At 49.3% G+C, this 128,904-nt stretch overlaps 1 protein-coding gene across 7 annotated transcripts; it reads right to left on the bottom strand.

The window, feature by feature from the left end:
• Positions 1–48,157: 48,157 nt before the first annotated feature.
• On the bottom strand, positions 48,158–126,243 carry LOC102945058 (serine/threonine-protein phosphatase 6 regulatory ankyrin repeat subunit B). 7 transcript variants are annotated; one of them, XM_037891928.2, is made up of 28 exons: positions 125,934–126,243; positions 123,245–123,346; positions 112,438–112,536; positions 99,941–100,054; positions 99,602–99,706; positions 97,901–97,999; positions 92,785–92,886; positions 91,631–91,732; positions 90,068–90,166; positions 88,337–88,537; positions 84,859–84,960; positions 84,668–84,766; positions 82,682–82,810; positions 81,463–81,591; positions 80,623–80,739; positions 79,321–79,419; positions 74,288–74,488; positions 72,148–72,246; positions 65,555–65,761; positions 63,197–63,298; positions 61,975–62,073; positions 60,862–61,008; positions 59,433–59,540; positions 58,463–58,660; positions 57,849–58,055; positions 55,081–56,446; positions 50,645–50,797; positions 48,158–48,509 (listed from the first exon to the last, which is right to left on the bottom strand). In XM_037891928.2, the coding sequence occupies exons 1-28, from the start codon at positions 126,084–126,086 to the stop codon at positions 48,301–48,303; spliced, it is 4,947 nt and encodes a 1,648-aa protein (XP_037747856.1). In that variant the 5' UTR covers positions 126,087–126,243; the 3' UTR covers positions 48,158–48,300. The 7 variants fall into 7 exon arrangements, with proteins under 7 accessions (XP_037747856.1, XP_037747855.1, XP_037747861.1 ...); XM_037891927.2 differs by having other exon boundaries at positions 59,433–59,600; positions 125,934–126,241; XM_037891933.2 differs by lacking the exons at positions 123,245–123,346; positions 125,934–126,243 and adding an exon at positions 114,304–114,410 and having other exon boundaries at positions 59,433–59,600.
• Between the last annotated feature and the right edge of the window lie 2,661 nt (positions 126,244–128,904).

Raw genomic sequence — 128,904 nt, 5'->3', positions numbered from 1 at the left:
GATTTTCAGAAGGGTTCATCACTCAGCCAATCTTTTTAAAGTCAGTGGGAGCAGCAGACACTACCCCAGAATATCTGGCCATGTCGTGTATATGTTTGTGCAGTGTTACTGTGCGTGTGTGTGTATTTGCAATATGGTATGCACATACACTATGAGTACAGGATGTGTATGCATGCACAATATAGCTGTGTGTACAATGTGCATACACTCAGTATAATGGATTAACATTTGTGGAGAGCTTTGAGATCTACATGCAGAAGCTGGGAGCACCGGGCGAGCGCTAAGAATTATGATTAAAGCTGGTTGAATTGTTCAGTGTGGCGAATTTAGCACTTCTTTCTGCTTGTGAATAGATCCAGGTTGCTCTGCTTGGACATTAATTTTCAGGGACTCAAGTATATGTTATGACATTATGCCCCAAAATAATGTTAGATTTCTTTTCAGGCATGATCCTGCAAACACTGAGTCTGGCTACACTGCACACGAAGCCCTGGTCTGTGGCCTCCAAGCTTGTGGACTCGGTATTTCCAAACCTGTGCTTAGCAACCACACTGCATTGTGCACCTGGGTTTACAATTGCTGGACCCAGGTCTCACAACTGTGCTACCATGCCCACATTGCCCTGTGCAGACCTTCTGACTTGGGTCTGTGGCTTGACCAGTGTCCATGATGGGGCTTGGACCGGAGTCATAGCGGGACTTGGACACTGACCCTACGCCCTGGCAGGGTCCTAGGATCTGGGTCCTGAGTGCTTGCTGACCCAAGTCAGACTGCTTTGTGTGTGGATGGAAAGGGGGCTTGGGCTCAAACCTGAGTCAGAGCCTGGGCTTAGTGTGCAGTGTAGACATACCCTTACAGACTCTGGTACGAAAAGCTCCCGTGATGAAGCTGAGATGGAACCCACAACATAACAGTAAAGTTACGAAGACTGCAAGCTCTCTGGGGCATGGGCTGTCTTTTTGTTGCGTGACTGGAGCCCTTGGGCACTACCACAGTACAAATAATATGTGAAATTATCACCAGCAGCTGTGTTTGTATCCCACCTGCAGTGACCCCTGGAGCAGGAGTTATAGCAATTACACCGAGTGGAGAGTGTTCGCCAAGATATATGTGATGAATATGACACATTACACACCACATTGCGGTGTATTGTTTTAGATCAGATGTCAATGATGTGTAGTTATGCTACGTTCTATAACTATGAATTGTGTTATGCTTTTCCCAGAATGCTGTTCACTCATGCCATCCCGTAACACTTTGCAACAGGTAAACCTGGCTCTTGGCACAGGCAATTACAAAACTCTGTCAGGAACAAGATGGATGAATGGTTGGCCTAGAGCAGTTAGGGGTGCTTTCATGGCCCACTGGCACCTGGAATGTGATGTCCAAAGCAAAGATAAGGAAGGCACAGGACAGGAAACAAGAAGAGAAACTGGTACGTAGTGGAGGGGTTGAATCTTGAGTGACGTATAGACTCCTCGTGGTCAGTGACCGGTCATGCCTAGTGGCCAGAGCAGGCATCAGTAGCCAGGAGTCAAAGCCCAGAGCCAGAAGCAGAGGCCAGATGCCAGAACCAAGAGTCAGAGCTGGAGTCAGGAATCAGAGCCGAGGCTCAGAACCGGGTTACCTGGAAGGAGGCAAGGTAGGAGTTAAGCTGCAGCAAGCAGGCACAGACATGATCACATCCACAGGCAAACACTCGGAGCAGCCACTGATCTATAGCTGCTGCTGGGCTTAAGAACTGGTGTGCTCACTCTTCCAATCAAGCCGCGGTGTAGCCAATTAGGCAGCCTACTACAGGCCAGCTGTGCTCGTTAGGGTGCCTGAAGCCTGGCTTTGCTGAACACCCTGCTGCCTGACACTCTCTACCTTGTAAACAACTGGGCTAGAAATGCAAGTAGTCTTAGATGCATATTTTCAAAGCAGACCTACTGTGTAAGGTGAAGGCAGTTAGATGGCTTCCCAAAAGGGTGGCACATATGTCTCCTTTCGTCCACTGCTTTGTCCTTGCCTCATAAACTGACTCAGCTTGGCTGTTTGATCTCCTGAATACTTTTAATATCAGAGCAAGAGTGTAGTCAAGCAATTGGTTACCCTTAATTAACCAGGGCTTACTACTGGTTGTATCCCCACTGAAAACCCTAGTAAGAGGTAAGCTCAATAGTGTGGGATCATGGAAGTAGAAGACCCTTTTATTGTATTGTATCTGGAGCAGGTATCTAATTTAGTCTATATCTGTCAAGGACCTAGCCGCTCCAGCCGCTGTATGACTCCATGTGTCATAGTCCACTGTGGACTTTGCTATGCTAATATAATTAGCCTGAAAGGCACTCCAGTGTCATGGTGATGGGCACTAGCCCAAATCTTAAGATAGGTAGGGCTTATTGTAAGTATTACAGAGCTACTGAGAGGTCTCAAAAGAGATCAGGGCCCCACTCGAGAGAGATCAGGTGCTGTGCAAATGCATAGTGAGAAACAGTTTCTGCCCCAGAGAATTTACCATCTGAACGAAGACGACGCAGAGACGTGAAACCCTAAGGTCACCCGGCAGGTGAATGGCACAGCCAGGACTTGAACCCAAATCTGTCGAGTCCCACTCCAGCATCCGAGCAAGCCAGACTTCCATCTCCGCTCGCACTCATTATGAATTATAATAAAGCTTCTAAAATGCCTGGTGTCGTTGCTCTAACCAGTGATTTCTCACCGTTCCGGGAAGGCAGGGGCTCACAGAAATGCAGACCCCGGAAAGGTCTATATTTATTCTTAGAAATGCTGTTCTACCATTGCAGGCTCCATTTCAGGAGCTTTGAATACCGGCGCATGTAAAGGGAAAGGATCTATTTTTTTTCCCCAACTCTAAAAACTCATCCAAAGGTCACTCTGAAACAGGAATAAAACTGTCTTTGAAATCTAAAGCTGCTGTAACAGCATTTTTGGCAGAGAATAAGAAACTTGAATATTTGAGGTTTATGCCACGAAACACAAAGGGATGGAATGCATCAAGGAAAGGATGAAGTTCGGCATATTTTCTATACAAGGAACGGCCCTGCAGCTGCCCTGCTCTGTGACCGACAGCAACGTTTAGAGGATTCTAATGGCAGTGGGCGAAAGCCTGAGCTCAGAGGGCGGAGTTAAGGCTCTAAAGTCAGACCAGCGACATCAGAAAAAACATCTCAGCAACGTTATAGCCATAGGATGTTTGGTAACCCACCCCTACCCAGCCGGAGTGATAGTGCCCTGAGTAGGAGTCCCAGACACAGCGTTGATTCTCCATTTCCCCAGCAGGAGTCCTTGCCATCCCCAAGGGCCTTTCACAGCTTTGCAGAGAGCCCACAGGGTTGTCCTGGGAGAACTCACAATCGGAGGGTATCAAAGTGCCCAGACTCCGAGATGCATCTGAGCTGTGCTTGGCTGCAGTGTCTGGGGCTTTTTTCTGTCTCTCTTTGAAGCTGAATGCTACCTTTGTAGACCCCAGATTCTAGGGTATTCTGGGGACTAGTTGGGTCCCTGCCTTCGGGCTTCTTTGACTTATGTCCCATGGCCTAAAGGGATAATTCTGGCAGCTGCGAATAGCTGAAATGCAGAGGCACTCTGACTAGGCCCTTTTTGCTCCAAGCATGCCCCATGCTCTGGAAGCTGAGGGGATGTCATGCAGCTACATTGGCTTTATGCTACCGGGGGACCTTCTTGTGAAAGAGGAATTGGTAGGTAGCCGGTGAAGCTGAATTTCCAGCTGCCTTGCACTGCAGAGTGGCACAAAGCAGAGGGAGTCAGGGATCACACATCTCCCAAGATCCCCATGAAGAAAGGAATCTCATCTCTGTTATGATCTCCGTACACAAGCCGCAAAATGGGGCACTTTCACTCCACCAGTCTGACTTTAGATTAAAGAAACAACAGTGAAGAGTAAGAGCAGAGCAGAGCATGTCCCTCTAAGAGCCTCAGTCCATCTTCATCCCAGATCCCCTCACAGCCAGGCAAGCAAACTTCAATGTCAGCGAACGGAGCCATTTATCACCTGAGGGTGGTGAAATCAGACAAAAACACTGAGTCTCCTAGGAGGTCTGCACTTACACTGGGTGAAGGCACCTCTAAGGAAGGGCACTGGGATGTGATCTTCCACTGATTCTTCCTGAGCACCCAAGGTGGCATCCTCTGCAGTAGAATTTTCATTTACATCATCTTCCTTTCCAGGAGTTATGCTGATATTGTCATCAGGCACTAAGGTACCACGGTGGTGGATGAAACTAGGCAGAGATAGAAAGAGACAGTTTAGATCTATCTAGATTGTTAACATAGTCCTAAGGCCCCTGTAGCAGGGTGGTCACCCGCTCTGGCCTTAAAGGGCTTAAAACAGCCCAGGAGAGGGCTGTGGCTGGGGGCAGGAAGCTCCCAGGCTGGTTGCGGAAGCAGACTCAGCTGTGGCCAAACCCCAGTCAGGGCTCAGCTGGCCCTTATAAGAGGGCAGTGGACCAGGAGCAGACAGAGTCTCCTCTAGCTGTAGAGGGTGATGGGCCTGGCTGCTGGGGAGCACACCTGGGTACCTGAGGTGAAGCAGGCTGGGGAAGCCAGAGGAGCTGGGAGGCTCCAGACTGGAAAAGCCCCAGGCTGCAGGCCTGGCAGATGGCCTAAGATAGGTACTGAGGTTGCAGGGGACAGCCCATGGGTAGGCAGAGGCAGCAGGTCCAAACCCCCCTTGCCTATGATGAGTGGTACTTACACGGCAGTCGGCCCCAGGGAACGGGTGATGACTGGCAGTGGCCATAGACCGAGGCGAGGTGGGGGTAGAAGGTTGGGGGTTCCCCAGGGAGGGGAGACCCAGATCTGTGTGGGGTACTGCAGGTGGCAGCACCCCAGTGTGAAAGGGGGCACCGGGGTCCAGGAGGGACTTGGGGCCCAGTGGCAAGCGGGACAGCGGCCTGCAGAGGGCACTCCGGAGGCTGGAATGCTAATTCCCTGGACGACCAGCATGAGGCACTGCAGGGGTGAGTCCCGCACTGCCACAGCCTCCTATTATCTGAGTACTATCTATCTAGATTATTCTGAGTATCTATCTAGCTTACTAACATACTATTAAGGCCCCCTGAAGTATCTGAGCACCTCAAAATCTTTAATGTATTTGTCCTCACAACACCCCTGTGAGGTAGGGAAGTGCTATTTTCCCCGTCTTACAGATGGGTAACGAAGGCACTCAGCGATTTGCCCAAGGCACATAGGAAATTGAACCCAGGTCGCCCAAGGCAATGCCCTAGCCATTAGACCATCTTTCCTCTCTGATGGGAGATCAGCTCCTATTTCACGTCTTTAACCTTGTTAAAAATTTGAAAAGCAGCTTGCTTGTGTCACAGATGCTACAAGAGAGAAGGAGAGTTTGAGTACCTGGTGGTTACTGTGGTTCTTTAGCTACGGGGACCCCAAGATTCTCAGTGAAAAAGAACGAAACGCTTACAAGTGTGGAGGAATCCAACTGTGAGGAAATCTGCTTGTGAAGACATTTTGACACTATCCACTCAGCTGTACTAGGTGAAGAGCAGACGGACTCCCTGAACATACTCATGGTGTAATTACTACACATCCCTTTATTTCTTTGTTGTTTAATGTGTGTTTTCCCTTTACTTTTTAAAAGTAGTTTGTTAAATTAAGGACATATCAGATATTAAACTGATAAGAACAGATATAACTTAGAATGTTTGTACTTCATGGTCCAAGAGATACCGACAAGGTTTTCATTTTGGGGCCAAAAGACCAAAAACATCAAGACACTTGATGACATCCTTTGCTAGGCTGAGAGACTACTTACACTTGATCTTAGATCTCAGAGCCTGGACCTATCAGTAAGGTGAGCAGTCGATTGTAGATCTCATAATGGATGGAAATTATGTGTAATGCTGTTTTGGCCCCGATGAGTTGTCCTGGGATTATCCTTGCTTCCAGTTTATATGAACTTGAAACTAATGTTATGTGTTGAGCATTTGTGTGGCTTTCCCTAGGTGGCCACATCTACCTTATGGATTTGATTCTCTGATGCTTTGCCCCTAATGGAACCAATCCTGTGCAAAGGCAGTGAGGGGTAGGCGTAAAAGGCTACTAAGTCAGATATTGGCACTTAGGTACATCGACAGTAACACTATGCACCCATTTTCCATAGGTATAACTTGTGACAGACTGACAATATCCTGGACAAACCTTATGGAGTTAAAATAAATGTAAACCTTATTGAATGAGGTTGAATACCTTTTGGGTCCATTGTTTTTAAAATGCAATTGGGTGTGTGTCGCTGTGCAATTGTATGTAAATCTTCTGTGAGGAGGGGGATGCTTCCTCCATAATCAGCCTTTTGAGACCACACCCCTGGAGAGGTTCGCATATACTAGTTCAAGCTGCATTTTCCGGGGACCAACAGGCAAAGACAAGAGTTTTGGATAAATAGACTGGACCTACTGAGGCCCCACAAGACTGTGTACTTGTTCTGAGCTGAAGCTGTGATGCCCTTGAAACCACAAGGAAATCCTTGGCTGGGGTGTTGAAGGACTGTTCCTGCCAGAGCCCAAGGCAGGGTTGGGGTGATCTCAGGGATGCTTAGTAGCATGCGTGTAGGTTCTTGGGGTGGTTTTGATATGTTTTCTCTGTGGTGCTTTCACCTTCCGAATAAAATGGGCTTGAGTCAAGAGAGCCGTGTGGTAACTCTGTAACTCGTTGTTAACCGACTCTCACGAGAAAGCAAGCAGGCCGGTTGCGCAGCCTGTCTGGACTGGGAATAACACAGTGAAGCAGGGAACGGTGGAGCCTGGAAATACCCTGGTCAGAAGTCGGGTGACCAGACCACAATTGTGAAAAATCAGGACAGCGGGTGGAGGGTAATAGGAGCCTATATAAGCAAAATACCCCAAAATCGGGACATCTGGTCACCCTAGTCAGAAGTGAGTCAGATGCAAGGCTCCACCCAAGAAAGGCAATGGCCAGGGGAGATGAAAACCTGAGAGTGGGAGGCCCTTGCTGGACCATTGAGGGGGAAATATTGGTGCAATTCCCTGAACTGTGACTTATTTTCAGAGGTGTAAGTGATAACACAAGGTGCAGGGCAGTGGAGAATCGACCCTAACAGTCTGCCTACAAAATTAAGGGAAGTCAGCAGCCATCTTTAATTTCTTTACTGTGAATAAGCAACAGCCCTCTCTTGTCCAAACTTGGCAACTAATTCAAGACCAGATCCAAAGACCACTGAGCCTGTTTTAAGCCAGGCTTTTTATCCAGTGGGAGTCAATTATAGTCTATAAGTACCTACCTGGGGAACAAATATATGATAAATGGCTCTTCAGTCAAGCAGAGAAAAGTATAACACGATCTAATGGCTGGAAGTCAAAGCTAGACAAATTCAGACTGTAAATAAGACATACATTTTTAACAGTGAGGGTAATTAACCACTGGAAGAACTCATGGCGGATTCTCCAACACTGGCAATTTTAAAATCAAGACTGGATGTTTTTCTAAAGGATCTGCCATAGGAATTGTTTTGGGGAAGTTCTAAGGCCTCTGTGGTACAGGAGGTCAGACTAGATCATCCCACTGGTCCCTTCTGGCCTTGGAAATATGACTGGCCTTTAGACCTGTGCACCTTTAGTCATAGGTATGTAAGGTCAAGCAGTGACAGTACACTTCATGGATTGCTGGGCCAGGTCTGATCAAGCATCATGCATCTCTCCATATTTCCATCTCTAGTTCTCTCACACTTTCTCTTCTTTGCTTGTCTTGGCAAACAGAACCCTGCGACATCACCTTAATTACACCAATAAAGCACTTTTTTTTTTTTAAAGGATCCCATTTTGGAGCTATTTCTGGGAGCTCTGTGCTATAAAACCTCAGGCCCATTTCCAGCATTATTGCTACATTTCCCCATCCCTTCACCTCTTTCATGCCAGCTACAATTTTAAAAAAATTCCCCCATGTTTGTACTGCACCAAAGCCAAGCAGTTTTAAGGGCTCTCCATCAGTCCATGGGCCAGCTCCCATGGGCCCCAGTTCAACAAGGCACTTAAGCTCATGCTTAATTTAGGTATGTGAATAGCCCCTTCGAAGTCAATGGGATTTAATTACTTTGCTCAAGCTGGGGCTGTAAACAAGGACTGTTCAGATGAGTAAGGGCTGGAGAGGTGCAAGCCTAAGGCTCATACTAGTGCTGTGTGTAAACAGGAGCTTGTCTCTACTTTACTTCCATGACCTTTCTGCTCAGAGCTTCTTTGCCTTTTCTACCTTCTCCTCCTTTTCTCAACCCAAGGTGGGAATTCACAGTACTCTCAGCCTGGTACAGCAGAAAACAAGTTCCCAGATGTTTCCATTAACTTAGGCCCAAGGCCTCTCCAACGTTATACTCATAAAAAGGTATCTTGCTGTCACTCGCCTAACTAGGTAGCTTGCAGGGTGACCTGAATGCCGATGCTTTGCAGCTGGAAGGAGATGCATTGTTTGAAAAGAAAAGAGCATGTTTGTTTCATGTGAAGTGATGGAGTCCTCACAGGAGTAGGTGGGGCTTTATTCAGGCAAACCGAGTGAGGTAAGGGTCCATTGCTTTATGGCAGAGCGCGGCCAGTATAAATCTCACCTTGCTGAGGAGCGGGAATGTAAACACTGTCAATGTGAATGATGTAACTGGAGAAGTAAATTTTTCAGGCCTAATCTTGTGCTCATTGATGTTGGTGGTAATTTTGCCATTGACTTCCATGGCTGTTAGACAGGGGCTTTAATGACACGCATAGAAGGCATTCTATATCATATTGAGACCTGCTTATGGGAGCCATCATGAGACTTTCCGTGGGTTTGCATAAGAGAGAATGGCTTTTCCTTGGCTAGCATAGTACAGCCTCCTTGGGTAAAATATAGCCTATGAAGCACCTTGTGTTATCAGACCTAAAAACCAGAACCAAAACTATTTCCATCACTCTTGTCTTCCAGTAGATCCCCATGAACTGTGAATTCACGCCCACCACACCTCCTCGGACTGCTTTTTTCTGACTCAGCCTTAGGTTGTCAAGGGAAAACAAGTAATTACAAGGAAGCGCGGACCATCTCCGACTAAACCAGACAGTCTGAATGAGAAAGACCAGCTCCATCATAACAAGAATTATCATCTTCAGCACCTGAGCAGATATGAGGGTGTATAAGAGGCTACATCATATAGGTCCCCTGAGTGATCAAAGTGGGGAAGAGGAGCAAATTCTGTAGCTCGCCGCAGAACCAAAATAACGTGTGTAATTCTGACCTTTAAGGGTGCGCCCACACTTGGGGAATGAGATGGTGTCCCTCCTGGCCACCCCACAACTAGGGTGGAAATAGTTTAGCATCTAGCATAGATAGACCCAAAGTGTTTTTGACACCTGTTACAGAAAGCATAATATACATCTTGGGTCAAAGCCATCACTGGGACCTGATTCCACTGCCATTCCATTACTCTCAGTCCACTTTTCACTGCTCCGGGACCTCAAGGGAGGTGCAAATGTAATTTGTGTTCACCCTAAGGCCTCACAGTATGAAGTGGCCTGAGTGTAACTGGGAATTAGTGTTACTCCACTAAAGGTCAGTGCCCAATAAAAAAGTCACCCCTCCCTCTCCCCCTATATAGGGTTCTGGCCAATATGCTCTGGAAGACCATTCCTTTATGACTCCAGATCTGTCGACTACCTTAACCCTACCCAATGAGCAATGCCAACACCTAAAACAGCTAGTCAGAGTAAAAGAGCTGCCGCATGCACTGGATAGGGAAAGCCAAAGAGCAGGAGAGGGAGTTCAAATCATTCCACCAGCCTTGTTTAATCGGTAAAGGGGCAGGCCATCAATGGGACATGCTTTGCCAGTCTGTACCAAAGCCCTTGTAATTCCAGCAGCAGGGAAGAAGCCCTTTGAAAGGAAGATGCTGAGAATGCCTCATTGTACATCAGTGATTCCCAGCATCTATCTTCACCCCCAGCCTATAAAGCAGATCTATGAACTCACAGGGAGGCAGTAAATCACCTACAAAATAGCCGCTTTGTTGATATATTTTACAGCTTGTAAATTTACACTCTATAAGGCTTTTCTCTGTGCTTCAACCGCTTGGCCAGCACGTTCTCCAGGAGTTTACTAGAAACGGACACATATCGTTCCAGGAAGAGGCTACAGACCTGCTGTTGGCACGTTCCTATTGATCACTGGGAGAACTGTTTTGTAAATTACATTGGACGCAAAAAAACAACCACCAAACCCGCGGCACTTTGTTGCTTTGCTCCCACGTACACTGATATCTACACAAGCTGCTGCCTAACTGGAGCGTGATGTTGTAATTAATTACCTTCGGCTGGCAGCATCTCTCTAAGGCAAAGGCATATCGAGCCGTGATGGGCAAACGTCCAACCATTTGGTGGTTCGCTGCAGTGCTGATAAGGCTTATTCAAGGTCATTCCCAATCTCTTTGGTCTGGAAAAATAGATAAGCATGGACCAACTTCTCTCCTCTACTTCCTAGTTCAGACAAGGTTTTTCCCACTGTAAGAATAGCCTGATTGCATCCCATGTAGATTAATTTCCCCTGTGCTCATTTTTATGTCTCCCACAATCCAGTCAATCAGTTGTATCTTATAGCTAGAGTGGCACAGAACAGTGTCACCTTCCCCACCACCATGAGGTTAGTAGAACAAGGAGGACCATTATTTGCAAGCGACATTCAGCCCCGCATCATTCTTTGATGCAGACTTTAACTTCAAATTCCAAATGCAACTGCTTCCAACTCCTAAATTGGCATCCAGCGTGTTCCAGGTCTGAAAGGTGCAGTTGCAGGTTCTTAACGTTACAGAAGCCATACACAATCCCCACAAAAAAGTAAAGGAGTACTTGTGGCACCTTAGAGACTAACAAATTGATTTGAGCATAAGCTTTCGTGGGTTAAAACCCACTTTGTTGGATGCGTGCAGTGGAAAATACAGTAGGAAGATATATACACACACAGAGAACATGAAACAATGGGTGTTATCATACACACTATAACGAGAGTGATCAGTTAAGGTGAGCTATTACCAGCAGGAGAGAAAAAAAAACCTTTTGTAGTGATAATCAAGATGGGCCATTTCCAGCAGTTGACAAGAACGTGTGAGGAACAGTGAGGGGGAAAAATAAACAAGGGGAAATAGTTTTACTTTGTGTAATGACACATCCACTCCCAGTCTTTATTCAAGCCTAATTTAATGGTGTCCAGTTTGCAAATTAATTCCAATTCAGCAGTCTCTCGCTGGAGTCTGTGAAACAATCCCCATGGTTGTCTGTCTACAATATCGCTAATGCTTCTGTCAGGAAAACTTTCAAGTGCCATTCCCAGTTGGACAGAGTGGTACTTTGGTATGGTCGCTGTGAATGACTGATGTGCAATCAGATCACGTCTCTCTCCTTACCAACCATGCCAGCTTCAGAAACAGGCAGCTGGCCTTTGGGCTCCTAAAAGAAGTTTAGCTTCAGGTCCGGGAGCTGTGTGTGTGGGGAGGGAAAGGGAACAAGGATGCATGAGCGCCTGACAGAGTGAACCACTTCTCAGCATGCTCCGCAGAGTGACAGCCCTCACTTGAGCTTCCCAAAGGGCAAGGCAGGTTTCCTTCTGGTTATGTCTCTGGCTGGAAAGAAATGCAGATGATGCTAAAATGCACCTGCTCAGCTCTTTGTTGTACATAGAAGCTACAAAGGCTATTTTTAAGTTGATTTTGCAGAAATCAGAGTAGCCTGTTTTCTACATACATGAGAGTGAGGAAGATGGAGAGCAACGATGAGGGAGATGAAGTGAGTCGGGGCAGAGCGTGGGAAGAGAGACACACAGAAAACAAGAGATTGGACTCAGTCAGTTACACCAGTGTAAATCCGGAATAACTCCATAGGTTCCAGTAGAGTCATTCCGTACGACTCAGCTGAGCGATGATGGGTCAGTCAGCAGGACGCATGTGATGAATCTGCTTTGGGAGAATCAGCTGCTGACCCTTTCTGTCCAGCTCAGGAGGGATATTGCTCTCCAGCTGGCTGGGGACAGAGGGAGGGTGTCTGGGTTACTGTGGAAGGAGTGTGGCGGTGGTAGGCAGGGAGACTAATTGGGACCTACCAGGTGCTAGAGCCAGTGTGGATGAAATGCCTACAGTGCTTGCTTAGGAGTGGTGCCACTGGTACACTAGTGAGGATTGGTGCAACATGGTGCTCCAGGGCCCTAGATTCATAGGCTCATAGATCCCAAGGCCAGAAGGGACCATTCATAATCATCTGGCCTTGGAATCTTGGGTCCTGAGCTCTCAAACAATGGGACGGTCATTAAAGATGGACCTAAGGACACTTCATCATCCCATTCAGTACAAAGCCATGTAGATGCAGATGAGATGAATCAGAAAACATTCATCCCCCACAGAGTGGAAATTACCGTTCCCCTCCCCAGTGCTGGAGTGGGCTGGGGAGCTAGCAGAGGGCACCAGGTCTCTCCAAAGGATGCCAAAATGACAGCCCTAAACCCACGAAGAGTGCCAGGTCCTGGTAGCAACAGCAACGGCCTTCCCAGAGCAGCTGGGACAGAACCATGGGGAGCCAGCAACATGGCACAGCACATAGGCTCCCACGCAGGTGACAGAGTGACCATGGTGGAGAAGGGACCACAGATGGGCAGCAAAGGGGGGGAGGGATAGCTCAGTGGTTTGAGCATTGGCCTGCTAAACCCAGGGTTGTGAGTTCAATCCTTGAGGGGGCCATTTAGGGATCTGGGCAAAAACTGGGGATTGGTCCTGCTTTGAGCAGGGGGTTGGACTAGATGACCTCTTGAGGTCCCTTCCAACCTTGATATTCTATGATTCTATGAAAGCCAACCCAGCCCAGCCTCTTGGAACGTGGATTACAAACTGACGGGTGAAGCACACCCCTTGTGCGGAGAGGGGCTCCAGGGCAGGAAGCTGCATTGCTATGCCATGGCCAGGCCCCGTCAGCTCCTGTGGGCACTGCGCAGCGTATGGAGCTGTACACAGATTTCTGCATTCAGACTGTGCTGCTGCCATTTTCTGGGATTTCTCTCAGTGCCCCGTCCCAGCCGAGATGTGAAATGAAAACAAGATGATGCTTCTCAGCACTGTAGGCCCCCACAAGCATAATATTTTATAGGGTTCATGTAAATGTTGGTATACTCTTGCTGATCGGCCCCGGAATACGTCATCTTGGGGCTGGGCTGGAATGGTAACGACCAAGCACTTGATGGAGAACTGTTGAGAAAGCTGCTGGAACCATTTCAGAACAGTGGCAGCCGAGAAGAAAGGGAATGATTCAGACTTCTCCGGGCTCCAGGAGCTCAGGCAAGGGCTCAGCTAACAAGGTGAGCCCGATATGGCCAGTTTCCAGGGAGCAGTATCAGCGGAGCCTACAAGTTGCCAATAACCCACCGAGTTGCAACATGGTGGTGTGTGTGGGGGGGGGTGGGGAGACAGGTCACATTGGGTCACTGATTGTTGCATCAATGGATTGATTTCTTCCCTTCCTCATTTTAAGCAATCACACTCGGCCCCTACACATGTGCCAAGAGTTGGCCTGGCCACTGTGTTATTCCAGTTTTATGCCAATGTCCAAATGCCTTCATGTCATAGAATCATAGAAGATGAGGGCTGGAAGAGCTCTCAGGAGGTCATCCAGTCCAACCCCCTGCTCAAAGCAGGACCAACCCCAACTAAATCATCCCAGCCAGGGCTTTGTCAAGCCGGACCTTAAAAACCTCTAAAGATGGAGATTCCACCACCTCCCTAGGTAACCCATTCCAGTGCTTCACCACCCTCCTAGTGAAAGAGTGTTTCCTGATATCCAAGCTAGACCTCCCCCACTGCAACTTGAAACCATTGCTCCTTGTTCTGTCATCTGCCATCACTGAAAGCAGCCGAGCTCCATCCTCTTTGGAACCCCCCCTTCAGGTAGTTGAAGGCTGCTATCAAGTCCCCCCTCACTCTTCTCGTCTGCAGACTAAATAACCCCAGTTCCCTCAGCCTCTCCTCGTAAGTCATGTGCCCCAGCCTCCTGATCATTTTTGTTGCCCTCCGCTGGACTCTTTCCAATTTGTCCACATCCCTCCTGTAGTGGGGGGACCAAAACTTGACACAATATTCCAGGTGTGGCCTCACCAGTGCCGAATAGAGGGGAATAATCACTTCCCTCGATCTGCTGGCAATGCTCCTACTAGCATGTTACACTAGCTAAAACTGGAACAATGCACTAGTGGGCAGGGGGCTCGCTTACGACTCAGGAGAGCCAGGTTGATTCCCCGTTCTGCCACTGACTTTCTGTGTGAGACCTTAGGCGAATCACATAGCCTCACTGGGTATATCTACACAGCAACAAGACACCCTCCCACCCTGCAGGGTCCTAGAGCCCGGGCTGCAGCCTGGATGTCTATACTACAATGAAACAGCTCCACAGCCAGAGCCCTAGTCAGCTGGCACGAGCCAGCCATGGGTTTTACTTTGTTGTGTAGCCTGTTACAGGGTTACCTGTGAAGTGGGGACAATAGCATGTCTCTATCTTACAAGGCTGTTGTGTGTACATTAAGACTGGGAGGTGGTTCAGATGCTGTGCTAATGGGAGCTGTACCAGCTCTGAAGGCAGTGGTGAATCAGACCATAGGTAATTCATCTGCACGGCAGCCCTGTTCCGCACACGAATCAGCCGTGATCTTCATGTTATCAAAGGGGAAACCAAGGCAGAGGGAGGGGAGTTGACTTGCCCATGGTCACACAGCACATGAGGGGCAGGAACTGGGATTAGAGTGCAGGGATCTGCCGTCTCCCACCCTGAGCTCGTTCTCCCAGGCCGGGCTGCTTTTCAGCACTTTGTCATGGCTTTAAAATAGAGGTCGTGGCCTGTGAATTTGTTGTACGTGAAAATACATCTCAGGGCCGGCCCCTCTCTGCACCTGCGGCAACAGCTAATAGTGAAGGGATAATTCAGGTGATAGACTCCCAGGGTGGAGCTAACAAGATCCCAGGGCAAAGCCATTTTCCTGGAGGGCACAATTCACTCCCCATAATGGCCACCTGAGCCTGAACCTCACTCAGGTTGGAGGGGATCCCGCAAGGCCCACCTCAGCCAACAGGCTCTGACCTACTGGTATTTGTAGAGCACCCCAGCCATTTCCCCCCTGCTTGGCCACCATCTGGCCCCGTTCCCAGTGGCTCTGGCTGAAGAAAGGGAGAAGTGGGTGTGGCTCTCTGTCTTGGAATTAGACTTATTTCTAATGTCTGGTTAAATGCTGGGTACCCAAGAAGTGTGTGTGAGCTCTCCCTAAGGCACCCAGCTGCCCAAGGCTCTGCTCAAGGCACTGCAGGAAGAGAAGATGGGGATTCAGTCCCTGCCATCTTCCCTCTGAATCGCTATTGAGCCAACGTCCCAGCCACATGGTAGCGGGCAGTATGATGTTGAAGGTACAAGTTTTCAATGAGATGGAAAACTGAGCACTTACTCTGATCGTGGACTCCAGGACACCTTTCACTAGAGTAGAAGTGTTAGCCTCAATGCCCCAGACAAATTCCAGGCTGGACAACTGCCTTCCACCTTGCTTAAATTCCCTCTGCAGTTTCAACTCGATGGCATTCTTCAAGTCTTATTGTGTAGTGTTGTGATGCACTATTAAACAGCTGCCACATTCCACCTCAGAGGTGGCTGCATTTCTGTGTTATTAATTACTTTAATCCATTGTTATTTATACAGCACTGCTCATGTGCAGGATGCTTCATAGACAAGTATGATGACAATGTCTCTGCTGCTCCAAAGAGTTTATAGACTACACAGTAACGATCATTACCTAGCTTGTAAAGCTGTTTGGAAAGGTCCCGTGTGAAAGGAGCTATGTCAGCATAAAGATATTATTTTACCATGGAGGGAAAATATTCTGATCCCATTCCATGATCTGTTTGTGCTCTGAAGTGTGAGATCTGATCGCATACGAACTTAGAGTCAGTTTCCACTGAAAGGAAAATCTGACTCGGTTGCTGTGAGTCAGGTTTGAATAAACTCCCCACGCTGTGCCCCCAGTTAATCTGAACCACCCTGTAAAAGCATTAAGCAGCTAGAGTCTCTCTCATGTAGCTGATGAAAAGCTCCCTCCTGAAAAGCTCATGTCTTCAAAGATGAGGACTTTTTAAACAGGAAATATTTAAGGGGTTTGACTGCAATCATCACGTAGCCAGCTGAATTTGTATGCGTCAGGCACTTTGATTAATAGATGGGGTTCTGGGTACTTGAGAAAGATTAAGTCCAAGAGTGGCTATGCCAAATGCTGCTCCTCTCTTGTGAGCTTGGAGTAAGCAACTCCAGTCATTTGTCTTAGGTGCTCGTGACATCAGTGTTGAGGTCTTTCACAATTGTAAATTGAAGTGACTGATGATGCTGACCAGAGGTGGCTTCTCCTGTCTGGGAAAGGGAAATAACTCAGAAAACACAGCTGGATTTATATTAACGCCGACTCCAAGCATTGGGAAGTAGCCCAGGAACCCGAGCTCACACCACCAGGACACACGCCCTATGGATGCAGCACTGGAACCAAGATGTCTCGCAGGAGCAGAAAGCCCTACATCGGAGTTCTAAGTACCAGGAGTCTGAGTTACAGCTTTCCTCTGATTTATTCTCCTTTTTCATCTGCGATGCTGCATTTTCCCTTCTCATCAGCTACCCAGGTGTTTGGAAATTCTGAAGTAGGATCCTGGTGGCCCCATTCTGCTTCTGTTGAAGACAATGGGCCTTCTGCTGTTGCCTTCAGTGGGAGGAAGGTCAGGCCTTGTATTCTCATAGAATCATAGAATACGACGGTTGGAAGGGACCTCAGGAGGTCATCTAGTCCAACCCCCTGCTCAGAGCAGGATGAATCCCCAATTTTTGCCCCAGATCCCAAATGGCCCCCTCAAGGATTGAACTCACAACCCTGGGTTTAGCAGGCCAAAGCTCAAACCACTGAGCTATCCCCCCATGCTGGAGCTTATACAGTAGCTTCCACCTGACGTGGGCACCATGTGCGGTTGCTGCTGAATCGGCAACATGGCTAGATACAGAGATGTTCGACTGGGAAGCAATCTGAATGGACCATGGACACCATGAGCTGGGACGTAACCAAGTGTGCTACAGCGGCTTGACAGGCAGAAAGAGTCAGCGGAGGTGAGTGAAAGGACACAACTGGGGTTTCCTACACCACGCCGGGGAGCTCTGGTATTTTTCACGGCAAGCAGTTTTCGCACCTGTCAAAGTGCAGGGCGTAGGAGCCCTGGTGGATGCTGCACGGATACAAAGGCCCATCTTCTCAAAGACCCTGTGTGCTGTGGCTGTCACCTCAATGGGCTGCAGCCATTGTAAACACTGAATGGTTGTGCCATCCTCACATGGGACCTTGGAGACCCTGCCTGAGACCCACAGTGGCAGCAATTCATGGCAGTGATGGGAGGAATCTTCAAGGCAGACACTGGAGTAGGCAGACTAGCAGGGCAGGGAAAGTTCCCTGGGTGCTGCCCACAATTCCATCATCCGCTGAGGCTCCTATGCAAAAGCATGATTGTGATGGGGAACCCAAGTTAGCCCTCACTCACCCCTACCATCCTACAAGATGTATTCAGATCACACCTGGAGATCAGAGGCATACAGCTCTGCATAGAGCTCATAAGAACAGCCATACTGGGTCAGACCAAAGGTCCTTCTATCCCAGTATCCTGTCTTCCGACAGTGGCCAATGTCAGGTGCCCCAGAGGGAATGAACAGAACAGGGAATCATCAAGTGATCCATCCCCTGTCGCTCATTCCCAGCTTCTGGAAAACAGAGGCTAGGGACACCATCCCTGCCTATCCTGGCTAATAGCCATTGATGGATCTACCCTCCATGAATTTATCTAGTTCTTTTTTGAACCCTGTTATAGTCTTGGCCTTCACAACATCCTCTGGCAAGGAGTTCCACAGGTTGACTGTGCATTTTGTGAAGAAATACTTCCTTTTGTTTGTTTTAAACTGGCTGCCTATTAATTTCATTTGGTGACCCCTAGTTCTTGGTTATAAGAAGGAGCAAATAACACATCCTCATTTACTTTCTCCACACCGGTCATGATTTTATAGACCTCAATCATATCCCCCCTTATTCGTCTCTTTTCCAAACTGAAAAGTCCCAGTCTTATTAATCTCTCCTCATATGGAAGCTGTTCCATATCCCTAATCATTTTCTTTTTTTTGCCCTTTTCTGAAGCTTTTCCAGTTCCAATATATCTTTTTTGAGACGGGGTCACCAGAACTGCATGCAGTATTCAAGGTGGGGACACACTATGGATTTATATAGTGGCACTATGATATTTTCTCTGTTATTATCTATTCATTTCCAAATGGTACCTAATATCGTTAGCTTTTTTGACTGCTGCTGCTACACACTGAGCAGATGTTTTCAGAGAACTATCCACAATGACTCCAAAGTCTCTTTCTTGAGTGGTAACAGCTAATCTAGACTCCATCACTGTATAGGTATAGTTGGGATTATGGTTTCCAATGTGCATTACTTTACATTTATCAACACTGAATTTCATCTGCCATTTTGTTGCCCAGTGACCCAGTTTTGAGAGATCCTTTTGTAGCTCTTCGCATTCTTCCTGGGACTTAACTATCTTGAGTAGTTTGTATCATCTGCAAATTTTGCCACCTTGCTCTTTACCCCTCAGTAGAACTGTTCAACAATCAAACATTATTGAGACTCCTATACATAGCTCTGACACCAGCCAGTCAATGGAGATAATCTCTATGCCCTTTGCTCTGGTTCCTGTGCCCTGTGGCTCGCTGCCGTACCATGGTGGCTTATTCCTTCACCTCAGAGAAGTGACCAAGCCCCTCACCACTAATTCACTCTCCTCCTTTTTTTCCAGGTGTTGCTCAACTGGGGTTCATATTGATGGAGAATTTATGTATCTATCACAGACCAGACCATAGAATCTTCCAGGTGAGATGAGATCTGAATTTCAAAAGGTAAAAAAGCAGGCAGAATAAATCCCTTTCCTGCCTCTGACATCCATCACGAAGAAGCAAGAACTTGGCACAACCCGAACATTTTTTCCCCTTGGGCAGGTTCTCTTTAGCCCTATCTGCTGTATATTCTTCAGCAGGGCTATGCAACCCTGTTCGAACCCACTGACATCTCCAAAGGCAGCATGGCAACAAGGGAGAGACGCAAGGCGCATTCCTAATAGGACCAAGATAGCTTTTTCCCATAACTCTCGGGCAGTGGGAATGTAGCAGCTTTGCAGAGTGGTGCTGTGTCCAAAGTTAAAATAACCAGAGGGACAGAGAAGGGCGTTTCAATGGGATTATTGTAATTGGTGCTTTTACTCCAAATTAAGAGGGCGGGGGAGGGAGGGGGGAGAGAAACCTTTTGGCGAGTTTCCAAAATGCTTAAATGAGCCACTTTGATATTTCTTGGCTTCTTAGTGTTTGACAGGAATAAAGTCCAACTTGTAAATACAATGTGAACCGAAGCTTTGTTTTCATTAACAGAGCTTATCGAGGGCTGGGGCTTTATTGTTATTCCTGAAAATCCAAACGGTGGATTCCTCCTGCTGTTGCGGTTGCAGAGTCTCCCCCACCCGATGGAAAAATAATATTGATTTAAAGTCCCAAATGTTCTTAACTCACATGGGCCGAGTCCTGTTTTACAACGTCGAACCCCCATGCTCTCTTTGTCCTTATGTTGCTAAACCATGGAAAATCTCAGCTGTTTTCAACCTATAAATCTCCATCGACTACATAAATGTCTCCCATGAGGAAATAAATGGAGAATACTCTCGGATCGCAATGGTGTTGAAGGTGCCAGTGTTTGATGCTTTCCCAACAAAACCCATGCTGACTAGAGGAGGGGTGGAAAGAACTCTTTACTTTCATGATCTATCTTGAAAAACGGGGATTTGTGCCAGCCCAGTTTATTTTGGTTAAAATAGAGATTTGCTGCTGGTCCCCTGAGCCTAGAGATTGAATTCTCATGCACAAAGAGGTAAAAAAGCTCACTGAGAAGAGATAGAGGGGATAACTGATGACTAGCGATGGGCAAATCTCCAAAGCATTAGCAGCACTGTCCAGTTTTATCCCAGTATCTCCAAATGGCTTTGATCTGTGAATCAGGCTGGGGAAGCCATCAAATTGCCCTCCATTGTGAGACTGCCACTTTGGCTCACTCTGGCCTAGCTGAACCACACCAGTCAAATCTCCTGGTGTCTGAAACAAGGCAATGTTCTCCATGATAGCGCTCTGAGCATGAGCATTACAGAGAGTGGAAGGGATGAGGATTAGAAATGGGGGCTTGGAACATCCAGGGTTACAATAGCAAGAATAAAAAAGGCAACAACATTGGGGGGCGGGGGGGAAACCATGAGAGGTTTGCCAGGGATACAAAGTCTCAGGCTTCAGGGATAAGTCAACTCTTGGGGGTCAGGAGGAAATTTCCCCCGTGGGCAGGTTATTCCTTATGTCTTCATCACCTTTCTTAGGTGCAAGTGGCACCGGGCATTGCTGGTGACAGGATAGTGGGCTGGCTTCTTCAAGGCCAGCTGGCTAAGCAGGACAGCGAACATTAGATAAAGTGGTCTAATCTCCACAGAGCCGATGGGGCAGTGTAAAGATGAGTTGGCCAACAATTGCTGAATGAGGAGCCTGGGGTCAGCTCGACTCCCCTGCCTCCACTGGAGTTGGGATGACTCTGGCCCCAAATGTCATGCTTCAAATGCAGCCGCTGGTCCCTTGACAACTGCGACACTTTCGGAGTTCCCCAAGGAGTGCAGGGTAAATCACTACCGTCTGCTTACAGTGTCGGGGAGCCTTGTCTGTGCCCACCATGGGGGAACGCACCCAAAATTGACAGCTGCTGGCAACAGAAGCGCCCCACTCCAGGGTCCCCAGGCTCCTCTCTTCCCCTCTGCAGGCTAGCAATTTGCACACCCCAGCCCTTACGCTCCCTAAGTGAGTCTTTGGGGCAGAGCAGAGAACTGTGGGTAAATCTATAGAGATTGCCAGCCCCCAGAGTTCTGTTCTGGCCCAGGGGTGCAGGTCCTGCCAACCTGTCTGTACAACCCACTTTATTATACTCAAATGCCCACTCCCTTGAACTCTGGGCACTGCAATGCACATATGTTCGCTGCCTCTGTGGAAGCAATGCCTCCAATTCACTAGCTTCACCTCAGTTCAACACTCTCCTTAGCACATGGCATGTGGTTGTGTCTATAGTAAAACCAAATAGATGTCTACCTGACAAAGCTTAAGATAAAGAGTCAAATAGAAGCCAGGATGAGGATCGGAAACATGGCTACAGATAAAAGAAAAATATAAAATGCCATTTGAGCCCTGGACTTATTAACAAAATCCTTTCCTGTCTAACAAGGTATTTCTCACCCAAAGGTCCATCTGTCCAGCCCTTGGTCCAGCATGAGACGTTCACACTGGCAGTGTCGCCCCCATAATGGATCTCATATTGTAACCTTCTTTCTTCTATTTTACAGTTCCAGACGTTTTGTCTCGTTTCATAACCAGAGCATTCCAGGAACTTCAGTTCACCCATCATAGTCTGGTCTTTTTCTTGGGCTTCTTTGTAAAGCCTGCACCTTGTCTAGACTGTCAACACTTGGCTGGGCTGGGCCGAAAGATGTCAACTGTTCTCACTCTGGACCGCCTTAGCTTGGAGAACAACCCTGCACCCAGTGACCAGTTTCACCCCCAGCAACTTTGCAACGCACCATTCTACATGTTACACAACCCTTCAGATATTTTCCATACGTATCTCCTGCAATAACCATGACAACCAGTGAGTTCTTAGCTTTCGGCAGACACCACATGGCCCCCTTCGGGGAAATATTGTGAAGATGGCGATCACAGGGGAAATGTGCCCAGCTGGGTATGTCACACCAGAGCGGGAATGGAGACTTAGGTAGCTGTGATTATTTAATCAGAGTGATTGGTTTCCCCTTCATTCTTCCTGGTTGTTATTGGAGGAGGCTACTTTTGAATTTAAAAAAACCACGGTGTGAATTAATGTTAGTAAAAGGAGAAGGAATAACGGGCCTAGAGCATGGTGTTTGTCACGTATTCACCTTACACAGGTAGCATGGCTAGGGGCTGTGCGAGCTTCCCCCCGTGCTCTTACACAATGGCGTCTGGATCCTGCCCTGCCTCTCGGTGCTGGAGAGTTCAATTGCCGTAGGCATCAGCGCTGACTCCGTGGGTGCTCCGGGGCTGGAGCACCCACGGGAAAAAAATAGTGGGTGCTCAGCACCCGCCAGTGGGCCCCACCGATCAGCTCCTTCCCCGCCCATCCCCCAGCGCCTCCCAACCACCAGTGATCAGCTGTTCAGCGGTGTGCAGGAGGTGCTGGGGGGAGAGGGAGGAGGCGGAGCGAGGGTGGGGCGCACTTAAGGGAGGGGGCGGAACGGGGCAGGAAGAGGTGGGGTGGGGGTGGAGCAGGAGCGGGGCGGGATCTTGGGGGAAAGGGTGGGGCTGGGGTCGAGCACGCTTGGGGAAACTGGAAAGTTGGCACCTCTGTATAGCGCATTCAGTGCTTCCTCTCCCAGGTGTGTCTGCCCACAAGGCTTCCAGTTGTGGTGATCTTGAGATGTGACCACTGGGAACCAGAGTGAGGCTACCACACTTATGTCTCACAGGCCATTGAACAGCCGCGTGGTAACAACTTTCAATCTGTACCAGCCCTAGGCTTCATTTGAGAGGTGAAAGGCTCTCTGGCCCTTCAACAAGCCTCTGAGCAATCCAGGCTGCTTTTAACCCATGTTTTGAGGAATAATTCAGGATATTTGGCTCCATCCCATGTGGAAACAGCAGCACAGTTTGCTTCTTATGGAACCCTAGCTTTCTATACACAGAGGAGTGTGATTATTTTATGAAGTGATTACAGTCCCTTTCAAAAATCTGAAAAAACAGTCAAGAGGGACTATGTATCTGGTAAAATGTGAAAGGCAAAAAGATCCTTTCATCCTCAGGATTACTGGCATTACGTCCCACTGTCACACACATCTGCTGGCGACTTGGAATATAAAGAGCAGGAAAGCGTCATCAAATAGCCTGGGTCATGTTATGTTCATGGCAAACAAACAGAGACATTAGATCAAAACATAAAATACTCTTTCTGGAATGTTGTAACGTAACACGACTTCATTTCTTAAAATCCAGAACCTTAACACACAAGAACCAAAACCAGGGAGAGACAAAGCAGACTGCTCCCTAAGGTGGAGGGGCAACCCCCTTTGCTGTAGGCTGGCTCTTTGCAGACTGACTGATGAATGACCCAGATCATGAGCTTCCCTACAGAGCCCCTTAGCCTGCAAGCAGGTCCAGGAACCCTCCGGAGAAAGTAAAGTGACCTCTCATCATTTTAACAGCTTTCAATTCACCACCAGTCTCTGGGCTAAAAAGCCCATTCTCAAGTTTCAGAGACAACGGTAATGGACCAAATCCCAAAGGTTTTACGTGGGGCCCAGCCATGTGCCCCAGATTCATGCTCAGAGGGGATTGTCCATGCATGGGTATCCCCCCATCTCATGCAGAAATGTGTGTGTTGGGGGAAAGGGGTCATCTGCCTCTGCAGCATCATCCCTCCCTTTCCAGGACCCCACCTGGGAGTGAGTTCTTGACAGGTGGGATCCATGCAGAGGAAGGGGAGAGGACTGGGGATGCTGTGGGCATGGTATGGATCGGATGCCCAGAATGCAGAGTGCCTGGCTTATCCGCCTTGAAAGCATGCAGGGCTAACTGAGCTCAAACCTCCTAGCAGAGGCATGGAGGGACATGCCCGAGGTGGAAAGGGGAAGAAATCTCTCCGGCCGAGCAAAGAAGAAAAAGTTTAAAATGATATATTTTCATCTCGGCTTGTTTCACTCATTGGATCGGAAAACACCAGTGTCAATTTTGCTGTCAGCCTGGCCTGTTCTTTATCTTCCCATCTTTCCGCAGATTCTATTAACGGCTCATCAGGGGCCTGATCCTGCCACAAGCCGAGCACCTCTGTTGGCTTGAATGGAAGGCAAGGGTGCTCATCCCCTGCCAGAATCAGGCCCATATCTCCCTGACTTGTTACACTGCTGCACCTAATCCTGTTTCCTGCTTACATAGGTTGTCACACAGACACAGAACAGAAAGGAGAAGGCATTCGGGGTCAGACAAAACATGAGTTACTGACACGCCAGCCCCACCGAACGAGGCTTGGTGCTTAGCCCAAGAAGGGATGTTTCGGGTGGAACAGCTGGGTATGTTGCAGAAGCACATTTTCCTTTCCTACCTATCGTCCCCCGCTCCCCGCCTCGCAATCTGTCTTGAGCCCTTTGTGAGGTGTGGGGAACCTGTGCTGGGAACTGGGGGCGGAAAGTTACTCACTGAATTTAATATGGCGGGTTGGCCTCCTTTCCTGCAGGGGCTGGTTTGTTGGATCTTCATCACCCATCCAGTATGTTTGTAAAGGACGATTTTCCTGTTTCCTCTTCCTGAATCTTTTGCCAGGCCAGCTTTTTCCAACCCTTCTTTCTCCCTGCGTTTTACTGAGTTATTCTGGGGAATGTAAATTGTTTTGGGCAAGCTGGAAAGTCTGACACCCGTCGAGATCCTTCCCATACACAGCAGGTGAGGAGAAACCTTGGCAAGTGTCTTGCAACCTGTCCAGCCAGAGAGTTATTGCATCCCCTCTTTCATTCTTCAGTCTCTTCTCCCTCTCGGGGTTCTTCTCTTTCACACTTTCCCCTCTGGGTGGAAAGATGGCCCTGTGGTTAAAACACAAGACTCAGATAGAGGAAATCTGTGCTCGCTTCCCTCAAATCTCCCAGGCTCCCGGAGTGACCTTGGATTTATCACTTAATCGTGCCATGCCTCAATTTCTCCATCTGCAAAATGGGGATTCTACCAACCTCCCAACTCTTGTCCAGATGTTGGTGTTTGTAAAGCACTGAGCTCCTTGCACAGAAGGTGCTATAGGGAAGGCAAGTTGCTATTATGTGCCATAGTCATTGAGTGCAAGACACGGGCCTTAGGTAATTCCTGCATAGGCCAGTTTGTGGGTGACTCTGCTGTTTCTCTCCTTTCTGTATTTTAAAACTTTTTTTTAAATTTACTTTTTTAAAAATTTACTTTACTAAGCTTGAAACAAAACAACAACCCCAAACTCCATGTGCAAGAAGATGGTAAAAAAACCCCTCCAAAGTCAGAAAGCACAGGGGAAAAAAATCCTGACTTCACTGCAATTTTACTGTGTATAGCATGTTTCCTAAGCTGAATTAAACACCACAGCTGCAGGAGATGAATAATCCATAACAGTTTAGAGGGAGGGAATGTCAGAGTTAAAGACAAAGGAGCAAATGTTTATTTTCATGTGAGATTTTAAAATCAGACTGGGGGTCAGTTAGCTGGACAGATCCAGGAAGGCCATTCCTAATAGCAGGAGCTGCAGAGGAGAAGGCTCTTGCTTCCATAGTTGACTGTGGGAAGAGACCACGAAGAGATCAGTGGGGTCACCCAGTATTATGTTCATGGCCTACACACAGTTAGAAACAAAATCTAAAAACTTTTCCTGGAAGGGGGTAACACTACTTTATGTCTTAGAATCCAGAACCCTAATACACACCAGCCAAAACCAGAGAAAAAAAAAGCAGGCTGCTCCCTAAGGCAGCAAGAGGCCCAACTCCCCCCACCTTGTATCAGACTGCCTCTTTTTACAGACTGACTGCTGAGGACCCAGTTTGCAGCCTTCCCTCAGAGCCCTCTATCCTGCAAGCAGGCATAGGAAATCCCTTAGAATTTAAAGTGATAGCTTGTAATTTTAACAGAGTTTTCAGTACACTGCACCCAGGAAATGGCTGTTAGTCCTAGCTAGGCAATATTGTGTATCACAGAGGAGTGAGGAGGAGGTGTGTCTGCAACATACTCCAATACCTTCAACAGCATGATGAGCAGCAGGCAAAATGTCCTCGGCCTGACATTCCCCATGATCGGTTTACTCTGTGAAGGACGAGGTTCCAGCTCAGGATTGGCTGAGAGCAATTCAAAATTTAAAAAAAACGTAAAGGAAGAGCTCCCCCACAAAAACCCATCGAACCCCATCTCCAGTCCAACCCATCCTTCACACTCATTTCTGCCCGCAGGCCTACAAGACACTGGCAGCTGACAAGTGGTGAGCCATAACTAATGCTCACTGTGTAAGGTAGGCTTGTTTTACTATGACCTTGTCCTCCACTACTTCTTAGTATTTATTTGTATTACTGTAGTGCCTAGGAGCTCTAGTCACGGACCAGGACCCCATGGTGCTAGGGGCTGTACAAACACAGAACAAAAAGGTAGTTCTTGCCCCAAAAAGTGCTTGCAATCTACAGACAAATGACAACACATGGTGGAGTACAATGAGACAATATTGATCAGCATGATAGGCAATGGTCTCAGGACATCAGAAGTTTTCCCTCTGCCTCCCCCCACCCCAACATCATCTTGTCCTCCACCTTTCCCCTACTTCTGTTACCTTGTCCTTCAATTCTTCCCTCCCATTGGATTATTTCATCCACCTGTTGGGCACTGTTGTAATCTAGATTGTACAATCTGTGGGGCCTGGCCTGTCTTTTTAATAAGTGTCCATACAGTGCTTAGCACGGTGGAGCCCTGATTCTTGACTGGCCACCTTGGGCACTAAGTACTGGCCTAACGTGTCTTCACACGTCATTTTCATGCCAGCTCAGCTGGAGGCGTAAGCCGCTGAGTGAGGCTTGCAGAAGCTGGAGTCCTGGAGTCCCCACGCCAGCGGCTGGAGGGACCAAGCTGTAGATTGTCACAGACCCAGAAGAGGTTCTTCACTTAGAGGAGGATGGAGAGAGACCCCGAGTGTTAATCCCACCTGTTGGTGGCCTGACATCCATCTCCAAGGAGGCTGGACATACTGGATGAGATTGTCCAAAGACTCAGCATTAGTTTAACTCCCGGAATGGGAGCAGAGCTAGGCCAGAGCTTAGTGCCTTCCATTAGAGTGCACACCATTGAAATTAACGGGTTTCCTCTGCTTATCCGAGGGGGACAACCATAGAGTCCAAGGCCAGAGGGGACCTCTGGGATCATCTAGTCTGACTTTCTATTCAGCCCTATGCTTGATAAGATCACCAGTGGTGTTTGCCAAAAATAAAGAGCAGAAAGAAAGTTGAGTGCTGTCTACTGTTGGAGGGGAAAGGAGGAGTTAGCCGGGTGTTTCTCATCATACAAAGGCGGCTTCCAGTGAAATTAAGGGAGACAAATGAAGAAATCGGCCACAAAGTCAAGAGGAAAAATATATAAGCCGCTGAGCTCAGGGTGTCTGCTGGGCTTGGTGTGTCTGTTGCTGAGTGTGTGTTTTGCAACAACGTTTATCTATGTGCAAGTGTGTGTGTGTGTTGGACCATTTGTGTATTTGGAAATGAGAGCAGAGAGAAAGACAGGGCCTGGGGCACGTGACAACGTGCGTGAGCGTGCGCATGTATATATGCATGCATTCAATCACACGTCCTTGCACGAGTGTGTGCTTACGTAGGTATGAGTGTACGCATGGGAGCATGTGGGAGTGTGCAGGAGACCTATGGAGCTAACAAGCCACTGTTAAACTTTTGCTTTTCCCAGGACAGGAAATCGGAGGTTCCCATATATGGAAGAGCTGGGAGAGAGAAGCAGTGAATCATGGCAGAGAAAAAGCTGCAGGCAGCTGTTCCCAGAGACTCTGGGTACAGCAGGGAAGCTCTTCTAGGTTTGTAAGAAGTACGTGGGCTTCCATCTCTAAGTATCCACAAGGTACATCTCTGGCTTCCTCTGCCCAAAGAAGGGGAGCCAGGAGGAGTTGAATGATGAGGTGCAGGGGGGGAGGAGAGTCCCCTGCATCTTCTCTGGGCTGAGTCCCTCCCGAGCAGTGATTCATGCTGGCTGCGGGGGGAGAGGTCATCACGGGAGCCTGCATGGCTGCTGCTGCCCACATTCTCCCTGTTTCAGGTATGAATCAAAGAATCCCGGGGCTGCCACCCTGACACTGTATTTCAATGAAGAAACAGCAAAGGACAAGCCCTGAGAAGGACCAGTCCTTAGTCTTGGTATATTTGTGGTAATTGGCTGCATTTTGCACTGCCCTGCCCCTCCAGTGCCACTTACATCTGTACAAAGTAGGTGTCTGATGCTACCCGACCCGGTGACTGCTCTCAGGGTTCCCAGGACGCTAACTCATCTTATTACCCCCTGCCTTCAGTGTGAGGGAGTCTGGCTTGTGGTAACAGGATGTTAGGTCGCGAACACCACCAGTCCGTCCGCTACTCCAGCGCTCTCCTCAGGGCTCTGTCAGTCCTGTCTTCACCTTGCTGGTTAACAAGAAGTGCACCCCAATCCCCAAATCCCCTTGCACATCCCCCTGTGAGATCCAGCCGCTGACACTGGCTACTCACAGAAACCCCAGATCCTCTGCCCCCAGTTTTACCTCAGATCACTGCTCCTGGAAATCACACAGCACTTATAATAAAACAAAAGTAGGTTTATTTAGGAAAGAATGGAGAGGAAACTAGAAAGAAGAGAGAGTGGTGGAAACAATTGCTTACAATTCCAAACAATATCATCAGACTTGAACGTGGGTCTACACTTGAGAATAATTTCCTTTCCTAGCTAATAAAGTAGGTTGTACCCCCAGAGTTCAATCTGATGCAGAGCTGGCTGGCTTCGCTGGAACCAAGCTCCAATCTTGAATGAGAACATCCCTGTTTCTTAAGATGTCTCCTCAGTGAAAGTATACTGAGTGCTTTTCCTCACCCTCTGTTATTATTCTGAAATAGTCCTTTGTAATCACTCATAGGCAGGGTGATTCCTTGTCTGTTGGAATATTCCTTTTTTATCTCCAAGCTGTTTCAGTGGTTTGCAGTTGTCTCTGATGGTTTTCCATCAAAAATCTTGGGATGGTATAAGGCTAGACAATCGAACCCTGCATTTCATCACCAACTGACCAGGGCAGGATGACAACTCCCACCTGCTTGAATAGGCCATCATCGAGATATATTCCTCCTCTCCCCTGCAGCCCCATGACTAACTTTTACTCCAAATCCATAAAGCAGGGTTTCAGTAAAATACATTATTCCTTATATATTACCCATGTAATCCTTCTGCCAGGCCAAGTTGATAGCAGCAAGGGCCGGGTTCAGTACACAGGGGTTCCCTCTCATCAAAGCAAATGAAAACTGGCTTGAGCCCCCACCCAGTGACCTGGGAAAATCTTACACACACCCCTGGGTGCCTCAAAGAGGCAATACTTCCCCTCTCACAAGCACAGAGTCTCGGTGTAGCAGAGAATCTTTAATAACATGAGGTAAATGACATCAGCATTAAATTGGGAAAACACCACAATTAGGGTTCATCAACCAAACCATGAGCAAAGACCCACCCCAGCAAATTGGGCCATGTCCTTTCCCTCGGGTTCTTGAGTCCCACAACCCAAATGTCTCTTGAGTCCAGCAATCCCAAAATCACCCAAAGTCCAAAAAGTCCAACAACCCCAAAAGTCCAGCCCCAGAGTTCAAAAGTTCATCTACAGAGTGTACCTCCCCAGTCTGGGTAAAAATGTGCATGTGTGGAGGGGAAGAGGTGAGGGGCACCTTACGTGACCTGCAGCTGACTGCCCCACAGGGCTTCACTCTGATCCACTCCACAAGCCGCTCCACACCTGCAGCTAGATTCTTAATAGACCCAAAATTAGCTCTGACATTCCACAGCAGAGAGATACAGAGGTGCAATTGATGTTTCAGGCCCTCACAAGGGGGCCCACACCCCCAGGTACTAATACCTATCTCCAGCCTCTCTCAATTCACAGAGAATTGGAACCCATGTCCCTTGCCTAGCGAGAGCTACTTAGTTGATGGTGAGTCCCTCCATCATAACAAAAGGCCAAGTACAGTTCCAAGCACAGTTCCCATAATCAGGGTAATAACAATTTATTCTTCCTGCCCCAATAACAGAGACACTGGGGATCCCACAGCAGCCAAAGTGACCATTTGGGCAGCTATGGCCTCATGCTAGGTGGGGTGGGTGTGCCTATGCAAATGAGATCAGCCCCTGAAGTTCTTTTCCACAACTTGCCACACCTCACCACCAGATGTCAGGGTGGAGCTCATCCTGACTCTGCTTACACCCATACATGCCTCTCAGAATAATTATGAATCCTGACAAGTTACATGCCTTCGGTAGATACCTTATATGTTACGCTGTATAGATAAATATCCTGTAAGATGTATGTTAGGTGTAGTGAGTTTGTCAGGCCTGAGGTGAGAGTTGTTTGCAAAAGAACAGTGGACCCTTTGCCTAGGAGCCTCTGCATCATGGAGCCTTTGACACCCACTTTGCAGAAGTAAATGACTACCCAAAGTGCAAGGCAATGGAGAATCAGGCCACTGGGCTTTCTGACCCCCTTTCCCCCATAGAATTCTTTCCCCAAAGAGATCTGATTTGGCAGACTCAGCTTCTAAGTCTAAATGAAATCCTTCCCTCTCTCCTGGAGAATGCTGTTTCTCCATGTGGTCTCAGTTAAGCCCAATGGTGATTGTAGGTGGCACGCTGTACGTTCATAAATATGTATGCTAAATCTCACCTAGCACGCTGAGATGCACGGGCAGGAGAGGTTCTCGCTGTAGGAATGTAAGCCATGGCCAGGAGCGGAGGATTTTAGAAACCAGCACTTCGCAGTTCACAGCGAGTGTCAGGGAAGGTTTGTAGTGAAGCTGTGAATGAAATGCCTGATCCAAAGCCCACTGAAGTCTGTAGGCAGCTTCCCAGGGAGTTCAATGGGCTTTAGAGTAGGCTCTTCATGGATATTTGGGGGTAGACTGTGGGTGCTGCTCAGCTGGGTAAGCCCGCATGTCACTGGTGGGGTAGTTCAAATGAGCCAGCAGCCCAAGACGTGGGGTTTGCCGTGGACGCGGCTTTAGTGCTCACCTGCCCCACAGCCAGGTCTTTTTCCACCCTGTTCTTTATGCAGGAAATGCCTTCTGCACTCTGCTCTGCCAACCCCATCCTCTCGCCATTCAATCCCTCCCTAAACCAGCTATTCCAACACCTGCAAGACACGAGGCAATAATACTGCTTACGACCAACGTTAGCCGAGGCACCACGGTGTACCCATCATTCCTCAAGTGAGTGAGCACAGGGCCTGACCACTACAGCGCGTCGCTCTCGCCCCAGGCCCTCTCTACTGTTTGCTCTCCCCTCAGCGGAGCCAGGGGTGAAATCCAGGCTCTGCTGAAGTCACTGGCAAAACTCCCATTGACTTCAGTGCAGTCAGGATTTTGCCCACTTGCTCTGTAAAGCACTTTTGGAAGAATGCCATAAAGAACGCTCACCAGTTAGCGACTCTGCATATATTCACAACGACATATATCTGAACAAGAGAAACAAGACATACAAGGAAGTAAACTTAAGAATCAGATGCAAGATCAGTAAAGAGAAGAAATCCACAGTTAAATTTCCCACAGTTTACAACCCCCCCCCCTTTCTGGGCAGTAATTTCACGTGCTATTCACTTGACATTCTCACTGAAAGAGACGCTGTATATAAATTTAACCTTCAGAAACGTGGCATGAATTTGTCTCTATGGCACATATTAGCATTTCTTTCCCAAGCTTTTCTGCTCCACTGCACAGCTGTCTGGGAAGCCACATGCATTTTTGGGGGGGTGGAAAGAAACAGAGAGAAATGTGCATCAGCAGTGCCATTCGAGGGCAATGAAATGTGTGAGAGAGAACCTTTAGATGTGGAAATAGCATACGCGGCTGCACAGTGCTCTGGTCTACTTGAATGTACTGGAATCCTGAACACCAGGGTTGGAAGGACCTCAGGAGGTCATCTAGTCCAACCCCCTGCTCAAAGCAGGACCTATCCCCAACTAAATCATCCCAGCCAGGGCTTTGTCAAGTCTGACCTTAAAAACTTCTAAGTGTAACCCTTCTGCCAGGCCAAGTTGATAGCAGCAAGGGCCGGGTTCAGTGCACAGGGGTTCCCTCTCATCAAAGCAAATGCAAAAGTGGCTCGAGCCCCCACCCAGTGAGCTGGGAAAATCTTACACACCCCCTGGGCGCCTCAAAGAGGCGATACTTCCCCTCTCGCAAGCACAGAGTCTCGGTGTAGCAGAGAATCTTTAATAACATGAGGTAAACGACATCAGCATTAAATTGGGGAAACACCACAACTAGTGTTCATTAACCAAACCATGAGCAAAGACCCACCCCGGCAAACTGGGCCACGTCCTTTCCCTCGGGTTCTTGAGTCCCACAACCCAAATGTTTCTTGAGTCCAGCAATCCACAAATCACGCAAAGTCCAAAAAGTCCAGCCCCAGAATTCAAAAGTTCATCTGCAGAGTGTTACTCCCCAGTCTGGCTAAAATATGCCTGTGTGTGGGGGAAAGAGGTAAGGGGCACTTTACGTGTCCTGAAGCTGACTGCCCCACAGGGCTCTGCTCTGCCGTCTCACGAACGGCTGCGCTCTGCACAGCTCGCCTCGCCGTCTCACGAACACTCCGCTGTCTCACGAACGGCTCCGCTCTGCACAACTCGCCTCGCCGTCTCACGAACACTCCGCCAGCCTATCCACGAACAGCACCACTGCACTCTAGATCTTCCAGCTCCCCACTACTTGACACAGTGCTCAGTGATTCCAGCTCATAGTAGTGGGAGCCTGAGTGCTGGTGCACCATAAGGCCAAAGTGAATTCAGCACAGTACCTGTAGCAAGACTCTTAATAGACCCAAAATTAGCTCTGACATTCCACGGTGGAGAGAGACAGAGGTGCAATTGATGTTTCGGGCCCACACCACCAGGTACTAATACCTGTCTCAAGCCTCTCTCAATTCACAGAGTTTTGGAACCCATGTCTCTTGCCTAGCGAGTGCTACTTAGGTGATGGTGAGTCCCTCCATCATAACAAAAGGCCAAGTACAGTTCCAAGCACAGTTCCCATAATCAGGGTAACAACAATTTATTCTTCCCGCCCCAACAACAGAGACACTGGGGATCCCACAACAGCCAAAGTGACCATTTGGGCAGTTATAGCCTCATTCTAGGTGGGGTAGGTGTGCCTATGCAAATGAGATCAGCCCCTGAAGTTCTTTTCCACAACTTGCCACACCTCACCACCAGATGTCAGGGTGGAGCTCATCCTGACTCTGCTTACATAAGGAAGGAGATTCCACCACCTCCCTAGGTAATGCATTCCAGTGCTTCACCACCCTCCTAGTGAAAAAGTTTTTCCTAATACCCAACATAAACCTCCCCCACTGCAACTTGAGACCATTACTCCTGGTTCTGTAATCTGCTACCACTGAGAACAGTCTAGATCCATCCTCTTTGGAACCCCCTTTCAGGTAGTTGAAAGCAGCTATCAAATCCCCCCTCATTCTTCTCTTCTGGAGACTAAACAATCCCAGTTCCCTCAGCCTCTCCTCATAAGTCATGTGTTCCATCAGCACAGGGCCCGAGCCTGGATGCTTAGCCAACTGGAATGCCTCATGCAAAAGGTCTATAGAGTGTTCAGGATCGGTCCTGTACACTGTATATTTCCTATTGAGGTACCAGGCCTGATCTGCACCTTGTGCTGTCATGTATACATATGCAAGATGGGTTTAAAAAAAAAACCAACACCACACAACTGTTCTGATGGGGTAGAATTGTACACACACCGTGCACAAATGCCTAGGCAAGGCAGTGGAGAACCAGGTTGACAGAGAGAGAGTCTTCAGTGAAAGCGAGGGCACACTAAAACAGGACTTTGAGGAGTCATGTTAATGGACACCTCTTTGCAGCTGTGCAGATAAGGACAGGTTGAAATCAACATCAGTTCAGCTGGTCAGCATTACACCTGTGCTCGCAGTAGGGCATCCACTTTCCCAGCTGACACCACGAGAAACATTAAGATTCAGTTCTTTATTGCCACGTTAGTTATTCTGACCCCAAGATGTTCAAACAATCTCATTTTCAGTCGAGAGGGCTGTGACCATAGCAGGTGTATCTATCTCAGGTAGTTGGTGTTTGGTTTCATAGGTTCTGAAGAGGGTCAGATGATTTGCAGAAGCCGGATTCAGAGTAAATGCCCTTGGATTTAAGCCCCCTAATTATCTGTGGTTTCATAGCTCTCTTCATTGGAAGCGCGCAGAATGCTTTGCAGATACTGATGACCTAAGCCCGGGGGGCGGGAAGGGAGGTGGCTGTATTATTGTAACTGAAACACAAGGGGGGTAAGGCCCCTGCCTGCTGAGAGTCAGCATCTGTATTTAGTCTGAGTGACCTGATGTTTAGAGGCACTGAGTGCTCACAACTCATGACACTGGTGGGTGCTCAGCACCTCTAAAAGACAGGGCACTTGTGTAGATACCTAAATATGGATTTTGGTGTCCTGCTCTGCCTCCAACACAGCAGACCCCAGAGTAACTCCTCACCGGGCTTTTCCCCCACCCACACCGGGCTCAGTTCTGGGGCAGGAGAAACAGCCCTTTGAGTGTCTGTGGAGCAGGCTTTGCTGTTCCTTGGAATAGTACATCCCCAGCTTTGGATTTAAGCAGCCAATGGGTGGGACAAAGGAGAACAAGGAGCCCAATCACTCAGCAGAATCAGCCCCCTGCTCCCCACCCGTGCCCCACCTCTATTTGACCTGGCACCCACAAAATGGTGGAGAATTTATCCTGGGACCTAAACCCCCCACGCCCCCGCCCCCCCCGCACCCCACTGTGAGATGGCTGGACATAGGAAGATCTCGTCAGCCATTTTGTGGGTCATAGACCAAGAGAGGTTGAGAATCCGTGCCCTGAATCACAAGGCATTGATCATACCTGAGACCTTGAAATCTGGGGCTTGCTTAGATTGAGACAGCTGTGATTCTTCTCCCCAGGGTGTGGATGGCTCTCCGTGACTGACCTTCTCCATCGGGGAGCTGGATGGGGAGACATTTACAAAGACAGTGAAACTTCACTCGGTTCTTCCCCCACCCCTGGCTGCACTCGTGTTCATCCGGTGCCAAACTCCCATTGTCTTTCCCTGTTATCTGACCTTTCTGCTGTGATGCAAACGCCTTTGTTCCTGATGTTGAGCTGAGCCCCATAACGTATTTTCATGTTTGAATCACAAAGTAACAGACGACTCAGGCACCAGGAAGGAATTTTTTATTTTGAAATCACAAAGGCTAATCACCACATACTGTCCATCTCATACCTACCTTAGGTACTTATATGGCCCCACTGACATAGTATCTAAGCACATCACAATGTATTGTTACCTCTTATGACACAAGTTCTTAGCCAAAATTGGGGCTGTTTCTGGCAGGAGGAGACGTTAATGCTGGCGTCAGGTATTTCTTTGATGCAGTCTTGTTTATTTACAGAGACTGTACGAAGTCCTGTTTCCTTGAACGCACCAGGAATCAAACAGCAGGAGACAGTTCCTTTGCTTACAGTTTCAAGCCACTTTTCCAGCCAGACCTTTTCCCAAAAATCTCACTCTCTTCACTTTTCCTCAGGCTCCTGCTGCCAGTTCTTCTGTGGCTGTGCCTGGTGTTTCCTTCCTACTTCTCAGATGTTTCTGGCTCTGTCTTCACACACACACACACACACACAACTCCATCAGACAACACCCGGCAAAACCCCTCTGCCACATATACTCCTGGGGAAATTCTACACCACTGCATGTGTGCAGAATTCATGTCCCCTGCAGATTTCTTTGCTTCCCCGCAGAACAATGACTTTCTGACAGGGAAGCAAAGGGAAACTGCAAGAGCAGTCATGTACCACTTCCTAGATGCGCAGGTACATCGTTTCAGGGCACTCGGAGCAGGTGGCGGAGAGGGAAATCACCACAGAGCTGGGGACACCCCAGCCAGTGGCTGCTACCCAGAGCTTGGATCAGCTGCTAGTTCCAGCTGGGCTAGAGGCAGGAGAGGACGGGACTTCCTCTTCCCCTGCATGGAGTGGCTGGGTCTGGGTCAGACCCACCCTCATAAACCTCCCCCAGCAGCAGGAAGCTCAGCATCCTCCCCTGCTTCCTGCCCTCATTGCTCCTCAGCTGTGGGGGGAGGGGTCACTGTACTGGGAACTGCTCCCCCATCTGCCTAACCCCTGTACATCTGGACTTCCCATACCCAGACACCCCCACCAAGCCTCACCCTGTACACCCAGAACCCCCTAGCCCTAACCCCAACCCATTGACCCTCAACCTCTGCATCTGGAGCCTCCTGCACCCAGACTCCCTGCCTTCAGACCCCCACCCCTGCACCCAGACCACCTCCCACTGAGCTCCCTGTACTCAACCCCCCACCCTGATGAGCCCCGCCCCCCACCACCCTGAGATCGCTGAGTCCCAACCACCTTCACCTGGAAGCCCCTGCAGAATCCCATTGCCCCTGCACCTGGAACCCCCACAACAAGTCTCTCTGCACCCAGATCCCACCACACCTAGATCCCCCACTGAGCTGCCTGCACCCAGATTGTCTCACACAGAATCCTCTCACCCCACACCTGGATCCCCCCACACTGAGCCCATCCACACTTGGATCCTGCCTGGTTGAGCCTGCCTGCCCCATACCTGGTGCAGAGGGGCAGGGTCCCAGGGTGTTTCTGGGGCAGGCCCAGGCCTTGTGCTGTGTCAGGGTTGGGTGCAGCCTCACCACTGAGTCCGTGTCCCAGGGGTGGAGAGGAGGGGAGGCTGCAGGGTGATTTCTCTCCTTCGTGCAGCCAGTGGCCTGTGTTCCCTACTGCTGGAGCCTGTGCATTTATTTATTGACAAATAAAACTTGCAGAATTTTAAAATATTGTGCACAGAATTTTAATTTTTTGGCAGAGAATGCCCTCAGGAGTACACATAGCCCAGTTTCTGGCCAGCCCAGCAAGACCTGCGTTTTGGGTGGTGGCTTCTATTGTTTGAGCTATCTGGTTCCATAAAGGAGCTTGATTGTGGATTATATTTATCTTGAATGAGGGGTGACTGTTACAACCCACCAGCTTCAACCCAACCCCAACCATAAGAGTATTTATCCTCACAACACCCCTGTGAGGTAAGGAACAGCTAACGCTCCCATTTCACAGCCCAGAGACTGAGGCCCAAGGTCACACAGGGAATCTTCTCTAGAGCAGGGAATTGAACCCACGTCTCCCAGGTTAGTGCCTGTGATGGGGTGCTCCACTCGCCGCAGGGATGGCGCCTCCTTCTGGTCACTCTGGGGAATAGCTCATGAGCTCAATGCCCCTTTCTGTGGTTGCACGCTCTCTCTCCGCCTTTCTCTCTCTGGGTCTGCGGCTCCATGAGCGGCTGCTGCCTCTTGGTGACTTGGCCCTCCAGCCAGGATACCAAATGGTTTTCCCTTCTGCGGCTGGAAAGCCTCTTCCCACAAACAGGCTCAAGCAGTCTTCCCATTCATTGCCTCATAGTGCTGCTCCCTCAGCAGCTGGCAGGGGAACCCAGGACCACCTTCTGCTCCGGGTTCTGGCTCACCCTCTAGCCAGCAGTCCCTCTTAAAGCTCACTGCCTTTCCCTGAGCCCTGTCCCACCACCTGGCACTCCCTCCCTCTGGGTTTGCCACACCTGCTGCACCTCCCTTCTCCCAGGGAGTGACTGCAGACTTTCCCAGCAGCCCTTTCTGCTGCCAATTTCCTGCCTTTATAGTCCCATCCCAGCTTCTTCCTCCTCAGCTGGGCTCCCACCCTCAGTCAGGGGATTGCTTGGCCACCTGATTCCTCTCCCCTGCGGCCAGTCGGGTTAATTAGCCCCCTTAACAATCTGCACTGACCCTTTCAGGGCAAGTGTGGCACGAACACCTCGTCCCAGTGCCCTAACCACTGGACAACGCTTCCTCTCTATATCACGGAACCCCACCACATGTCTCTGCTCACAAGGGCTGGCAAAGCCGGGAGTGCTGCAGGTCAGGGTGCTGGAGCAGTGGCCCAGATGCGTGGGGAAAGTTGACGCAGTTTCTTCCTGCAATGTGGCTTGCCTCAGATTTCTGAGCAACATACTGGTTTTGGAGCAACTCCCCTGCTGACACAGCATCACCGCAGTTGCACCAGCAGAGACTTTGAGCCTTTATATCATTTCTTCCCAGGTTGTTGTGAAAGATGAGCTGCCTTTGGGGTAAGTACAGGTCGGAGCCTGATCCATGTGGCAGTCGCTCTATCTTGTACCAAAAGATACATGGGGGGGACAGGACATGTACCCATTACTACGACACCATTCTGACCCGATCCTTCTCCCACTGAAATCGACAGGCGTTATTCCACAGACATGAATGGGAGCAGGAACAGGCACTGTATTGAACGCATGTCAGATCTCAACTGCATTTCTTTTTATTACTTGCCTGCAGCCAATTACAAGGGCCCGGTTCTGACCTCCCATGTGTTTTACTCCGGTGTTACTCCATTAACGACAGCGAAGTTACTCCCACTTTACACTCGCGTCAATGAGAGCAGCGTCGGGCCCTTAGTCTGTCTTCGTGCTGGCTGAGAGGAATCTTACATCACTGCTCTGATTCTATAACGCCCTTCGGAGATCCTCTGGAAACCTTGGCGTAATTCAGGGCTCAGCACGACGGCTCTGCCACTGTAGTCAGCTTTTCTGGACCCCCGTGCCTAAATGGCAGTGTGCCCACAGTCAGGAGAGCTGACTACACAGGAGCTGGGGAGACGGGTGTCTGGCTTCCCCAAGGCCAGCCAGGAGCCAGCCCATCATGAATCAGGAGATGGGGTATGTTCGTGTATTTGTCTCTCTCTCTCTCTCTCTCACACACACACACGGGTGGTTGTAGATTCCTAGAACCCAGGACTTTGGGGTGTAAAGAGTGCTATAGACGACATCATTTGGCTCCTATCTCAGGCTCTTGGGATCATCCTCACACAAGTTTCTGTTATCCTGGATTCACCCTGCTGATTCCTGTCCACTCACCTGGCAACCTCAAGTATCTGGATCACTTTATAAATATGCCTTGTTAGTTGAGTCAGGGCCAGATTGCTGCTAAAAATCAGGGGCAGGACCCTGTTCCATGTTTTTTTGGCTCAGGGACAATCCTGGTTGTGCTGTGTTAAGATCCTGTTTGCATTAGCACCCTTCATTAATACTTTTTACTCAGCCTTTACCCCCGGGAATTGCACTACGCATTTTTCTTCAGCAGCAGCAGCTGCCAGAAGGCAAGGTGGTGCCAAGGAATAAAAGAAATCACACAGATCGTTTTCTTAGGGCGATAGCTTTTTGCCCTTTACAGGGCAGTGGTAAACGGCCACCCCAGGGCAGTGCAGGAGATCTAGGGACCCAGCAAACGCCGCCTCCTTCCCGGCTTTGGAAGAACACATGGGTTACATCTGGAAAGCTTATACCACACCCACTCCTGTCTAAACACTCCTGAGCCCCAGTCTGCGTCTTCAGCTGCTCCGGACTCACACTTCAGGCTGCGAGGGCTCGTTTGAAAGTGAATTTGTAAAGATGTTAACTTGATTTAAACAGGGTAGCCACAGAACTAGCCAGTGGTGAAATCCAGCTGCCAGAATTGGCAGTGAGGCTGTTTTCCTTTCGGCATCAGACTCAACTCAGCCAAGGTCTACATCCTTTAGGGAATGCTAGGGCCACGGGTGAGCCAGTGACATTACTAATGATTATTATTTGTGTATAATAGTGCCGAGAGGCCCCGAGTGAAACCAGAGCACCATTGCCCTAGGCATTGTGTAAACACAGCGAGAGGCAGTCTTTGCCCTGGGAAGCCTCCAATCCAAATAGACAAGACAGGAGAAAGGGATACAAACAGAAGAGAAGGGTCTGAGGCTAGGAGAGGTTGTGTCTCTTGCCCAAAGGCACAAGGGAGTTTGCAGATGAGGCCAGACAGAGCCCAGTTCTCCAGAATCCCCGTCCAGTGCCTTAATCACAATGGGGGCTACCTAACTCCCATGTCACAGCTAGAAGAAAGTATAAAAGAGGGACAGTGACATCATCTCTAGGCCTCTCTCCTCCCCCATCTAGAAGTTCGTCTGGAAGACAAAGACTTTGAACTGGGGAGCTGCGTCTCAGACTGAGAAGGAAATTCCGCCTGCGTAATAAGAACTGTAAACTGCCTGAAACATCCAGTGGGGGTGAGAAATTGCTTGATTCAAATCTTGCTTAGTCTTTAGAATTTAGACTGTGATTTTATTTTTATTTCTTATGTAACCAACTTTGATCTCTATGCCTGCCACTTAAAATCTCTCTCTCTCTGTGGTTAATAAATCTGTTTTATCGAACACAGTGTGTTTTTGGTTGAAGTGCTTGGAGAATCTCAGCTCCGGTTAACAAGAGCTATTGCATGTCCACTACCCTTTGTTGGAGTGGCGAACTAATTAATGAGCTTGCACTGTCCAAGGAAGTCTTGGGCCGTGTAAGATGGTATATTTCTGGGGTGCAAGGCTATGGGCTGGTGGGATTTGCTGGTGTGTCTCTCTGTATAATTCATGAGTGGCTTAGAGCACCTTGGTGCAATGTAGCTGGGTGTGCATTTCCACATACTGATGGCTGAGTGATCACAGCGCCTGGAGGGGTTTGCGGCTTGTCACTGGCAAAGCATTGTGAGGGACAGCCCAGGCTGGAGAGTTAAGGGGGCATAACAGTCTCACAGTTTCAGAGTGTACCCCGGGGATCCTGTCACAATTACCCACATCAGGTCTGATTTCAGTGGCAGCTTTGCTTGCATATAGGATTGGGACTTTAAAGCAATTCTGTTTTTAATTTAATCCTTCAGATCCCTTTTAAGTGCACATATGAGTCAACAGTGTAACACTGTTGCCAAAAAATGCAAACCTCATTCTGGGTTGTATTAGCAGGAGTCTTGTAAGCTGATATGGCCTCAACTCGAGTACTGTGTCCAGTTCTGCAGGCCACATTTCAGGAAAGATGTGGACAAATTGGAGAAAGTCCAGAGGAGAGCAACAATAATGATGAAAGGTCTAGAAAACGTGACCTCTGAGGAACAACTGAAAAAATTGGGTTTGTTTAGTCTGGAGAAGAGAAGACTGAGAGGGCACAAGAAGGAGGGTGAAAAATTGTTCTCGTTAACCTTTGACAATAGGACAAGAAGCAATGGGCTTAAATTGCAGCAAGGGAGGTTTAGGTTGGATATTAGGAAAAGCTTCCTGTCAGCGTGGTTAAGCGCTGGTATGAATTGCCTAGGGAGGTTGTAGAATCTCTGTCACTGGAAGGTTTTCAAGCACAGGTCAGGGGTGGTTTGTTATTATGTTGTCCTGCCTTGAGTGCAGGGGACTGGACTAGATGACCGATGGAGGTCCCTTCCCGTCCTACACTTCTATGATTCCTTCCATGAAGGCTTTAAAAACGGTTCTTGCCAGAGCCCCACAAGCCAACTCATACTGGGCCTGTTGTACGCAGGCTCCGTCTACACTACGAGCTCGAGGTGCGAGTTCCCTGCTCAAGTACACGCACTCAGGCCAGCTCTCACCCAGCTAGTGCGTGTACGAATAGTAATATCACCACAGGAGCACAGATAGCAGCAGTAACAGCATGGCCGAGCCGTGCTGAATACAAACCCGCCTGAAACCTGTTGGTACGTCCTCACCGTGGCTCAGCTACCACTCCCCAGGCTACCATGGCTACACCGCTATTTAGACCCACGCCCCATATTCATGGTATAGCTGTGGCTTTAGATAACATGGTGACGGGTAACTTGTAAAAGAACTAGCTAGATCGATCTGCATTGTTGTGTGTCCGTTTGTGCTAGACTGTGATCTAGGAAAGGCCCTAAGACCTGCATTAGGTCAGGATAAAGCACATCATCACCTCCCAAACAACTACAGATGTTGTTATACCCCTGAAGTGAATTGCCTTAATTGGTGGCTTTATTATATGCCATTGAAGCCCAAGGACACGAGCAGCAGGGATGAGCAACTGGTGATTGGGAGTGTGACACATTTAACGTGAATGTGAGACGCTGACAGATGCACAGAGACGTGTGTGCATGTTTGCTGTTGGCGGGATTCAACCTCGGAGCACCCTCTACTGACCCTCCAAAGGGGGGAATATCTCTGCCAGCTTATTTGAGCCAGGAGAAATCATCAGGCTGCCCAGGAAAGGAGCTGGCAGATACCACCCAGCAGGGCTGAATTCGGGGCTGTTTGCAAATTGATGTGATTTACACAGTTTGAAATAAAATGAGCACAGAGGTTTAACTCTGCAGCAAGTGGGGGTCAGGGGAAAGGAAGCTATTTTCATAAGTTAACTGTGTTCAGCAAAAGGCTTGAGTGCACAGAAATACAGCCATGGCCAATGGTGCTGATGTCATACGTGGTGAGCGTCCGCAGGAACACAAGCACCGAGCACGAAACTCTGCAGAGAACGAGTTAAACGCAGAGGGTGGGACCCCATGCAGTGGCTGCACCCAGCCAGCTGTTCAGGGAACTGCGTGGGTCAAAATGCTCCCCTTGGTCTGGATGGGCAGTCAGACCTTTGAGAGGGTTCCTTGAGTGGTCCAGCAGCTACACAAAGGCAAGGTTAATGTTCACCGGGCAAGACCATGCAGCCCTGGGGGAGCAGTGCTGGACTAGAGGGAGCCTGGTGAAAAGCCCGAGGGCTTGAGGCAGGAAAAGCTCCGTGTGCGTTAAGCAGACAGAGGCCGAGAACAGCTCATGCGTGGCAATCCACCTGGAGCACTCAGCTGGCTAGTTCTCGTCACCTCTGTTACTGCTTTGGGACCCAAGCGAGCTAGATTAAAGATACCTCAGTGTCGCCACAAAGCTGCAGCCAAACCCTGTGACCGCAATGGAAACGTACCCGTCACAGTTTAGGGCACCTGCATCTGTATTTACCCTCCATGGTCCAGCGACTGAACTCACTCTCCGATCCCAGCTTGGACAGAGACTTGCATTTCTCACCCTGCTGGCCCGGGTTTTTTCAAGCCTGCACCATTCCCTGCTAGTCAGATGACCAACATGGCCAGCGTCTGTGCTTTGCAGAGGCTATGAACAGCGTAATTGCCCACAGTTATAGGTTAGCGCACAGCTCTTTCTGCGCAAGCACAGAGGGGTAGCTGGGTTAGTCTGGATCTGTGAAAGCGCAAGCACATTTATTCTTAAGAGGAAAGCATTAGAGAGAAAACATTGAAAGCAATAAAAGAACCTACACACATGCTAACAAGCTTACTAGAGATCACCCCAACTCCAGCAAGGGCTCCGGTAGGTGCCAGTCCTTCAAATCCCACCATGGGGATTTTCCCTGGTTACCAGTTCATAATAGCTTTTGCTCAGAACAAGCACCCTCATGAATAGTTCAGTCTTTCCTTTGTACTGCTTGGTCCTTTGACCTTGTCCTCATGAAACAGGTAATCAGCAGACAAAGGGCCCACTCCTAAGTGTATAACTTCAAAAGGCTGGGTTTTTGCATAGCTAGACAGGGATACCTTTGTGTTCATCTTTCCCTTGAGATTCCCACTTAACTTTGTTTGTCTCCTTGTTCAATATAGTCCTTTGATGGTAAGAACAGTCCCCAAGGTTTACATTGGCCACGTCTCCCCGTAGAGACATTAATAGAATCCCACAATAATACATAACCTTTGCATTTTTAATACAATGGACTCCAAAGATACCGAAACTTAATTTAATAAAGTTTTTTCCAAGGATATTGCAGGAAATTGCCCTGTTACAATACCCTCATAGAACTTCTTGGTGACTGGGTAGTGGTGCCTTCACTGAGGTTACTGCTAAATGAAATCGCTCTCCCGTGGGCAGTTTGTGTCCACCTCTATTCCAGGTATATAGGACTTGGGCACATGTTGTAAGCAAACATCATACTAAGAAATACCTTGACGGTGCATCACCAATTTCTTCTCCAATAGGAAACTGACTGGCTACAAGGACTCAATGTCTGCTGCAGCTCAGCAAAAGGGGCAACAATATAAACCACATTAAAAAAAACAAACACATTAAAATGGCGTAGATTCATAGATAGTAAGGTCAGAAGGGACCATTATGATCATCTAGTCTGACCTCCTGCACAACGCAGGCCACACTCTCTCACCCACCCACTCCTGCGATAAACCTCTCACCTATGTCTGAGCTATTGAGGGTACCCGCTCCTTTTTGGTGAGCACAACAGGATCATCTGACTACTTGTTAACAGACTCCTGCTGGCGATTAGACAGAGTAGGAGAGGATGCATTTTACCAGGTGGAGGCAGCTTTTGCAGCCTATTGTGGACTGACACAGACTGTCCCTCTGGCCCATTTGAGACCAGTATTGTCACAGACTGAGTCATGGCAGTGAGTAGCAGAGAGCAAAAAAGGGACTGATGATAAGACCACTGACATTTCATCCCTAAGGATTTCAGGAAGGCAACATACAGTACAGTTATCAGGGGGCAGCGGTGTTAGTCTGCATCCACAGAAACAACAGGGAGTCCGGTGGCACCTTAAAGACTAACAGAGGTTACTTCGGTACAATTGCCATCTGTCTTCCAATATTAAAAATAGGCCGGCTCCTTGGCCCCGACTAAGTGCCCTTTGTGCCACTCCAATGCCAACTGATCCCATTTCCACCCCAACCCCCCCCAGGGAAGTGTTGTGGAAGGGAGAGGGCAGGCCCATTTCGACACCATTCAAGTGAATGGTGTTACACTGGGGTAAACGTGGCATGAGAGGGTAACAGGATTGTTACTAAAACACGTCCCCTTTCAGAACAGAAATCAGCATCAACGCATACGGCTCAACCTAAGTGTGGCAGGACCTGACCCTATATGGAATAATACCAAAAGAATTGCTTAGCTTATCTGCTCCTAGCGTTAGCAGGGATGCTGGCCTGAAATAAGACGTTAACACTGAGGCTAGGCTGCTCTTCAGAAACAATTTAGCCTCTGGTGGGAAAAAAATAGGGCAGTTTTCTTAACCTTTCAAACGTCTAGTTATTCAAGAGGTTTCTTGATTAATGCTAGAGATTTAACTGGGCACTGACGCTTCCGTCAACTGCCAGCAATCACAGGGGAATGGCTCTTCAAACTGATGGTGGATTTTCTGTTGGTCAGCTTCTGCTGGCCATGAATACATTGTGGCTGGAAATTAAAAGACGGTTTCTAATCATCAGAGGAGAATGGGTCTGTGACAGCCTCCCAACAGGAGTGGGGATGGGCGTGGGGGCAACAACCTAACCAGTTTGACGGTGGAGCTGGATATATTTATGAATGGGGTTATATGACGGGGTAGCCTGTGATAGCAGGGGATGGACTCGATGAGCCAGGAGGTCATTGCCCATTCTACGTCCCTAAGTTCTCCCTCTTTCAGCTCAGAAGATAATGTTTCTCCCCAGAAAGTTAAAGCACCCCAGAAAAATGGGCTTGGAACGAAAATGTCTCCTCATTGATCATAGTTGTGTGTGCCCCCATGATGGGGTGGGTGCTGCTGCTTTGTATTACAGCAACACTTAGGGAAGCAGGTAGTGTTGCCGACTTTCCATTTTTTCATAACCAAACCCTACAGGCCCTCATCACTTACTCCCCCCTCTCCTGGGACTCACCTGCCACCTGAAGACCTGGGTGGGAGGCGCTGACATGGAGCCTGCCTGCCTGTCCAACTGGGGCACGGCGAGGTGTGTCTGTCCCCTGGAGCGAGGGGCCGGAGAAAGCCAGGGCCCTGGGAGGCTGAGAAGGTGGGCAGCGCACCTGGCCCCACTCCTCAAGTGCACTGCACTGTCAGGATCCCTCCTCCTCCAGCAGCAGCTGCTCTTCCCGCCCTCCCGGTGGCAGAGGCCAATCACGGTTACTTCGGTAACGGGACGTTTGGGGTCCAGTCAGCAGTGCTGACCGGACGGTGCACAGGTCCCCTTTCAAGTGAGCTTTCCAGTTGAAAACCGGACACCTGGCAACCCTAGAACCAGCTCAGCATGTTCGGCGCGGTCTGGGTATATCGCAACAGGTCACCCCGCTTGATGGGTACGTCTACACTGCCAAAACTCCCCGAACAAAACCTGCAACAGCAAGTCTCAGATCCCAGCTCAACTGACCCGGGCTTGCTCGATGGGGCTAAAAATAGCAGTGCCAACGTTCCCACTCAGGCTGGAGCCAGGCTCTGAGACCCTCCCCGCGGCTGGGTTTGAAAGACAGGGCTCCAGCCCAAGTGCGAACACTGACATTGCTATTTTTGGCATCGTAGCGTGAGCCCGAGTCCGCTGCCATAGGCGCTGAGACTCACTGCCACAGGGCTGTTGTTTTTCTGCAGTGCACACATACCATATGTGGACAAGTCAGTTAAAGGCAGCAGTATTATCCCCATGCTGCTGATGGGAAATGCAGGGAGTAAGTGAGTTGCCCAAGTTCACAGAGGAAGTCTGTTGCAGAGCCAGGAATTAAACCCAGGGCTCTTGAGTCCCCCTGCTGTGCCTCAACCACTCAACCATCCCAGCTCCTGGGGCACTCCTGCAGTGCTGTATTACTGTGTTCCTGAAGTCCCTGCGAGCTGTGAAGTGCAGACCCACAACACACCCAGATACTCACCAGGAGCACTGCGGGGAGGTGGCAGGCCTAAGCACACTTTCCTGCTTCTGCTCCAACTCCTGAATACTTCCAATACCTCGGTTCTGAGCAAGCCACGCGCTCCCCCCGCAGCATTGCCTCAGCCCGGAGACTTCAGCACACTGGAACTCCTCCTTCTGCACAGCACGGCGATCTCGCACACCGAGCGTCTCCTCAGCATTCTCTGTGGTATGCAGGCGCTGTCCCGACCACACACAGATAGGCAGCCTGGCTGCTTGTGGGGATGGGAGAGGAGGTTAGCTCACAAAAGAGCCTGTTCAGACAGACCACCAACGAAAGAACGCAGATTTATGGAAGCCAAAAACTCGCAACCTTTATTTGCCCTTATATAAGGCTTAGCCCTGCTGCCGCTGAAATCAATGGATTTTTGGCCATTGATTTCAGTGAGAGCGCAGATCTGTCCCAAAGTGCCAGCTCTCTCAGGACATCAGCGCTCTGCAGCGTTCCCATGCGGGAGGTGTGATTCTTATCTCCATTTACAGACAGGGAAACTGAAGCATAGAGCGATTAACTGACCAGCCTAAGAGCAGGCATTAAGTGTCAAGATTCTGGACCAGAGCACAGGAGTCCTGATTCCCTGCCCCCTTGTGCTAACCAGTAGTCCCTACTAGCCTCAGGGCCCCTATTTTACCAGCTAAATTCATGTCACTTCTCCCCGTGGTAGCTGCTCACACTGGTAAGCCCCAGTCACTGAATGGATTTTGATGAAATGCAGGTTCCAGGTGGCACAACCCCTGGGCAGCCGGTCTCCATCTCTGCTTGATGAAGGGGGAGTCTTGAAGGACGTGGGTCTGCACCTTCCATTTCTCTTCACTGTACTATTGTCTCTTCTCTTTGGGCTACACTGCAACCATGAAGCCAGAGCCCCGTGGCAGCAAGGCTGCAGAGAAGCACGGCTGCACAGGAAGCTGAATTGGGTCCCATGCCTTTGGGAGCACCAGGGGAGAGCAGGCCAGAGCTACACCCTTTCCAAGGCCGAGTTGTGTGGACCATCCTCCTAGCTGGCCTAGCTCTTCTGTTGCCATTAGCCTCCAATTGTCCTTGCCCTCAGGAATGACCGTGGCTTGCTGCTGTGCCTAACCCCTGAGCAAAGGTGTCGAGGGTGGAGATGGGGATTTATAGCCCGCACACCTCTGCCTACCGGGGGTGTGTGTGAAAGCAGTTTAGCCCATTGCATCATGGGAGGACAATGCAATTCTTCACTGTGCGGCAGCTGGCAGAGAAACTAGGACTGGTTTTACACAGGAGAGCGTTTCTATAGCCTAAGCTGTCCTGCCAGTCCGATTGCTGTCTCCACAGCCCAGCGATTCCCTCCACCACCTGTGGAATAGGCACAGTAAAACTGAGACAGGGAGAAACCAAAAGCCAAATCCGAACCTTCAGGGGAAACTCCCTTCTCGAGGGCATGTAGCATGACCAGCACCTCCTTTGGGTGCTGGAGGAGGTCGTGCCTGACCAGCCAGAATTCCCATATTAGGTTCCAATCCTCTGAAGTGCTGAGTCCCTCGGTGCTGGGCTCCAGCCAGATGTATCTTGGCGGAGACGCTCAGCGCCTCTCAGGAGCAGGCCCGAGAGGGAGGATCCATGAGTACAAAAAACCCAACGGACTTGGACATGGAGGGAACACAGAAAATTATCTTTATTGCATTCCGTTTGGCCATACAACACGTCGCCGTTCACGCCCTACTGCATTCAGGCAGCCCAAAGGGGACCCACGTCACGGCAATCGCTGGTACTGGGGAGCTGGGTGCAAACAGGCTAGACCCTGCACACATCCTGGCCGTTCATGAGCAGATGGATGGGCTGCACACCTCTCTTCTCCTCATGGTGCCTGGACAATTCCCTCTCGAACAGTGCTCTGTCCATCCGCCCTTTCAAGGAGTAATAGCGGAGAGCCACGCTGTGCCAGTCTATTGCCCCCTCAATGTGCAGCGGCCTTGCTGGCAGAGTGCTTCGAATGTGCCCACCTACGGAGAGAACAAGAGATGGCTAACAAGTCAAGAGGAGAAAGTCCCCATCCATGCACCAAGGCTCCTTTTTTTGGAGTCCCTCTAACAGGCGGAGTTGGTTCAGTGTAAGTGTCAGACCCCATTGCCCTCTCCTGGATGAAATCAGACCTGCTCAAGTGTTTGTGATTATATTGCCTCCTGGTGGTTGGAGGACTAAAAAGAGTCTATCTCACAATACCGCTGTAAAGGTAATGGGAATTCCCATTTTGTTCACGTGGTGGAGGTCTGCTTTTGGAGCAAAGATGTAGAGTTCGAGCCTGGGGCTGTGCAGGTTAGTTGGCAATTGTGGTGTCTGCATGTGTTTGTTTACGGACCCTCACAAACGCAGTGTCTTAAAATATATTGTCTGATATTATTTGGAGCTGCTGAGATTACTGAGTTCTTAAACTCATAGTTTCTCCTGATTAAGGAAAGAAACTTATATAAATTACTAAATTACCCAATGAAATATGTTACTTAGGGTTAGTTGTGTGATGTGTTGTATTATAGATTTGATATTAATTTTCTGTAGTTAATGAAATGATTGCATCTGATTTAATGGGATTGCTTACGGAAAAGATTCTGCCTTCAGACGTGCACTATTGAGGGAGCAGTGGCTTGGTAAAGGGAGATAGAGCCTTTCACCACTAGTTGATGGGTTCAAATCCAGCTTGTATCAGACTGAAAGCTTCTGTATGAAAGCTGTCAGTGGCTATGCAAATTAAGTTGGTCTCAGTCCAGTCTGGTGATGCAGAGGCAGCAGCTCATAGGAAACAAATATGAATCAAGAATAAATGAGTTTCTAATCTTCCTCTGTGAAGCATGCAGAATCCGTCCCATCCCACCTCTGGCTCGGTGACTGAGCGGGCTCAGAGTGGCCCTGCAGCTGAGGTAGGAGGCACTCGTTCATACTGAACCCATTCCTGGCGAGTGCACATTGAGAGAGGCAGGAGGGAGTGATGGAACCACCCCATCCTCTACTCTTCTACTGCTAAGGCAATGAAAGAGGAGGCGGCTCCCTTTCACCAACGATGCGTCCCTTCTGCCCCCCAGAATTCATTCTGACTGTGCCAGGGAATTCCACTGCGTTTATCCGATTTGCCAGTATCTGGTTTCCTCTCTTCAAACTCACAGGGCTGGCCTAACCTACCAAAAAGGAACCTCCCTTCCAGCTGCCTCCAACAGCACCGTAAGTTCCAAGCAAGCTAGATAACAGCGGAGCGGGAGGAGGAATCTTCGTGGAGAGTCGTGTTAGTGGAATGTTGTGTTACACTGATGTACAGTTTGGCCTCTCCAGACAAAACATAACCAGCGCTGGCTGAAGCCCCCCTCCCTCCCACTGCTTTGAAAACTGACTCCTAAGTGTCTGAACCAACAGCGTTAAAGCAAAGACAGGCAGAGTAATGACTCCATCCCTCGTGCGCTCTGTTGTGCCTAGATATGGTAGCACATGCAGAAGTTCATTCTGCAGAGCACCTTTCAGCCACAATATTTCCCAAAATGGATAATACTCTTAGGAAGTGGAACAACAAAGGACAGCAAAGGGGGACAAAAAAATTCAGATGTGTAGATAAGGGAGGAAGAGAGACTCTTCCAGCTACAAGAACCAATACCGAGAATCAGTGTGGTGGAGAGATATAGGAAGGCAATTGCAGGATACCGGAAGGCAAGAGCTGCAGAGGAAAAGGCTATTTGCACCGACAGTACTGACTCTGTACAGAAATAACAGAAGTGAGACATATGGCAACAGCCCAACCACACAGTCTGAGGATCCCAGCAGTACAGAGAAAAAACAACAGCTACATTAAAGATCAACTCTTCACCTTTCCTAGGGAAAGATTTAGAATCAAGGAGATGGAAAAGACCCATTAGGGTGTCTAAATCATCCAGTGGAGGATTGTTCCCTGCATTGTACCCTCCAGCAATGGGGTCTTCGTTCCATTCCATTATCAAATAGCTCTCCTGATTAGGACTCCCCTTCCCCTAATATTCATCCTATGTTTTCCTTTGCTCAGTCTCAGAGGTGCACCCTACTGGGGCACCCTATGTAATTTGGTCCCCTTCTGGCGGTCTACTGTGGATTTCCAGCGTATGGCTCAGGAAAGGGTCAGTACCTTCTGGTGATACTTGTGTCATCCTCTTGGCAGCAACCCTAATCCAACCCATGGACGTGTGAGCCAGCATATTGATGGATCGTGTGTCGGAAGTGCTGTCCAGGTCTTCCTCTTCGTTTATCAGGTCCCTCCGTTCAGTGGAGCACAGCTTACCTTGGAGGAGCACAGAAGCTCAGATGAGTAGGACTGTGTACAAACATGACCTTAACCTCTACAATGGGGATTTATCTTCACATTTTCCCACGCTTGTCTTATTATTCTGTTTTTGACACAATTGTGCTAGCTGGTGCATGAGATACAGATAGTTTATACCAATAAACCCCCCCTCCCATCTTCACACAGGAAATTAGTGACAGACAACCCTTGGACATATCAGAGGTTCAGGTAAGAGTCCGAAAGTTTGGATATTCATTCAAGGCTTACATGAGTTTTCTGAGTGTGGACATCTCCAAAGACTAGGGTCTCCAATGAGATTTCTGTGCTGCTTGGTTTAGATGAGATTGGAAATATCTCAGCAATGGCAGGGCCTCAGGTCAATTTGTGCAGAGGATTGTTCAAGTTATCTTGAGTAATATTAATTATTGGATCCAAATAGTTATTACTGATTATTTTCAACTTATTTTTTCACTGTATGTCCCCAGCTGCGGCGTTGGCATACTGGGTCATATTGGAAAGATCGCCAACACTCAGGAGTAGAATGATTGGTTTACCCCTCTCCTTGACCCCAAAACAGAAAATCATTATGCATCTTTAATTTCTGGCCCTGAAAAACAGTCAGATAACACCTGAGGATTACCGTAATCATTGGACAACATTTTCACGCCATAGTGCCAACAGTTCAGCTCATGAATACGCATTTAGGCTCCTAAAGAGAAGCTTATATTTGGGTCTCTAAATGTGGATTTTTAGGAGGCCACCTTTAGGGACCCAAGTTTGTAAATTTCACAGAGCTTTTTGGGAAATGCCCTCTCAGAAAAAAAAATTGTTTTGGATGAAATTTAAAGGAAAAACAATTTTTGTCAGTGTTTTGAGTTGGTTGGGCTTTTTTGTTTGTTAAAACTCCTCAACATTTACAGTTTTCAAAAACTGAAAAATTTCAGGGAGGCAGGGAAAAATAGTTGGTTTTACTGAAAATTTTCATCTGACTGACTTGAAACTTTTTTTGGTTCTCAGTTACCAAATCCCTCGATTTTTTTAAATTTGGGGGATTTTGGCTTTTCATTAAAAAATCCTGTTTTGTTTTTTTTTGTCAAAAAATTTTTTTTTTTGCTTTGAGCAGGGGGTTGGACTAGATGACCTCCTGAGGTCCCTTCCAACCCTGATACTCTCGGATTCTCTGATTTGTCATAGAAATTTCCAGATTGACAAAAAAGCCATTTTTAATGAAAAAATAAAAAAATTGTCCAACATCTTTCCCAATTTAGCAAGCCCTGTGCTAACACCCCGAAGTAAGAGCTGACAAATGCATAGCAAATAATACATTCACTGATTTTAGCCTCCTTTTCCATTTGCAAGTTGCCCACTAGCAGCTTACAATTTTCTTGAATTAAATCATTATTAGATATTATTTGTCAACTAGTTTTGGTGAATAATTCTTGGCCTGCAGCAGTTTGATATCTGGTTAGCTTAGACAGGTCACACAGCAATGCTTCTGATCTCTGCCAGGATGAGTGTAACACAGAATTGTGGTTGCAAAATTCACTCTCCAAAAATATTTTCTCATATTCACTTAACATTTGTTGTCACACCACCTTTCCCGCCATGAATACACTCTCTGGGTACACTCACGCAATTTAAACATAGTGAGCGAGTGAACACAAAGAAGTTTGATTTTCATTTGAGCAGAATATTTTTTCAGATGTTTGCTCCTCTCTGTAGGACATTGTTCCTCTGCCAGCCCCGAAGTACTACGCATTGAGCCACATATCTGAATCAGACAACTGGGGAAAACATGGAAGGGAACGCAATCCATAATTCGCTGGAAAATCACAACTTCAAATGCCAAGAGGGTCTGAAATGACTCAGAACAGAGCCAATGCCAGTAAACGGCCCTGACACAAACCTATTTATAGTAGGTCTGCCTAGGGTGAAGTCTTGTCCATTGACTTCACTTCTCAGGATCAGGCCCTCAGTCTCCTGGGATTACATTTCTCATAGAACCACAGAAATTGGAGATGGGAAAGATTTATTAGCTCATTTTATTCACGTACCTCTGCAGGAGCAGTGCAGGATTGTCTCTAACTGTTCATTTTCAAGTGCCTAGTCCAGTTTAGATTTTAATGTGTCAAGCAATATAACTTCTTACTGCAAAACAAATCCACAGCCTACATGTTCTTTTTCTAAGGCGTTTTTGTTTGTATTTACTATAGCTGTTAGTTTCTTAGTTCTGCCTTCTAGTGGCATCATGAGGAAAAAAAGTGGAAGAGTCCAATGTAGCCTTAGAAATCAGTTTAATTTGTTCTATGACACTATTATGCACTAATCCTAATTGTATGGTTATTCCACCGTGTCACTACAGGGCAGAGTTAACATTGTCCGGGTGCCTTAACTGTGCATTGGCATTCCTTAACATGACTGGATTTCTTTTAAATTTAACCTTAACTGAATTTCCTGGATCGGTAATGCTTGGTTTTTCCCCCTGTAATTACCCTTAAATTACTAACACGTGCTCAACCTTAACTCCAGTTTGATATCCTTTTTATCTGGGATTACAGTTATATATCCTGTTTCCAGAGCAACTTGGGAAATAAAATACTATTATGTTTATTAGCTACTTGGTTAAATGATGCATGCTTGGTTCTGGTTTGGGGATAAGGGGGAGTTGCAGCTGTCCATGTAACATTCATGTAGGAAAGGTATATGAAAAACCCACCACTGTAATTACACCATGTTTTCTGAAACATTCCCAATGTAATGGGCGTCAGTGGAATAAAAACGTATAACCCCCCCCAACCCTTTATTTTAAAATAAATTAAAACTGATCTCTCTGGAGATGTAATATAGCAGCTTCAGGTCATGTGAGGGCACTTATACCCCATTCTCTTGTATGTCTGTGAGAAGGAATGGAGCTGTGTCTCTTTAAGAGGACATACTTCAGAAAACTCTTAGGCCCCAAGTTTCATCCTCCTTTCCTGGAAAGTAACAGTTTCCATTTGACTTGGAGACATTCTTCCTGCACTTACCCTACCACCCATCTAGCCCCGCTGATGTCCAGGGCAGGGGTGTCATTTCAGAAAAATTTGGGGGCGGAGGGCAAAGTTGTGTCAGCATACAGAACATTATCTATGATAATATGGGCTGGGCGAGTGGAGCAGATATACCCGTGAATTTGGGAGGAGAGGCGAACCAAGGTCTGAGGGACTAACTGCCCACCTTGCCACCTTGAAAATGATATGCCTGGACCAGGGGTTGCCTGGGTCTAACAGAGAGAGCCATCTGTCTTCATTGGCAAGATCTTTTTGTTGGAGGCGATCATTGCCTATGTACCCAAAACCTCTATATTGCACACTACTAGCCCACATTTAGGTGCAGATGAGTGGAAAGTGCTTTGATGCATTGCTTGGAATGTAGTACAATGGTGTAACATTACTATGCACTGTAGTAACATGCACAATCCTGTGAGCTGGATCAGAAATATCGAGGTTCTGTGGCCTCCAGCTAGATGTCCACTGTTGGTTCATATGGAGGGTATTTGGTCTGTAATAAACTGGTTGGAAATTTTCTGATGCAACCTTTTTCGGCTGGAAAATATCGATTTGTTGAAAGTGAAATATTTCGCCCTAAGCGTATCAATTTTGATGCAGTTTAGTTTTGGGGAAGAAAAAAAAAAGGATTTGGATTTAGGTTGAAATATTCCATTCTGACACTGCTTAATGGAACGTTTACATTTTTTGTTTTGAAATGACTTTTCATTTAGAAATTTATTTTATAGTGTAAGAAATGTCAAAATTGGAATGAAACGCTTTGATTCACCTGAAATGAATTTCTTTTTCCAGAATTTTGTTTTCTGGAAAATTTTGAATTATTTCGTTTTTGTTCCCATTTTGGAATGGAATTTTTTTTTCAAACTCACAGAATTTCCCACATATTGAAAAATCGAGTTCCCTCCCAACTCTAGTCTGTAATGTAAGCAACAGAGAGAACCATGGGCTCATGTTCTACTTTCTGCCTCAATAGAGTTGCTTGACTGTAAGTGAGTGCAAAATGAAGCCATGAGTGTGGTGCCTGATGCAGCACATACTGCCCCCTGGTGAGGACCTTAAATAAATCCAGGCATCTGACATGCTCCCACTTTCCAAGGTCTCCCTAAAAACTCTTACAGCTGCCGACATTCAACCATTTCATTTCATTTCTTCAATCGGCTTTGGGAACATTTCCAGGACTGCAAAATAAAAACATTCTGACACACAAATCTACATATAAATTAGCAGTTGTACCTTTGTGTTTGCAAAGTATTTTGATGTAATAGAGAAGATTTGTGAAGAGGTTAAAGGGGGAAGGTGTTCCAGACTTCCTAGTCATGTCCCTAATGAGCATGGCCCTGCCAAACTTCCACTCTGTGTCAGACTGGGCTTGTATCCTCTGGTAGGTGTCACTCATCATGGCGATCAGCAGGTTGATCAGCACAATCAAGGTCACGATCAGGTAAACCCCAAACACAAAGCGGATGATGACAAAAGTGAACTGGGGAGTTCTGGTGAGTGAGGGCAGGGACTCGGGGTCAACGAGGCCAAACACGGAGAAGAATAATGTGACCATAATGACAACGGGGTCCTGGATAACGGTGCTCACAGTCGCGTTCCCACCAGCAGCTGAGAGGTTGGTCTTTGGTTCAGGGTAGACTGGCTGGTAGACAGATGACAGCTGCATGGTGAAGGCTATGTGAAACAAGCCCAGGATGACCGCGAACCTGGTGAGATCCTTCATGAGGTTCCTGATTATGACGGCCCAAGGGCCAAAGAGGTGGTGGAAGGTGAGGAACTCCAGGAACTGCACAAAGGAGAGCGTCATGGCCACCCCTAGGAAGATGTTCCTGGCAAACAGGCAGTGCAAGCGATCGGTGCCAGCAAACATCAAGGCCAGCAAATGGCAAAGGAAAGCAATGGCAGAGAAGCCCAAGACGAACACTCTGATCCAAGCCAGGCCAGCCCTTTCTCCAGAATGGGTGAGCTCGGTGACCAGTGTCCCCAGCAGCCAAGCTAAGAGCAACCACTCGTTCCAGTATGGCACCATGTGACCTTCATAGATGGGGCTAATGGGGGGATACACTATGGTTAGGATGAACAGGATGAGCAGGAAGATATGAGATGCCAAGTGGCTCATGAACTTCATAATAGGAATTTTATTGAACCTATGTTTCAGGGGTAGGGAGAAAACCAGCCACATGGGGGGGCACGCTAGGAAGCAGACGAACAAGAGGGCAATCTTCCATGGGGCCCACTTCAGGCTGCCATACCAGACTTCTGTCAGGTATTTTTGCACTGCTGGATGCGCTACTACGTCCTTCTGTTCACACTCAATTAGCGAGTCCAGCATGGTAGTGCCTCTGTGATCCACTGCGCGGAGAAGGTGGCCAGCACTTCTACCTCCAGAAGCCAGCGTCAGGAGCTCAGTGGCCATGCTTTCAGTGTACTTGGCAGCAGTCAGCAAGTCTTTGGCACGTTCCTTCTCCTTCAGGGCAGCGATGTTGAAGGCCCGGGAAAGCTTGACAGCAGTGTCCAGGGGAGCAGAAGAGTGAAGGACAAATTCTTCAATTGCCTTGTTGTTGTTCAGCTTCCCACAGACCATAAGGTCAAAGATAAACTGGAAAAACAAACACCCTTAGTTAATATCAGAAAGAGGAAGGATAGTCTTGTGCTTAAGGCATTGGACAGTACTCAGGAGATTGGGTTCAATTCTCACTTCTGCTACAAGCTTGCTGTACAACCTTGGTCAAATCATTGAATCTCTCTGGTGTCTCAAGCCTTCTGTAAAATGGGTATAACAATACGGTCTTTCCCCCACTCTTTGTTTTGTCTATTTACAATGTAAGCTCTTCGGTGCGGGGACCATCTTTTCCTATATGTGTGTTCAGCACCTGGCATGAGGAACCTCTAGGTGCTACTGTAGTGCAAGTAACAACAACAATGCATAATGCTTTACAAACACTGACTGACCACAACACATCCATGGGTAGGGCACCACCGCTTTACATATGGTGAAACTGAGGCAGAGATCAGGTGACCTCCTAAGGTCACAAAAGGATTCATCATCTGAGCTGCGATTAGAACTCCAAATTCTGTGCTCAGAGGCCACACCTTTAAACTCTGGATTTAGTAAATAGCAACGTGGAAAAAAACAATCCAGTTTGAGAGGAATATTTCCAAAATGCCAGGGACATTCACATATCTTCACTGGGGCTGGAGAAGGCTCATCATATAAATGCTAGATGTGTAGAACTAATGTTCAGTGATGTTTTTTTCAGCTTCTGGAAACAGAGGAGAGGTGTCTCTGACCAGATCAACCCCCTGGTCAAGCTTGTTCTATTACAGCTGGGAGAATAATAGATTTTTAGGTTTGTTGGCAATTTTGACAAAGTTAAAAAAACAAATAGTTTCCGGTCAGACCAAAAAAGACAATTTTTGCACATTGAGACGTCCACAACATTTGCATTTTGGGTTGAACAAAATGTTTCATTCCAACAAAATCAAAATGTTTCATTTCAATTTTGACTGTTTTTTTTAACACTTCTGAATGTTTTAAAATAAAATGGAAGGAAATTTTGAAACAAAAAGTCATTTCCAACTGAAAAATTGAAATGTTTCATTTTGAACACGAAACATTTTGATATTTTCGGAATCCGCCCCCTCCCCCCCAAAACCAAACAATTAGGTGAGTCACCAATTCATGAAACAGTTTGGTATTGCCAAATCTGCATTTTTCACCAAAAAAAAAAAAGTTTTGGCTGAAAATTTTTTTCTAGCTCTAGTCTCCAGCAACATATGGCTCTGAGCTCCAGGAACCCCATAGCCATTGCTACCACTGATGGGACCAATAACTATAACGACCAATGACCTAAATTACTGGGATCCTAGTCATGCTATTGCACCATAAGGGCATAATGTAGGTGCTGGGGGTAGGATTTTGCAAACAAGAGTAGGACATATGGCTCAGGGCTTGCCCACGTCACCTCCCCTACCTCACCTTGGCTCAGGGTCTCCCCTACCTTCCTGTCCTCAATCAGTTTCAAGGTGGTGGAGTTCCTTTTCATCAGGAAGCTCACTACTTCTTGGTGGTTCTCAGCAGCTGCATACTGGATAGGTATCCTCCCCTCTTTGGACTCGAGAGTGGGTGTGGCACCGCTTTCCACTAGCAGCCGGACACTATCCAGGAAACCCGATTTGGCAGCAAAGTGCAATGGGCCCCAGCCTTGCTGTGGAATTAAAGGACGTACAGTGAAAACGCAGCATTCATTGACCGCAGGCATCAGGCAGCCACATAATAGGGAATGGTGCAGGAGGGGATGGAATCACCTTTAACCAGAATTGCATGAAACTTTCATAACTTTCAGGTGATGGGCAAACTGGAAATTCATGGGCAGCTGACTTGGCTGGCAGCTTTTGTCAATAGACAGCCATGCTGCTGTTCGGAACCATGGAATTCAGGACGTAGGGTTTGGAGATATTGTGTAGCACCTTCTATGGCATCCTATATTGTTCATGGCACAGGCCCACGATCAAGGCTTGGTGCGAGACTCTCCATGAAGAGGTTGCACAGAAAGTGTGACCGCCCCTCACTGTTCCAGCAGGCTAACACCAACCGTGCGAGCTGCTGCTGTACCTTGTCAGTGACGTTGATCTCCGCTCCCTGGCCCAGCAATGCCCGCACCATCTCAACGTGGCCATTGGCTGCAGCCAGGTGGAGGCATGTCCGCCCTCTCTTGTCTCGAAGATGCAGCTGGGAGGTGGATTTGCTCAGAAGAAGCCCAACGACGGCGGTGTGACCATGCTGGGCCGCCAGGTGGAGAGGGGTGGAGCCCTAAGCACAAGTGGGCTGGTTAGCATTGTACAGCATTTGGCACAGGGACGGGATGGCTCCAAGGTCACTAATGGGACCTAAAAATGTCACCTAAAGACACTGTCAGACTTGGCACGAGAGGCATCACTCTTACAGCAAGGAGAGAGGCTGAGGACCGAGGGTCAGGGAGACTGAACTACCCTCCACAGCTAGAGGTGACCCCTCCAGAAGAGGGCTGGGGTCCACTGTCCGAGGGCTACGTGGACGAAGCTTGCATTGCAGCAGCCTCTTCTGCAGAGGGAAGAGCTGTCTCTATGGTTGTCAACCCGGCACTGGTCAGTAGTAGCACTAAATTCATGCAGAAACAACCAAGGTGGGCCATGACGTGGCCGGATGGTTTGGACTGGCCTGAGCTGGAGAGCAGCCCAGTTAGGTCGTGGAATTGGCCTTGGACTGTCCCAAGAGGCTGATGCTTCATGGTGGCCTTGCTCTGTTGTCATCATACACATCAGTGCAGAGTTGTGGTACAATGCTAGCCAGAACGGCCACTCGAGGCCCCCGGAGTGCTGGCCTCAGAGAAGCTAGGCCCTGAGAGTTGCCCAAAAGGGCTTGGCTAGTGTCAGTTTTGGGGGAGGTGGAAGCTTCCCAGAGAGCCTGTTACCCCAGATATGACGCTGCAAAATCAAAGCTGCGCGCCCCCATGACAGGCTGCAGCCTTCTCCTGGGCTGAGCCAGCTCAGAGCACGGTGGCCCCCATGTGAGTAGAACACGCAGAGCATGGCTGGCCTCTTACCTGCAGGCTGGTCTGACAATCCACCTGTACGCCGGGGTAGTTGAGCAGCAGCCGGACCAGGCTCTCGTGTCCCGACTGGGCAGCCAGGTGCAGTGGCGTGAATCCTGACTGCGATAAATCACACAGACGGCAGCAGGGCCCCTCTGATGCCCCAGACTCCTGGGCATACTGCGAGGGCAATACAGTTCCCAGACACTTCCCCCCGCAGCGCGTACAAGTCAGAATCCACAGCAGCTGTTCCCCCATTTTCTGCGACTCACGCCTGCAGGCGGGCCATAATGATCTACCTTCCTCCCTCCCTGAGGCCCTGCAGAGTCAGCAACCTGGCTGAAGCCTCCCCCACATGCACCATCACGCTGGGTTACGCATTGGAACAACTCCGAAATCTTTCAAAGGTTTTCATGAGACTGTGAGTCACTCTATAGCCCGGTGGCTGGGACACTGCCGTGGGAGACCCAGGCACCACCCCGGCTGTGCCTGATTCCGAGCAGAGAATTTCATCCCAGGTAACACCAAATCAGACAGAGCGGGGTCTTGAATCTGGATCTCCCAAATTCCAGGCCCGAGATCTGGCCTCCAGCCCAAAACCCTCCTGGTGAAAATGCATGGAAACCAAAATGTTTCAGCTTCCCCGAAACAGCATATTTCGGCAAGAACGCTCCAACCAGATCTACCCGCCCCCCAGTTCTGGAACAAGTGGTGCCGTGGGACCGAGGGCTGCAGTGTCAGGGTCTCTACGCCGCGCAAGTTCCACGCACAGCCCATCCCTTTCAATCAGGGCCTTGGAGCCATTTGTCATCCAGGCCTCCCGTTTCTGACCCTTTGAAAAGCCTCCCTGTGGAGTCAAATCCTAACCAAGGAGAGCAGAGATGGGAAGAGGCAAAGGCAGATTTCCCAGGGTGAATACAGGGGTAAACCCTTCTCCCCGCTCCACAGGCTCAAGGGAGAGAAGAACCAGGGCAGCTGTGTTACACAGAGTGCAGTGACATGACGCAGGGAGTTGGGGGCAGGGAGGGGGGCTCTCGCCAGCCTGTCTGCCCCAGGGCTGGGGTCCATCCAGAGTAACATGGAAGAGAGGTGCATGGCCACCCAGGAGTGCGTGCAGGGCACAAGGATGTGCGACTAAGAAGGTTCACTGGCTAAAGCCACAGCACGGAAGGGAGTAAGAGTCCAGTTGATGTGGAAACTACTCGGGCAGTTCTGAGATACAGCAGCAGCAGCCGGGAGGGGGACTCAGTCTGCAGCAGAGCACTCCTCTGCCAAGCTTGTTTACAGAGGAGAGGACTTGGGCCTACCACACAGTGAAATCAAATGGTTCAGTAACATGAGCCCCCATGTTATTTGGTTCCATGGAAATAGACAAGTGGGTTCGGGATGCCATGTGTCGGCTTGTCCCTTATCCCTCCCTGGGGCTGGCTGCTGGTATTACCTCACTGCCTTGCTCCTTGACCTGCTGTCCTTCGGAGGTGAATTTGGGAGGCTCGCTGCGCATGGTGGCCAATCCCCTGGCGAGCATGTCTCGGACGAAGTCCAGCTGGCCGTAATGAGCTGCCACATGAAGGGCAGTAAATCCTGTCTTGGAAGGGAAAGAAAAACACATCCACAGTTCAGGGAAAACAAACGAGGTTTGCTCTTTTAAATGAACCAGAGCACTCTCATTTAGCATCCGATCAAAGCACAGTACATGCCTGACAGCTGGAAGGAAGAAGGTTAAAAGGGAGAGGTCACAGAAGACATGAGAATGACAGGAACGAAAACAAAGAAAGGGGTGAAAGAATGAGAGAGTTGGAAGAGGAGAAGGAGCTTTTGGGGATACATGTTTCAGGAAGCATCCTCTGCATTTGGCATCCACAGTTGACGCTGCAAGGCTCTGGGCAGCATCAGGAAAAGACGACTCCTGACAAAGCAATAGAAGGCAGGGTCTGTGTTAAGGGATGTGACTGGGTGCCAGGAGCATGGGGTTCTAGTCCCTTCTCTGCCATTGGCCGAGGTTTCAAAAAGGACTAACAATTTTGGGTCACTCTATTAGTGGGTGCTCAACTTGAGAGCCCTAAAACAAGCCTGATTTTGTGGAAGTGCTGAGCACCCACCCTCTGAAAATTAGGCCCCTGTAGGGCATCCAAAAATGGAGGCCCTCAAAATCACTAGTCACCTTTGGAAACCTCGACTCGCACTCGCTGGGCCTCAGTTTCCCATCTGTACAATGGGGATACTAATTCTTCCTTTCTCCCACCTTCTGTCTGCCTGGGCTCTTTGCAAGATCGTTGGGGCAGGGACTGTCTCTCACTAGGTGTACACACAGTGTCCAGCACAGTGGGGACTAACCATTACCAATAACTATGTGTCCCATGCACTTCCCTGCTTTGCTGTGTGGCCCTATCTCCGCTGGACACGCAACTAGGTCCCGACCCTCACCTCTGACCCAGTTACAACAAACACCACCTGAGTTGTGTCCAAACAGCGGCTGTTTTCACAACATAGCCACACCCACGCCATAGGCAACAAGGCCCCTGCTGTGCAAAGCCAGCAGCCACGCACTCACCTTGGTGCTGGTGATTCTCAAGGAGATGCTGCCTTTTAAGGCCTCCAGGACACTGATGTGCCCATGTTTGGCCGCCAGGTGAATTGCCGTCATTCCTTCCTAACAAGGAGCAGAGGAAAAGCATCAGAAGGCAAGGCCGGGTGAAAATCCCAGAGTGTTGTCACAGCAATGGAGGAAGTCTGGGTGAGGGACAAAGCCTTTGAAAGGCCTCTTGGGGTCTACTCGTATTCTTTGAGGTTCTGACACTCCCAGCACGGCCTAGCTCCAAGATATGATGGTATAATTTAGGGGTTCTCAAACTTCACAAGCTGCTTCTGACAACAAAAATTACTTCACGATCCCAGGAAGGGGGACCAAAACCTAAGCCTGCCCACCACCCCACTGCCCCAACGTGATCCCCGCCACCCAGGGCTGAAGCCCTCAGGCTTTGGCCTCGGACCTGGGCAGTGGGACTCAGGCTTCAGCCCGGGGCCCAAGAAAGTCTAAGCCAGCCCTGCTGACCCCATTCAAAGGGGATCGCGACCCATAGTTTGAGAACCGCTGGTATAATTCAAGGTGTCACAGGCTGGCTGGGCATTCAGGACAACGGGCCACCGAATGGAGAGCTACCTTAGCCTGGAACTGTTCGAGGAGTCATGAAGAAAGAGGAGGCTGGTTCTTTATAAATGAAACATCACTGCCCTTTTGCTGCGAGGGGCAGAGAAATTTAACCCTTCATCCCTGAATTAAACAACTCACCACACTACAATCACATCGTGGCACCATCCTGGGACTAGTCTACAAGAGACAAACTGGGGGACATGGGGGGAGATGGAAAGAACAATAGGGATGCTTTTACTTCAGCATCTCAGCGAAATGTTAGTGCCTTTCCCAAAGGGGAAAGGGCTCAGACTCCTGCCCCCATTCACAGAGGTTCACATCAAGGAGAGGCACAAGGATGTGAATGTAAATTTTGTAGATGCGCCTTTCCCTGCCAAAGAGAGATGCCCTTCTGAGCATGCAGCCTGAAATGAAGGAGGGGCATTTGCACTCGGGGGCAAGTGGGTGTTACCAGTCCCCTCTGTGCTGATTACGGAGAATGGGTTGTTACAGCCCCCAGCAGCTCATGCTTTTGACTCTAGAGGGCCGAAGCTGTCAGCCAAAGAGGGCAGCCAGCACCCGTTGCGTTCACACCATCTGCATTTTGAACTGGGAGCCGCCCAGCCGAGCCCTTGGTACGTACGCCATCCTCATCCGCTGCCGAGGCTCCCGTCTGCAGCAAGACCTTCACCACCTCATGGTGCCCCCCAGCAGCTGCCAGGTGCAGAGGAGTGGAGTAGTTTGTCTGCAACACAAAAACAGAGCGGGTGGGTAACTAACCATGTGCAGTGTCTGAGCTTCAGAGCAAGCTGGCAGTGGGCTCGCCTTGCAGGGATCACAGCATGTAAGATTGTGAGGCAAGGGCCAAGGGAGGTACCAGAGCTCCCTGCCTATAACACCACAACGGCACAGAGCATCAGGACGATGTGGGACTCTCTCACAGGCTTCTCCTCCAAATGCCTCAAGCCTGGGTCTTCTCAGAGCTAACTTGCCCTAAGGATGCAACCTACGATTCTTCGTGCAGGCCACAGGGAGAGTGTAGAGGAGCAGACAAGTGTGTTTAAACTGGGGGAGTGGGGAAGTTCTTGGGAACTGTGACTGAAATCTCAGCACTCTCCTGTTTGGCGTGACAAACAGGGCTCAAAGAGATCTGCCAGCGACCTCACTGCAAAGGACACACTGCAGATTCTCTCCCATGCAAGCAAAGCCCTACGTACATTAGCTACATACTAAATAAATACAAGGGGGCAGATGCAACTAATGCATTACTGAAAACCAGCTGACAGTTGTAGCAATGCCAGCAGACAGGGGAAGGGGAAACCGTGCTTACTAAAATCTGCAGGCACATTCCCTTTAGGATCTTGTCTAGGCCCCCGTGTCTCCTGGAGGCTGGCAGGAAGTCAGAGGGGTTCCCCTATTTATGCTTTTGGGGATGCTGGATCTGAACTTCCCAGCTGGTTCCTATCTCTATATTGGGCCAAACCAAAAAGCCAGGCCCCAGTGCTCATGAAGTTTGGGGAAGGTTAGATTTGGATCCAAAATTTATGGTTCAGGCCCGTGTTATCAAAGCAAAGTGGTGAAGTATCACGTTGTGCGTAGTGACTGGGGTTATTCACCTCCTTCGTGTCTGGGTGGTGACGCTGGAAGAGGCAACTAATGCAATGTCTGCCTCTTTGCACCTGCCCTAGGGGAGAGCTGATTCCAGAAGCTGCCAGCTATCCTCCATTTCCTTTGGCGGATACAAGCTCTCTGCGTTTCGGAGGCAGCACAGTTAGTAAGGTAATGGTGTTCTCATATTTTGCTGCCATCTCATATTTTGGGATGACTATTCCTGGGATGCCCGCTGTCCGTGGAGCAAAGACTCTGATAGCATGGCCATGCAGCAGGCGTAAGGCTAGGATTTAGTCACGGAGGTCACGGCAGACGTGGATTCCGTCACTTCAACAGACCTCCGTGACTTCTAGGACTTCAGGAGGAGGAGGAGATGGGACTGTGTGTCCCTGCCCTGCAACTGGGGCTGGCTGGAACCAGGACTCTGCAGCCCCAGCCCCAGCCCCGTGACTTCTGCCGGGGGCTGTAGCCAGGGCCGCACACCCCAGCCCCACGGTGTCCCGGGCTCGCCAGAGGCTGCAGCTGGGGCCACGCGCCCCAGGCCCGCAGCATCCCGGGCTTGGCGGATGCTGCAGTGGGGCTGCGTGCCCTAGCCCTGCAGTGTCCCAGGCTCGGCAGGAGCTACAGGTGGGTCTGTGTGCCCCCTTGCGGCTTCCCAGTCCCACAGCTGCGGCCAGCTCCAGAACGGGGGCTGTGTGCCCCCCATGGCTGTGCCCTCTCCCCCCCGCTGTGGCCACTGGAGCTGGGGCTGTTCTCCCAACCATGGCGAGCGCTCGGCTTGTCGGGCCCCTCTCCCCATAGGACTCCCTTCCTCCCCCCATCTAGCCCTGCCCCCTCCCCCCGTCACAGGCTCCGTTAATTTTTGTTTATTGCCTGTGACCTGTTCCTGACTTTTACTAAAAATAACTGTGATACAATCTTAGCCTTAAGCATGCGTAACTGGGGCACTGAGAATGATCCTCTGGGTCCCAGCTGGGCACTGCTTGAGCTCTCATACACAGAGGAGAGAGGAGGTGCAATCCTCTCTCTCTATACAGGTCCAGCACCAGCTTCACAATCACCCACAGACCGCCCGTGGAGAGTTCTCCCTTTTCCACTCTCACTCCTGCATTAACATTTAACTCCCAGTTTCCTAATCCCTCAGGGATAGCAGAACAGGCACAGATCTAGACTCTCAGGTCAGCTCTGTGTGACACTGCCCCGCTGGACAGGACCATAGAACAATAGGGATGCTTTTACTTCAGCATCTCAGCGAAATGTTAGTGCCTTTCCCAAAGGGGAAAGGGCTCAGACTTCTGCCCCCAGTCACAGAGGTGCACATCAAGGAGAGGCACAAGAATGTGAATCAAGGTGAGGCACATCAAGGTGAGGCACCGCCGCAGGGACTCACCTTGTTGCGGGCCGTGGTCGCCCCCACCTTGTTGAACTTCAGCAGCTCCTTGATCACAGCGACACTGCCTTTGGAGGCAGCTATGTGGGCACAGGTCGAACCTTCCACGTTGGCAGAGGTCACCAGTTCCGGCTTGTGCTTCAGAAAGAACTGAACCACCTCCGAATGGTCATTTTCAGCGGCCAGGTGCAATGGTGTCTGTCCTTGCTGAGGGGAAAACAGAGCCAGGCTCCGTGAGACCCCAGCCTGTCAGCGAACCGCTTCGGCAGGAGAGTGGGGTGGGAGGAGGTATTGTTTCATGGTCTCTGTGTGTATAATGTCTTCTGCAGTTTCCACAGTATGCATCCGATGAAGTGAGCTGTAGCTCACGAAAGCTCATGCTCAAATAAATTGGTTAGTCTCTAAGGTGCCACGAGTACTCCTTTTCTTTTTGCGAATACAGACTAACACGGCTGTTACTCTGAAACCTGGGGCTTAGTTGTGTCTCGATTCCTCTGGGGTGGGCCTGGTCAGAGGTTAGAGGCCAGGGCGAAAGGGGGGACATTTTTCAAATTCACAAGTTCAGATCTGAAGGGCAAAAATTTCCCCAAATTAAAGCTTCTCTAAGAAAGACTGGAAATTCAGCCCTGGGCCACCTGGACTGTACCTAAAGGGTCATGTTTTTTCGGGGGTAGAGCTGCTATTTTTTGGTCAGGCAGCTGGAGACTGAAAACAAAATCAATCACACAGCTGTGAGGGTTGAATGGAAAAGCATTTTCACCTGCCAAGACTCTTGTCCAAGATCCTGTGTACCTGCTGCATCATCTGATGGCAGCATTCATTCAGCGGCCAAAGCAGGGCATGGGGCTATGGGGCACAAAGTCCCTTCTCTGCTTTTGGCATTAGCAAAATCAAAAACACGAGGGGAATTTTACCTGTGTTCTCTGGCTCCTGACACTGCTCCCTAAGATACCTGTGAACCTGCAGCCAGGGCCAGATTAAACTTTTGTGGGCCCAGCGCCGAACATATTTGTGGGCCTCCATGGGGGCAGTGGGGCACAGCGCAGGGGGATGGGGGAGTTGGTCCCCGGAGCGAGGGACCGGCCAGGGGCAATGGGGCATGGTGCGCCGGGGGTGGCCCTGCTCCGCCCAGAGCGAGGGGACTGTTTACAAACCGGCAATTGCCAGACGCACACTGGTCCACCCAGCCCTGCGCTGCCAGTGTGCCCCTTCCCCTCAGGGGTAGGCCCACGCTGAAGCACACCACCCCTTTGTATAGTGCTCCCCTTTTATGCCCAGCGCCCCGTTGCCCAGAGACCTCTCCTACAGATCCCTATGTCCAGCGCCGCCCTGGACTCGCTATCCCCAGTGCGCCCCCCCCCCAGAGACCCCATACTGGCCTCCCACCACAACTACACAGCTCCCTGCACACCACACTGCCTGACCAGTGCCCCCCCACAGACCCCCCCCCCCCACTGCCAAGCACCCTCCTCACAGTCCCACCATCACAGTCGCACACCACTCCATATTCCTGAGGGAATTGTGCCTCAAAAATTTTGAAATTCTGTGCACAATATATTAAACATCGGCCAATGGGAGCTGCGGAGGCCGTGCCTGCAGGCGAGAGCAGCGCATAGAGCCTCATGGCCCTTCTGCCTAGGAGCCGGACCCGCTGGCTGCTTCCAGGGCGCAGTGCGGAGCCAGGACAGGCAGGGAACCTGCCTTAGCCCCCTGCCCCAGCCCACTGAAAGTGAGTGAGGGTGGGGGAGAGTGAGCCACCAAGGGAGGGGGAATGTAATGAGTGGGGGGCAGGGCCTCAGAGAAGGGGCGTGGCAGGGGGCGTGGTCTTGGGGAAGGGGCAGAGCTAGGGTGTTTGGTTTTGTGTGATTAAAAAGTTGGCAACCCTACTCAGAAGTGGCGCAATCAGCCAGGCCAGAGCAGGAGTGGGGCCTGCGTGCCAGGCTCCCGCAGGACCCACCTGCCTCCCTGGAGGGGCCCAGCCAAGCCCCCCGCATTTTCCCCTCACACCTGTCCAAGACTGGCCCGGCCCCTGTGGTGGTGGTGGGGGGCCCACAGGTGGCTCGGCTGGGGTGGTGTGCGGGGCCCCACAGGTGGCAGGAATCAGAGACTGCCCAGAGCTGGAGCTGCGCTGGGGAGTGGGGCAGACCCCTGGTGGCCCCAGAGAGTCTGCCCAGCCAAGCCCCTGACCACAGGGGCAGGGTTCAGGCAGCAGGGAGGGGGTGAAGAGGAGAGAGCGAGCAGTGGGTGGGGCCTTGGGGCAGAGCGCAGGTAGTGCAGGGAGGGGAGGCAGGGCCACCGTCCGGACACCTGGGCCCTTTCTGAGTGTGGACCTGGTACCATGGAGCCACAGGCACTATGGTAAACCCGGTACTGCCTGCAGCATAGAACTACGGTACCATAGAAGCTGCCTGGCCTGACTCCCCTGGGGGCCGTCTCTAGGCTGCTAGCCGACAGCAGGACTTGCTGGTGAAGATGGACTAGGGGCAGGGGTTTAGAAAGCAGCTAAAACACCGGCCGCTCAGTGAGAGACACGGGTGGCCTTGTGTGTGCACGAAGGCGGAGAAGGAAGCCTGCACTGCCACAGGTGTAACCCAGGCCGTGGCAATGCCCGTGTGAGTTTCTGCAATCAGTGCATCTTCACTAGACAGGCTACGCTCCAGCCTTTGTTAATTACCAAGCAGGACGGTGGCTAACAGAGTGCTAATGAGCCTTGCCAGGGCATCTATTCCCAACCTTGCATGGAATCCTACCTGACGTTCCTGGAGATGGGCCGGGTTCTGCATAGCCCAGGACATTGGGTGAGTTTAGAGCTAGATTTGAATGGGAATAACTGGGTCGGCCAGCGCTTAAAGAGGTCTGAAGAAAGTGTGTGTGGGTGTGGGTGTGTGCGGGGCGGGTCTGTCAAGATTTGGGAGCAGGAACTTTGGTAAAACAGTGCCTAATGTGCACCCTTCCGTGTTCCAGGTCGACTTGAATATATATCGTTTGCTGGTTCTGTGACCCCTTGTGACCTCCCCTCCCCCTGCCTTTAAGCAAGGGGGCTGCTGCTTCTTTAAAATGGGGTGTCCGCCTCCTCCAACTTCGCGCCAACACACAGTGACGGGGCTCAGCACGGCAATGTCATGGTGCACAGTGGTGCTGCGCTCAGTGGACTGAGGGGTTTCCTTTGGTTGCGAATGCTGGGGCTAGGATATTGGTCGTGTAAGCACTCGTCAGGGCATGTCAGGGTTCGGTGCATCTGCGCCCTGTCCCTTTAAGGACCGAAGGTCTGCTGAAGAGGCCAAAGGGGCAGCAGGAGAGTTTTTGGTGTGCTCCAGGAGGACTCAGCAGCACTGGGGATTCGTCGAAGTGTGCGTGTTTGTTTTTTGATACTAAATTTAATAAAACTCCAGTTTTAAAACGGTCCCGGATCTGGGAGGGTAACAGCTGCAGGCTGTTTTTATGGGAGGCGGGAAGCAGCTCTGAGTGGGGCCCTGAGAGGAAGTGGAGGTAGAGTTTCTTGGGCACAGAGCTTGCTGGAGAGGCAGGCTGGGGGATTTCAGAGCAAGGAAGCTGCCTGCTGTTTGTTTCCACTGCATGCAGGGAAACGGGACGTTGGTGGACGTTCCGTGTCCATGAACCTGATTATTTCTCATCCTAACAGCAGCAGTCGGGTAAGGCCCTGAATTCTGGCTAACTGCTTGGGCCAAAGGGGCAACGCATGTAATACCAACGCATCACGAGGCTGTGCTGCGAAGCTCAGTATCAGTGCAGGCCCCTCTAAGTGTCCTGCAAGCTGGGCTGCTGTTGGATAATCTCTTATATTTCTTACACACAGACTCCCAGGGCACTTCACAGTGGGGGCCCTCAGGATCTCAGCACTAGTAGTGGATCAGCTGTTACCATTCCTATATAATTAGCGCTGACTCGCCTTTTTTTGAGGAAAGAAAAGGAGTACTTGTGGCACCTTAGAGACTAACCAGTTTATTTGAGCATGAGCTTTCGTGAGCTACAGCTCACTTCATGAGCTTTCGTGAGCTACAGCTCACTTCATCGGATGCATCCGATGAAGTGAGCTGTAGCTCACGAAAGCTCATGCTCAAATAAACTGGTTAGTCTCTAAGGTGCCACAAGTACTCCTTTTCTTTTTACGAATACAGACTAACACGGCTGTTACTCTGAAACCTTTTTTTGAGGGTCTCCACAGAGGCTTCACGGACTAAATGGGCCATGGAGAGCAATGTAACCTCTCCCCAGTGGAGGAAGTTCCTCCAGGTTACAGTCAAGGCACAGTGGTATGGGGCAGTGTGCATGCTGGCTGACCCTGCTGCACCAGTTCTGCATCAATACCCAGGAGTTGAGTCTCCAGGGCTCTCCAGCCAGCCTCTTTCCATAACAGTCTCCAAATTCTGGCCAGAATTCCTCCAGCAGGAGAGAGGTCTCAGCTGGCAGAACCAGTTCCACTCCAGTATCACCCGCCCCCACCCCCAGCTAAGAGGTTATGCTGAGGAACAAAGTGGGCATGTCAGGTGAGGGCAGGGCAGAGCACTGTGCCATTCCCCCATCCTCAGCTAGCAGGTGATCCCTTAAGAACTTTGTGCCATTGGTGTAAGCCCGTGCAGCCCCCAGGCTGCTCTAATTCATGCCAGGGCAGGCACAGACCAGGCCGTTGAATCAGAGAACTGGAATCAGCTCCCAAAAATTCCCCCAATTTCCCTATGCCAAGAACATCTCTGTGAAGGACAAAACAATCTCTTTTTAAAAGATAAAGTAACAATTGAACATGCTCTTAAGCTAAGGCGCTATTAACAACAGCAGTTTATACCGATTGGTGGCCTTTGTCTTTTACGTTTTATTTTTCCCTCTTGTTTTCCACATGGTCCCCCTGGTCGTTCCTGCTCCCCAAGAGGTAAAAAAGAGCTCCTCCAGCATGCTCCTTATTGTTATTTTTAGCGGAGGAACTGATAGCGAGAATGACAAGAATCAGCAATGGAAAGAGGCCAGCAAGTGAAGTATCCGGTCGTAAAAGCCAGCACAGAATGTTTGCAATAAAATATCTGTATGCAGGGGGAAAAGCAGCATGGGACACAAAGCAGAGCAGCGAGCGATGAAAAGTGACGTCTGGAGTGGGGAGGTGTAAGCACTCCCCCCAATTCAATAACAAGCCGTGGCATCTCTAGCTCATCTTCCACTGAAGGAGCTCACACACTCCAATGAATTAAGCCCCATAGGAGCCCTTTGAATGATCCCTGACCCCAGTTTACAGATGATCCCTGACCCCAGTTTATGGAGGAGATGATATGATGGGATAACATGATTTTGGCAATTAATTGATCTTTAACTATTCATGGTAAATAGGCCCAATGGCCTGTGATGGGATGTTAGATGGGGTGGGATCTGAGTTACTACAGAGAATTCTTTCCTGGGTATCTGGCTGGTGAATCTTGCCCACATGCTCAGGGTTTAGCTGATTGCCATATTTGGGGTCGGGAAGGAATTTTCCTCCAGGGCAGATTGGAAGAGGCCCTGGAGGTTTTTCGCCTTCCTCTGTAGCATGGGGCACGGGTCACTTGCTGGAGGATTCTCTGCTCCTTGAAGTCTTTAAATCATGATTTGAGGACTTCAATAGCTCAGACATAGGTGAGAGGTTTATCGCAGGAGTGGGTGGGTGAGATTCTGTGGCCTGCATTGTGCAGGAGGTCAGACTACATGATCATAATGGTCCCTTCTGACCTTAATGTCTATGAAAACTGAGGCACAGAGCAGTCAAGTGACTTGCCCAAGGTCACAAAGCGAGTCAGTGGCAGAAACAACTCCACTCTCCCCCAGAGGAGTCAGAAGGTGGCTCTTGTGGCAGAGTGGTTCACGGGGTACTTCTGCCATCTGACAGTTGCAAGCGGCTGATCAAATTCAATTCAGCAATAGATTAGAAACAGAGCAGGGTTCCTGAAAGTTACAACCCATGGGATACCCTGCCCTTTATACACCTACGGAGAGCTAGCTGGATGGCAGTATGCAGTGCCCAGTGGTGAGGCTTCCTTTGGGGAGGAAGGACAATCTAATGACTACGGCACAGAGTGGAAATTCAGGAGACATGGGCTATAATCCCAATCCTTAGACAACTTTCATCTCATTGCTTCCAAATGGGGATAATACCACCTCAACTCAATGCCTGTAAATCCTTGGAAGGCACAAGCTATAGGAGAGCAAAGTGTAACGATCTGGGGGAGTTAAAAGATTTCTAGGCCCAGGGGCTAGGAGCTTTGGAGCTGGTGTTCTGCTGACGGACTAGCAGTAACTGGTGAAGGGGCATCAAGCACCCAGCCACCATGGCATGGGGTCCCCCTACCTTAACGGCATCAGCAAAGGAAAACAGCAATCAAACAGGGATGGGGTAATGATGAGACACTGGGTCCTATCCAGACAGAAAGAGCCTGAAGAGCTCAAGGAGAAAGGAAACTATTTTGTCTTTGACGGCAGCAGCTGCAGGATGTTTTGCTCCGAGATATGTGCTTGTTTCAACAGAGCTCGTGAAACACGATTCCCGGTGCAGGCTGCAGTGCCTCGCTGCGGGGCCAGGACAGCGCGCTGGCATCCACGCGCGAGAGACTTACCATGTCGGTGGCATTGACGTCCGCGCTCATGCTCAGCAGGCTGGTGCACACGTCCAGCTGGCCGGTCAGCGCAGCGAGGTGCAGAGGGGTTCGCTTGGTCTGCCCCAGAAGAAAAGCCAAACACACTTCAGCACGTGGCGCTGTCCCCAAGGAGGCAACACAAGACCAGGAGAGAGGGCAGGCCTGTAGGTATCCAAGTGCACGTGGATGGCTGCTCTGGGGCAGAGACTGCTTTTGGCCTTTTAAGGCCTACAAGGTGTGTCTTCACTAGGGAAAGAGGTGTTTTCGTACCACGTGTTAACTGACATGCGGTAAGGTCCTACTGAAGGCAAGGCAGTTTGTAGCTTCCACCCATTAGCAAACTGAGGTGAAGGCTCTGGAGGAGCCTAGGGTTTGTACCTCAACCAGCTAACACATGTGAAAGCTACACACTGCCTTGTCTCCACTAGGATTTACCTTGTGTCCGTTACCTCATGTTGCCTAACAATACACCTCTTTCCCCAGTGAAGACGAGGTCTAGGATTTAACAGAGGGATGTTAGCACGTGCTAACAAACACCTTTGAAGAACCTGGTGTATTCAAGGCCCCCTGCCTTTAACACGTGCTAACTCAGTCAGATTCAAGCCAGGGCTGACCTTATGGGTGGGTGACATGGGCGACCGCCTGGGGCTCCGTGGTCAGGGGTTGTCATGGTCAAGAGGCAAGGAGCAGGGCAGGCCTGGGGTGCGAGGCTGCAGAAGGGAGCTTGGGGCAAAGGTGGGAGAGGCAGCAGGACCCGGGGTCATTGGGACCTGGGGGGCTGGGTGGAGAGCCCAGGGAAGCAGTGGGGGCACTGTGTACTGTGGGCCCACCCTTGACACATCCCCCTGGCTCCCAGATCTGCCTCTTGCACACCTCCTACAGCAGGGTTTGCAAAGGGGGGGTCCTCCTCGGAAGGCAGCCTTACAACCATCTTCCACAGTGCCTGCACCAGGGGACTGCTCCCCCAGCCAGATAAGGGACTTTACCATGTATGAACTTCACACCATGTATCAGCCCTGAATAAACAGCACAGGGCAGTGGTAGAAAGGACACAGTTGGAGGTTAAGTGAAGGGTGGGATGGGGTCAGAAACCACATCTTCGCAGACTTAATTTTGGTAGCTGCGGGGAGCCTTGACGGAGGTTCACATTATTGCAGTTCTAAACTTATCCCAAGCACTCCAGTGATTGTCCTTTGGAAGGAAGCAGGCTTGGCTGGTGGTATGATCAAGGCCCTTTTTGCCGTTTTTACATAGCTCTGTGCCTCCTCACCTCTGGGCCTGGAGCCATTTATTTACTAGCTGAAAACTTGAACAAATATTCTTAATGAGATGTAAGCTCTGATTGAAGTAGGGTCGGCAATGGGCACAAGGAGAGAATTTGGGCCGTTAGTATCTAACTGAACCCCTCTGAGGATAGCTTTTACTGGACTCCCTCAGAGGCTCACAAGTGGGTTTATTTTTGTCCTTACAACGTAAGTCTTACAGAAGGGTTTCATGTCCATCCATGCATCTTTTGTAGCCAAAACCTGTTTGGGTCAGACTGAGAACGTCTGTTTCTGAATCAGCATTAGCAGCCCTTTGGGTTTCTACTGCTTAAGAATTTGTCTTTTTCTTTTAAAAGTGCCCTGACATCTGGCAGTTTTTTGTCTGGGTTCAGCCAGTCACAGAGTTTGGACCTAGAAAGCTGGTCCCTTATGACTTTCTTTGCCACTATTGTTATTTATTAATAGTATAGTATGGTGACACCTAGAGGCCTCCATTAAAGATCGGTGTCCCGTTGTGCTAGGCGCTGTACGCACATATCAAAGAGATGCTCCATGCCTCAAAGAGCTTAACAGTCTATGCACGTGGCATGACACAACAGGGAATAAACCAAATAAAGGAGCAGAGAACAGGGTGAACAGCAAGTCAGTAACAGTTAGCATAAGTAGCTACAATCTAATACAACCTATTCTGATACAGCCTAAACCCTATCTGCATACTGGTCCGACCCCTCTGACTCTGAAGGCTGCTCACTGTGCGACATTTCAATCGGCAATCACCTCCACTCAGAGAGCCACCTTAATAGCCAAGCTCCTACCCATGTGCAGGTTGGTTGCGCCTATAAGCCACTCCTTACCAGGGTCATAGCATCAATGCTGGCCAGGTGAGTCTCCACGAGGAGCTTGACTAAATGGTTGTAGCCGTTCTGAGCGCTGAGGTGAAGAGGTGTCAGGCCCAGCTTGGTCTTGGCATTGACGAAGGCCTTGTGCCACAGCAGCATGTCTGCAATCTGGTCATGGCCGTTCTCTGCGGCCAGGTGCAAAGCTGCTTTCCCGTGCTGCAAACAAAGCCACAAAGCTAGCTGCTGCGGTTACACAGGGAACCGGAAAATCAGAGAGATGGGCCACTGGAACCATGGATTTTAATAACCTCCCATTCCCAGGACCTTCCTGTGTGCTCCAGACACTTTATATACTCTGCCATGAAACCATTGCTGCGTGACCATTTTTGGCCATAGTCAAAGCAGTCAAGCAAGTGTTGTGTGTGTCTGTGTAAAGGCATGAACGATAAGAAGAATAGTCCAGTGGTTAGGGTGATAGACTAGTACTCAGGAGACCTTGGTTCAAGACCCTGCTCCACTAATAACTTCCTGTGTGATATTAGGCAAATTGCTTACCCTCTCTGGATATATCTACACAGCAATGAGTCTGAGAGCCTGGGTCAGTGGATTTGGGCTCATGCTGTGGAGCTAAAAATAGCAGTGCAGAGCTTTGAGCTCAGGCTGACACCTGGGGAGGGTCTCAAAGCCTGGGCCTGAACATCTCCATTGCTATTTTTAGCCTGAGAGTGAGCCAGTTGATCCAGACTGAGTCTTGCTCCCATGGGTTTGTTTTGCAGTGTAGACATACCCTTTGCATCTCAGTTCCCCACCTGTAAAATGGGGATAATAGCAGTGCCCCACTTCAGAGGGGGTTGTGATGTGCTCAGATACGAGTGTGATGGGAACCACATACGTATCTAAGGCCTAGTCTACGTTGGGGGCGGGGGAATCGATCTAAGTTGACGTACTTAGATCTACTTACCGTGGTGTCTTCACTGCAGTCAGTCGATGGCTGACACTCTCCCGTTGACTCCGCCTGCGCCTCTCGCCCTGGTGGAGTACCGGAGTCGATGGGAGAGTGCTCGGCAGTCGATTTATTGTGTCTAGACTAGACGCGATAAATTGACCCCCGCTGGATCGATCGCTGCCCGTCGATCCAGCGGCTAATGTAGACAAGCCCTTAGATAGATACTGCCCTCCAATGGCTGGACCCCAGAGAGCACATAGAACTTACTACCACTAGCAGCCAAAGGAACTTTCTTTTAGATCAAATGCTAGAGGCCTGTGCTTCTGGAGCTTCAGGATATGGGTTCTAGTCCCCGCTATCCAGGGTTGGGAGTTTGTGTGATCACTGTGTGGTGTTTGCAGCACATGAAATTATTGTAGTAGCTTTCCTGCACCAAGAAAGTTTTAATACCCTCTCTGGCCAGAACAGCATGAAGCCAAATATGTAACAGAGATTTGCCTGCAGAGTAACAATCCCTATATATTGTGGCAAAGTTCCTCCTCTACCTTGGTGAGTCCTGCGCTTATCGGCGGACTTTGCTCGCCTCAGAGATTCACAGTAGTCCTCAGTTTGGCCACTTTCGTGGCTGAGATCTGCCGTTCACTCAGCTAACCTCATCACTGGCCAGCATGGGGAAAAGGAAGGAGAACAATTCCCACAGTCTCTGCTGGTCCACCTAGTGGGTCGGGGGACAGGCCAGGGACCTTCCCCTCTGGTGGGACCCACAGTCCAAGTCAACTCCTCCTGTATCCAATAGGGAGTTGGGGGGATGGGTGGGAACCCGGGCCCGCCCTCTACTCCGGGTTCCAGCCCAGGGCCCTGGGGATCACAGCTGTCTATAGTGTTTTGTGTAACACCTGTGTGACAGCTACAACTCCCTGGGCTACTTCCCCGTGGCCTCCTCCCAACACCTGTATCCTCACCACAGGACCTTCCTCCTGATGCCAGATAGCGTTTTTACTCCCCAGTCCTCCAGCAGCATGCCCTCTCACTCTCAGCTCCTTGCACGCACCTCACTAACTGGAGTGAGAGCCTTTTTAAACCAGGTTTCCTGATTAGCCTTAATTAATTCTAGCAGCTTCCCAATTGGCTACAGGTGTCCTAATTAGCCTGCCTGCCTTAATTAGTTCTAGAAAGTTCCTGAGTGTTCTGGAATAGTCCTTGTTATTTTACCCAGGGAAAAGGGACCTGCTTAACCTGGAACTAATGTATCTACCTTCGACCACTCTTTTGTAGCCATCTGGCCTGATCCTGTCACAATATGTACATAGTATCATAGTATCGTAGGTATCCCGTGTGTTACAAACCATGTCCCTGCCCCAGGTTGCTTACAAACTAACTAATCTGAAAGCACAGCTAGCTGGTAAGGGGTAGAGGAGACAGTGGCCAGGAACGATGGCACACAGTTTTTCCAGGCGGAGCAAATCATCTATGGCATTTGCTTCACATGTTTCTTGTTCATTGCATTTGAATAAAGTTTATTTCATGACTGGTTTGAGATTTAGATTTCTCCCCTTGGTGGACTACTCTGGAAAGGCTTCTTGGGAGAAAGGAGTTCTAAGGCGGTGGAGGTTATGAACAAGTCAACAAGCTATGTGTATTTGACCTCAGAGATACCCCCATGCTCCTCCAGTCACTTTATGTTCGGTAAAAGGACCGGCTGGACATTAGCAAGGACAAAGAATAAAGTATCTGTATGTGAACACTGCATAACTAACAACCAAACACAACACATGGAACCTTTAACAAGAACACCCCTGCCAGGGAGACCTTGGAAGAGACTAGCTGCAGATGTATGTGAATTACCTAGTAGTTGTGGACAATTTTTCCCGGTATGTAGAAATAATGTAGTTGGAAGACATAACATGTTGCGGAGTTATTGAGAAAATGAGGTTCATTTTTGCTCATTTCGGGATTCCAGAACAACTAGTGACAGACAACGAACCACAATTCACTGCACAGAACGTAAGTCGTTCCCAATGAAATATGATTTTGATCCTATTACTGGCAGCCCACATTACTCACAGGCGAAGAAGAGGCTGAGAGAGCAGTACAGACAGCCAAGAAAATCCTACAGCAGGAAGATCCATTCCTTGCTCTTCTGACTTACAGATCAACATCAGTAGAAACTACTGGATATAGTCCAGCACAGCTCTTGGTGGGAAGACAACTCAGAACTGCTGCTCCAACTTTGGAAAAAAATCTGTCTCCAAAGTGGCAAGACATGAAGAGAGTAGCCAAATCAGATAAAAAGGCTAAAAGGAAACAGTCATGGGATAAGAGGGAAGGTCCTCTCATGGATCAGTAACTGGTTAAAAGACAGGAAACAAAAGGAGAGAGATAAATAGCTGTGTCCCCCAAGGATCTGTACTGGGACCTGTACTGTTCAATGTATTCATAAATGATCCGGAAAAAGGGGTAAACATTGAGGTGGCAAAATTTGCAGATGACAACAAAATTACTCAAAATAGTTAAGTCCAAAGCTGACTGCAAAGATTTACAAAAGGATCTCACAAAAATGGGTGACTGGGCAACAAAACAGCAGATGAAATTCAATGTTGGTAAATGCAAAATAATGCAAGTTGGAAAACATAAAATCCCAATTATACCAACACAATAATGGGGTCTGAATTAGCTGTTACCACTCAAGAAAGAGACTTTGGGGTCATTGTGGATCGTTCTCTGAAAACATCTGCTCAGCTTGCTGCAGCAGCAGTCAAAAAAGCTAACGAAGTTAGGTGCCATTAGGAAATGGATAGATAATAACAGAGAAAATATAATGGTGCCACTATATAAATCCATAGCATGCCCCCACCTTGAATACTGCATGCAGTTCTGGTGACCCCGTCTCAAAAATACATATATTAGAATTTTAAAAAGTATAGAGAAAGGCAAGAAAAATGATGAGAGGTATGAAACAGCTTCCATAGGAGTAGAAAGACTGGGACTGTTCAACTTGGAAAAGAAACAACCAAGGGCGGATATGACCGAGGTCTATAATGTCATGACGGGTGGGGAGAAAGTGAATAAGGACATGTCATTTATCCCTTTACGTACACAAGAACCAGGGGTCACCTGATGAAAATAAGTAGCAGGTTTCAAACAAAAGGAAGTATTTCTTCACACAACACACAGCCAACCTGTGGAGTTTGTTGCCAGGGGATGTTGTGAAGGCCAACAGTATAACTGGGTTCAAAAAAGAATTAGATAAGTTCATGGAGGATAGGGTCCATCTATGGCTATTAGCCAAGATGATCAAGGATGCAACCCCATGCTCCGGGTGTCTCTAAGTCTCTGACTATCAGATGCTGGGACTGGATGACAGTGGATGGATCACTCGATAATTGCCCTGTTCTGTTCATTTCCTCTCAAGCTATTTGCCACTGTTGGAAGACAGGATACTGGGCTAGATGGGCCAATGGTCTGGCTATTCATATGTTCTTATGTTCTAAGAGCTTGTGAACACTTTTACAACAGACATCATTCAGTTTACAGAACTGCTGGTCTAGAGCCTGGTGACTGTGTTCGTGTCACACTGGATGGAGAGAAAGGATGGACAACTCCAGCTGCCGTGAAGAAAAATAATTGAGCACCCAGATCGTATGTGCTTGAGACCAAGACTGAAGAGCTCAATGGAAACCACGAACAGCTACAGTTTGTTTCTCAGAAAGAACAATCAACAGAGCAAACTCTACACATGGAGGATGAAGAACAAGAAGACAACGACTCAAGGATTCTAGACTGACCACAGCCAGTCATTGCAACTACAGGGTTCGAGTTGTGTAGTTAGAAATCCAGTACATTTCAGAGAAACGTAACAGACTGATACTTCCCAAACTTCAAAGACAGCGTGATAGTGTAAATATTGTAAGGGGTAGGAATGTACAACTTAAAGGGGGAGATGTAATAGAATGCTAAACTGTATTATGCTGTGTGTAAAATACCTTATTTAAGCTCACCTCAGCCATACCTCCTTCTCCCACAGCCCCTGCACGCACTCAGACCGCCACACCCCTCTGAGAAGTAGGGTTGTGGTGACACCAAGGAGGCGCCTGTCCCCTACCTCATCGAAGACGTCGACACGAGCGTGGTGCTGGAGCAGGATCTTCACTATCGCGGTGTGCCCTCGCTCTGCTGCCATCAGCAACGGGGACCAGTCATTCTAGAGAAGGGAGGGAGCGACGGGGCCTGCTTAGCTCTTTGTCCCTTTCCCGCTATTGTCACAGCCCTCGAGAGTCAACGCTCTCTGAGGGTCAGAAATGCTGTTAATTCAGTGGTGGTGAAAGGTGCTGGACTAGCAGCCCCAGTGACGGAAGCTCCGTGTAGCCACAAGACGATGGCAGCACCAGTTTCCGCACGCGCCTTCCTTGCCAATGCGTTCTGGAGGGACCCACCTCTGGCACTCATATGGTATCTCAGTAAGTCCCCCCCTCTCTTCTGGGGTGGTTGTCAGTTAACACCTGTTGTGTCGGTGGCTCTGTGACATGGCCACCCATCTCCTCAGAAAGGGACTGAGGCCACCAGCTCACTCCATGTCGGCCAAAGAGCCGGCAGATGGCAATGACTCTTCACCACTACCCACCCAGCCTAGGGGCAAATGACCCATCACCATCCTCCTGGGACAACTGCCCCCCTAGACCTTTCCAAGCCAATACACCACCAGAGACTGCTTTATTTCAGTGGTTAAAGGTAAAACTGGTGAACTGGGGCACATGGCTCCTTTGCGTGAAGAGGATCTGGGATTTCTGAGTAGCCAGTGTTAGGAGCTGAGTCTCACAGGGGAATGCTCCAAGGGGACTCAGGGACTGGGGTTCACCTTTTGTTAACCTGCCAGGCAAAAACAGAACTGGCATAGCCTGGAGGAGAGTGCTTGGGTGGCTGACAGGGCAGTGTTGTCAGGGAGCCTACAAGCCAGACTCCTGCATGCTGCAAGCAGGGGGTAAGCAGGGGACTCAATGCTCTGGGTACCCCAAGAACCATCCCATGGAACTATAGCGTAAAGAGTTGAGTCAAGGCACCATGCGGTTATCTATGGTTAGTGGGTATTGTTCTCTCTGCTGACAACTGAATATAGCCTGCCACTTGCCTAGTTGGGAAGGATTTTTCTTCAGCATCCATGTCAGTTTAGCAGCATCAAGACATGCTGGCTATTTACCATTTCCCTGGCTATTCAAAGTCACAGGTGATGAAGGGTACAAGGTCTAGATTTTTGCACAGTTTGCTCAGTGCGGAGCAGAACTCCCTCACCTCGCTTACATTGCAATGGAACTCTCCTGAGCTAAACTTTATTCTGGTGATTGCTCCTGCTGGGGAAATGCTCCCCTCAGAGATGCAGGGGTGAGGTCCCAGCCCAGAACAGAAATACCTTGGCTTGCTTGTTAATGGACTGCTGCATTCGGCTGGTGCTAATGTGCTTAAGCATCTCCAGCAGGACATCCGCATTGCCCACACGGGCGCAGTAATGCAGAGGGGTCTCAAGGGACTGCAACACAGAAATAACCAAAGGGACTCTGAGAAACCTCTCTCCGTGCACCCAGTTAGCCTGAACAACTTTGCCACCCACCCGGGCAAGAGTGGGGGACACCTTAAAAACAAATGTCCTTCCTGTTATGCATAGACCATGAAGGGAAGGGTTTGCTCTGGGGTCCTTAACCAAAACTCTTTCCTCTCCACTATGGTGCAACATGCTTTGCACTGGTTGTTTCTCCAGGTGATGGGCTCCACCTCAGAGGGGGCTGCGCTTTGCTGGTGTGGTGCATCTAGAATGGGGGAAGTGCTTTGGGATCCATCAGGATGCATAGAAATATCAATGTGCGTCATAAACATACAGTTTTGTTTGTAATTATTTTCTAAAGTCTGTATCCAAGTGACTGCGTATCCAAGTGACTGCGTGGGGGCTTGTTTTCAAAAGAGCTAAGCACATAAGCTGCTTTAACAAGGACAATGGCACTTTTGCCAATAACTCCCTATGTGGCCCACTGAGTAAACGACCCTTCTGCCAGGAGTCTTCAGGACAAACAGGACACAGAATAAACTCCAGCTTCATAGGTCTGGGAAAACCCATGCCCCCAACTTCGCTAACTTTGAAGTTCCGTTCAGTCTGTTGGAAGGAGCTCGGCAGACGGCCCACATGCTGATAACAAAAACAGTGATGGCACACATCCACTGAGCCTTTTTCCCCCAGGGGCCCCATGCTCGTACGTACCACTCGCGTGGTACGGGAGATGTCGGCATCGTACTCCATGAGCATGGCAATGATCTTGGTCTCCTCCCCCTCAAAGTGGACCATGTCCTTCTTCACTGCGGCAGCCAGGTGGAGGGGTGTCTCCCCTGCCTGCGAAAGGGTACGAGCCAAAACACAACAAGCAAAACAGCACACGCACCCAGCACCTCTGATTGTGCTATCATGCAGCGCTGTTCTGTAACCACTTGGGGTTAGCACAGAGCCTGGGCAAGCACAGGAAACGACGCCCTGCAAACAAGGGAATCTGGCCAACTTCCTCCGATTCTTCCCTATTCATCTACAGCTCCCCTGCATGGAGGCTACTCTCAGTTTATCCTACCCTGTGTTCAGACTCTCCCATGCTCATGAGTGGTAGCCAAAAACGGCCTTTTCCCTTTCTAGGTCATTGATCTCGCCATAGAGGGGCTACAACTCAGCAGGAGTTTGCCCTTCTGCCTCAAGTCTTCCAACGAACTCAGTATGAATGTGGAGATTGAACAGCAGCCCATCCGCTGTTGTAGGGTCTGATCCAAAGCCCACGGATGTCAGTGAGAGTCTTTCCATTGACTTAGGATCAGGACCATAGAGAGGAACCCAGAGCAGAGTGAGGTGGGGAGAGGGGACAAGAAAGGGTGGGAGGATTTCTGGGCAGAAAGTGGCAGTTTGGGCAGACCCAGACCCTAGAAGGGGTTTCTAGTACCACCACTGAAAAGCAGGTTTCTGTGCCACACCTTCCAGCCTTGGAAGGGACTGGACATCCCAGTGGAGGGTAGCGGTGGGAAGGGAGCCTTCAGAGGAAGTGGAGGGTCCTACAAATAAAGCCCATCTTACAATGCCACTTGCTAATTGAGTTGATGCCCAGTGTATCGGCCTAGTCCCGTGGCCTTATCTATCATGCTGGGGGTGGGCCTGGGGTGCTTGTTGCCATTCTCACCCGGTGCCCATCAGACAAATAGGGACTCTGCCACATAGCCCTCCTCCTCGCCATAGGAGCGGGTTACTGATCGAATGTGAGCACCTCCGGCTGTCCCCATGAGAGGGTGACAAGTTTGAGAGGTGTCTCTGTGACTTGGCTAGGAGGGGTTCATCCCCCATTCCATGTCACCCCTCCCCCCCCAACATGTACATAGCATGCTCTGTTTCACATGCCCAGACATTGGGCCCGTCTCATGTACAGGCCCCTCCCTCTCCCCCTGGTCACCTTGTTTTCCTGGTTGACGCAGGCGGAGGCCTCCGCGTGGCTCTTCTCCGTGGCCAGGTAGTTGAGGATCTCCTCCACCACGGGCAGGTGGCAGTGCTGCACGGCGATGTGTAGGGGGCACTCTCCAGCCTGCCGGCAGGAAAGGCACATTCAGATGGGCGGCTGCCTCGCTTACAGGGCTGTCTCTGGTACTGCACGCGCCATCTCCCACCACGATATAAAACAATCTCCTCCCATCTCATCCTCATTCCCTCTCTCCTCCCAGAAATGAATGACCTTGCCAGGCATGGTGGCAGCTGACCCAGCCACATGCGGAGAACCATCCCTCAAGCCTAGCTCTAAACTCCTCCCTCTTCAGCCTCCGCACTTCTAGGTCTGTAACCCGAATAAGGCTAAAGGGGGGATAAACCACCCCATTCCTTTAGGCTCTCAGTTCCCTTCAGACATCCACTGACAGCGCAGAGAGTCACATGCCTCAAGTGTATATCATAGAGGTTGTTCTGTGGATGGTTTCCTGTACGCTACAGAAGTGCCAAGGGCTCTGCCTGAAATTTAAGGTCCTTTGAGTTTCAGGATCATTGTCTACGACTCTCCACCACCGGGCTGAGCAATCATTAGCATGAACACGGTTACTGAGTCTAGACAAGGGATTTCCTATTGGCTACACACCCAAGCGCTAAGCAGGATTGATCCCTGCTACATCAGTCTTTCTAGCTGTGAGACAGTAAAAGCAACCCGTAAAAACAAACAAACTCAAAATATTGGGCCAATGCCCCCTTTAAAAAACACACAGAAAACTTTGTGATGGAAAAAGGAATCCTGAATAGTCCCCCAAGTTCCCTTCTTTATTTTTAGCACAGGTTTTGTCTGCCCCTCAATACTCTGTGGTGACTGGACAGCGACAGAAATGATCCCGTCACAAGAGTCAAGAGAGTAAAGTTGAGCAATCGAGAGTGGAAGAGACCATTTCAAAGACTTTTCTGGCTTGTTTTTGACAGCAGCTCTTTCTAGTCAATAGCTAATTACTAGCCTGGAGAAAGGAAGTCTTCGTTAACTATCCACCTCCCCCAACCTGTTCAGTGGCACATGCTCTGAAACGCTGAAGAGATTTTCCAGCAAAATCAAGGAGCGGCAGCACCGACACTCATATTTCTAAGGTAAAAAACAGACACTAAAAAGCAAAAGCCCAACCCTCTCAGGCTGCCTTTCTAACCAGAGAGAAGCCAAAAGGGCACAAACCCAAGGGCTACAAGCCTTTTTAGGTCGGCTTTCTCCACGAACCAGAAGGCAGTTGTGTGCATTTGGTTTTGGGGTGAATTGTAATGCTCCTGTGAATGGGGATGCTGGCAAAAGCTGAGCCTAGCAGTGCAAGCAGCACCAAGCTTCCTGCCCACCCAGCTTTGCATTTCCATCATCCAGCCCTGGGGTCTCCCCAGATCAGACACTGCTCATCGAAACAAGGCCGACCCAGCTGCGCGGAGTGGGGCTACAGAGCTGACTGGGAGACCGGCGAGCTCATTGAAACACTTAAAACCTAATTCCTATGTGAGCCCAGCTTTCCAGAAGAGACAGGCCAATGTATTCACAGCTCACTCCATCACCTGGTTATTTTACTTGGCCTCATAACTGCTAAATAATGAGCAATCCGGGTTTGTTTGACAGATCGGTCTAACCCTTTGTGCATGTTAATGTTAAGACATATTTTAGTTCTGACATAAATCCCAATGGGATAAGACTGAGGTTGAAGAAATGATCATCACTGGCCCACCGTGGGCTGGATGGTCCCAGCTGCTGGGGGTGTGCTGGAACCAGTGCTCAGTACACACGCAGGTACTCGCTACTCCCGACGGGGCAACATATGGGACTTGGTGGGCCAATGGTCTGATCTGCTCTGGCAAGTCTTGTGTTCCTGGTCTTTCCCACAGAAGGTTCCTGGGACATGTGGCAGAGACCGAGTGGGTCTCGGCTGCCTTGGGGGCCACCTACCTTGGACTGTGAGGTGAGCTCCCCTCCTTCCTCGATCAGGGCCTTGATCATCCTCAGGTTGCCGTGGCGAGCTGCGACGTGCATGGCCGTCTCACCGTTCTGCAGCCAGAGCGCAGCACTGAAATGAGTGACATGCCAGCAGGATCCAGCCCCTCCCTCTTTGCCCCCAGGAACGTGGCTGCGTGCTTTACCTCTTGTTCCACATTGACGTCGGCGCCGCTCTTCAGCAGCATCTCTGCCACCTTCTCCCCCTCGTGGATGCAGGCTGCGATGTGCAGAGGCGTCTCCTGGGCCTGGGGGAGACACAGAAGAAGACTCAGAGCCCTGTGGAACAGCGTTGGCTTCTCTTATTACATCCACTCAACCTGAGCCTCCTTGGTGTCTGGCACCCTGCGTCATCACTTACTCCTGTGCAAGGGGGAGCAGCATGGGGGCCTTCTGATTGGGTAGGTTTCACAACCACCTAGCACAAAGGGTGCAAAGCAGGGGGGAATCAGGCCTGGTATATTTCATACACTTCTCAGAACCCATGATTGTCAATCTCAGTCTCCCCGGGACACCTGGAGTCTTCTTAGCCTCCCCGAGCTCCAGTGTCCAGAATGAGTGGCATGGATGCCTTCTGCCTGACAGCCAGTCCTGCCCCTGATCTAGGGCTGCCACCTTCAAACCTCATCCCATGGCACAAGGTCATTGAGCCATGGGCAGAAATTTTCTGAATTTTGATTTTGTTTTGAGAAAATGTTCACGTTCCGCTCCCCCCTCATTTTTTATCCAGCTCTTGTTGTGATGATGTCACTGAAGAATTAAAGCATCATCACCACACCATGGTAGGACCTCTCACATCATGACACTGTATCAGTTCGGGAGGTGTTTTGGTGCAGAGTTCACAGTCAATTGCAGGGCATGGGAGTGCCATGTTGAAATCCAAACCGGTCCACAATAATCAGTCAACCCTTTCTTACCCTCCCCTCAAGACTAGTGGGAGAGTCATCATCAAGGTAGGAGGAGGAGCTCTCCCTTTTCCCTTCTAAAACCCCAGATCTGGTGGCTTTGGTCATATTTATATGATTTCATTTATCCAGAAGTCAAAGGTGAATGTATAAAGCTATGACACCATCTGGAACCCAAGCCAGTTAGCACTTTCTTTCCAAGATAAAACCTCATAAGTATTAAATAAATTGCAATTCTATTGTATCGGACAGGCTCTCAAACCACCAGGGATTTCTGTCATTGTGAGGATCAGACTGAGGTAGGTTAGCTCCGTCTCCCTACCTACAAGATCCCCGTGGCTACCTTGCTAGCACACCATGCTGCTAGTTTCAGCCTGCTTTTTATAGCTTGGATTCTGAGAGCTGCAGGGATTAAACCAAGGAGAATCACAACAAAACAGAGGTTAGAGCTGGGCAAAATTTTTCAAAGAAATTTTTTTTTTTAAAGTGAAATAATGTAGATTTGGGTCAACTGAAACATTTTGCAAGTTTGTGTTGAATTTGCCTAATTGTTTTGGTCACAAAAAACAACAACGACAAAAATTTTCTGAAAAAGTTGAAATGTTTCATTGGGTTGTTTTTGAAATGAAACGTTCTAACTTTTCAATTCAGAACAACTTTCCCTTTTGAATTTTACTTCAATGGAATGTAAAGACATATTTTAAAAGGTAAAAAACTGGAAAACAAAACCAGATGGAATCGTTTTTGATTTTTCTGTTTGGCCACTGAACCAAAAAATCAGTCCCAGCTCTGGCAGAGATGGCAAAGCTCTGTGTGGGCCATTGCAGGATGGCTGCCTACACCACGTGTGGACTAGATGACCCAAGAGATCCTTCCATCTCAAACTTGTAGGATTTCACATTCTTCAATGCTTTGCAGAGGCTACTTCTAAATGTCTTCCATGTTGATTATTCCCAGTATCGTCAGAATGAGACACCCCGGGAGCACACGGAGGCCAGTGACACCCAGAAACTTCACAAGTAATTACATGGCTGTTATCAACAATTCTGTTATGCAGATAAACAATGGCACAAAACACTGAAATCCAGTAGCAGATAGACAGGGGGCATAAAGTTTTTAGCCTTATGACTGATCGCTCACATCTCCTGCTGAAGAAACCCGGAGTGCCAGTCATTATCTTTCCCATCATCATCATCTGTCCTCCTGGCAGTGCCGGTGCTACCCCTTTGGGGGCCCTAAGCAGGAATATTTTGCTCTGCCCCCAACACATACTAATAATTAATAGGGGGCCCCGTCGAGCTGCCTGGGGCCCTGAGCAATTGCTTAATCTGTTTATGCCTAGTGCAGGCTCTGTGTCCTGGCATCTTCTCGTGTGTCTTCCCCCATCCCCATCCCTTCCAGCACACAGGCCTGACAACACCTTTTATCCTGTGTCATGCTTACACATGCTAAGGCTCATACATATGCATAAGGGTTCCATACTTATCCGTATCCACATTCCACTGATTTAGGGGTGTCCCATTTCTCAGTGGCTACCCCTTATTGTCAGTAACATCTACATCAATGAGTTACCATAGAAACTAGAGGCTATTACAGAATTCCCCAAAATGTTAGTTTCAGGTATCCTGCGGTATTAACTGGAACATTGTGGCATATTTTCCAGTCTATTGCTGCATGGTTTCCCGAACATCGGCACTTAACACATCTTTTACTGTGATCTTACACTTTATCAGCACCAGGTTATCTTTCAGTATGGTCATGCTAACCTGTTTCAGGCCTAAGCCTTGTGTGGCTCAGCTGAATATTTTACAGGCCTCTAGGCCCTGGGTCACAATACTCATGAATACGTATATTTCACCTCTATATCCCAAATATACTTACTGTCTTTTATTCTTGGCTACAAAGCCTCTGCCACTTCCCTTGGGAGAATATTCCACAGCCTTTAGATCTCGCTCTTAGGGGCTTTGCCGTCACTGCTTGTTATAAATCCCTAACAACCTCCATCCCTCAGAAGCATTTACACCATGGCTAGTGGCTCGTGTCCCACGGAAGTGGTGCTTAACCGATCTGTACAATGTCTTTCTATTTGTTCCAGCATCATACAAATATAGAGGAATATTTCCAGCCCAGAGGAGCTGTCTGTACAGGTCCCATTAGCTTTATTGGGGGTACACACTGATAACTCCCCCACCCCAGCCAGCAACAATCCATCCCAGGGTGTCCCATTTCAGATGGGTTTCCCTGCGTGTGCTCAGGGCTCTCACACCCCAGCTGGCGAGAGACCGTGTTAGCCAGTCCCCGCAGTTCAGGCACTTGGCTAGCTGTTCTTCCCTGGTGCAGAAAACGCTGCTGGCGGGTGGTGCTGTGGCGCCACCTGATGTACGTTTGCAACATCACTACAACCGGGTTCAGAGGGAGCCTGGAGTAGCCTTCTGGCTTTTTAAAACCGACCGGGGCAAATTCGAATTGGACGCAGCAGAGCTCTGTGTCAGTGAATGAAATCCCAGCAGAGCCCACAAAGATCCTGATCACTTGGCAGTCTGTACCCCTCTGATATAGGGAGGGCATCAAAAACACAACCCACTTGGGTGCCGGGGGGATTGGGAATAACATGGTATTGTTACAGCAGAGGAAGTAAGAAAGAAGCACTGATTATGAAAGCAGGAACTAAGGTTACACCTCCTGCAAGGAAGAGTCACACCCCAAGTTTCGCCCCTACCTTGCCTCCCTTGAGTTGGACCCGGGCCCCAAAGCCCAGAAGAGTCTGTACCACCAGTGGCTTGCAGTGCTGGGCAGCAATGTGCAGGGCCGTGTAGTTTTCTTTGGTTCGAGCGTCCACCTCTGCCCCCCTTTGCAGCAGGGCCTTCACCACGGCAGCATGACCGCGCTTGGCTGCCGCGTGCAAGCAGACCGCCCCATTCTGAAAGAGAGGCAATTGGTTCCCCTGGTGCTTGGATTTTCAACACTCCCTCCCTCCATCCACTCTGACACCTTAACGTGTGCGGGGTGGATCGATTTGCCAGAGGGCTGGGGCATCACTTGTGCCGGAGGAGCTGGTACGGCCACTCTGTGTAGCTGGGGCTGTGGCAGACTCACATCCACCGTGGATCAGGCATGAGATGGGGGACACAACACGCATGGATCAGGGGGTTACACTGGCTCTTTGTGGCTAAGAAAAGCGGAAATATAGAAAGCTAGGTGGGGAAACAAGTGGAGGGGGATTATGAAAGTAATTTGGGGGTAACCGTCATCGAAATTTGGATGAAAGTTTGTGTTGAAATGAGAAAGACTTCTGCCAGTTCCATAAATCAAGTCATGGTGATACCGAAATATTGCTCCTGGCACCCTTCTTATGCATGTGAGACACCTGGCAGCTTCCAGAGCTCATCAGAAAAAGGTATGGAAAATGTACAAAGAAGTGAACATTTTTCATTGGGTTTGAAATGTTCAGTGAAATTTTCTCCCCTCCCCAAAAATATCACTTTGTTTTGGGGGGGGCGGCAGGGGGTGGACAGCCAGAGGTGAATATATTTCCCCAACATTAGTCTGTTCTATGCAAGGTTTATTGGGACTGGAAATGCAGTTTCAATAAAGCAGATGCAACTCCAGGCTAAGACGACAGCTGGGAAGGAAAGATGCAGCAGTAAAGGGCAGCAGTATGGCTAATGGAAACAGTTTAATAAACAAATTGGACTCCTATAGCATCTTAGCACTCAGGATCTCGGTGTGTTTTGGAAACAGTCTTATACCAATCGCTAGGAGAAAGGTAGAAATCCCCATTTCACAGATAGGGAAACTGAGGCAGAACGTTATTAAAATGACTTATGTGATGCCACATAATTAAATCAGTGACAGCTGAGTGGAGCCCTGCCACACAGTTCACATATCTGATATATGGTGTCTGTCCCAGGCATGCTACTGTCTGGGATGGTTTATAAGATCATAAGTTGCTAGGGTGGTGGGAAATAAACCTCTCTTGTCTCAATTTTTACTTTTCCAGTAAAAAAATAAAGGGGAGAAAGTAAGCTTCTAAAAAATCTTTTGATAAATTTCAAACAACGTGACATTTTTTCACAAGTTAATGTCTTTTATTGGACAGCTTCTGTTGGGGAGAGAGACCAGCTTTCGAGCCACACACAGCTCTTCTTCAGGACCTGTTGGTCCGAGGATATTCAAGAGACGAGGACCCGAAGAAGAGCTCTGTGTGGCTTGAAAGTGTGTCTCTTTGCCCAGCAGAAGTTGGTCCAGTAAAAGCTATGACCTCGCCCGCCTTGTCTCTCTAAGATTCTGGGACCGACATGGCTACAACACCACTCCATCTTCTTCGTGAACATTTTTGTTTTGGCTGAAAAGGCGTTTTCCGTCCCCCTGAACCCAAGTGTTGGCCGGATGTTTTGGAGCAGCTCTAACAGCTGACATTGGCCCTGCCTGACTCTCCGTGCTGGGTTACCTTATCGGGCATGTGCAGCAGGACTCCTTTCTTCAGGAAAGCCAGAGCGGTGTCAGGGTGCCCATGCTCAGAGGCAACATGCATGAGGGTGCTACCGTCCTGCAGGGAGCAAGGATGGGCAGCAAGTAAGGATGACAAGAATCTCTGGGCTAGGCAAGAAGCTGGGCAAAGGTTCCACAGGTGGAGTGGGTCAGATAAGGACCCTGCCTCCTAATGTCCCAGCCCCATCTCCCTCTGTCCCTCCAATTTCATCAGTATAGTATTCCTGTACCACAACTGTCTCCTGCTTTCACCTGTGCACCGGAAATAGGCTCTTTTTGGTGTGCGGGCCCTTCTGGGCAGCTGTCACAATGCACCGGCACTTGTGCTGCTTGTGACTGACATTACAATGAGGGCTGGGCGCCTACAGGCAACATGCTCACCACAGCTACAGTGGACACAGGCAATGTTGGGGATAGAACAGAAAATCAGCCCAAACACTGGCCTCTCCCACATGACACAACAGCGAATCCTCATCAGCTGGCACAAGGGTAGGGGTGGGCTAACTACGGTGCAGGGACCACATCCGGACCTCTAGACATTTTAATCCGGCCCTCGAGCTCCCGCCGGGGAGCGGGGACAGGGGCTTGAACCACTCCGTGCGGCTCCTGGAAGCAGCGGCATGTCCCCCCTCTGGCTCCTATGCGTAGGGGCAGCCAGGGGGGCTCCGCACCCAGGAACCGCAGCCAATGGGAGCTGCAGGGTGGCACCTGCGGACAGGGCAGTGTGCAGAGCAGCCTGGCCGTGCCTCCACATAGGAGCCGGAGAAGGGACATGCTGCTGCTTCTGGGAGCTGCTTGAGGTAAGCGCCGCCCGGAGCCTGCACCCCTGAGCCACCTCCGCACCCCAACCCCCTGCCTCAGCCCTGATCCCCCTCCCACCCTCTGAACCCCTCAGTCCCAGCCTGGAGCACTGTCCTGCACCCCCAAACCCTCATCCCCAGCCCCATCCCAGAGCCCGCACCCCCAGCCAGGACCCGCACCCCCTTCCTCACCCGAACCCCCAATTTTGTGAGCATTCATGGCCTGCAATACAATTTCCATACCCAGATGTGGCCCTCGGGCCAAAAAAGTTGCCCACCCCTGCACTAGGTCTTTTATCCTCTCAATGGGCCACCACCATATGGCAACATGCGCAGCCAGTGTATTACAGTGGAAGTGTCCCCACATCACATTTCCGTGTGGATTCCAGTTAGAGCCTTGCGACCTTTGTGCCCACAACCCAAACGTCTTTGAACAAACCAGTTCCCTGACAAAGAAAGGCACTTGCACTGCCCTGGCTGAGAAAGCTGGCTAATTCCCGCCTATTCCTTGGCTTTACACTTCATTTCCCAGCACTGTGTGTGAATAGACATGCTGAGGGTGTGGCGCCAAGCTAAGGCAACAAGGACCTAATTTCCAAGCCAGTTTTGTCTAGCTCAAGATTGTGAGCAGCAACCAAACAGTGGGTACAAGTCGTGGTCCTCTCTGGCCCGTATGCCAAGCTGCTACTCAGAGGAATGTAGACACACCCACACACACTCACCTTAGTGCGAGCTAGCACATTGGAGTGGAACTTCTCCGTCAGCAACTCCACCACATTGGTGTGGCCTCTTTCTGCAGCGATGTGCAAGGGGGACCTGTCCATCTGCAACCATCAAAGAGAGCAGCGTTTCCAGGGAAGCAACTGGAGCCGCTGGCATTTATATGCAAGTGTAATGTGTGCTTGGGAGGGAGAGAGCCTGTGTGCAAACCTAAGCGGAACATACCCTCAGCTGGAACAGATCAACACCTGCCTCTACTACACTTTGTATAGCCAGGGTAAGCCTGGATCTGAAGCTGTGGAAGTTGTGGGGAAGCTGGCATGGCTGCTGTTCTTGGGGTACTTGCTCATTGGCTAGATGACTTCAACCTGCCAAGGGTGTCAACCTATTACCAGCACTACCGCCCACCGAAACATTTGTTTAAACCACCACAACACACAGCACTGCTAAACCAAGCAACGTTCGCAGAGTCAACTGCATGAATGATCAACCAGTTCATTCAACAGCTCGGGCCTCCTTGTCTTCATTGAATTGAATCAGTTAAAAGACAGATCCTTACTGAAGAGGGGAAAGGCAGTTACCCCAGGCTGACTGGAATGGGCCCTTGAAAGACTTTTCTCCCTTACCTTGCCTAGGGCTGCTGCCTGCCTGGATGGATGGGGAAGGGGAGGAGGTCGAACCACTTTCACCAGCACCATGAAGTTTAATGAAGGGAGGGAAGTTCCTGGTTTGGACTGTCTGCCTGCTGAGGCAGATGCAGGTTTGAGGGCTTCCAGGCCATTAACACCAGAAGCCCTGTAATCAAAGGCGCCCCACAAGGAATCGTGTAGTGTCCGCCAGTTTCACAGGTATATTACTCCACTAGCTGCCCCAAAATGACTCAAACAGGACTCTCGGGATGCTCTGTAAAGAGTTAATCAGCTCTCTGGCATGTCTAAGTAACCGTGTCTCCGTCTCAGGATGAGCCAATGGCAGTTTACTCTGATGGTGCAGAGCTGCACATTGTATGCTCTGTTGGTTGAAGGTATTGACCTATCCACCCACCCATCTATTACACCTCTCCGTTTGGTACTGAAGTGCAGAAGAAAAGGACTCGAGATCCCATTAAGCACTCCCTAAGTCAGCCAGTTCCCAGTCCCCGCCCCCTTTTACACACCTTGTCTGCTACGTTAGGATTGGCCTTGCAGTGATGGAAGAACTTCAACAGGGCTTCATCGCCTTCCCACGCAGCGACATGTAGAGGAGTCTGACCTTCATCCTAAAACAAAGAGCGTTAGAATGTCCTGGCTGTAGTGTAACCGAGCTGCCCAGTGGCTCCGCCATTAGTCCAAGCAAACAACCTACTGGGCAGGAGAATTTGGGTACCTGAGATGGCCACCTTGTGTTGCACTAAAGCATCACCCCTCTGCCCTGAAAGCTTCACCTCCTGGAACGACATCACCTGGTTAACCAATGTCACTGTTCCATGCCTGGAGATAGTGAGGGTGCAGCTTCCTGTAGTGTTGGGGCTGCTGCTGTCTGGAGAGCAGGGTCTGGCCTAAACAAAGCCAGATCAGCTTTCAGAGATGCAGCACTGCTCCAGAACTGGGTAGGCCCAGCTCCTGCAGTTTGCAAACAGAGAACAGGTTTCTAGCAAATGGGAGGTATTTGCAGCTCAGGCAGGACAATCTCTCAGCCGGACATGAGTCTCTTGGGGGGGGTCTCTCACCCAAGGCCTACTGAAGCCTATGGAAAGACTCATTAGTTTCAATGAGCTTTGGATCAGGCTTTCAATGAGGGACAGATCAACTCTGAATTATTACTCATCATTTGTATTACTGGAGCACCTAGGAGCCCTAGTCATGGACCAGGACCTCACTATGCTACACACTGTACAAACACAGAACAAGAAGATGGTCCCTGAATAAACCCAACCTACCATGCACCCCAACTCCCATGACTTCCCTTGGGCAATTTCCCATGTTCTCAATGCCCCGAAAGCCAGTACACTGTGACACTGACAAGAGACCAGCTCCTATTAATTCCTTCCATTGTTTTCCTTTTATTGTATTATGTAAAGAATCTATGACCCTCTGCTGAGGACTTCCTGGGTCATAATTACAGACAGAACTTGGAGCCTTCTGGTCCAAAAGCCCAGATCCCACCACTCCAGCTAAAGCAGACTCTCCTTGGGCAGTAGGCATGCTAGAGCTTCCAGCATACACTTCCATGGACCTCTCCACTCAGTTACATCTATTCAGAAGCCACCCCAATGAAGTGTGTTTCATTAGGTCACAAGTCCTCAGCTCGGTGGGGAGGTATGTGAACAAGTCTCAGTGGGTCTTGTCCATCCTCCCTTTCTCTATGGCTAGATAAAAGGGGGTCCCCGAAACTATTCTGCTGTAACCTGGGGTCTTCTTAGTGTATGTGCCATGTGCCTCAGGTGGCACGTGGCCAGGACTCATCACCGAATTTGGTCCGCTCTCTTTCTTAGCTAACCTGGGGTGCTGGCATGGAACAGTTGAGAATCACTGAACCACGTAACTCTTGTGAAAGTTGTTAGCGCCAACTATTGGGGAAAATATAGAACTGAAAATGGTGCTTGCATTCCTGCCAAAGAGAAACATCACCAGAGAACATGATCAATGGGAGTTGTTCGCCTGGTCGTTGGAACCATTTCTGATTAGTACATTTGTAAACGTGTGATTGCACATTGGAACCTGTCCTTCGAATCAACGTGTTCCTTTTAAAACCAGCCTCCTTACTCTGCCAAACGCTGGAAGGAGAAGGCGGATTTGAACCCGCATGGGCCTTTCAATATATTTCAGCACAAAGCTGACAAGTGCTAGTGCTAAGTCTGCCCTGGTTCTGGAATGCTAGCAGACTAGATTTATCTTGGCATTTTGCCTAATTCACTTAAGGGACTTTTATAAATAACCCAGGACCTTTTGGCCTTGCAGTTCTACAAAACTGCTTTGTTTATTTGACTGTTTAAGTTGGTCCTGAAAGTTTTAATGAAAATAAACTTCTTGTCAGAGACCATTTTCTTCTGGGATCCCTGAAAGGACCTCACAAAGGATTGCGCAGCTCTTTGTAACAGGTGTTTTCCTTATTTTTTGCACCTTTGGGTTTATTAGAGAAGAAGACAAGGAAGAGAACAAATAATTTGGGGAAAGGTTATTGGCCCCCAGCTGGTTACACGCTTTCTTTACCCACAGAGCCTGCTTCAATCCCTGACTTTTATGAACCTGACTAGAGCGATGGACCTCTTTCATTTGTGCTCAGTGACTCTAAGCCCCGCTATGAGAAACTACACTGGTAACAACCATAGTTAGACCCTTTTCACAACGGTGGTGCTAGAAGGATTCAATCCATAGCGTAGCTAGAGAGAGAGACACACACAAAGATTGTACAGCGGAAGAACAACAACCCCACCTCTTCAATCATCCCCATTTGCTTACAGACCCTGGAAGCCATATGAAACAGGGGTCCCACAACTTTGAAACCAGGGTCAAAAACTCCAGAGTCCTGTCTACCTTAGTGCTGATGTAACCCCTGACCAGCTCTCCTCCTAAGGTGAGGAGAGCTGGTCAGGAATTTTTCATCTAAAAATGCTGATTTGTCAAAACCGAAACTGTTTGTGAAACAGGGTCGGGTTCAACAAATTTCCTGACTTGGAAAAATGTCAAGAAAAATGTTTCCGAGTTGTTGAAATGTTTCATTTTGACATTTTTCTAAATGGAAAATTCTGTTTCAAAATGACTTTTGGAGAGAAAACGACTTTTTGATTTCTAGTTTAAGCTAATTAGACTGGAGAAAAAGGTGAAAAAAGTCAAAATTGAAATGTTTTGAAATGAAGTGTTTTGAATAACCCAGAATGGAAATAAAAAAAGCAAGTTTTCTGGTTCATGAACATTTTTGAGATTTTGACTTTTCATCCCAATTCGAGACAGGACAAATTTTGAACTCTCGAAAATATTTGCAGGACGGGAAAACCATGTCCTACCCCTCTGTGCCCGATCCAGAGGATAAGAGTCTGTTACAGCCCCCGCTAGGGAGCCTTGCCTCTTCAGCTCAAGCTACAGCTACTCAGGCTTTTAACTCCGGAGGTCACTGGTTCAACCAACCAGTATATCTGCCAACATGGCGGGCATCACACCTACGCTGTTGGTAAGCGATGCTGCAACTGCTCTGTTGCTAATTAACTTGCACCAATGTTCCTAGTGCAGCCATAGCCAGGGAGACTTGAAAATAAGTGTGAAGAAAATTAGTTGAGTATTTAAAGCTGCAAACATTTAACGTCACTAATTTTATGTAGGCACATGATCTCTATCATTGTTATTAAATTCATTTTCAGCATGCATGCAGTTAAAGGGTGGATTTTTAAAGGCTAATGTAGTGTATCAATGAGCTGGTAAACTCGGCTAGCTGAATACTTCCATGTAGAGGAACTTTTGATTTAAGAAACCTCAAGTTTAAGCTGCAAGTCCAGGAGCCTTCACTGTTTAACAGCTCCTCAGGAGAGAAGGCCAAAAAACTGAAGAACCTTTGGCTTATGCCTTGGATTCAGGAATTTAAACTCCACTGGTGAAGCTACATAGAGCTTGTGAAACCCCCCCACCAAACACAATAGCTCTGGATTGCTTTGGGTTCAGAGAATTATATATAAACCACTGCCGTCTAGTGCTAGTGCAACATGAAGGTTGAAATATCTAGCAACCACACTGCCGAATAGTATTTTCTATTCCAGTTTTCTTTTTGGAAGGTAAATTTTAAAGTATTATTGACTGTGTTCAATCGAAAGGAAGTGCACAGTGACCAAGATGATGTTGCCGGAGCACACTTAGCCTTGGGAATGCCCTGCCTTGGAACATATTTCTACCTTAATATCAAAGAACATAATTTTGAATTGAATGTAATATTACAACTTGGACAGCATGTGGTGGGGGGAGGTATGGTGAGGACTGACTATTCAGTATATCATACTCAGCATATCGTTTTGATCTTGACCTTTCATTAGATAACTACCAATCTTTTGCCAAAGTCTTCAGTTATCCAAGGTTGTAGGCTATAGAACTGAGCAAATAATTCATAAGTAATGATTTAATCTCAGTGGTAGCTGATGACAGAACAAGGAGTAATGGTCTCAAGTTGCAGTGGGGGAGGTTTAGGTTGGATATTAGGAAAAACTTTTTCACTAGGAGGGTGGTGAAATGCTGGAATGCGTTACCTAGGGAGGTGGTGGAATCTCCTTCCTTAGATATTTTTAAGGTCAGGCTTGACAAAGCCCTGGCTGGGACGATTTAGTTGGGGATTGGTCCTGCTTTGAGCAGGGGCTTGGACTAGATGACCTCCTGAGGTCCCTTCCAACCCTGATATTCTATGATTGACTTCTTGAGCTTTCATTAGCAGATTACAACCTCGAATTTATCCTTTGACTTCCCCCATAGGAATCATTCACAATATTAAACTTTGAAATTCACACACTGTTGGTTTGTTACATAAATCACATGACATTCTTTCTGTTCTGTGATTGGATGACTTATGTAACCAATACTACACAGATTTTGGATATTACAACTAGAGCTGGGCAAACAATTTTTTTTGCCTGAAACCTCTTTTCAGTGAAAAATGTGGATTTGGCAACATTGAAACATTTTGTGAATTCGTATTGATTTTACTGAATTGTTTCGGTCAAGAATATTCTAAAAAAATTAATTTAGACATTTTCAAAATGAAACTTCCATTCTGAGGTTTGAAATTACTTTGTGTTTAAAAATTTCCTTTAATATTCTTAAAGAATCAAAAAAATGTAAAATGGTTGAACTGGAAACTAAATGTTTCCATTTTGTCCAAATGAAATGTTTTGTTTGACCTGAAACAAACTTTTTTTGTTTTGTCTTTTCCATTTGCTGAAACATTTTATTAAAATAGTTTTTGGGTTGACCCAAAACGATTTCCTCCCCCGATTTTTCGGAATGGCCTGTGAACTGAAAAATCGGTTATTCTCACAGCTGTAATTAAAACCAGTCCTAGTTTGAAATTCATTTTTAGCAAATATTCAGGAACTGAGCATAAAACTTGCTTCTTGTGAGGATTCATGCTCGTGAAACCTAATCATTCCAGTATTTGTACAAAGCAAACACGAAGGAGTCACAAAGAGAGAGAAGCAACATTTGTTTTTACAACTGATCGACTATCAGGAGACTTTTTCCAGCTGTCTGCTCAGCTCTAATGATAGCAAAGGCCAAACTTGTGCTCACAATACCAACCTTTGCGTATGTTATACTCACATTCTGGCAATCCACCCCAGCTCCATATTCCACTAGGATTTTGGCAACTTCCACATCTCTTTTCCTGCAGCTTGCATGCAGCACAGTGTCGCCATATCTCTGTAATGAACCAGCACCACTTTGCCCATCAATCAATCTTCAATCATGCAGAAAATGGCGGCTGATTTCTGTACTGTCACTATCCCCAATAACACAGATATCTCGGGAGCTGTAGAACCTATTACTCTGGCTCATTGAATACTGGCATTGTCGTTTGTATTTTCTGTTGTTAGTCACCCATTATCTGTGCCTAACATTGCTCCCGCCACCAAGGGACAGATTAAGATTTATTGGGGCCCTGGGCACAAAGAACATATGGCTTGCCACACCTCCCCTGGGGCCCTGGCCTCTGCTCCTCCAATTCCCCCCAAGGCCCCTCCTCTGGCCAGGCTGGAAGCCAGAGCTGGGCCATGGTAAGAGACGCCCAGAGAGCCTGGGCCACTGTGGGGAGCCCCCTCCACCTGCCCTGGGGGGGGCCCATGGGCTGGGGCCTGCTCTCGGGCACCCCACCCAGGGAAGTTCTGGGGATTCCAACGGCAGCCCAAGCTCCCTGGGTGGCTCTTACCACAGCCCAGCTCTGGCTTCCAGCCTGGCCAGAGAGTGGGGCCTCGTGGGGAAGAGGAGGAGCACGGTTGGGGCCACAGTCCCAGTGATGGTGGCCCTCCCCCCTTGTACACACGTTCTGGCACTCCTGGGGACCCCAAATTGGCTGGAGCCCCTGGGCACAGGCCTATTCATCTGCCACTGCTGCCACCACTGCACAGATGTTCAGGGTTTCCCTTTGGAGAATTGCTTAGTACCCGTTGCAGAATACTGAAGGGTTACCTTGTTCTGGGCGTTCGAAGGGCCCAGCTCTGACTCAGAGGACAGGCATTGTGCAAGCTTCATGTACACACAGCTCTACCAATGCATCTCATTCCTAGCTTGCAACACCCCCACCTCCAGCTACTCCAGAGGGCCCCCTCACACAGCCCTGCCTGACCGCAAGTCATCTGCTGTTCCATTTCCATCCCAGCTCTACCCAGGCGGATCAACCCCGGCCTACAATGCCAGACCTGGGGTACTCTGACACCAAGGCAGCTAATGGCGGTGCTACATTGGGAGACTTTTCCGAACGGTTTTCTTTCTGCTCTTCATTGTATTGTGTTAACGCACAGTAGCAAAGAACATTTATTTTTTTCCCTATTAACCCCCTACATTTTCTATTCGGCAAACACCAATTTCCTCCCCTCCCCTCCGCCCGCCTGAATGGGGCCTGAAATGGACACAAGCTATTTTCCCCGTCTGCTCGCCTGTCTGCCCACAGCATAGATGTTAACGGATTCTTCAGAACCAGCAGAGGAGGCCCAAGAGCAGGAAACAAACAGGCACCAAATCTGCAGAGGGGTTTAATTCCTCTGACGGAGTGTAAGCGCCAGCTGGTGTAAATCAGCGTAGCTCTATTGATGTCAATGGAGATACGTCGATTTCCACCAGCTGAGGCTCTGTGTGTCCATCGGAAGGCTGGAGGGGGGCATATGGGGAGTGAGTGGGTAGGACTCAGGCTAGCTCTTAGATAGAGTTTGGTCTCTCCAGCCCCTGGTGATGCAGCAGTGGGGAAGACACAAAACCAACAGAGGATGTGCTGCGGTGTCAGTGGTGGTGTGGGCGTGTGTCCCGTACCTTTTCCCGTGCGCTCAGCTGGGCCTCGGCGTGCGTGGAAAGCAGTTCCTTACAGACTCCCAGCTTCCCAGCTTCCACGGCAAGAAAGAGAGGAGAGTGGCCGTCCTGCGGAGAGGGCAGAAGGAAACCAAAGCCTTGGCAGGGCTGGTGACGCCTTTCATGCGGCGCCCCCGGGGAATGTGGGCCTCAGGCATGGAGATGGAGACACACGTTTCAGGCTGCCCCAGTCCAGCCCTGTAGCCCATGGCGTGCACTTGGTGCCACGTCTGGCCTCCAAGCTGGGCCCGTGTTGCAAGAATTCACTACCCCCGTCACATATAGGGAAAGGGCCCGGCTCACCTGGTCTTGGCTCAGTCTAGCATCTTTGTGAGAAGCCTTCAGCAGCATCTGCATCACACCGACAGCCCCAGTGGGACGGAGGGCTGCGTAATGAAGTGGCAGCTGCTCCTTGGGCTGCAATGGGGAAGGAAGGCAAGGGGCAGATTTAGACTAACACCCTTAGGGGGCAGAGGCTGCGGATTTCTCCTTTAATCTCTTCTTCACCTGAAAAGCCTGACGCACACCTCTGGGGCCACAGAAATCACAACGGATGCTGGTGCTGAAAGGGGCCGAGGGGCAGCTCTCTTATTGCAGAGCAAAGCTGCCTCTCCCTAGGGACGGCACTCCAGTTACGCAGTCTGCCTCGGGTGCAGCTGAGCAATTCACTCACCGAGCAAGAGACCGCACCAGGGAATGAATCATCGGGGTAACAGTGAACAGCCAGAGCCACTTTCCGGGGGAGCTGCTAAGGTGTTCTCACAAGGGGCTTCAGATCCATAGCGACTGTTGTAAAGGACGCTTGGCCGGCTACGATCCTAGCATGGCACTGGGCTATGGAGGGAGGCGAGCGCTAGATATGGAGTCGTTCCCCCTCCCCTACTGCTCTGGCTTTCTTGGGTTGTTTGAGGTGTAGAGCCACAATACGGACATGCCCCGCTCAGGGTAGCGAGGTAGCACAGTGCGTTGTAGTGAGGGGCAGTTGGATGTAAGAAAACCACTTTGCCTCCTATAGCATCCCTGGATGTCAAAGTGCTTAAGCCACACAACCACCTCGGGAGATAGGCCAGAGATCATGATTCACATGATTGGTGATTCACATGGAGCCTGATCCACAGCCAGACATCTTCCCATTGATTCCAGTGGGCTTTGGAGTAGTGCCTTCCAGACAAAGGGTCTCAAAGCACTCTAAACCCTGATCAGAGCCCGCGTATGGGTATATATGGGCTAGACAGCTGCCTATGGGATGGAACCACCCGGTATCGCCAATCTGGAGCTGTGGAGGGGAAGAGAAGATACGTGCAGAGTGGAAACTACAGGGGAGTTGTAGGCAGCATGAATACCATGCTTGAGCTGGACACGGGAGCTAACAACTCTACACAAAGCACAAGGGGACCCCTTGATGGCCAGGGGGCAGGACCTCTGTGTTAGGTCTCACCCACAAGATGCAGGTGCTTTATACGGAGAAGCACACGCTCCAGCATGCTTCCAATATGCACAGCCGCTCTGCAAGCTGCAGGCAGGGCGTCTGGCTTTCTGCAGTCGCAAAGTCGGCTAACTGCTGCAAAATCTAAGCTTTCAGTTACAACACAACCCCATTTCTAGCCCTTCGGGCTCCGAATTAACCCTTCATGTGTCAGCTGATGCAGTGCCCTCTCCCAAGCCTGCAAATGTGCATGGAGCAATAGCTCGGAGGGGTGTGAATTGCGACCCTTCATCTGACATGATTGACACTGAAGCCTACCAGTGACAATTCAAATAGCAACATGATTAAACTAGTTTTATTTACGCACCGGTATTGGATGCAGGACCAAAGGCAGGGTTGAATACTGGAGTGGGGCAGACGGCTGAGGTCGAGGTTGGAAATTCGAAATTCAAGCCCTAGTCCACAAAAATCTGAGACACCTCCAACTCTCCACACGAGGGGGAGGGAAAAAAGAGCTGTGTCATCTCCAGAGTGCCAAAGCCCTCCACTGTATCTAGGTGCCAAGTAACCTCCTAAACCACCTCCCATGCCATCCCAGCTGCCACCCCGCCAGCTAGCACCTGTGTGGTTGTCGTCTTCTTCCTTGCCACTTCCCTATTCGAGGTTGGTGACTTTTATAGCCTTCTTTCAATACTCATGATCATACACCAGGCTGCTGTGTCAATTGATCTCTTGGAGGTCCGCTGATATCTGATCCATGTACCGAGTCTTTGGTTTCCCCCCCTTGGTCACCTTCTGAACACAATCATTGCAAGAGCCATCCTACCAATACAGCTCTCTGGTCTCTGCTAGATATGCCCACAGCAGTGTAGCCTAGCCTCCCTCCACTTGTCTGCAACTGGAGCAACCCACATTAGGCCCCTTACAACCTACCAAGGAGTGTCCAACTACTTTACCACCTCAACATCTTCATTTCCATGGTGGCGACCATACTGATTTGCTTCCCTGTGGCTGGCCATCACTCTGTCCCATACATTAAGATGGGTTGAATTACAGTTTTAGACACTCTATCTTTTACCTTTATTTGCATCTTTTTGTCCCAGACAACCGGGGTCATGCTCCCGCCATTTGCACCTGGCAAGGTTAGTACAATACTGGACATCACTCAAAATGGCACCATCATCAGCAACCACTGAGCCTCGGTATTTATGTTCCTCTAAGCCCAGCCCACTCCAAACGATGTTGCCGCAGTTTAAAGTCAGCTTGCAGGGTCTCACGATCTACTGCACAGATCACTAAATCATCAGCCAACCGTGTGTTCCAAGGCAACTCCCCCCATGCACTCTCACTTATCACATCCACGACAACTGCAAACAAAAAGGGGCTCAATGCTGAACCCAGATGTAGGCTGACATCGACTGGAAATTCTCGACTGGAGCCCCAGGTAGTTTTGATGACAGTAGTCACTCCATCATACATATCCTGGAGAAGATGGACATATCCTTCTGGCACACCTCTCTGCCACAGACAGCTTGGGACGTAAGCCTGCATCTTCTCCAGGTCCACAAAGACCACGTTCAGTTGCCATCTTTTTTTCACTGAACTTCTCCATGAGGATTCATCGCATCAGTGGCATCAGTCGTGCTCCTTCCCAGCATGAATCCATACTGGCCCTGCCAAATTCCAACCCATTTAACAGAGACACTTTTCGTAATCATCTCCCTTACTTTCATAGCACGTGACTTCAGCTTAATTGGGCCATAATTAGCACTCAGTGTAACATTGCCTTTATGTTTAACTATAGGCACCACAAAGCTTTTATGCCATTCATCTGGCATTTTCCCTTTCTTCAGAATAACATTAAACAAGCCTGTAAAGATACCTGATACCTTCCCACTGATGACACTGCATCTCCCTGGTACTTTGTCTGGCCCATGTACCTTCTCCCTCTGCAATCTCTTCCTCTCGCATGAAATCTATCATGCCCCAGAGTTTAGTGGACATGTCTTAATTCCTCCACTGAGTTCTCCTCATCCATCATTCTTTCAAAATGATCACAGCAAACTTCATTGATGGAGCCACCGTTCATTTGCAATAGACCATGTTCATTTCTAACAGAATGCAGCCAGCTAGAACGCGGGCAACCCAGTGATATCATTTGATTTCGCAGCGCATAGGACAGAAGATGCCCATGCAAATGTCTTGGCCCAAGGTTTTTCACTTAACTCATTCAGTTACCACTACAGCCCTCTCTCAGGCATGGGTTGCTGGGCCCTGCTTTATGCATTAGCATTTCCCAAGGAGATATCCTAAATGGAACAAAGGTGAACACTCAAACTGAATCTTAAAGGCACCCCTGCATTCCCTGGGAATTTGAATGCTGTTTCCCCACTTCCCTATGTTGCTGCTCCAAGTGTGGGGTAAGGGCAGAGGGCCCAACAACAATGGCTCAGAAAGGCAGTGGGGGGTGACCTCCATAGAACAGGATTAGCGCTGTGTGGGTAGCTTGCCTTCCTCCTGTCATTCACAGCCACCATTCAGATATGCCAGCTGGCAGATACCAACACACAGCACAGCCCTTTATCACACTGGGCTGCTTTCCCTGCTCCCCTCGCCGGCTCTTGTCCATGGAAAGGGCCCAGAATTTAACCCCTGCGTGAGGAGAGGTCCCTACTGAAGAGCTGCCTGAACCTCTGCTGGAGTCCTGAATGGAGGCCTCTTTCCCAGCGAGCCCCTCACTCTCACACAGTGTCCTAGGCTCAGCACAAGAGCAGGTGATGCCCTCCAAAACTTTTCAGTGGATTTAACCCAATGGGACCCAGGGCACAAAAAAAACCCCTGGAAGTGCTGCACCACACCACCGGCACCTGCTTCTCACAGAGCCCTTAGTGAGCAGGCTACAGGTGCGGGAGGCAGGACCAGTGGAGCCCATTACTCCTGCCGCATCCTTTAGGCCAGATCCTCCCACCCATCCAGCTGTTGGAAAAGAAGCTAGAAAAATGAAGGAAAACCCAGAACTCAGCCAAGGATCAACATCACACTGAGATGTTGTTTAAGGTACAGTCATGCTTTGCCCCAATGATTTCTTTAAGCCAAGTTGCTAACCCTCACTCCGTTTGGTGCCCCGTAAACACACTTCGATTCAGACCTGGGATTGGGACGGGTCAGACAATGCACCCTTAGGGAGTGCTCTGTTCATTATCTTTATCTAACAAGAGCGAAGCTAGATTGCTAAGGCTTTGTCTACACACACAAGTTTTTCCAGTATAGTTCTGTTGGTTAGAGGTGTGATATCTTACTGATAGATGAATGCACTATAAGGTGGGTAGAAAGTTGGCTAGATTGTCGGGCTCAACGGGTAGTGATCAATGGCTCCATGTCTAGTTGGCAGCCGATGTCAAGTGGAGTGCCCCAGGGGTCGGTCCTGGGGCCAATTTTGTTCAATATCTTCATAAATGATCTGGAGGATGGTGTGGATTGCACTCTCAGCAAATTTGCGGATGATACTAAACTAGGAGGAGTGGTAAATACACTGGAGGACAGGGATAGGATACAGAGGGACCTAGACAAATTGGAGGATTGGGCCAAAAGAAATCTGATGAGGTTCAATGAGGATAAGTGCAGGGTCCTGCACTTAGGACGGAAGAACCCAATGCACCGCTACAGACTAGGGACCAAATGGCTAGGCAGCAGTTCTGCGGAAAAGGACCTAGGGGTGACCGTGGACGAGAAGCTGGATATGAGTCAGCAGTGTGCCCTTGTTGCCAAGAAGGCCAATGGCATTTTGGTATGTATAAGTAGGGGCATAGCCAGCAGATCGAGGGATGTGATCGTTCCCCTCTATTCGACATTGGTGAGGCCTCATCTGGAGTACTGTGTCCAGTTTTGGGCCCCACACTACAAGAAGGATGTGGATAAATTGGAGAGAGTCCAGCGAAGGGCAACAAAAATGATTAGGGGTCTGGAACACATGACTTATGAGGAGAGGCTGAGGGAACTGGGATTGTTTAGTCTGCAGAAGAGAAGAATGAGGGGGGATTTGATAGCTGCTTTCAACTACCTGAGAGGTGGTTCCAGAGAGGATGGTTCTAGACTATTCTCAGTGGTAGAAGAGGACAGGACAAGGAGTAATGGTCTCAAGTTGCAGTGGAGGAGGTTTAGGCTGGATATTAGGAAAAACTTTTTCACCAAGAGGGTGGTGAAACACTGGAATGTGTTACCTAGGGAGGTGGTAGAATCTCCTTCCTTAGAAGTTTTTAAGGTCAGGCTTGACAAAGCCCTGGCTGGGATGATTTAATTGGGGATTGGTCCTGCTTTGAGCAGGGGGTTGGACTAGATGACCTCCTGAGGTCCCTTCCAACCCTGATATTCTATGATTCTATGATTTATGCAGGTAAAAGCTGTAGTATAGACCAGGTTATACCAGTATAAAGGTGACAGTGATTTCCCTTCCTGTATGGGAACAGCTATATATCTAAGCAGTTTTATACTGATATAACTGTACACACTGGGGTATGGTGTTTGTGCATCTTTAATGGTACTGCTATAGTTAAAGCAATAGGACTTTCTAGTGTAGACAAGCCTGAAGGCACCTGTCTGGTATTTAAGCTCCTTTCCCTCACAAAGCCCTTGCCAAATCCAGCCCTCATTTCTTTTCAGTCCTTCAGGGGACAAAGAGCACGGCTGAATTCAGCTCAGCGAGGGTAGGCTGCCGGTGTGAAGTGGCTGAGCAAGGCCGGCTGCTGGCACCCTTCCAGAACCAGGGTATTGACGCAAGGACTCCCTGGGAGTGGGGAGAAGAATCCCGCCTGTTACCGCCACAACTCCTGCTCCCACTCACTGCCCAGTTCATCGGGAGCCCATTCTTCGCTTATGCCTGGCGTTAACCTCAGATGCTGGCCCTGGGACGAGGGACACAAGGTTCCAAACAGTAGCCCCTTGCTCCAGACCTGCCTGCTGTCTTTTCACAGGGCTGCCACAGGCCACCGCGCTGCCGAACATCAATGGCAATGCCCGATTAACTAGACATGGGAGAAAGCAGCTGGGGAGTTCTTTCTCCTGAGGTAGGATGGGAAATCTGCCCAACAATGGCTCCGTTATGCATAGTTGTCTACCCCTCTGAATGGGCAGCTCGGGGACAAAGGCGCTGTTAATAAGAGAAAGAGGAGTTTTGTTTCCCTAAAGACACATTTGGATATGGGGGGAAGGGTACCTGTGCGGTGGCCCATGAGAAATGAAAGTTGGTCTCAGTCCCTGAGGGGGAAAGGTCTTGGTCCCAACTGGCACTGCCAGCAGGCAGCCGGAGCCAAGCACTGAAAGGAAATGAGCCTGAACGGCTCTCCAACGCTGCCCGTGGATCAAGGCAGGACAGAGCCGGGGAAGCCGGCCTTGCTGCTGCCCCTGTCCTGTTGATAAATGATGTCAGCTGGCAGGATTACCAACCCAGCACCTACTTCATTCACAAAGATCCACACCGGGGGCTATTCAGAGACCATGTTGAAGCAGGGTTGTCCCAGGGATTACCTGGCCCTACACAAAATGGCACATGGTGTTCCACTGAGATCCCTCCTTGCCCATGACCACAACACATGCATGTGTCTGTATCCCCCACTGCAACCATTGTGGCTGCCTGGGATTCACCTTCCCCATTCTCTCCTCTGCTGACACCATCCCAGGCACCCACAGAGTAAGAACTTAGGACCTTAGGCTGAAGTGAACAGCAGCACTCAATGGAAGAGGAATTCAGTTTCTCCCATCTCACTGGCGCCGGGTTGGAGGTGACCCTGGATGGGGTCTCTCTCTTCAGAATAGGCACAACATGGGTTTGATCCTGTGCAGATTCTCTAAGCCAAGATACCTCAGCCCTGGCCTGGAGGGCAGGGTAGGTCAGCCTCCATGGTCTTTGTTAAGAGCACCAAAAAGGGAACCAGTGGTGGTAGCTTGGAAGAGGACTAAGGCCTCCATGAAGTCCACTAGGGACATGGCTATTGCTATGGATTTTACATGGAAGATGCTTGGATACTGTGGTGATGGGCAGCAGTATAAAACACTGCGACACACGAATGAATAGACAGATTGACGGACCTCCCAGGTCAATTAACACAAGTGAGAGGACAAACAGCAGCTGGTTACAACTTTTGGTCCCCACAGGCTTAGTGATTTGGATTCAGGTCTCTGAGCTCTGCAAGGCTGTTGTTTGTAAATGTAAGGGACGTAGCCCAGCACAGCAGAGTGAGGCGTGGCTCAAGGCTGGGCTGGACGCTTATCTCCCCCTCCTTCTTTCCCACTCCCTTCCCTAAAAGTAAGGGTCACAAATAAATGGAGGGAGAGGCAGAGACCCCAGTCACATTTCCTCCCTTCCCACCTCCAGTGGCAGTAACCCAATGCCACAATGGATCCTCGGCTCAGGGAAAAGCACCTCCTTCTGGATCACCAGCCCCACTTCCTGCAGTGCCTGGAAGGTCCTCCATCTGCATACTGACCAGGGCTAACAGTGCTCAGCACGAGATGGCAGGAATAAGCTAACTGTTACTCACCCGGGGGGCATAAAAGCATATTATATTGAGGTGTTCATTGACTTTTTTTATGCACCCAGCACCAAGGCACACGAATGCCTAACCGTTTGTAGACATCAATGAACTAATGCAAACTGCCTGTACCAGGTAACCCACCCAGCCTACAGCTCTCTCTGTGCTGTGAATAAATAACTCAGCAATGGTCCACCCCTGGTGTCTCTCGGGCTGCACCGCTGAAGGTCAGGAAAGTTGTTTCCTTTTCATTATTGTCATCCTCGCTGGCTGGCTAAGCTCACAAAACTGAGCAGGGGAATGCAGGTTCAGGGTAAGAACAGACTTCACGTAGGAAACCAGAGGAGCTCTCTCAGGAATGCAGGCAAGTGGCCAGCTCTGGGATCCGGGCTGCACAAAGCAGGCTGCAGCTCATTTTGTGCTTTACAGAGAAGGGAGGAACCCTCATGAAAAGGCACTAGGTATCTCTCACTCTCTCTCCAGAGTTAGGAACTGGGTCCTCCTCCCCCGTCCCGCTTGAGAGAAGCATCCTGGGACCCTCTGTGTTATTGAGTTAATCACTGTTCTAATCGCAGACAGCTGGGATGTGTAGGCTTTGAACTCACTCCCGTTCAGCAAAGGCAACAGAGCAGGGGGCCGTCGGCCATGTGTCGGCTGGAGAGCAGGAAGAAAGTCCTCTGCTCCACTGGGAGTTACAGGGGTTCAAGAAGAATAACAAATGTGGCTCTTGGCCTTCTAGCCTCAACCAGAGAGTCCCAGCTGAGCATCCTAAACAAACCAAAAGCACGGCTCCCTTCTCCCCTTATGTATCAACTCTCCCCCTCCAAGTGAGCCCAAGGAAGAGAAGAGCTCTTGTTGTTTACAATTAAAGGGAGTGATAAGAAAGAAGGATCCATGTGTGGCCAGGAAAGATGCAGAATTCAGCCCACAGGTTATGCTGTTTTATGAATTCCTTTAAGGACACATGCTCGAGGGAGGTTTGAAACCTATTCGTCTGGTGTTGCAGTGTCCAAGAGACAGCCTTTGTCCTTACCCTTTGTGGTAGACTCACTAGCAATCCAATCTATGCATTAGATATTTACAGAGAGCCAATCACTGTCATAATCTACACAGAGCTGGGATACCACAAGGTGGAAAGAGAAAGCAAAATCCATCCTAGTTTGTATATGAAGCCTTAGGGAAGGCTGGGAAAGGAAGAGCTTGCTGGAAAGCAGAATTTCTGTCCCACAAAAAATTCCAACATTAAAAAAAAAATCATCTGGAATGGGGATGAAAAGTCAAAATTCCAAATATTTTGAAGAAAAAAAAATTTCAGTTCACAAACATCAAAACATTTCATCTCAATAATGTCAAAACAATACAAAATATTATACATGTAACATTGAAATATAACGTAATATAGAAGTCTACATAAAATGTTTTGACATTATCAAAATGAAACAAAGTTCAAATGAATCATTTCCAATTTTTCAGTCATAGTGGAAATTGATACCTTCCCATGAAAAGTTGAGATTTTGACAAAATTACATTTTCTGACAGAAAATTCTTCCATCAAAAATGTTTCAACCAGCTCTAGACGAGGGTTCTGGAGGTTTCAGAAGTTCTCTTTGTTCATGTCCAGCCCACCGATGAGTCCTCAAAAGAGAGAATAGTTCTTTCCACAGTGCGTGAACCCCAGGCTACCATCGACTCGGGGATAGGCCCACTGCAGTCTGAGGTGTGATAGCAGCGTGGAGAGACACAGGGCCGGATTTAGGGGCAGACAACCCAGATGACCGCCTGGGGTGCCAGACTTGGGGGGCCTGGGCTCAGGGTGCTGTAAGATGTTCAGAAGTTTCACAAATGGAGGAGGGGCGCCGGAGACACTCCTTGCCTCAGGTGCCATTTAGTCTAGGGCCGGCCCTGGATAGACATACCCACTCTAGCAGCGTGGTGACGTGGGATCCAATGTGGGCTGTACAAGCCTTTTGGGGACCCCAGACACAGATTCGAGTGGCTAACCTGTGCTGAAGCCCAGGGCCTGTGTTTTAACTGCTATTACTAGCCCAGGGGAAGCTAATGCCAGTGCATCTATCTGTGCTGCACTCACACTTCAGTTTGCCGTGTAGACAAACCTTGGGACATATCCGCAGGGACAGCCCTAAGCACAGGACTAACATGAAAGGGAGAACACTAGGAACCATTGAACAGAGCCAACAGAAGTGTCCAGTCTCCTGGAGAAAACTGAACTAGCCAGAGCGCTGCAGGTGGATTGTAACACGGAGGAGAGAAGAGGCGGGACAGACTAGGTGGGCCAGAGAAAGAAAACTTGGAAATGAGGCAGATGGCTCAGAAATCAGCGGGCAGAAAAGAAGTGGCTGAAGTCAATGTTCACCACTGGATGAGGATCGGGATTATCAGGACTGATGGAAGAGTAAACGTCAGCAGGCAGCCACCATCTCAGTGAGTAGAAGAGCGGCTGGTGGCAGTTCCTGAAGGAGTTTCATGAAGGACGGAAGCTGATAACTGTGGGGTTGGCACAATGTTCTTCCATCTATTGGACACTGAAAACACTCACCGAGATAGCTATAGCTAGTGGCCAGCATGTGCCAAGAGTGCCTGATAAATAGCTCAGTGCTCCGGGGCTAGGACTTGTTGTCCATTGAAGAAATGGGGGAACTTCTGTCTCTTTAAGGAGAGCACAGGTGCTAGAGAGGGACTTCTGGCTGACCTCCCTCTGGGACCCTTCTGCATGCATTGGGTCTGGCTTTATGCATGTATTATGGAAACTCCCATAGGTCTCCTGGTTGCATGAATTCTAAAGCACTTCAGCTCGCTGCAGGTAGACATGGCAAATACAGAGACACAAACTGGGCCAGAGGGAGGTCTGACAGGAGATGCGGGAGTGGTGCTTGAGTTTATTTTGTCTGTAGGCCAGTTACCAAGAGACGTGGAGTCTGTCTTCCCAGTACACCTCTTGATTTCCACTTGCATTTTTTTTCTCTATGTACTCCCCATGCTTCCTGTTTCCCCATTGCCCGAACCCCTGGCATGCAGACCCCAGGCAAATCCCATTCCCCACGGCTGGAACTGCCTCCCAGCCCAGTAACTGCAATGTACTCCTGTGTCTTTTGCCTAGTCTGCAACTAGGAGGAGGGGCAGCAAGTGAAGCACCAGGAAGCCAGAGCAGACAGAAGGGTGAGATAAGCAGGCTGGGAGAAGGAGTGAATGAGTGCTGAGGAGGGAAAGGCAGTCTTCAGAGGAGGGAAGGAGGGCCGGCCAGTTCTCTTGCCTCTGCGCTCAGGGCTTAAAGAGCCATGATATCAGATTAATTCCCAGTACAGCAGTCAGTGCTAGGGCAACAAAAGTGATTAGGGGTCTGGAACACATGACTTATGAGGAGACGCTGAGGGAACTGGGATTGTTTAGTCTGCAGAAGAGAAGAATGAGGGGGGATTTGATAGCTGCTTTCAACTACCTGGGAGGTGGTTCCAAAGAGGATGGTTCTAGACTATTCTTAGTGGTAGAAGAGGACAGGACAAGGAGTAATGGTCTCAAGTTGCAGTGGGGGAGGTTTAGGTTGGATATTAGGAAAAACTTTTTCACTAGGAGGGTGGTGAAACACTGGAATGCGTTACCTAGGGAGGTGGTAGAATCTCCTTCCTTAGCAGTTTTTAAGGTCAGGCTTGACAAAGCCCTGGCTGGGATGATTTAATTGGGGATTGGTTCTGCTCTGAGCAGGGGGTTGGACTAGATGACCTCCTGAGGTCCCTTCCAACCCTGATATTCTATGATTCTATGAGAGGCCCTGGCTATTACCTAATAGGTGTATTTTTCTCTGAGTCATCCCACGCTCACCCAGAGACAGGGCAAGAGAGACCTTGTAAATCAGAGGTTGAGCAGAACATCCTTGGGCTGTTTAAGACCTGAGCCAATTTTACAGGTTTCTTTTTTAATGTATATAGTACCACAGAGCTTTACGGGGGCCAACGAAATGATTGCCTGGAAACAGCACAGTGCACAAAGGAATGGTAGAAAAGAACATCTCTGGGCCGCATCTGGAACACCTCTGACCGCGCTGCCAGAGGGAAGGTAACAGAGCAGAAAAGCGTTTCCCTCCCGTCACAGCTGACAGCAGACGCAATCGAGGAGGAAAGCACACGTCATCTGGAAGCTGGAATCCCGTCCATGCAAACAGCCGCCTGCACACAAGAGTCATTTTTCTTAGATGTGTTTCCCCCCTTGTTGGAGTGGAAAAAATTCCCCTGCATTCAGGTGGACAGATGCTCGGCCCACCAGGCCAGCCTTGAACGAAAGGAGAGCACTAATGGGTTCCAACTGAGCAACGGCTGAATGCGTGGGGACGGGAGGGGACTGAATACTGGGGGGGAAAAGGGGTGGGCAAGAAGTTCTCAATCTTGAGGTCTATTTGGCTGTGAAATGGTCCCCACTAGGGAAGCGACAGGAACCCCATTGCTTGGGACAGTTGAAACAGCCTGGAGAATACCCAGTAGGGAAGAAGCCTGGACGGAAGGGAATGTGGACTAAAGCAGGAATTCCCCATGTATTTCACAGAGTGGATCACAGCTTCTCTGGGATCCACAGTGGGAGATGCTATAGAAGGGCAAAGTGGTTCCAGTGTATTAACAGCGAGCAGCATAGTAGCAACGCAGCAGACTCGCTCCAAGTCTAACATGCCATGGGTACTTTGTTTTGCCAATATCAGCTTTAAACGAATGGTGGCAGTGGGGCAAGAGCCAGTCTCAGGCGCGGCCCTGGTCGGAATTACCATTCGGCTGAAGAAAGGGAAGAGGAGACTTCAAGGGCAATGACGCTCCCCCCTACCGTGCCCCCATATGTGCACATACCCCTCCGGGGACATTGGGATCTGCCTTTCCAGCCAGCAGCAGTCGGATGATCTCCCCCTTCGAGTGGGCAGCAGCCACATGTAAAGCATTTCGGCCATTCTGGAAGAGGTCAGAGAAAGAGCAGTTAGCAACACGCCCTCAAAACCTCAGCAGCAGCTCTAGCCAGCATAGGTTCAACTACTCAGTCCTGCAGGGATGGGTTTCCTCTCTCAACCTGATGGGCAGCCCACCAGCATGAAGAGCTCTGTTTAGCCATGGAGAAGGCCCAGGATAGAGACATCTTTCCTACCCAGCTCTGCTAACCTGCCTCAACACTGGCCCGGAAGGACCATCTGTCAGGCTGTGAATGGTCTCTTGCAACATACGTTAACTCCTTATGCTTAAGTCTGTTCCACCTTGCGTTTAGCTGTGAAACCTTCCCCAGACCTCAAGAAGAGCTCTGTGTAGCTTGAAAGTTGATCCCTCTCACCAACCGAAGTTGGTCCAATCACAGATATTCCCTCACCCACCTTGACTGTCTCTCTAGGCATTTATGCCATAGTAATCACTGTGCTATCTGAGCACCTGACATTGTACCTAAGGAAGGAAGGGTAGTTTCGTCTCCACCCCTGTGCCGGGAGGACAAGTATTGATGTCTCTACCAATTAGGGGGCCTGTGGAGGATCACAAATTGTGCGGTGGGGACACAGATCAACAGGGAATAAGACAGAGAGCTCCAAGCTCAAACCATTGGCAGATGGAAACTACTTTGGGTCAGTTCTGACCTGGGACAGATTTCAACCACCTAGAGGCTGAAGCCCTGAGCCCTGCTTACAAAACAGCAACCTGCCGTGCATGCTTACTGAGAGCCTTCCAGTTTTCATAGCCATCACTAGAACTGCATTAAAACCCTACGTTACAGGTCCGGGAACTCTCTACAGTGGTTTAGCCAGCCAAGCATCTCAGTTGTTAACACTGATATCAGACTCCCAGATATATTAGTTCCATAACTGGCAAATTCTACCAATAGAGTTGATGCCAATCAATGTCCTGAATACAATGCCCTCCCCCCGCAACAAAACAGCGAAGACCCAGTAAGTAGGCGATCCAACCCACAATCTCTCCACATGGGATGATTTAGAAATCACCAATCACAGCTATTGCTACTAAAAATAATCAGCTGGTGGCCAACCAGCTAACAGAGGGGAAAATCTCTCTGGTGGAAAACTATATCAAGAACTGAGCTGCTAGACAAAGATCATCCAGGCAAATTTCCACACTGCAATAAATAAATAATAAAAACATGTCACCCTTTTATAGCACCTGTCACCCAAGCACCTCCAAGGCCCCTGAATTTAGCAAATCACTTAACATTAAAACCCATTGAAGGCAGCGAGATTGAAGCACACGCTTGAGTGCTTTGCTGAATTGGGGCCTATGCACTCAAACATTCACTGACTTAAGCCTATGAGAACAATGAATACAAAGATTGCAAGTATAAAAGATGATTTGTTCTGTTCTAACCTACCCAAGATTCTAGGTAGTCCGATAGCCCCTCCTTGTCGTTTAGCTAAAGAAAATGGATTTGAAACCACTTTTCTAATGTATGGGCTTTATTAACTATCTCCAATAGATAATAACTAATACGATCACAAAACACATAATCAGATAACTACTGCTAAACTTACTGTAACATTCCCTGTCTAACGCACAACAGAACAATCAAAGAGAAAATAAATTCATCAGACAATCATCACATGAATATCAAATAAATCAATGCTCCTCTTCCCAAAACTACCTAACATCCTGAGATGATGGCCTTTTTTATTTATTGCCGTTGCCAACCCCTAAATTAAAATACCTTATTAAGGTCACTAAATTACTTACAAAGTAAAGGGTCTGGGCCAACAGTCTACATAAGCTCAAGGGTTTCAGATCTCATCATCCAACTGGAGCATCTCCTAGATCCTCAAACCACGGGAGCCATCCAGTCCCTGTGTGTGCCAAACATAGGGCATGTCTTCACTATGGGCTAAATCGGCGCCTCTGCGATTCATACAGCGGCATCATAGAATCATAGAATCTCAGGGTTGGAAGGGACCTCAGGAGGTCATCTAGTCCAACCCCCTGCTCAAAGCAGGACCAATCCTCCAATTTTTGCCCCAGATCCCTAAATGGCCCCCTCAAGGATTGAACTCACAACCCCGGGTTTAGCAGGCCAATGCTCAAACTACCGAGCTATCCCTTCCCCCAAAATCATAGAATATCAGGGTTGGAAGGGACCTCAGGAGGTCATCCAATCCAACACCCTGCTCAAAGCAGGACCAATCCCCAATTTTTTTGCCCCAGATCCCTAAATGGCCCCCTCAAGGATTGAGCTCACAACCCTGGGTTTAGGCCAAAGCTGAAACCACTGAGCTATAGCTTCTTCATCGATTCAACAAGTCTGGTGAAGATGCAATAAGTAGATGGGAGAGTCTCTCTCATTGACTTAATCAATCCACCTCAATGAGAGGCAGAGGCTATGTCAATGGGAAAGCGCCTCCCGTCAACAAAGCACGGTGTAGGTACCGCTTTAAGTCGACGTAAGCTACATCAACTTAAGTTATCTAGTTTACGTACCTTAACTAGCATAACTGACATCGATTTACAGGATTAGTGTAGACAAGGCCTCGGTACTAAGCGTTTTGTCCCTCCGCTGGCCATCTGGCTGCCTGGAGCTTGACTCTTCTCTCCTTAATATAGTAATGTTTTGTAATTGCAGCTGCAATACGAGAGCCAGGGATGTCAGGATCTCTCTCAGCTTGAGGGACCATGGAACCATTAGGTCTCCTCAATGGAAAGGACAACTTTGCTGCATTAGATTTGCAGGGCAAGCGCAGGCCCTTGGGATGATCTGCGCTGAATAACAACTTCATCATCTAACTCTTACACAGGGCGTTTCAGCCCTAGATCTCAAAGCGCTATACTAAAGAGGTCAGTATCATTACCCCCATTTACAGATGGGGAAACGGAGGCCCAGAAGACCAGTGGCAGAACTGGGATTAGAACCTAGGTCTGGCTCCCAGTTCAGTGCTCTGAGCAATATCCCAGGCACGAGAAGGCGTTTTCTATATACTCAAAGACAGAGTATGGCAGAAAAATGGGCTATTAACTCTCACCCTGTGCTTTTCCCCCGTGCCAGCATGCACTGGAAAAAGCCCATCTTCCCTGAGGGAGCTTCACATTTCTTCTAGCCTCCTCCTCTGCCACCAGCCCCTTTGCCTGCTCCCACCACCAAACCCATCCCTCAGGAGCTATGCCCTGCCTGCATGTTGCTGCTCCCAGACCCAGGGGAAGGTTAGGACCCGGCCCTGAGAGAGGACGTTCAATCTAGACAAATGCAAAGTACTATATGAGGCAGGAAACATCGACTTCAGAACTGCAGCACAGGGTATACCTGGCTGGGCGGTAGTACTCTTGAAAAGGCTCCGGGGGTTACAGTGGATCACAAATTGAACATGAGCCAAGAATGCGATGCAATTGCGGAAAAGGTGACTATCACTCCGGGAATGTAGCAGCGGGAGTTTCCCTTGTGTAAGACAGCGGCCGTAGCTGCCCCGCTCCACTCTGCACTGATAAGGTCTCAGCTGGAGTACGGTGCCCAGTTCTGGGTGTCACGTTTTAGGAAAGATGTGGACAAAGTGGAGAGCCCAGAGGAAAGCAACACAAAAGATAAAAAGTTTATAAAACCTGACCTCTGAGAAAAGAAGAGTGAGGGGGGACCTGATAACAGTCTTCAAATACGTTAAGGGCTGTTATAAAGAGGACGGTGATCAGTTGCTCTCCACTGAAGGTAGGACAAGAAGTAATGGGCTTAGGCTACAGCAAGGGAGATTTAGGTTAAATATGAAGAAAAACTTTCTACCTATAAAAGGAGTTCAGCTCTGGAAGAGGCTTCCAAGGGAGGCTGTGGAATCCCCGTTATTGGAGGGTTTTAAGAACATGTTGGACAGACCCCAGTTGGGGACGGTCTAGGTTTTCTTGGTCCTGCCTCAGTGCAGGAGGCTGGACTGGATGACTTATTGAGGTCCCTTCCAGCTTGACATTTCTCTGATTCTATGTCAGGAATAGGACAATGGGAAGTTGGGTGGTTCTGGGTGGGAGAGAGCAAAGGTGGTGACAGAGAGAGAGGGAGCAAATGGAGAGCAGGGAAAGCAAGGAGAAACTGAGGGAGACACTCCAAGAATAACCTCATGTAATGCCCGGTGGCCGAGGACAGCTAGGGGAAGGGTCCAGAGCAATAGTCAAGTGTGCGTGGGTGCTGGGGTAGTTGGGCTGTTGATTGGTATCAGAAGGAGTCTGGGGCAATGGTCAGAGTCCTCGCAGCGGTCAGTAGCTGGAAGACCCAGTCTGAGGGGCAGGATCAGTGGATTGGGAAGGGGAGGTCAGGCAAGTCAGCAGGGGCAACAAGGTAGGGCCAGGGGAGGCAGTTTAGTCAGCAGGCAACAGTCTGTTGCTCAGACAGCTTCCTCTTCCTGTTGGAGCCTTTATATGGTCCAGGTACCCAATGAGAGTGCTGCCCGTCCATCCAGTCATGGCTTCTGTGGTCTGTAGGCCTTCAGCACTAAGGCTGTTGGTGAGGGGTAGCAGTTCAGTGCCCCACCCTACTACAGCCGCTAAGGTTGTTGCCTAAGGACCTGGCAGAGCTGGGCTCAGTAACAAGGCCCTCAGTAGGGGGAGCCCAGATCCTCAGGCTGGCCCAGGGGAACCTTGGCTCTGAAGTGAGCCTCTGCTTCCTACTCCACAGGGCTGGCTGCATTTTGTTGTTTCCTGGTGAGTGGTCAAGGACTAGTACATCTCTGGGCTGTAAAAACATGTTGGCTGCTATTATTTATTATGTATATTATGATCGCACCTAAGGACCAGCGCCCCCTTGCGCTAGGGGCTGCACAAACACAGAACAGATAGCTATTCCCCACCCAAGAGAGCTTACAATCTAAATGTACAACTATAGAGAACAGGTGGAGACAGGTGGACAGACGAGGGACACAATGAGACCACAGTGGCTGGCATGAGGGCAGTGATCTCAGCACAGCAGCGGCCTAACTGTCAAGTGTTTTGTAGACTTCACAAGCTAAGGGGTAATATGGCCAAAGCAACAAGCCAGGAAAAGGATCTTTGCGACAGCCATTCGCATGTTCTCAGGGTCAAGGCCCTGCCTGTCCTGTCCCCACCCTACCCATCATCTGTCATGAGCTTTGTGACAGCCAGAGGGGAGGATGTTGCCGTAGGCGAGTTGTAAGATGAGGAGGGCCTAGACAATGGCTCTCGTCGTGTGGACAGAGAGGAAAAGCTGGATCCTAGAGATGTGATGCAGAAAGAAGCATCAGGAATTGGACATGGCCTGGATGCAAGCCCACAGATAGAGAAGAGCTGAAGAGGACGTCCAGGTTACAGGCCTGTATGATGACGAGGATGGGGGTGTTTCTCACAGAGACTGAGAAAGGCTTCTGACCTGGACTGTATCCAAGACGACAGCTCCTGTAGCCCGTTACCACCAGCCCTCCCTTAGACCCTGCATCCTACAAGAAATGGCTCTCGCCGCCCCCCTTCCCCATCAAGGCTGTGCAAACCTCAAGAGAAATCTCCTTCCAAGGCAGCACTTAAGGCTGGACTGCAAGATTTACTGTTGCTATAAAAGCTCCCAGCCCGTGGTGCCGATTGAAGGTCCTCGTGGCAGAAGAAATGCCTCCAATGCATCTTCCTGACCAACGACAGCTCCGACAGTAAGAAGCTCGTCATTAGGCATGAAGGACTCTCGCAGGAGCAGCTTTGAAAGATCACTCAGGCTGATACTGACAAATGTCAGCTGAGAGGGGATTTGTCTAGCTGCTCTCTGCTCAACAGGCTGTGACATTATTACACAGAGATCAAGCTTGGTAAACGCTTGCCGTTATTCTTAAACCTGGTGCTAGATCTGCCTGAGTGAGGCACAGCATGTCATTTCCCTGACATACACCTCGTCTCTCTGTCTCTGGGATAGCTCAGGGCAGGGAGCCTCCTATTTATTACGCACTCACATTTCTCTGACATTTTTATTTCTGAGCTTGTTTATTGGCGGCTGTGTAGTCCAGTGAATGGAGCACTGGTCTGGGAGTCAGGAGTTCTGATTCTCTAGTCCCCACTCTGCTACTGACCTGCTAGGCATTCCTCTGCAAGTCACTTCGGTTTCCCCTTCTCACCCTTTGTCTGTCTTGTCAACACACAAAGTTGCAGGAATTTCAGATTAAGAACACTGTATTTCGGTTTTGCTTAAACCTGTTCCTAATGGATTGTCATTGAACTCAGCTGATCCTGGTTGCACTGCTATAGGAATGCCCAGGAAACCTTTTGCACCTCACTTTAAAAATCCCACTTAAGTTAATCTGGTGTAACTGTATGTGGACAAGCTCTTTAGTTATAAGCTTCTTGGGGCAGGAACTGGCTCTGACTACATATGCTTGTACAGCCCCTAGCACACTGAGGTCCTAGTTGAGGTTGTAGTCATTAGGTAGCACCATGTTATAAAAGATAAATAATAATTTATGTTTGCCACAAGTATTCAAAAGTTACTCTGTGTTGCCAAGTTGCAATTGGTCAGATAAAGTCACATGATATTGTTTCTGCTCCATGACTGGAAGAATGCAAGAGTGCTTTTAGTGTGAATACTAGGACGTATGAACTTAAATGACTCTTTCTGGGAACACTCATAGGTGAAATCCACAGACATACACAATGCGGAGTTTAGCAGACGCAAATTCACTCAAAAGTCCCATTCAAATCTCCCCAGGTCCCCCAGCAAAGAGAGGTGAAGTGAGGACTCAAGATTCCTAATGTAAGAGACTAACACTTGGAAAACCCACTTTCAGAAAAGTTTGTCTCCAGGAAAGAGCAAAATCAAAGCCATTGGGGCTGGAATATTCTTTGAGGTCTCTCCTCCCAGACTCACTTCCATGGGCTACTAGTGCAAACCAAACCCTTCAATCTCAGATCGAGTCCCAGGACAAAGTCAAAGGTGGTGGTGGTGGGGTATAATCGTACAAGAGAGATACCACCAAAGCCACTCAGATCTACCCCAAACCATGCTCCTCATCAGTTGAGCCTGAGCTGAAGGAGATTGTCTTAAACCGTGACAAAGGAAGGGTTAAAAAAGAGATTTTAAACCTCTCATTGAAACCCACATGGGAAAATCCTTCCTCACCAGTAAATGCTTTAAAACCCTGCCTTCACATGGATCCCCAAAGGAATCTTCACACCAAAGAGGAGAGGGGCTTGGCAGGTGGAGGAATTGCACTGTTCTTACTGGGGCGTCTCTGGAGGGTGTCTCTGGGGTGACCTAGTGGTGAGAGACCAGGACTAGGAGCCAGGACCTGTTTCTAATCCTCATTCTGAAACTGAGGGCCAGATTCTGATCTCAGTTAGACTGGTGGTGTCAATCCAGCATAACTCCAGAGGAGTAACGTTAACGTCACAAGAACAGACTCGAGCCCCAACTCCTGTTGTGACCTAGGATAAGTCACTTAGCATCTCAGTTCTAGTGTGAAGATGAAGGTTAGCAATATTAGCCTCGCACACCCAGAGGGCTGGTCATTCCCGCAATGGCATTTCACCCGCTCCCAACATTGCTTTAGAGCTCAGACGACTTGTGTACGTGTTGCAGCTTCAGAATGCTCCCACTGCAGCAGCCTGCCCACCTCAAAGGGCTCTTCGTTTTTGGCCAGGTCTACAAGCACATGAGACAACCTATGCCAGGGATTAATTAGCTCTTTCCACCTCCCAGTGACAGCTGAGGAGCAGCAATCTTCATGAAAACCACCTCCTGGAGGGCAGCAGAGATGCTCACCAGCGACTTGTTTTTAACGCATGGAATTTCTGCAGTCCCTGCTCCATCTGCACTGACTCTGAGCTTCCCCACGGGTCCTTTCCACAGCTGCTAACTGTACGGGGCACTGAAGCACTAAGCAGGTCTATAGGACTCCATTTGAATCAGAAGAGGCTCCTGGCTTTGCCTGGTGTCTGCAGGGCAGGGCAGACGAGCGTAGCTCCATCACGTGCAAGGTATGAACGTGCATTGCTGGAGGCAGCTCCCCTCTCCCCCGGCCACTGCAGAGAGGGACTGGCACTGAAAGCCGTGCCCTGGAGGATGCTGCTCTTTGGAAGTCCTTGGAGTCCTTGCCAAGCAGCAGGAGGCATCTCAGTGGGGTGGCTTGGAAGGTCAGCAGCTGATGCAGGTGGCTGGCTTTGCCCGCCTCGCTTCTGGGGCCCCTTTCAGGGCTGAGGAGAGCCGCCGGGTTTGCATTCCCTGCATGGGTCCAGATTAGCTCCTCAAGGCATTTCAAGAGCACTTCCAGGAAAGCTCTCTCCTGGCCCGGGGTAGGGAAGGATGGGAAAGGGTGGCCTTGCAGTTACCTCACATGCAGACTGGTCCCCTGGCCAGTGGCTGTTGGGAGTGTGTGCTGACAAGGCCGTTTACAGGGGATCAGACCCCGTGTCCAGCAGGACACATACTAGGGCAAAATCTGCCATGACAATGGGCCTGGGCCAGAGTGGTAAAGCTATTTGGGTGCCTACAGATGCCTAGCGGGAGATGCCTAGGCACTTTTGAAAATCTGTGACAATCAGGGTCCAGACACGCCAGGGGGAGAGCAGGGGGGCTGAACCCCAAAGAATATGCAATTGAATCAACTGACTGTACACACTATTCCTGTACTATGAAAGTGTATCGGGTAAGGTCTTTTAGGAAAGCTGGTGATGCAGGGGTGATTAATGTAATTGGGAAGTGAGTGTATTTACGTTATATGAGGAACTCTGGACACTCACTGATATTATGCTTTAAAGTCTGGGACCAAATGATGGGAGGAACGGGTTTTCACCCAGAGACGAGGGAAGGCAGCTATCTGCCGGCCCCCAATGGAAATTAAGCATTACGGAATCAAAACAATGGAAGCCCAATTAACATACAAGTCAGCAGTGGGATGGGAAGGGAAGAACAGCAGATCAGCCTGACTCTAGGGACTAAACAATGAGTTTGGGGAAACATGAGCAGAAGCAAAAAGCCATTTCGGCCTCCATCACTGAGGGGACAATAGGCTACAGCATGCTTCGAGCCTGGGACAGTCGGGTGCCCCGGTTTGGGGACTAGGGATTGTGATCGATAAGGAAACTGCTTAGGCAATGGTTGCAACTTGCTAGAATTCAAGTTTGAGTCACAAGAAAGCACATTTTGTTGTTTTTATTTGTAACCTTTCCTCTCTGTTTCCCTCTTCTGTGGGAGCCCTTCAACCTATGTTCTGTGCTAATAAACGTAGGGTGGCTTTCTTACAAGCCCATCTCAGTGCTATGTATGAAAGTGAAGGGTAACATCCACAGCCGAACTATCAGGCTGGTGTGAGCTCTGGCTCTTTGGAGGCAGCGAACTGGGTAGCCTCTGTGAGGGCCCAGTGAGAGGGGCTGGACAATACAGAGGGGATGGCTTGACAGAGGCTCCAGACTGGAAGGGCTGTAGGCGTCACCCTACAAGGAGCCACCAGGCTGGTGGAAGACAGGGTGAGGTCACTGTGCTAGTAGCAGGCTTCTGGTTGCAGGGCCCTGAGCCGAAACTTCCCAGCACAGAAGCACCCAGGGTCACAGGGCAGACGGAGACACAACCCCCTACTGGTCTGGGTGAACCCCCAAAGCGTCACACCACCCATCCGCATCTTTAGGTGCCTAAATACCTTTGAAAGTCTGGCCCTTTGTTTCTCTGTCCACCAGCCTTCCAGACCATAGCGCCCTCTCCCGCTGAGCAGGTGAACTGCGGCCCTTTCGCAAAAACATTTGAAAAACTAAATACCCAAAACATTACCAGACATGATCTGGGCTTAAAAAAGACACAGACACCCCACCGCTGTGGAGGGGAGTCCCAAGTAACAAATTGCAGAGCCACACAATATTTATCATGGACCCTTACCTCCTCTCCTCCCCAGCATGTCTATAGATGTACACAGATGTTTATTTCTGTGCACAAATACATAACAAATAAAGGCCAGTGCCTTGGACCAGATGACTTCCAGCTGGCACAAGCTGCCAGACTCCTTTAACCATAGGCTTTAGAGATGAAAATGACCTACGGCTTACTCACATCTCTGCTACTACAGGATTATTCCCATCATAAACACTCCTCCCTGCTCAATTCAGTCCAGTCCCAGATGATTCATACCATGGAGTTTTCCTTAGGAGGCTCTTTCAATGTCTAATAGACCGTAACGCTAGGAACCATTTCCTGATATTCCTCATACGCTTTCCTAAGCTCAGGTTCAGTCCCTTGCTCTTTGCCATAAACAATTCCTCTCCCTCCTCCATGTCTATTTCATTCACATGCTGTCAGATGAAAGGCTGGGCTTGTTGTTAAGGCACTGGGGAGGTTCTCAGAGAACATGGGTTCAAATCCCAACTCCGCCACAAGCTCGCTGTGTGCCCTTGGGCAAGTCACTTCATCTCTCCATGTCTCAGTTCCTCACCTCTAAAATGGGGATCGCAATTCTTCCTTTGTCATGCCTATGTAGCTGTTCAGCTCACTGAGCAGGGACTGTCTCTCACTAGGTGTTTGTACAGCGCCCAGCACGATGGAATCTTGACCTCACTTTGGTGCTACCGTAATACAAACAATGAATGAGAATACTATCAGCAAACAGTTCTCAGATCCCCTCCAAGTGGTCACGTAGCCCATAACTCCATACTGTACGGAGTCCTTTAACATGAGTCTCTCTCTCCTTGCTCCACTTATTCCCATCAGCGCTACAGACAGCGAGATAGAGTGGTCTCTTACCTTAGTTTGGTCTGAAAGATTCACTCCCAGCTCCAGCAACCTCTCGACAATGGACAGCCTGTTCTCTCTCACCGCGATCATGAAGGGGGTCAGGCCTGACTCCTGGAGGACACAAGACAGGCATTGCTGACTGAGTACCTAGATGTCTGAGTCATCACGGACTATTGCTGCTCATTTCTTCCTAGAAAGGTCACCTTTCAGGCAACCACCACTTCAGCACCTGACCCCAGCTGCCATGCTGGTGCATAGGGAGGAAGGCTAAGATCTCGGGTAGCAAGGGTCCCAGCCCACACTGTGCTGTCTAAACATGATCAATTACCCTCAAAACCCACCTTCCGAGATCTTTCCAAGAGGTGAAAATGGAACTACTCAAGCACGATTCTATTCGGCCCAGTTTGAGATTAGAGCCGAGTCAATCAGGACTGTAAGAACTGCTGGGTTTGTCCTTACCCAGGCCTGGAGTTTCATTAGATTGCAGCTGTTTTAGGGCTGGAACAGCTTGGCCATCCTGTCCCCTCCTGAGGGAGCACTCTGCCTCAGGCATGCCTCAGGCGTGTCTCTGGGGGCTTTTCTTTTCTTAAGCCAGGTCTGTAAACCCTGTGCAACCCAGTGTGACCCAAAGCACCCCTCTATTCACACGCTGCACACTACTGTAATAATCTTTGTACAAAATATGCCTTGTGAGACGTCAGCTGAAAACTAACAACGCGCTAGGGAATAATATAGTGGTGAAAAGTAGGGAGCAACATTATACGTAAAGTTATGAATTCCCCCTGTATGACGATGTTAGAACATGTTCAAAACCAGACAGCCCTGCCGAGGCAAAAGATTTTAAAGCAGGTTTAGAATAAACAAAGGGATGCGTGTTTACCCCAATTTACATATAAGTAGCAAACGGGATCATCAAGGCAGCAGGGGGAGGAGATGGCAGAAACAGAATAATTTGCATTTCAGCAAATATAAATGGGGGAAGAAAGGGTGCAGAGCCTCCTTCATCACCAGACTCCATGTTGCTTTCCTCACTGCTTGAATAAACTTTACTTTGAGGCGTAACCTTCAGAAGACTCCAAGGTTCACCAGACCGTCAAAGAAAGGGCCAGAGAACCCCATGTTTTCTCTTTCACCTAAAACGACAAAGGCACCTGTGCTGTTATGCCTCTGGAAGAGGAGGAGAGTCCATCACCCTCTTGATGGCAGATTACAGGTGTCGAAGGCCATCTTGCCAAACCCTTGAACCAAAACTTGCTAGATTAAGTTTGAGACTTTTAGAGGCGTGCTTTCACTTTCAGTTGCTGGTGACCATTTCTAATTTTCTCTCTCATACTTGAATTCACTTAAAACCCTATCTTCTTTTGTTCATAAACTTGTTTTTGCTGTTCATCTAAACCAACAGCATTGGGTTTGTACTCCAGTGGGTGTCAACTCCAGTTAACGTGGCCAACTGGGGTGTTGTGTCTGGTTAGAGGAGCAAATGAATCAAATTATTTCTCTGAACTGTCCTGTAGAAGGGTGGAAATTACAGAGCACAAGGTTTGGGGACAATTCGGGACTGGGATTGCTTTGGGGTCACCCTGCAAGTAGCATCCAAGGCTGCTGGAAGCTGCAGACAGGCTGCTGGGGTCAGAACTGCTGTACCAGGGCCGTCGAGCACACAGGCCCTCCGGGTGTGACCTGCATGCTTGTAGGCTGGTTGTGAATGGCCCAGGTTGGGAGCTACAAGAGCAAAGCATTGTGAGGCACCCAGGGTTACAGGGCCCGCAGTGACACACAAAAAATCAGGGCCTGCTTTGGTTGATGAAGGTTAAATCCAAGCCCAGAGCTCTCGACCCTGAACGGCTAAATGCCCTATACAGCTAGCGGCACCAGTTAGCAGCAGGGACTCAAGACTCCAGGACTGCTCCATGCTGGGTGGCTCAGACAGCGCCGCTCAGCACACGTGGAGCAGTCCAACAGACAGCCCCCTTCGGACGGGATGGTTCACAAACGCTATCCAATTAAATGATTCCTACTCCTCTGTCCGTACTGAAGGCTGGTTTTGTGGCTGAGGCTCTGGGTTAGGGCTCAGTAAATCCAGGTTCAATCCCTGGCTCTCCCTCAGACATTGTGTGCGACTTAGGGCAAGTCACCTAACCTCTCTTCACCTGCGCTCTCCATTTCTAAAACGGGGGCGGTAATGCTTCCTTTATCTGCCATGTCTATTGAGACGGGAAACTCTCCAAGGCAGGGACCGCCTCACTATGCGTTTGCACAGCGCCTAGCACAATGGGGCCGGGATCTCAGTGGTGGTCCTGCATGCACACAATAATCATGAAACCACTGGCTAAAATATCCCTGTTCTTAACAAGGAGAAGCCATTCAGCGTGAACCACAACTAGGAAGGAGAATGGGAGCAGAGTCGTCAGTTCGTGCAGGTAAGAGAGGATTTACACGCCTATTCCAGCTAGTGGAGTACTCTGCCTCCAGCGGGGGTGAATACTAGATGACGCAGACAGAGCCAAACCCCTGGCTCCCAAGGCACTTGACCATTTACGCACTGGAAAGAACCATGATTAGCTCCGGTGACTCCAGCCCTTCCCCTTCCTCCCTGCCTCCCACCGCCGCCCAAAATCATCATAGCATCATTTATTCTTTTGTATCTGTCATACCACAAGCCAACGCCGAAATAGCTTCTTGGCTGTTGGCTACTTACTTGGTCAGTTTGGGAGATGGCCGGGTCCCCCTTGTCCATGCCTCTCAGGGTCTGCTCCAGGGTGATCCACTCCCCTTTGGTGGCCAGTTGCAGCACCCTGCTGCCAGAGGCGAACGATCCTGGGGGGCTGAGAGACGAACTGTTCTCGGACATTTTCCTTCTCTTCCCCCAACTCAGATTCTTTTCAAGGTCAGTCCTTGCACGGCTCCTTGTAGGGAATCATATTTCTGCTCTCCTCGGCTGTGCTGGGAGAAGGCGTCTTAGGCAGCGACTGATGTCAATCTCTCTTTCTTTTGCTCTCTCTTGGTAGGAGGTAATTGCCCCCCCCTTTCCCCCCTATTCTCTATTGATTCAGACTCTTCCAATCAGAGGGACCTTTCAGCTCAGGCTCTGGTTAAACTTTTCTAACTCCTCCTTTGTGTCCCGGTTACCTTGACATCAGCCTCCTGCAGGGGGGTGAGGTGGGGGCTGGGTTTTCTGCCGGTTAAAAAGCTGCCTTTATCAATTTTCCTACAGGAGCTTAATTCAGTCAAGTTCACCGGCCTGGGATAGGAAAAACGCAACTCATTCTCATGAGGATTGCGTCTCATCACCATCCTACAGTGAGCCGGATTTGAAGAGTTACTGCTGCGGCTTGGCCTTTCTTGCTCAAGATAGGCCCAAGATGTCACCCTCCAAGAGCTGAATTTACCCACATGCACTTGGGTTCAGAGTCAAGGGTTTTAAGCCATTTCCTGCCAACCATTTTCTTGGGCATTTTTTGTTGAAAAAGCCGCCAGGATCCCAAGTGATCTAACAGCAGCAGTCTCCCAGGGCTTATAATTTCAATGGGGAGGAAAGGGTGGGAGGCAGGAATTCAGGCCATAGGACTGGAAAGGACATCCTGTGTCAGGCAATCCCATCATACAAACTTCTTAATGACTGTATCAAGCTCCATTGTAAAACGAGTTAGAAAAGCGTATCCATGTTCACAGCCGTTGCGGGCAGAAAGAGCCAAGTGCGGTTTGCATTCGATCAATATCTTTTTCACACCTCCCTTCCTTGCTTATGGCAAGTAGACCCGCTTCACCTCCCTCCAAAGGAGCAGACAGAGAGCCCTGCCGAGCGAGACGGGAGCTGCGGTCTGACCTGCCATGATGAGCAGCAGGGTTCTGGGCAGTTAGCCCAGGACACTCTGCATGTATCTATTAGTAGTTATCTGTCTGGCCACAATGTGCCAGGTGCTTTCCAGACATACGAGGGATGGTCCCTGCCTGGAGGAGCTTATGGTCTAAGGACGTGGAGATCTGGGAAGGGGAAGAACAAAAAGAATTTTTCAGTACGAGTCAAGAGGCACCACGAGCTCTCTGGCCACGTTACAGATAAACCAGGCATGGCAGCACAGTGAGCTTTAACAAATAAATCAATCTTGAGCTTCACGAGACATATCCAGCTCCCACCTTAATTTAAACTAGAGATGGGCCCAGCCCCAAACCCTAGAACCAACCCACCTTGAACTGCGGGAGGGTGTCAGGCGCTGAACCTCCATCCCCAATCCAATTTCACAGCTCACCCAAATTTCTGAGCAAACCCCTGGGCTCCCCACATCCTGAACTTTCGAGTCATTGGCGGGAAGGGAGGGGGTTGAACATTAGACCCAGATTCCAAATGGGCCTTAGCACATTCTATAGCTACACACCTTTAGGGGGGCTTTGCAGACAAGCTGCACCCCCACAGTGATAGGTGCTGCCCACACAGACAAGATCCTGCCCCAAAGAGCTCAGTGTAAGATGAGAAGCCACACAGAAAGGCGGGAAGAGAGAGAGAGAAAAAAACCCAATCCAAATAGATACATAACAAATTAATATCAGGGATCCCCAAGTGAGCCTCAACCCAGAGGAAGGCTGGCCCAATGGTTAGGGCACAGGCTGGAGACTCGGGAGACTGGGGTTCATGCCCCTGCTTTGCAACAGACTTCCTGTGTGACCCGAGGCAAGTCACTTGCTTCTTTGTGCCTCAGTTCCCGGTCTATAAAATGAGGATAATGGCACGGCCCTGCCTCACAGGGCCATTGTGAGGACAAATACAGCAGTGACTGGGAGGGGCTCAGACACTAATGTGACAAGGGCTAAGTACCTAAGTCAGATAGATAGAACCCAGACCAAATGAGCTGGCTGGGCTTCTTGTACGTGTCACAGCAAAGGTGGGGCTTGAGGAGGAGAGGAGTGTGGCCTTACAGGTCAGTTCAGGGAGGATGCTTTATGTAGGAGGAGGATGAACACAGCTGCAAGAAATGGGAAAACTAGGGATCAAGGCTGGCGTCTTGGGCAGAGGGCACCATGAGAAGAGCAGAGCTGTGGCAGTCTTTGAAATTGAGGGCAAGCAACCTGGCCTTCATGGGCTGGGAAAGGGATTTGGGGAGGGATGGGTTAAACCCACGAGAACATTTGGCAAGGCAGGCAGATGGCATCCGGCCTGTGGCAGGGAGGATGCCAATAGTAACAGACAGAGTTGGTCAGAAATTTTCAGATGCAACATTTTTCCATCAGAGGGCATCCAGGAAGCACGTCTGATTTTGGAAACACCAAACTATAGCTGGGGGACAGTTTTGATGTTTCTGAAATGAAATGAGGCAGGATTTCACTTCCAAGAAAGATGCTGGGGCATCGGCTTTGCATCCTGACTGGGGAGGAAAATATTTCCAAAACATCGAAACAGTTTGCAGAAGTGAAACTTAGTTCCCCGGCCAGCTCTAGTCACAGACAGTGGCAGGAGCCAGGAGAGGGCTTCTGATACACCATGAGTTCAGTTTGAAGGCAAGTGATCAAGCAGAAGAGGTCAGAGAGACTGGCCCAAAAGGCGGGACTGATGGGAGGGGGGCTGATCAGGAGTGGAGCGCTAGCTTTACGTACATTCACCCCAATAATGGCACTCGCACCGAATGCGGAGGTGTCTCGCCCCTCGCTTGCAGGGGAGGCCAGGTTAAATTTCC

The sequence above is a fragment of the Chelonia mydas genome, chromosome 2, assembly GCF_015237465.2.
Source record: "Chelonia mydas isolate rCheMyd1 chromosome 2, rCheMyd1.pri.v2, whole genome shotgun sequence".
Classification (NCBI taxonomy): Eukaryota; Metazoa; Chordata; order Testudines; family Cheloniidae; genus Chelonia; species Chelonia mydas.
The sequence above is the reverse complement of the archived record's forward strand: the minus strand, read 5'-3'. Positions and strand labels throughout refer to the sequence as shown.

What these genes read in the sequence shown, in the direction of transcription:
- LOC102945058 (XM_037891927.2), bottom strand. Translation starts at nt 126,086, where the DNA reads ATGTCCGAGAACAGTTCGTCTCTCAGCCCCCCAGGATCGTTCGCCTCT. An exon ending in CCATCTCCCAAACTGACCAA is followed by an intron (nt 123,347 to 125,933) that starts GTAAGTAGCCAA and finishes TGTGTCCTCCAG; the next exon opens with GAGTCAGGCCTGACCCCCTT. An exon ending in CTGGGGTGGATTGCCAGAAT is followed by an intron (nt 92,887 to 97,900) that starts GTGAGTATAACA and finishes TCTTTGTTTTAG; the next exon opens with GATGAAGGTCAGACTCCTCT.